At 33.8% G+C, this 144,179-nt stretch overlaps 8 protein-coding genes, 1 long non-coding RNA gene and 4 pseudogenes across 12 annotated transcripts; 9 read left to right on the forward strand and 4 right to left on the reverse strand.

Moving 5' to 3' along the window:
- Window positions 1-5,134: 5,134 nt before the first annotated feature.
- Edem2 (ER degradation enhancer, mannosidase alpha-like 2) lies at window positions 5,135-76,782 on the reverse strand. Of its 3 annotated transcripts, none has more exons than XM_070673772.1 (18): window positions 76,474-76,782; window positions 75,408-75,535; window positions 75,286-75,331; window positions 73,804-73,904; window positions 73,621-73,660; window positions 73,422-73,534; window positions 73,099-73,252; window positions 53,605-53,733; window positions 52,368-52,539; window positions 14,244-14,401; window positions 14,069-14,173; window positions 13,624-13,968; window positions 13,390-13,551; window positions 13,227-13,325; window positions 12,831-13,145; window positions 12,547-12,760; window positions 11,629-11,741; window positions 5,135-11,531 (listed from the first exon to the last, which is right to left on the reverse strand). In XM_070673772.1, the coding sequence occupies exons 2-18, from the start codon at window positions 75,527-75,529 to the stop codon at window positions 9,852-9,854; spliced, it is 4,068 nt and encodes a 1,355-aa protein (XP_070529873.1). In that variant the 5' UTR covers window positions 75,530-75,535; window positions 76,474-76,782; the 3' UTR covers window positions 5,135-9,851. The 3 variants fall into 3 exon arrangements, with proteins under 3 accessions (XP_070529873.1, XP_070529874.1, XP_070529871.1); XM_070673773.1 differs by having other exon boundaries at window positions 76,465-76,782; XM_070673770.1 differs by having other exon boundaries at window positions 76,424-76,782.
- On the forward strand, window positions 20,855-24,592 carry LOC139112700 (uncharacterized). Its single transcript, XM_070673774.1, has one exon. The coding sequence runs from the start codon at window positions 21,949-21,951 to the stop codon at window positions 24,589-24,591; it is 2,643 nt and encodes an 880-aa protein (XP_070529875.1). The 5' UTR covers window positions 20,855-21,948; the 3' UTR covers window position 24,592.
- On the forward strand, window positions 30,330-45,490 carry LOC139112698 (uncharacterized; annotated as a pseudogene).
- Window positions 76,783-78,008: 1,226 nt separating the features above from the next.
- Window positions 78,009-90,459, forward strand: LOC139112680 (uncharacterized). Of its 2 annotated transcripts, none has more exons than XR_011547410.1 (4): window positions 78,009-78,470; window positions 88,347-88,506; window positions 88,658-88,761; window positions 88,978-90,459. It is a non-coding gene; the product is annotated as an uncharacterized lncRNA (long non-coding RNA). The 2 variants fall into 2 exon arrangements; XR_011547409.1 differs by having other exon boundaries at window positions 78,010-79,078.
- LOC139112682 (uncharacterized) lies at window positions 80,819-82,831 on the reverse strand (annotated as a pseudogene).
- On the reverse strand, window positions 82,830-88,078 carry LOC139112683 (uncharacterized; annotated as a pseudogene).
- Window positions 90,460-91,406: 947 nt separating the features above from the next.
- Slv (sugar transporter SWEET1) lies at window positions 91,407-95,146 on the forward strand. The gene is made up of 4 exons (XM_070673766.1): window positions 91,407-93,980; window positions 94,238-94,315; window positions 94,404-94,686; window positions 94,828-95,146. Exons 1-4 carry the CDS (start codon window positions 93,913-93,915, stop codon window positions 95,041-95,043), a joined length of 645 nt encoding a protein of 214 aa, XP_070529867.1. The 5' UTR covers window positions 91,407-93,912; the 3' UTR covers window positions 95,044-95,146.
- An 8,188-nt stretch (window positions 95,147-103,334) lies between these two features.
- LOC139112687 (uncharacterized) lies at window positions 103,335-105,870 on the forward strand. The gene is made up of 3 exons (XM_070673759.1): window positions 103,335-103,373; window positions 103,571-104,060; window positions 104,546-105,870. Exons 1-3 carry the CDS (start codon window positions 103,335-103,337, stop codon window positions 105,868-105,870), a joined length of 1,854 nt encoding a protein of 617 aa, XP_070529860.1.
- Window positions 105,871-112,496: 6,626 nt separating this feature from the next.
- Window positions 112,497-117,309, forward strand: LOC139112688 (uncharacterized; the record flags this gene model as incomplete). Its single annotated transcript, XM_070673761.1, has 1 exon — window positions 112,497-117,309. A coding segment is annotated over one exon (1,038 nt), but the record flags the coding sequence as incomplete, so codon positions are not given.
- LOC139112689 (uncharacterized) lies at window positions 114,523-116,360 on the forward strand. The gene is made up of 3 exons (XM_070673762.1): window positions 114,523-115,254; window positions 115,350-115,978; window positions 116,087-116,360. Exons 1-3 carry the CDS (start codon window positions 114,523-114,525, stop codon window positions 116,358-116,360), a joined length of 1,635 nt encoding a protein of 544 aa, XP_070529863.1.
- Window positions 117,310-124,723: 7,414 nt separating the features above from the next.
- On the reverse strand, window positions 124,724-129,437 carry LOC139112690 (uncharacterized; annotated as a pseudogene).
- A 3,055-nt stretch (window positions 129,438-132,492) lies between these two features.
- LOC139112697 (SCAN domain-containing protein 3-like) lies at window positions 132,493-135,264 on the forward strand. The gene has a single exon (XM_070673769.1). It carries the CDS (start codon window positions 133,230-133,232, stop codon window positions 135,204-135,206), a length of 1,977 nt encoding a protein of 658 aa, XP_070529870.1. The 5' UTR covers window positions 132,493-133,229; the 3' UTR covers window positions 135,207-135,264.
- Window positions 135,265-143,370: 8,106 nt separating this feature from the next.
- LOC139112691 (zinc finger CCCH domain-containing protein 10-like) lies at window positions 143,371-143,968 on the forward strand. The gene is made up of 2 exons (XM_070673763.1): window positions 143,371-143,392; window positions 143,484-143,968. The coding sequence occupies exons 1-2, from the start codon at window positions 143,371-143,373 to the stop codon at window positions 143,966-143,968; spliced, it is 507 nt and encodes a 168-aa protein (XP_070529864.1).
- Window positions 143,969-144,179: the final 211 nt, after the last annotated feature.

Consider the following 144,179-nt stretch of genomic DNA (forward strand, 5'->3'; position numbering starts at 1 on the left):
GAGTGAGCGCGACAAGCGAGTAGCTAAAAATGGTGCCGTCGCTTGTCGCGCTTATTCATGCGTAGCTTTCTTGTCGCTCTTGCGCTAGACAATTTAATTTTTTTCTCAATAACGGTTGAGAATTTTACAAAATGATATAAGACTTTTCTATTCGTCTAGATCAGTTCTACCTACTTCTCAAATTACGTCCGTTTAGTATGGGACACCCTGTATATACGTGAATATACTATAATAACAGTATAATCTGTTAATTTTTTCTTATTAGATAAATAAATAAAACATATAATTCTTCTAGAATAACTTTCCTACAGAATAACCCCAAATTACTAGATGTTCTTTTTAATGACAATTTCTTTAAACAATTTCAAAATAAAAATATATAAATGTCAAGATTAGTTAAAAATTAGATAGATAACTTAAATGTAAAACTATTTAATTTCATAAATAGCCAAACTGAGAACGAATCACTCATATAGCACAATCGTTTTATTCATATATTAAAGTAAAAATTGTTATAGCTTTTGTGAATCATCTTTTTAGATTTTCATTTTCTAATGTTTAAAAAATTCTGCCATTAATAGAATATTGAGTAATTTTCAGAACAAGCTAAATATATTAAGTATTTTGCAAATGATGTAAAGTTTAAAATCGATTATAACAGTCGAGTTATGTAAACGTTTATTTTATTCGCTTTACATATATTTTTAAAGTTTTAGCTGGGTATTGTGCCATTTATATCTTGTTTAGCCAAATCACAATTTATTTATTTATCACGTCTACATTGTATTATCAAAGACTGCTTTTCTTTTAAGACATAAATCGACACTGATTAATGTACCGAAGCATATTTGCTGCAGTTAAATGTACCGCAATATACAGATATTTTTATTAGTTCAAATATATTGTAAAAATAGTGTTATTGTCATTTAAATTGCTGTTTTAAACATAAAAAAATAATGATTTAATAATGTAAAAAAAATTTACAATTTAATACAAAATTTATATTTTATACAGGATATCCGAAACAAAATTTTATTTCCAATAACTGTGGATAGGCAATGAGAATTCAAGACAAAAAGTCCTATGTTATTTTAAAAATTTGTTATTATTACTGAGCAATGAATTAAAATGTTTAGCCAAATAAGCGTCAAAAAAGCTGTAAGACAAAGCGGTAGTCAACGGTAAGTAAGGACGGTAGAATCAACGAACGACAATAGACGAGAAGCGATTGCAATTATCTTCTGACATTTTTTGTTCGCCTATTGTCGCATGATAATTCTATTTATCTTCTGTGAGAAATACTCACCGTCGTTTATCGTTACCGTCTTACAGTTTTTTTGACGCTTGGTTGCCCAAATTTTTAATCAAGAAACACAGTAGTGTCTCGCTCGTCAAGTGTATACACAACGTGTATACACAACTGTCTCGTTAGACAGTTGTACGTAACGTGACCAATCGTGCAGTATAACGCAAATAGCCGAGTTATCAACAGTTTTGTTTCTCGTATCTCAATAACGACTAAACCGATTGAACTCTAAATGGGATTAATAGAAAAATAAGAGATTATCCTATTCCTAAAGTGTTTTCAATTTTTTTCTAAACAGCCTAAAAGCTTAGCTATAATAATGCGAAGTTTATAATGAAAAGTTTTTGCTTAAGATACGTCATTATTATCATTATTATTGTTGCCTGAATAAGTGAAAAGAATATGTACGTTTCGCTTCTCTCGCTGCTAGAATGCGCTATGGATGCAATGTTCTTTACATACCGACTGTGTCTATGATTAATCGACGATCTTAGGCCTCCTTCGCGATTTACATCACATGTAAAAATTGACATTTCAAATTTTGTATCGTTAAATTTCAAGTTTTAAATTATGTAGATCAAAAGTAAAAACACTTTTAGTATATAAATTAAACCCAATATTTTTATTGAACTTACTTAGAACTCAATTAGCTTAGTCAATATTAAAATTGTAATAATATTATACGAATATATTTAAAAAACTATTTTTATACCTTGTTTTTTTATGTTTAATTATATCAAATCGTTATTTTTATAGAAAATAAAAGTAATATTGTACAGAATTTAAACATTTCAAAATACTTATATTTTTGCACAAAAATAATTTTCTTATAAAAAAATGTAAAAAAAAAATTGTTAAGTGTAGGTAGGCATAGCGAACAGATTGCTATATATTAAACCTTTAAAAAAACAATTGTTATAAAAATTTCTGTACAAAATTACCGCTATTTAAATATGTTTTTTTTTCCAATATAGATCTATAAAATAATTGAATTCATGAAAAAAGTTTTTTTTTTACTTATTTTAATGTATCCATACAATAAAAAGTCCGCCCTACAAAAATAATGACATCAAGTAAAAGTGCCAACTCAAAAAAATCGCTACAAACATAGTTTTATTAAAAGAAGTCTTCTTTACAAAAATAAAGGTTAAAAATAAATAAATCCATAAGAAAAAGTTTTTAAAATTATATTTTTTAATATATTCGTACAATAATAATAAACAAGAACGTTTTTTAAATTATTTAGAGTTTGACCAGTTTAGCCGTTATTGAGATTATAATAATATTATATGGATATATTAAAAAAACAATTTTTTTAACTTATTTTTTATGTAAAATAATTTTAAATAATTATTTTTATAATGAATAGAGACAACTTTGTACGAAAATTTTTTTCTCCAATAATGCTTTCCTTTATGAGTTACATAGCTGACTAGCTTAGTTTTTTCTTTATACTAAATTAAAAAATACTAAGAACAGTACAAATTTTTTATACTTAACTATAGATACTAAAAACTAAAACTACAAATTTAATTTTATAAAACATTACTTAAAAATCCAAACATTGACAAACTAAAATCTTCAATAAACTACACTATTGATACTATCTAGACTACAAATATAAATAAAACGTCTAATAAAGACTTTTAATAAAAATAAACGTATTAAAGCTAAAAAACTAAAAACTGTAAACATAGAAATTCAAATACAAAAAAAATGGCACGCTTAGATTGTACACAATCATGGGCATCAACTCTTGATATGTTAGTTTAGTGTTTATTAATTATATTTTGCTTGCTAACAATTAAAAATTAGTATCATTTTTTTATTAAACAAAATTTTTTTTTAGTCAATATTGTACAAACATATTAAAAAATAATTAAAAAATTTCTTCTTTTTATGAATTTAATTATTTAAACCTTTATTTTTATAGAGAAGATTTTTTGTTTAATTAAGACTATTTTGTATGAATTATTTTATACTAATTATAAGAAGAAAATCTTGTAATAAGAGTAATTTTGTACAAATTTTTTAATTCTTAAAGTTGACGCTCTAATTTAATGTTAATACTTTTGTAGAAAATTTTTTTTTGAACGAGCATATTAAAACAATTTTTAAAACAGTTTTTTTTATGAGTTTAATTATTTTATACAACTATTTTAGTACAAAAGACATTTTAAATAACGTTATTTTGTACATAAATTATTATAACAATTACTGTTTTTATGGGTTGTTTATCATTTGATAATAATAATAAATTTTTCAAAATAATATAAAATTTTTTGTCATGAATTTTTATTAGCTAATCACAGTTTTCGAGGGTAAACTTTGTTTCAGACACACTTCATATGTAATACAAGAAAAATTAAACAAATTAAGAATATACGTACATATACATAAACTGAGAATAAATGTGTTCTTTAGTCCAAAACACAATATTAACTCCCTCCCCGAACTGACTCAAAAAGTGTAAATTATTTCTAGATTAAAATTTAAATGGAAAATAGTACATGTTATTCAGTGTCAAAAAGAGAGCAGTCAAAAAAAATTAGTTACTCCTTTCACTTTCATTAAGATTTATTAATTAAAAGTGACCACATCTAATTTGTTTTTGGAAATAAAATTTCAATAATCAAGGAAATAGAAAAATAAAAAAAATTTTCGTGGAAAATGTTCGAATAAGATTTGTTTAATTTTTAAAAGAGTTGAAGAAAACTATTTGTTTAATGTTAATTAATGATGTTAAGGCCAAAGACTTTAATTTTTATAAATAGCATATATTTTTATGACATATTCTTATAGCCGACGTTAACACATTTTCGAATTATTAACTATAAACATTTACTTCTTTAAACTTTTTATAATTATACTTTGTAAAAATTAATTATAAATTTTTTTTTTTTTTTTTTTAAATTTTGTATTTCTTGATTTATGAATCTACAAAGTTCAATTTCGGTTAATATTAACATTATTTAAAATATATTACAAGAAAGTTATTCAATAAAATATACAGCCATTTTGCTACTGTTTAACATTTATATTTTTTTTCCAAATAAAATTTTTCAATATTAAATAAACATATAAAGTTCTCAATTTAACTAATTCTCTTTGAACGGTATAGTTTTCTCTCTTAAGTGTTTTTAGCGAACAAATATAGGCACAAACAACGAGTACGCAAAGAAATATAAATTTTTCTAAAAAAGTTCTTTAACGTAATATACGTTAAACAATACTAATAACAGTATTCAAATTTTAAAGTTTTATTATTCAAAAAGTTTTTTTTGCAGTATAGATAAATGTCATAAAAAGATTAAAAAAGTAACTCTTTTGAAAAGAAAACAAAAACAAAAATATTAAATTTTTTTAATAATATATTGCATGTTTGAGGTACTAATTTACTTATTAAAAAAATATATATATAAATAAATAAATAAATAAATGTTCTTGCTGCTTTTATTTATTGTTAGCTGGCAAAATCATATTTGACGTTTGCGAAAAATATCACATGCAAATCTTTTGATAGCACGTCATAATACACATCTAGGACGCGAAATTGATACGTTGAATATTCTTTATTTAATGTACAGTCTTTGACGGAAAAATTTCTAAATTTATTTTTAAAAAACATTGCAACCTTTCTGTCAACAACTGTACGTACAGCTTTGTGTTTTTTAATTTCCAAAAAATTGTTAGTAGAAATTTTTGGCAATTTGGCAATTTGGAAATTTGGAAATTTAGAAATTTTATTTGCCAAAATAGTTGTTTTTTTTTGGCAAATATTTTACGGGTGTATCAAAAAACAATTTTTAAACTTGTTTTTAAAGTGTGTTTAATTATTTTAAATTAAACTTTTTTTTGTAAAAAAAACATTTATGATAATGGTAATTTTTTATAAAAAGTTTAAAACATTTTTTTTCGGGGAGAGGAGGTTAATATATACCAATTTATTTGCTACGTGTACACTTGCCAACTTTTTTTAAATTTGGTTTTAGAGAAAATTAATTTTGTATGGAGATATCACGTATTTTGTAGTATTTAAATACCGTACAAATTTTTCTTATTCTCTATAAAAATAATGGTTTAAAATAATTAAACATAAAAAACAAAATTTTTTTTATTTTTTTTTCAACATATCAGTACAATATTATTATAATTTTAATATCAGCTAAGCTGATCAAACTCTATATAAGTCCAATAAAAAGATTGGGGCCGATTTATATAACAAAAGTGTTTTTACTTTTGATCTACGTAATTTTAGGTACTTTCCAGTTCTGAAGCACGATGTCAACACAGTGTACCTGTGTTACACAGTGTTGACTTGTAATTAGAACATTTCTTAGTTCTTTACGTTGGCACGGTGCGTTCTAAACAAGTAAGTCGGAGTAATGTATTTTTCTGAGAGATTTTTAAATATTTTTTGTTAATTTTATTGTTTGTTGTAAAATTGAGAAAAATTTTACTAATTCTTTTTTTTTAAACAGCAGAGAAAACCAAATAATGCTAAATGTAAATGCGATATGTTGGTATGCATGATGATGGACACAGTCAAACACAGCATTTTTGCTGTGAACGACTGTGTCGATTTCTGTCATAGTTTAAAAATACTTAGTCGTGCACTGTGCTACACAATGTCGTCTGTGTACATTGCTGGAAAACACCGATAATGATACAAAGTTTGAAATATCATATTTCGTACGCAATGTAAATCGCGCAAAAGGTTTAAACCATCGATCGATAATCATAGAACACAGTCAGTATATTAAGAACACTGCATATGTAGTGCATGCTAATTGCGCGATTACAAAGAGTTTAAACCGCTTCCACTTTCCTTGACAATAATGACAATAATAATAGTAATAATAACGATATACATTAAACAAAAAATTTACATTTCAGACTTTGCATCGTCATATTTTATCTTTCAGATTATGTAAAATATTTATATTGTATGAAACAACCTCAATCATTTTATTGAGCCTAAAGTTTGATTGGTTTAGTTGTTATAAATCCGAGAATCTTAACTGTCACCAACTCAACTACTCGCGTTAAGATACACAGTCGGTTTTGCTGTGCGTATACTTGATGATAGAGATACTACAATGTCTCTTAATCATTCTTGAAGAGCTTTTCTAGTACTGAGAATATCGAATAAAAATTAATTTTATACATGTATAACTTGTATATTGTATTTGTCTCTCGCAGTTATAGAGAATATCAGGAATAAAATTGTTATACTGAAAAATAAAAATAAATTATGTAAAACCGAGATGAAATGTCATGCATTATTTTATAATATTTGTAGGAGCTATTAAGTAATTAATTAAAATTTTTGAACAAATAAATGCAGAAAAAGTTGTAGGATAGACATGACAAATAACGGCAAAAATTATTTGATGCCACCGGCCTCATGTTTACTGTCGTTGTCTGTTCGCTATTTATCGATAGTCTATTATCACTCATCTCTCTTTTAAATAATACTCGTCGTTGTCTGCCGCATATTTCACAACTTTCTCATTCATTTACACATTTTAATTGATTACTTAAGAACTATTTCCAATTTTACAAAGTGTTAAATTACATTTTTCTCGGTTTAACATAATCTACTCTCAACTTTCAACATGGCAATTTTGTTTTTGACATGCTATACAGGATGAGCCATGTTAATATATACAGTCAATTTTTTTTTAATTAAAAAATAAAAAAAAATATATTAAACTGTAACGTCACTATTTCGAGGAGGAAAGAAGATGATACTATTGATTTGACCTTGAAATTCCAATTTGCTTTTAATGCAGATTCTTATTTTCCATTGAAAAGTAACTTTTGTTTGAAACATTTTTTCAAAAAATATCATCTTATGTCCTCAAAATATCATCAAAACTATCGTGAACTATCTTGAAAAAATCTTCAAAATTATTTTAAAGACACTAGAAGACATTTTTCAGAAAAATGTATTAGACAAAAAGTTCATATTTTCTCGCCTAAAATTCAAATCTACGGGGTGATTCAGAACAGCAATAGTATCCGTAAATGGACATGTTGTTGAGGTAATTTTATGAAAATTTTTCCTTTTCGAAAAATTTTTCCGAGACTTCGTTTTCGAGTTATAAAATTTAATAGTTAGCTATTCACTGAACGGCTAATCATGGTAGGCAAAGACGGCGTAACTCAGCATCAGACGTGGAGAACTCGCGACGATCTCAGCTGACCTCTTAATTAATTAATAAATAAATAATGAAGAAAAACTGAATGACGTTACAAGTGAGAATTATTAGACTTCTTATGTTAATGGAAAGAAATTATTATTAATAATAATTAACAAGTGCTTAATTCAAGGGTAATTATAAACTTTTAAATTTTTTGTGTATTGTGCGTAAGAGGTCAGCTGAGATCGTCGCGGGTTCTTCACGTCTCATGCTGAGTTACGCCGTCTCTGCCTACCATGTGTAGCCGTCCAGTGTGTAGCTAATTATTAAATTTTATAACTCAAAAACGAAGCCTCAGAAAAATTTTTTGAAGAGGAAAAATCTTCATAAAATTACCTGAACAACATGTTCTTTCACAGATACTATAGTTGTTCTGAATCACTCTGTATAATAGAAAATCATGTTTTATTTAAAAATTGTTTATTAAAATTCTATTTTTCGGTCTAAAATTTAAAAATTAAGTTAAATTAAATAAAAAATTTTTTTAACGAGACATAATATTTTTTAATACAAAATCGGATTCTCGCGTGAAAATATTAAACTTTTGTCTGAAACATTTTTTCGAAAAATGTCATTCTATTTTCTGAAAATAAATGATTATACCAAATTATATACATAAAATTATTAGTTTTGATTAAATTTTTTTAGAGTTTAAAAGACATCTTAAAAAAATTGAAAACTTTGTTATTCGACAATAAAATATAAAATCTATCTATTATATGGAAAAAATTCTATTTAACCCTTCTCTGTCTTGCTATGTTACTGTTTTATCGGAAAGCTTGCAATTATTATTAATTATTTTTTAAATAAAACAAAATAAAAATTAATTAGTATTTAATTTTTATGTTGAAACATACGACGGCTATAAAAATGAGCTATAAAAAATATAAATTCTTATTTATAATGTGACTTTGGTGTGAGATATTAATGTTTCTATTAGAGATGTAATTATTATAAAACAAATTTGAAAAAAGCTGTAAATAACAATTAAATATTAATTTAAAAATATTTTACTTACTGATAATCGTTATTGACGACTTACATATTTTTTGATCGCTTGCAACTATTTTCAATAATTGAAATGGGTTTTAGTTACTGACAACCGTTAACGATGATTGAAGTTTTTTGTGTTCACCGAAAACCGTTATCAATAATTAAATTTTTTTTAATATTATAAAAAAAGCTGAATGTTCTGTTTTGTAAAGACATAAAATTAAAAATTCAACTTTTCTTTAAACATTTTTTCGATCCAGTTTCAAATATTCTTTTTGTGTACGACTTTCATATAATTCATTATTGTTTCAAGAGTGTAAGAAAAATAATTTTACATATTTTTACAATAATAATAATTTTACAATAAGTAAAAATAATTATGATCAAAGTTAATTATAAATAATTATAATTTAATTATTATAAAATTATTGTATAAAAATATATAAATAAAATTAATCTAAATCGTAAGTGATTATATTTACAGTTTAGTTTAATTTTATAACTCAAACATAAGACTAGTCTAGTAAGATCGTCAGTACATAGTACTTTTATGTGGATCTGTGTAATCGTTACAAGTGAAAGAAAAAATTTAGTCGTTAATAACGGTTATAAGTAACCAAAAAACTTTTAGTTATCAATAATAGTTACAAACGACCAAAAAAATTTTAATCATCAATAACAGTTATCACTAAGTAACATAAAATAAAAAATTTTTTACCTATTTTAGAGTAAATGAAAAAATAACCGTTATTTTCCGCCCTGGTTTTTATCCAAGATAAAATAAATTTTATCTCAAATGTTTATAAAAAAAAATGTGTTGTTTACAAAACTTCCGAAATGGATAATCGATGAAATGGAAAACAAAGCCTATGTATAATGCAAAAATACGGACAAAAAATAGGGAGTAGAAATAAAAACAAAAATCTAACGTGTCGAAATTCTGGTTCTATTGCTTATTTTATATTCCAATTACAGATTAATACAAAAATGATTGCAAAACAAAATTATAATTATTTAAATGGGATATCAATAAAAGGAAATAAATTTCGACGCGTTGGATTTCTGTTGCCATTCTTATTGCCTACATTTTCGCATTATGCGACAGGCTGAACATGGATCTATACATGCTTATTCGAGTACGCGTGAACACACGTACACACACTTGCACGCAGCAGACACGCACGCACTCACACAAATAAATCAAAATTGACTACACGTATCTAAATCACAATGCAAAAATATTATTTATAATGCTGTAGCCTGGCAACTGTTAAGAACCGTTATTATATTCAATTATAATTTAGCCTAAATTACGTTATCATTTAATTTAAATGTCAAAACTATTGTTATAATTCATCATCGATATGTTTACATGATTTTGGTTTAGTTCCCTTTATTTTACCATTATTTGCAGACTTTTCTTCTTTATCGTATTTTGCTTCATTGAGTACTGTAGCACTACCTAGTCTATCCGTAATTTGTGACTTTTTTTGAAGTACTTTAACATTCACAATTCTTACAGGAGATTTACTATCTTCAACTAAATCAGTAGATATAATTTTATTTTTAATCAGATTTTTTTTATTAAACTTTGCTTTTAAATCATTTTCGTGATTATACTGTTTATTATTAATATTCTTTTCTTTCCTTAATATTGTGTATTTTTTGTTGGAAGAAGCTGCCTTTATATTGTAAGTACCTGTAGTTACAGATACATCAGAAACATGAATTTTATTTCTATTATTTGATTCAAAGTTCTTAAAAGATTCTTCTTTCTGATTGTTTTCTTTGGTGATTTCTTTAAGTTTCGTATCCACTACCTTTGTTAAATGCAACAAGTCTATTTTATTTTGAGTGCTACTTTGAATACTACTTTTTTTATTTTTGGTCTGATTCTGAGAAGAGTATAAAGTAATTTCATTAGATTTTACGGTATTTTTATTTTTGTTACTTTCAGTTACGATATTTTTCGATTCGCTTATATCTTCATATTTTTGTAAGATACTTTGCTCAGAATATTTAACTGCCTTTTCTATTTCCGTTAATATAAAATATTCAAAATCTTCGAGCTTTTCAGTATTCGATTCCTTACTTTTCTTCAAAATTTTAATATTTTTACTTTCTAAATCAAATTTACCTCTATTACTGTCACTAATAAATTCTGTGACTGCCAAATTATTTTCTTTAAATTTTACAAATAAATTTTCTTCTTTATTTATATTTTTTAAATTTTTTTGCAAATCAGTGATTAGTATATCGTAATACGAGCTATCTTCTACTCCTGATTTTTCTAGATGTTTTTGCACTCCATCAATTAATATTTCTTGATATGTAGTATGAACTTCAGTGTGAATACGATCCAAAAGAGCAACGTGAAGATTAATTATTTCATCTTCCTCGTCAAATAAATCAGTTAATAAATGACGTAAAAATGAATAATTTTCAACTTGTGCAATACCAGATTCAGAAATTTTTAGCAACTGTTCCATTTCAGGCCTTACACCTTTCATATTTTTCAATTTTGTAGCTATTGTCTTTAAGTTCAACACCATAGTGTCCATATTAGTGAGTAAATATTGTTTCAATAACTTCTGTTTATTCGGTTCTAATAGCTGTCCTATCTTTTTAGTAGATGAATTTGGTGCTACTACAAGTAATTCGCTTAAGAACCATCGGACTTTGTATGATAGTGACGTTTTAGTAAGCACGCCACGTGCTTTATTAACCCAATTATAATAATTTTCTAAAATAAAACTTCTAATTCTTATACCTTTATTTTGTTTGGCGTTTAGAAAGATTTGATTGACGAAAACTTCTTTCAACTGATGCCACAAAATCTCTATTGGTGTAGAGACAGGTTTCAGGACAATAACTGTAGCTTCTGATGCGACACTAATTCTGACTTCACCACCAAGCGAATCTTTAACAATATCTGCATGAAAATAATGAAAATGAATAGAATCTTCTTGTTCATGCGATTCCATAATAGGAATCATCATATCCAAATTGGATGTAATAGTTGTCGCCTATAAATATACAAACATTTTATATGAAAAAGATTAAAAAAAATATATAATATATGTATTATATCTAAGACTTTAAATAAAGAAAAAAACAGCAAACCTGTGAAGTCACATGTCGATTAAGAAATGATTTTAATGATCCTTTCAAACGTTCAAATAATGATAAGTCAGTAGGTGCTTTGAGCTGAATTTCTTCTTTTGAAGAATATAATCCTGTAATTCATATATATATATATATATATATATATATATATATATATATATATATATATATACAGGGTGTCTCAGCCCATGTGTAAAATCCTATACAGATAGGTAGGTCTTAGGGAGATAAATAAAAAAGTTCTTTAACGTTTTGAAAAATTCTCAATACTTATTTAAAAAAAAAATTAATTTGTCTAGCGCAAGAGGACAAGGAAGCTATAAGTGAGTGAGCGCGATAGGCGATGACGCCATTCGCCTGTCGCGCTCACTCGCCCGCAGCTTCCTTGTCGTTTTTACGCTTATACAATTTATACATTTTAATTTTTTTCTCAATAACGGTTGAGAATTTTGCAAAATGGTACGGAACTTTTCTACTTGTCTCAATCAATTCTATCTATCCTCCCAGTATCCTTCGTTATGTCTGGGACACCCTGTATATATATATAAGGACAAGAAGTAATTAATATTAACATTGATATTGTTATGGTTATAATACAAGATGCCACAAAATATCATAACTTTAAATGTTTTAAATGTACACTATTACATACATTTCTAATTAAAATTAAAACTAAAACTAATAAAATAAATATTATTTAAAATTAAGCATAACGAATAGCTTTATGATTTTAACCCATTAAAATTTAATTTAAAGTATTTCTTTCAATAATTTACTTGCATTTTAATAGTTTAAAAAAAAAAATTTATATTAAAATTATCAAAAAAAATTAACGGTAAAAAGTAATATATAAAAAATTACAATAATTTATATATTTGGTTCTGTAACACAACATATTTAAATCTCTATAAATACCAAGAGTGACTGTAAGTTCGCCTTTTGCCGCATTAATAGCTTTCATCAGCTCAGCTGCCTCTGTGAAAAACAAGAACACAACAGGTATTGTGACATCATCCACTTCTTTACCATCACCCGACATTGCAAACATAGGCGAAGTTGCCGCACTTGAACCAGCAACATTATCCAATACTATTCCAGCAAGAGCACCAGCTTGCTGAATTCTTCGCGCCTAATATACCAAATAAAATTAAAAAAGTATAAAATATCAATAAAAAAAAATACTTTACGATAATATATACCTTTTCTATAAACATGCAATTTCCACGATCTATGATGACTATTTTGCCAGCTAAACTGCCCGCATTCAACAGATCTGTACAAGCTGCAGGTGGATATGTAAGTATTACTTTTCCAGTAATTTTATCGAAATTTTGTAACTCAGGTCCAAATTGTGCTGGTCCGGCTAATAATGTAACTTTTTCTGGTGGCTCTGTATTAGGCTTCATGAATGTTACTGTCTGTGGCTTAGTTTCCGGTTGTATTTGCATCTTAGTAAGTTCAACCATTTCTTGCATGAATAATAATCCTTCCTCTGAATCTTGCGGTGTTTTTGCCTTTAGACAACAAACACGTTATAATTAATCATGCATAAAAAATATTAATAACATATAACGATGTTTAATGTAACAAATTACATTAGAAAACGTGTGTAATAGTTGAATTCGTCCATCTGCTAACGTTAAAGTTGTTATTCCCATGTCACTCAACATTTTCAAATGTTCCAAATTATTGGCCTATAGAAAATTAAATTTTTAGATTTTTTATAATAAAAACATATAAATATAATATGATATATACCTGAAACTGCGATGCACTTAATCTTCGTTTTATCGATCTTCTTGGACAAACATCTTCGACCATATTTCTTAGAGGTTGCCTAACTGATGCCGGAAATAAATGCAAGCTATTCGGACAAGTTCGGTCAAATTCATCTACGTGTACGACATCACGTTCAAAATCCTGCTTGTTCAAAAATGTTTATAATGTCACTAATACTGCTCAATCAATTACATTTTACAATGATACACTTACAGAAGAAATATTTGTCCTTATTGAAGCAAGGGTAAGAGGTAATAAATGACCTTCGGTAGTAAAAATAAATTCATCCAAGTCTAAAACTAAATCTTCTGATTCAGCAAATAATAAAAATAGATATTTGAATGTTTCGGACAATACAAAGCTATCCATTGTGTCATCATGTTTGTTCGTTCTAACATCTGATACGGCTGCATAACCGCATGGCACTCTTGCATACGTTTGCAAACTTTTGAGTACCTTACGTCCAACTTCTAAATAATAATGATCACTTGTGGCTCGATACAAGAAATAAGTCGATTCTAAAAATTCCGGTCTAAGTGGATGATGCCCCCAATGAACCTATATTTAGATATTAACATATTTCAAATATACACAAAATATAAAATACAACAAACTTTTTATTAATTATATATTTTAAAATTATTAATATAATACGTACCTGAAAATCAGTCGTAAATGCTTCTGGTATAAAATTATGTCTTTGCATGACTTGATACAGCATTTCATGCGTTTCTACAGCAGGTTTGATATCTCCTTTAAGAACCTATAAAGATATAAAGAAATGATATAAATAAATTTTTTTTTTCTGTTTAAAAACAGAATGAATGATCTACCTGTAAACCTGGCCAAAAAGCTAATAAAGCATCCATAAAATTTTTTGAGTTGGTATTTGGTCTATGCATGTGCACATCTAGCAACATAGGTCCTTGACTGACATACTTCATTACGGCTTGGTAGTGCTTATTAAAGCGACCTAAATATTTTTCATCACCTGCATGTAATAAAATACACAGATGTATTAAATAGGCGCATACACATATGTATATACGTACGCACAGTATCCTATTTTAATTAACGTATTTAAATGTCTCCAAAATTACATGCATAAAATTTTAATTTTAACAATCTCGTTAAAATTAAAATTTTATGCATGTAGTTTAGGAGAAATTTAAATACGTTAATTAAAATTAAAATATAGTATACAAAATTACTTTTCTTTAAGAAGAAAGTAAAAGAAAACATATCAAGAGTACGTACAGCGAACAAATAGATACATATTAAACTCATAAAAAATTGTATAAAAAATTTTTATACATACAGAATTACTGTTATTAAAAAAAATTCCTTTTTAAAAAATAGTGATATCAAATAAAAGAAGTCAACTCTAAGAAGTTCATACAAAATTATTTCTATTTAATGTTTGCAACCACCAGAAAGACATCGTTTAGGCAATTCGAGAAGCATTGTCTCTGCAGTAGATTGAACGCAGATGAAATTATATTCCGTCACTTTTATTGACTTCTGTAATTTGAGTCAAGCTTGCCTTTCTTGGCTCATCTCTTTTGAGAGCGGACAATCTCGAAGATTAATAAACTATGTTTCAAATATTTTTCTACGCTGAAGAACAGTCCCTTTGTTGCTATCAAAAAAGATGCTGTTGTGCTCTGTAGCAACAATATTTCTTTCTGTCAGTACTTAGCAAGAACTTGCCCCGTACGCATGTTCTTTTTTTTGCCTTTAAAACAAATTCACTTTGTCGCACGTTGCAACTTGAATCTGCGTGCCGCGATTGATTCATGTATCATGAGTTCGTTGTGTAAACCAACTTTATGCATTAATATTGAATAAAAACTTTAAAAAGTGCTTGTTGCGTTATGTCCTTCAAATGCGTGCCCATCTAACACCCGTATTCTAAATATTAAAAAAAGTTTTTAGGTAAACTAACGAAAACGTCGCCTTTCCGATCTTTTTTGCAACTCTGTGTACTTATGTATTTTAACGCGCTGATTAAAAATCTCATAGTTAAAGTTGGGAGAAATTGATTTTTATAGTGAAAACCATGAAAAAATCATAAAATAAATTTTTGTGTTTATCTTTCAAAATACTGAGAATTTTGAAAAATGTTTCAAACTAAAGTTGTAAATCTTGTCAAAATTCATATTTTATATTCTATGTATTTTTATCGGAAAACAAATATTAACTGAAAAAATTAAATATAAAAACAGTAATAGCACTATTTACATATTTCAAATATTTTACTTAATATTTTGTTTGGAGTGCGTCGATGCAGCTCCAAATTCCGGGATCAACGGTACATCACTGTTGGCACCATGTTTCTTCGGTACGCAATTTGCATGCTTTCGCCGCGTAGCCAAACAGCTGTTCGGTCGCCCACGGTTGTCTGTATTGTTGTGTCGCGTTATCAGGCGTTTATTACTTTGCCATCGTCTAATCGGTTGTTATATGTTTAATAACATTCAACTGTCAAACGCGTCCTGAACCTTTCTGTGTAACGCACTTCCTGCTTAAAAAGAGTCGAGAAGATTCTGAAAGTTGTAACCTATATAAAAAGGCCCACTTTTGCGGACTCACTACTATTGTGTAACGAAGCCTGTTTTACCTTGCGGTTTTTGGTGTCGGATTACCGACCTAATTATGTACCGACTTGCGGAAAATTTGGCGGTACCGGCGAGTAACTAGTCATCGCGTCGGCGCAGTTGGCCTGGTAACGGACCTGTTTGCGGGATTCGGGACAGTCTCATGGAGGCCAGAGACCGTGAGCATTAATTTTCCGCTCGTGGAAAAATAAGTGCGTAACGACAAAGACGTGAGCGAGGCCAACACCGGCATTGAGGAGTGCCATCAAATTTTCACCCACGCGGGAAGACCCATTGATTTTTCGCTCACGCGGATCCACGGATTTCCGCCGATCTATCGATTTTCCGCCCGGCGGGATCGATCACGTCGAAGGAGCGTGACCAAAGGAGTACCGTACCGTGAGTGCCCGTTTTGTGACGGAGGGCCGGAATTTTCTCGATCACGGTAATAATTCATTTTCGAACACAGGTTCCAGCCAGGGGCTGGACTTGGACCGGGCGAGATAACTCTGAAGCAGGTGAGCGTGCGAGCTGCACGCATCCAGCACGTGATTGCGCCGTGGGATCATACCGGCACGGAGACCGCAACGTGGAGAGTTGCTGACGGCGACGACGGTCATCGCCGCACCCCGAGATCATACCGGCTTTTCCTGATACTTGGAGTTATCGGGGGAAAGTTGTTGGACGTCGAGGGACATCGCGTCGCAGCCGTTTACCGCGTGGAAGCAGCGTGCGGCGAGTACATTAAGACTTTGTGTACGGGGAACCTCGGGGTACGGGGGGAAATCTTGTGAAGAATTCGTGTGTGCCGTGGCACAATTCGTGTGCGTGATAGGAATAGTTTCGGTTTCGCGGTGGTAAATTCTCGTATCAAAAATTGTATTTACGTTTTTTTTTTGTACAGAACGTCGTGAGGCCTGTACCGTACTGAGTTGCGTTCCGAGCTTTCGGCATTCTTTAGTTATTTCTTTTGCGTGAAACAGGCGAATGGCTAGGAATGGCGCCGTCGTCTGTCGCGCTCACTTACGCACAGCTTCCTTGTCGCTCTTACGCCTATACATTTTATGCATTTTAATTTTTTTCTCAATAACGATTGAGAATTTTGCAAAATAGTACGGGATTTTCCTATTTGTATTTTTGAGTTCTATCTATAACTAAAAAATGCTCACTACTCAACCAGACACCCTGTATACAGTGTCGTTTTGTGACCCAACGGGCAGCGGCGGCTGAGTCCGGTACCGTATCGAACAGCACTTTGTGCTAGATAAGTAGCCGTGTTAAACTTTTTTTTTGTACATTTCATGTTTTTGGTTTGAGTCGCGGGTTGATCCCCGTTTCTCAATTTCAGTAACTTTTGTGTTGAAAAATTATTTTATTTTGTAAATTCTTTTTTGGGTTTTTAATAAATCTAGCGCAGTTGTTTGCTTCTTGTTACATTGTAGTCAACGCGATCTGAGTTATTTCGCGTTTCGCTATTTAGGCTCTAACGATAGTTTGATAATTAAATCGCTAGTAAATTTTATGCGGTGAAAAAGTGGTCGTCAGAGCTCGCGCGCTTCGACAAGTCTCAGTGCTTGCTTATTTTTTTGTACAATAGATGATTCCCGGTAAATTTGCGATATTTCTGATTATTCAGTGTGAACATTTGACGCAAAATTCAATGTAAATAAACTGTATTTAGTTTTAAAACTCGTTATTGCCTCTTGTTAATACGTATTTTCTAGTCCAGCAATGATAGCTAGAAGGTCTAAAAGTTGACGATAATAAATTATTTTTTCAGTTTTACAGTGCAGTTTGATTTTAATTTTTAGTTTTTTTTAATAAAATTTTTGTTTCTTAATTTACTTTTTATTATTCTTTGTTTATATGGGGCAGTTTGATTTCTTTGTATCTTAAGTTTTACATGAGTTAACAAACGAAATGATTGTTCAAACGAATCAAGATCTACACATATCAATCTCAATGGGTTGAATTAAGATAATTTTGACAGTCGTGAAGAGATGACCCCTGCAAAGAGGCCAAACTAACTGTTTGGCACTTGAGATTATCCATGTTTGTACAGTTCTACAAGAGTTTTTAATATTTAAAAAGTAAGTACGTTCCATTCCCCCCTTCCCACTACCTCAGGGCGAACCTACGTGTACTTTTGTACGGTTTCATGTGAGTTAACTTCCCAAGCGTTTAAAAATTTACGCATATATAATTATGTTAGGTTTAGGTTAAGTTAGGTATAGTTTGGTTAGGTTAAGTTAGATTAGATTAGATTAGGTTAGGTTAGGTTAGGTTAGGTTCTCGACTCAGACGCCTTTTCACCGCATGCATTGAACGTGGAGAATTTCCACAAGCGTGGAAAATAGCCAGGCTAGTTTTGCTTAAAAAAGATGGACGCCCGGAGAATCAACCATCTGCGTACCGTCCCATTTGCCTTCTTAGTGAAGTGGGCAAACTGTTAGAGCGTGTGATAGCGTCTCGTCTTACGGAACATTTGAGCGAAATTGGACCTGATTTGGCCAATTGCCAGTTTGGATTTAGAAAAAGCCGCTCAACAATCAATGCTATTGAGCGGGTTAAAACCTATGCGGAAGAAACAACTGCGAGAGGTGAGGTGTTGATAGCTGTATCTATCGACATCTCGAATGCTTTTAACACTTTACCTTGGGCCAGAATCAGAGAGGCGCTTATACGTCATAATGTTCCGCCTTATCTCAGAAATCTATATCGTACCAAGGAAAGTATCAAACGCTGTGTCATAATGTTAAGTGCGGAGTTCCACAGGGGTCGGTTCTTGGGCCGCTCCTGTGGAACTTAGGATACAATATAATTCTCGAGGGTGGTTTGCTCCGAGGCGTGGAGTTGGTTTGCTATGCCGACGACACCCTCCTAATGGCTCGTGGTAATAACTGGGCAGAAGTTCAAGCACTCGCTATAGTAGGAACGTCTCTGCTTGTTCGGCGTATTGAAAGGTTGGGCTTACAAGTAGCTCTCAGTAAATCGGAGGCTATCGCATTTTATGATTCTCGTAACAAGCCTCCCGCCGATGCGTCCTTGACTATTAATAGAACACGACTTGAGATTAAGTCCAGTATAAAATATCTTGGATTAATGCTGGATAGTCAATGGCAATTTGGAGCACATTTTGCTTATGTAGCTCCTAAGGCTATGGCAACGGCTGCTTCTTTAAGTAGATTGCTGCCTAATATAGGTGGTCCTACCAATGGGGCTCGCCGCCTATATAGTAATGTAATACGCTCTATATGCATGTATGGAGCTCCTATATGGAGCGAAGCCCTTACTGCTAGTAGATCCAATAAAGCCATTCTGCACAGGATTCAGAGAGTCATAGCTATTAGAGCAGCAAGAGGATATTCTACAATAGCCTACGATGCGGCTTGTTTGCTGGCCAAATCACCTCCGTGGGAGATTATCGCAGAGATCTACGCTGACAACTATCGTTGGCGACAAAATCTTCTTCACACCCGTGGTATCGTTCCTACGCTATTAATGATGAGGCGTAAAAAACGTAGAGACGAACAACTTATTATTGAGAAATGGAGTGAAAGCCTTGAATCAGCTCGGACTGGTCTTCGAGTAGTAGAGGCCATTCGGCCCATTTTACAAGACTGGCTTATAACCAATAATGGTCCCATGACGTATCGGCTTACACAAGTACTCTCAGGCCACGGGTGTTTTAAGAGTTATCTGTGTAGCAGAGCAAAAAGGGAAATAAACGAGCAATGTAGTCATTGCTCTACAGGTGACCAAGATACAGCGCAACATACGCTAGAGTTCTGTTCTGCATGGGCCTTACAGCGTCACGATCTGACGCGCGTTATTGGTAATAACCTTGAGCTACCGATAGTTGTAAATAAAATGGTTAGCGATAAGGCAAATTGGACGGCAATGATAAACTTCTGCGAAGAAATTATCAATCTCAAGGAGATCGCAGAAAGAGAAAGGGAGTCTGATCCGCAGGCCCCTTTATGCCGCAAACATAGAGGAGGTAGGAGAAGGAGACAATTTAATCTTCTTCCCTAGCCATCTTATACAAAAGGTGTTAATAATATTTAGAGGGCCATGTTCTTGTGGCAATGCGCCTAAAGGTTAAGCCGTCAGGTAGATGCTCACGCGTTCCCGGCTTTTTTTTTGTAGCGCCAAAGATGGCATATCGTCAGGTTTTAGTGGGTAGTGGGCAGGCAATTTCAGCCGTAAGTCCCGACCCCCACATAACCTCCTCTTACTAAAATGAAAGGAGGTATCCGTAAAGAGTGGATTTCCTGACGTTAAAAAAAAAAAAAAACAAAAAGGTTAGGTTAGGTTAGGTTAGGTTAGGTTAGATTGCTCCCCCTCTCGTTGTGCGCCACCTTGTCGTGGTGAGAGGGCTTAAGGGGTCGAATCAACGATCCGCTGGGGCAGTACCTGGAACTTAGTCCCGGGGAGGGCCCGGCGGGGAGGTTCGATCCTACTAAGAGCGCACAGTACCTCCCTGGCATTGCACTTCGAGTACAGCATGTACTCGAGCCGTGGGAGGTACAAGACCTTCAGGGGCCGCGGTGAACAGTCCTTCTCAGGGCTGGGATCCGCGGTATGGAACTTGGCGTTTCCGAAGGTGTTCCCTGAGCCCGGCGACCACTTTGCCGAGAGGGTGGGTATTATTCCCCCCGAGGTGGTAAGGGATGGCGACCCGGAATTCAAACGCCCGGCCCGCCGGGGTCGTTAGGGGATGGTCTAAGACCTCCCTCCGGCAAGGTGTGGGGACTGGGGGGTTATGGGGGAGGGTTTCGGGGGGGGTTTTAAGGGGGTTTTTTGTTATGTTTTATTGTGTTTGTTTTGTTTTTTATATTTTTTGTTTTTCCCTTTATCTTTCCTTTCCTTCCTTCCTTCCTTCTCCCATTGTTATGCTTTTCGGAGCTGCGTGGGCGTGCGTGGGGCCGCTCGGACTCATTCCGAGGCGGGGCCCAGTGTTGGTAGAGGGTGCTCCGGGCCGCTCGGACGTATTTCGAGGCGGGGCCGGACACCCTGGGGTGGTTTCGGACCGCCGTGGGGCCGCTCGGACATATTCCGAGGCGGGGCTCACGGCGTGTCTATTTTTTCTTGGTGGAGTGCTTGTGTATTTGCGGCTCTTCACGCATTCCTTGTGTGAATGTGTTTTGTGTGAGTGTGTCCCCGGCCGGATTGCCGGTGGATATTTCCTGGAGACTAGTCAAGGGGGGAGTAGTAGCCCCCCGACCGTGGCCCACGGTGAAGTCAGTACCTGACCTCTGAGGCGTACTACGCGGGTGCATAAGTCCAGGCAGTGCCAATAAGTCCTGGCAAAGACCGCAAAAAATCTCAAGTTTAACGTGGGAAGTACCGCTCCCGTTGGGCCGTTCGGAGCCAATCCAGGCGTTGAAGCCGGCACATCCAGGCGGGTGTGCGGAGGGGCGGAAGACTACCGTCCTCTCATAGCCCTTGTTGAGGGGGGTTTGTGTGTGTGCCTTAACAACACAGTGTTGGTGATCAAATGAGCAGCGCTCGGATTCGTAACGCGTTTGTCATCGGACTGGAGGGGGGTTTATTACCGGAGGAATGTTGGATAGGGCAGGGTTAGCCCGACAAGCTGAATAGCGGCTTCCACATTCATTATTAGGGCAATTTACTCAGGGACAAGGGGCACCTGCGCTCTGCCCTGCCATGATGGCCGAACTGAGTCAAATTTTACACACATATATGGCTTCAAAGAAAATTAAAACTAAAATTACCCAGGAGGAGAAGGGCGACATATCGCCAGAAAAACAAAGTTCTGCTGCCAGCGCAGTAGTCGAAGGAGGAAAGGTGGACGATAAAAGCAGTTCGCCAAAGAGCGCGGTTTGTGTTAGAGGAAAGTCTTCTAAGGCTGAATGCTCGTACCCGCTCACAAGTGATACGGACGGGGAATTTTTTTAAACTTCCTCGTGTCGTGTGTATGAAGGTGGTTAAATCGGCAAAAAAGAGTCAGCAAGACCCGAAAACTAAGCCTAAAGCCGGGCCAAAAAGTAAAACAAAACAGCCAGCGGATAAATCTGTTCCGTTGGTTTATATCAGACCAGTCGCAGGTTCTCCGCCACCCCAAAACGTAGCAGCAAAAGGAGAAGGTACTGCGATTACTACACCAACAGCGACGGAAGACGACGAACTTAGATTTTCGCGTTGGTCGTCAGATGTAAACATGGACGATATCAATGATCCAAAAGAGATAGTTTCCTCAGACGCCTCAATTAGAACGACGGCTTCGGGGGCAGCGAAACGTACTCGCAAAAATTATGATAGGCAATTAAAAGCCTCAAAGAAAACGATGTGGGAGGATGACTTGTCTACTTCAGAAGACGACGTTGCCTCTAAATATTTGCTAGATGAAAAACCTCAAGCTAAACGAGGTCGCCCTATTACAACAGGAAAGGGTGTAGCTTTTTTAGCGATTCAAGAAAAAAGTAGAGAGCTTGAATCCCTCAGAAAAGAAATTGAGGTTATGAAGAAGATAGCTGAGGGAGGTTATGACCCGGCTGAATTCAAGGGTAAGAAACGTTCGGTAATGGCAGAAAGGTTGGAAGAAGAGTCTGCTGATATGCCTATTCGAGCTCTAATTACAGATATCTTACAATCTACTAAGAAAATTGATGAAGTGGCGACAAAGTCGAAAAATTTAAAAGGCGGCTTTATCCGCTCTCTGAGGGAATCCGCCTTAAAGATTGAGGTTGGAATAGACGCTATGTCTAAAAAAGTGCTTCCAGGAAATGACGCAAACGACCAGGAAACCGCTCAACTTAGGTCTGAAATCCAAAGATTGGAGGAAGAGTTGCGACAAGCAAAGGATGCGGCTAAGATGCCTTATCCGCCAAACCCTCGTCTCTCTACATGCGAGAAAGACAGCCCGGTCTTTGAAGCTATGGAGATTGAGGCTATTGAAGGTCCCTCCGTAATCCTCCCACCCAGAAATGAGTGGCCAAAGGCAATAAGGCCTGCAATCCAGGGCCAACGAAAAACGCTGTCGGATGATGAGGACCGTGTGACTAGACAGAGGAGCAAGGATCCCCCCCGCTTCTCTTGTACTAAACAATCTGACAGAGACGTAGAAAGCATTATTGATGCAAAACTCTCAGTCTTCGCGAGAGTCATCAAAACACAGATGCAAGAAATGTTTGCATCCTTTAAAGAGCAGATAATGCCTCTTACTTCTTTCTCTAATGGGACTCAAATGAGTGCTCCTCTTGCACCTACCTCAAAAGATGGTAAGATGAGCCATTCGATGTCCAGAAAAGAAAATAGAGAAGCTAGTAAAACAAGAAGACGCGAGGCTAGTACTTCAAGTAAGAGAGATGCTAGTGCTTCTAGTAAACGAGAAGCTAGCCGATCCAGGAAATCAAAAAGTTCGAAGACTATTACTTCTTCTGTTATTGTTTCCCCGGTAGTAAATGAACCTCAACATTCAAATAAGAAGGAACCCCAAATAGTTCAATCTGTAAATAGGTCAGATGCCAAGATAAGAGGCGGACTAAATACTCAACCCGTTGAAGTGCAATGGACTCAAGTCCTTGGTAGAAAGGCGGCTAGACAAACAAAACAGGCAAATAAAACTGCCGCTCTAGCCTTGCCCCCCGAATCTTCTACTAAAAAAGCTTCGGGAAATAAAAAAGATAGGAAGGAAAATAAAAAGGCTGCTCAGCCTAATCCCGCTTCTTCTTCCAATAAGAAAAGGGAAAGAAATAGAAGACGAGTTCCTAAATCCTCAGCGGTTGTCTTATCGTGCCCTAAGGAAAACATGCCGAAAATTTTAACTGAGGCTAAAGAAAAAATTAAGTTGTCAGACGTGGGAATTAAAGATAAAGTTAAAACCCGTTTTACGGCTACCGGGGCTTTATTATTCGAAGTCCCGGGAGAAAACAGTTCCCCCCAGGCAGACGCCTTTGCAAATCGCCTAAATGAACTCATATGTGATAGGGAAGGAGTTCGCGTAAACCGCCCGATCAAAAGAGCGGAAATTAGAGTGCGCGGTTTAGAGTCTTCGATAACCGTGTCAGAAGTTGTGCGCGCAGTGGCCAGTCAAGGAGAGTGTTTGGGTTCTGATATTCAGGCTGGTGAAATAAAAAGCTTCCCCGGAGGCCTTGGGAGTCTCTGGATGAGAATCCCACTTGTAGCGGCCAAAAAAGCCACGGAAAAAGGCACACTTGACGTGGGCTGGACACGCGTAAAGATAAATCTTCTAGAGGCACGTCCCCTTCGCTGTTTTAAGTGTTTACAAAAGGGGCACGTGGCCGGGAGATGCCCTGAGACTGAAGATAGATCCGGCAGATGCTATAGATGCGGAGAACTAGGGCACTTCGCTAAAGAATGCAGAGCTCCGCCAAAGTGTCCAATTTGTTCTGATCTGAATAGAAGGTCGAATCATGTACTTGGCAGCCAACAGTGTACAACGCAAACACGAAGAGGAAAGAGAGATGCTGCGGAAGGAGTTAACGTCAACCCTCCTCCTTTACCTCAGCGAATCAAAAGGCCAATTGTTAGTCAACAGGCAGACGAAAAGCACATGGAAATTGATCCCCCGGAGGAGGGGTTGGTAGGGTATATGTAAATGGCTTTACGCCTAATACAAGCTAACATTGGGCGCTCTCGAGGCGCACAGGACCTGCTCCTGCAAACAATGGCGGAGCACGGTTTTACACTTGCGGTGGTATCTGAGCCGAATTTCGTTCCACTAGATCATCCATGTTGGACTGGAGATGTCCTCGACTCGGTGGCCATTACGTGGAAATGGAAGCCTGGCGCTTCCTTCATGTGCTCCTTTAAAACAGGGGCAACACTTTGTTGCAGCTAGATGGGGACGCATTACAGTCGTTGGTGTATATCTCCCACCTTCCGGCACTTTAGTTCAGTTTCAGGATTGGTTGGATGGTATGAGTGATTATGTTAGATGTTTACATGGATCACCTGTGTTAATTGCAGGTGATTTCAACGCCTGGAGCCAAAGCTGGGGCTCAGTAAGTACAAACACCAGAGGCAATATGGTAGAAAGATGGGCCGCGAGCCTCGATCTGACCCTGTTAAACAGGGGAAATGTCTCTACATGTGTCCGTCCGCAGGGTGAGTCAATCATTGACTTAACATGGGCCTCCCCTGCGGCGGCACAAATGGTGTCGAGATGGAAGGTGTCTGAAGACCTAGAACATCTTTCTGACCATAGACACATTATAGTTCGTATAGACCCCCCCGGTGTAATCTCTCGTCGCCCTAGAACAGAAGAGCGTAGATGGGCAGTCCGTAAGCTGAATGAAGATACATTTCGAGCCTCCATTGCAGCTTCACTATTTACAAAAGAAAGTACGAACTCCACTGATAATAACAATCCGGAAAATCAGCTTCAGTGGATCATTGATGTCATCACACAAACCTGTGATGCATCAATGCCGCGAATTAAACATAAATTTAGAAAGTCTATGTACTGGTGGTCGGACCATATTGCATCGTTACGTAGAGAAACCATCAAAGCGAATAGGAAAGTCACTCGTAGCCGTGACAACCAGGTTAAAAGGCTCGAAGCATTAGCTAAATATAAGGAAGCTAAAAAAGTTCTCCGGACTGCGATCCAGAAAGCTAAGGAAAAGTCTTGGTGTGAGCTAATACAAGATCTTGATGAAGACCCATGGGGCAGAGCTTATAAAATAGTTTGTAAAAAACTAAAGCCTATGGCCCCACCGATCTCTGAAATATTAGATCCCCGTTTTTTAGTGGAGGTAATTGATACTCTCTTTCCACTAGATAATCGCGAAAAGGATCGACACAGTCCAGAAGAACTTCAATCACTGTTGGACTGGAACGCGGACTGGAATATCAGTGAGGAGGAGTTCTTTGGTGCAATTAAAAGAGGCCTTAAAGGTAATACAGCCCCAGGCCCGGACGGTATCACAAAAAATATATGAAAACTCGCTATAAAAAATTTACATGGACAGTTATTGCAGCTATTTAACAGCTGTCTTCAGCATGGCTTCTTTCCGCTCTCATGGAAAAAAGCCAAACTAGTCCTCCTAAGAAAAAAGGGCAAGGCTGAGGATTCCCCCTCGGCATACCGCCCCATATGTTTGCTGGATGAGGCGGGGAAACTCTTCGAAAGAGTCCTTGTAAACCGCCTCGTCCAGCACCTGGGGAGCGAGAACTCTAATATAAGCCATGCACAATATGGTTTTAGAGCGGGAATGTCAACCGTTAACGCAATCATGAAGGTTAGAGAATTCTCCGAAAAATATACCTCACAGGGGGGAGTTGTGTTGGCAACATCTATAGATGTGTCTAACGCATTTAATTCCTTACCATGGCAGAGTATTAGAGCGGCATTTGGTAGACATCGCGTCCCTAAATATCTTGTAAATATTTTGTGTAGTTATCTCTCTAATAGGTGGATCATGTATACCGATCACAGTGGTGACAGGCGAGAAAGAAAATTACAGTGTGGCGTGCCCCAAGGTTCAGTCCTTGGACCATGCTTATGGAACCTGGGATACGACATTGTGCTTGCTTCTGCGCTTCCCCCTCACAGTAGCATTGTTTGCTACGCAGACGACACATTAATACTGTCTGGGGGAAATGACTGGAAAGAGGCGCGAACGAGAGGTGAAATAGCTGCGGACTCGGTACTTAGTTCTATCTACAGGTTAGGACTACATGTGGCTTCAGAAAAAACGGAGGTAATTATGTTCTCAGGGAAGACTGGAGGCCCCCAACCCCCTCCGTCTACTATGGTCTCAATAGGCACGTCTAGGGTAACAATAGATCAACAACTTAAATATCTTGGTCTATTGTTAGACCATAAATGGTCCTTTGGACCTCATTTTAAAGGTATTGCACAGAAGGTTAGGGAGAAATCCCACTCCCTGAGAGGAATATTACCCAACCTAGGAGGTCCTGGTGGCGCTGCAAGGCGTTTATACGCAAATACAATCCGTTCTATTGCCTTGTACGCTGCGCCCGTATGGGCTAACGACTTAGCCATTAATAAGAATGGTCAAAGAGAACTTGAGGCCGCGTTTCACTTAGTAGCAACTAGGATGGCTAGGCTATATAGAACAGTAGCTAGACCCGCGGCGGCTCTAATGGCATGTCTTCCGCCGATAGACATCACAGCAGTAGAATTCCTCAACACTTATCAAAGCCTGCAATCCGTAAAGGCCAGAGGAATCATACCTTCCGCGAACCAAAAATCTCGCATTAGGAAAAAACATAGGAAAACTACCATTGAGCAGTGGAAATTAAGGCTTGCCGCTCCATCAAATTACGGCCAACGCACATTATCTGCGATCCTTCCGGTTATCGAAGATTGGGTAGATCGTTGAGGTTGGGGAGGAGTTATGTCTTTTTGGACGTCACAAATGATTACAGGTCATGGTTGTTTTGCCGCCTATCTCCATAGAATAGGCAAGGAGACACAGGCAATTTGTCATCATTGTAAAGATAACGCAATTGATCATGCCCAACATACTCTTGAAGTATGTTCTGCTTGGGCATTGGAAAGACAGGCACTTATTGATATTTTTGGTCCAGATTTATCTTTACCAAATATCTTTAAGTTAGCAGTGGACAACGAAGATGTATGGTTGGCTTTCGTGACATTTTGCAACGTGGTTATGCGTTGCAAAGAAGACAGCGAAAGAGAAAGAGAACGGCAACCTCTAACTGCCGTTAGTACAATAAATAGAAGGCGTAACAGAGGTAATCCTCGGTATATTAATAATAATAACGGAGCTATACAAGCTACTTCGGCTCAAGCTCCAAGTATAAGAAGTCACACTTTGGTACCTATAGTACCAGCGAGCACTCGAGTCTTACGATCACAATCAAGACTCGCAACAAGAGGGCTCACAGGCCAGACACAAAATGGGAGAAATACGGGACTCGCTACCCCATCCTCTCAATCGCCAGCCTGTGTAGACCACTCTTCGGTGTCCTTGTCCACACAAGGAGCAAGGGCCCATAGATGACGAATACGGGGAGGGTCATCAATTTCCCCCTCCCCCGCAGATCACTGACAATTAATCTAGAAGATGTCAACGTGAGACATGCTCCTCCAGCTCAAAGGAGTCTGAGCACCAGAGGCTGACCCATTGGCAAATAAGCCAAGATGTTTATATATTATATATGTGCGGAAGAGAGACAAGAAGTTATGCTTCTTGTTTTTTCCTTGTCTCTCTTCATATTCAAACGCACTGGGTTAGAGCCCCGACGGGTTTTAGTGGGTAGTGGGCAGGCCTCGAATAGCAAGCCGTAAGACCTGAGCTCCACATACCCCCCCAGTTGATACGAGGGGGGATGCGTAAAGGCATTTCCCGTCGTTAAAAAAAAAAAAAAAAAAAAGATTAAATATACCCATATTTCTTTGCGTTTTGTGAAAAAGTGATAAAGCACAAAGAAGAAAATTAAAGAATGAGAAGAAGACAAATTCCCCTTCCTTCTTCTGATCAATCGGGAAAAGAAGGAGGAGGAAGAGAAAATCATAGTTGCAACAGGAGAAGGCAGGCACAGACGCGTCGAGCTGGAAATAGACGAGATGATTCTTCGTCACGTCCGGCCACTCGCGCCATCAGAAGAACACCATCGCCGCCATATACAAGAGTTTTGAGGCCTGGTCCTCGTAAACATAAAGACGACAAGAAAGAAGTGTATATAGGGACATCATCCACATCAACTCTTAATTCTCCTTCGTGCGATCAAGAATCCGTCGCATCCCGTATGTCTGTCTATCAATCAGGTACAGATGAATGGACCAATTAGAAACAAAAAATGATAATCTCGGCAAGGAAAGACTTCTTCTGAAAGCATAACTACATGCAATCCGGAGTTGTACCTCCCCTCCTCTCTTCGGAAATAGAAAAATCAATCTTACAAGTTTTTCTTTTACATGATTCTAAATAGCTCACTCCTCTAAAGGTTTCGAGCTTATGTATGGAGAGCAGTATTCATTAATGATTCCTGTCAACCACACTGAGAAATTTAAGCAAAGCCCATAAACTAAAGGGAAGAAATTGAAAGAAGCAACACTAAAGTTATATGTGTGAAGAAGGAATTTGGGAAGTAATGCCCAGTAAATCCCCACCTTTCATAATAAACGCACTAGGCAGATGCTTCGTCGGATTTTAGTGGATAGTGGGCAGGCTAATTAATTAGCCGTTAGTCCTGAGCCCTACATACAACTTTCTTTGTCACACATAAGAAAGGAGATAAGTAAATGGCATTTCCCGACGTAAAAAAAAAAATATACCCATATTCTGCAAGTGGGGACATAGCGACTGCCTCAATTATTCGTTTCATACAGAATACTGGTCTTTAAGTTGCCATCAATAAACCCAAGCCATGTTTTTCTATGGCAAAACCAGTGGTAAGCCTTCTCTGGCTCAAATAAGTATTAGCACATCTCGGGTTGAAATTAAGTCTTGGATTAAATATCTGAACTTAATACTTGACAGCACGTGGTTCTTCGAGTCCCATTTTGCAGAAATTGCGCAGCAAGTGCAAAAAAGAACAAATTTCCTAAGAGGAATACTTCCAAACATTCGAAGACCGAGTAGAATGGCGAGAAGGCTTTATGCAAACACTATTCGCTCTATCGCCTTATACGCTGCACTGGTTTGGGCACAAGAATTAGCGAGCAGTAGAAAAAGTCGGAATAAAATGGATTCAGCATTTTATTTAGTCACGGTATGGACAATCAGAGCCTACTGCACCGTCTCTAAAGTGACGGCCGCGGCTCTTGCCGGTTTACCTTTTGTGGATCTAACGGCCCTGGAGTATCGTAAGATCTTCTTGAGTCTTCTCAAATTCAAGGAGAGGAAAGTAGTGCCTACAATCACTATAAATAATAAAATAAAGTCAAGCTTCGAAAGACTACTTTAGATTAGTGGGAAGGAAAACTCGCCGCTTCTAATAACTCTGGTCAGCGTATAATTACGGCGATTCTGCCAGTATTTTAGAACTAGGTGACCTGGAAGTGGAGCAATAATCTCACTTTCTGGATTACACAAATCGTGGCGGATCACGGCTGCTTCGCCGCGTATTTAAAGCGCATCGGCAGGGAGAACTGCAATACCTGTTATCACTGGGAGGAGAATCAAGAAGAAAACACGGCTCAGCATATATCAGTAACAAATGCATGGGTGGATAAACGCTAACTCCTTTTTGAATTTATTGGTCCCAATTTGTTCCGTATCATACAGGCAGCTATGAACGAGAAAAGAGTTTGGCCGACATTTTCGACCTTATATCATCTCGTGATGCAACGAAAAGAAAAAGCCGAGTGAGAAAAGAAAAAAGAATCTAACCAAGTAGATGGTGGAAGAAGACCGTGCATGCGCGCTTGCGTTAGGAGATATTCTCCAAATGCAAAGTGCGTCCGCAATTCGCCAATTTTCTACCGCTTCAACACCAAGCATAAGCTCACCGGTCTTTCCAAGACCGGTGACTAGAGGTGAACCTATGTGCCTCTGCCACCGGGGGACAGGTAAGACTTGCATCTTCTTCCTCCTGCTCTTTGGGACGCGTAACTCCATCCACTGCGTTCTTTACTTCTCCATGCCACGCAGTCAAAGAGATCGCCCAAATAATGTTAGCGGGAGCGAATGTACTGTACTACCTTTCCCCCTTATATTACAACGTAATGTTATCATCACAGGAGATGGATAACTCACAGTCATTTAAAATTTATCTACTTAAGGGCACAAAGGTGAATTAATACGGAGAGGGGGCCGAGATGCTATACCTAGGTACGTCCTTGTCTCTTCAACACAACGCACAGAGAAAAAACGTCAGGTTTTAGTAAGTATTAGATGTTAACTTGACCCTCACATAACCTTCTTTAAGATATCCGTAAAAACTGGAATTTTTTGACGAAAAAAAAAACTCTGCAAACCCCCTTAATTTCTTCTGTTTAAAAAAAAACGATATGCCCTTTAGCAATCACTGCTGAACTAAAAAGTATTGTAATACTTGAAATATGTAAATAGTATTACTACTGTCTTTACATTTAATTTTCAATAAAAATGCGTAATACAGGGTGTCCCGCCCCATATTGACAAACTCTCAGAGTTAGATAGATCTCGTGGATACAAGTCAATAAGTCCTATGCCATTTTGTACAATTCTCAACCGTTATTGAGAAAATAATTAAAATGTGTAACGTAAGAGCGACGAGGAAGCTGCGGGCGAGTGAGCGCGACAGGCGAATGGCTAAGAATGGCGCCGTCGCCTGTCGCGTTCACTCACGCGTAGCTTTCTTGTCGCTTTTGCGCTAGACAAATTAATTTTTTTCTCAATAACTATCGAGAATTTTGTAAAAAAGCAAAGGACTTATTGATTTGTATCCACGAGACCTATCTAACTCTGAAAGTTTGTGAATATGTGGCCGGACACCCTGTATATGAAATGTATATTTTAACGAGATCTACAATTTTTGTCTAAAACATTTTTTAAAATTCTGGTTATTTTGAGAGATATATTTGAAAAATTATTTTATAATTTTTTATGGTTATTAACCCATAAAATCAAATTTCTGCCATTTTTAACTATGGAATTCGTAATTAGCACATTAAAATACATAAGTACACAGAGTTGTAAAACGATTGAAAAGGCGACGTATTCGGAATTATTTTCTAAGTTTTTTTAGTTAAAATACTTTATAGTAAATAAATTTATAAAAAAGTAACTTCAAAAATTGTTTTTTCTTCTTTTTTAGCATGTTCATAAAATATTTACCAACAAAAAACTTAAAAATAAAAAAAGTTACAATAATTTATAATTGTGAATATTATAATAAAATTTAATAACCCCCAAATTAAAATACAAAAAGTTGACGTGCTCCGAATTAGTACAATTAGAGCGCGCAATCTTTTTGTATCTTAATTTGGAATTTATAAATTTTATTAATATATTTACTGTTTTTGAATTTGGTTTTAAGATGGTAAGGGAAATAGTAGATCAGGTTTATGTGCTTAATCACTAGATTAATAGCAAAATAGCAAAAAAAGTGAGAAGAATGGTAGTGACGTTTATATTAAATATGAAAGTAGCCTTTGATTCGGTAAATAAAGAAATGTCAATAAAGACAATGAGGGTGAGCGGGTGAGAAAGGGACTAATAGTAAGATACGAGGAAATGTTAAATGAACTATGAATAATGTGAGATAAAGGCAAAAAGAAGGGAAAAGGTTCTAAACAGGAAAGGGGTAAAGACAGGATGTCCACTGAGATTGAGTTAATTCACACTGCTGATTGCAGATTTAGATGAGGAATTGAAAAAGGAAGAGTGGAGAGGAATAAAGACTAATGAAATAAAGATATTCTTGTGGGCGTACGTGGACGATGTGGCAGGTATAGTAGAAAATAAGAGAGAATTAATGGAAATGTTAAGAAATTCAGATCAATATGTGGATGAGAAAGAATTGAAAGTGAATGTAAAAAAAACAAAAATAATGAGGTGCAAAAAGGGAGAAGAAAAACAGAAAAAAATAACATGGAAATGAAAAGGAAAAGAGCTAAAAGAAGTAAAAAAATTAAAGTATTCGGGATATGTGATGATGGCATACAAGGATCAGTGAGGGCACGTAAAAGAAGGGAGGTGGCGGTGACAGTAGCAAACAAGTATGGAGTATAGAAAAGAAGAAATTTGGAAAGGATTGGGCAAAGAGAATAGGGTTGTTTGACAAGTTGATGTGGTCGGTGTTAAGTTATGCGGTAGAGATCTGAGGATGAAGAGAGAGGACGAAAGTAAAAAAGAAAGATACTTAAGATGGATAATGGGAGTGAGTAAATGCACATCAAGGTATATGGTAAGAGAAGAATTGGAAAAAAAAATTGAGAGAGAGAATAAAAATAAGAGCTTGAAAAAAACGAAAAAAGATTAGAGGAAGGAAAAGGGAGTAATTGGCTAAGTGTTAAAAAAGATAAAAAAGGGAGCAAAGAAGAATAAAGTAAAGACAAAATGGAAAGAAAAAGAGAAGAATTACTACGAGAATAAAGGATGAAGTATAAAAAAGATAGAAGATAAAAGAGAAAATAGAAAATAAAGAAGAAATAATATGGTAAAAAAAGATAAAAGGTTGCAAAAAAAAGAAAGGTGGAAGAAAAGAGAGTCAAGATACAATAAATGGTATGAAAGAGTAAAGAGGGAAAAGATTCTGGATTATTTGAAAAGGGAATGGAAAAAGGAAAGATGACAAAAAGTGGTAAGGTATACATCAGGAGAGGAAATAAGGGGAAACAAATACTGGGAGAAGGAAGAAGATAGATGATGTAGGATATGTTGGAGGAAAAGTAAACGTGGGAACAGGTATGGGATAAGTGTATAGATTGGGGAAAGAAAAAGGATGAGAAAAAATAGTGGAGGAGATATTAAGGAAAAATCGAAAAAGAGAAATATGGATGAAAAAATTATTTCCGCTGCCAGGACTTTAACGAAAAACACAGATCTACAAATTTTCAACTATTTTATGTTACTGGAATAAAACTAAATGCATTTTTGAAAATTTGGTCGCTATATCTAAATCTGGTTTTAATTTTTTCTTAACATATCAAGATTTTTAAATATAACTTATTTTTTATTTTAAGCAAAAAACGAAAAAAATTTAATTTTGTTTCCTAGACATTTTATAACTGATATAGTAAAGGGTATTACGAGAATAAAGGTACTTTTCAAAGCATTCGCGCTCTTAATTTGAGATCAGTCCGCTCCTGAAAAAATAGCGTCTGCACTACCGGTCGCCGAAACATTGCGCCAAGTTTATACGTTCTCTCAAAATAACATCCTGAGCCTTTTTCGCTGCCACGGTGTAGCAAGAGTGGAGACTTTTTTGAGGCATTGCTGCCATCGTATAGCGCCCGAATTCTTAATGAGCGAACACCTATAAAGCAACGTGCGGGAAAACGTGTACAAGTTAAGCGGCTCCGCTATCAAATTAAGAAGACGCTCAAATTAAATCAAGATCCGGTTCCTATTGCATAAAAAGTAGACCACCTCATCTCCGACCGCCCATCATACTAGCCAATCCCAATCCAATATTAAATCGACTATCCACATTTCAAGACCATAGACAAGACTGATCCGAGATACGTAAGGTACAAAATACAATGGCCCACATTCTGAGCTCACTTTTAGAGGCGCCTTTAGTTAAAGACGCCTCTAAAAGTGGTTTTATAAAAGTAGTCGTATTCTGAGCTCACATTTAGAGGCACCTTTAAAAGTGACAGTCACTTTTAGCCTAAATGTGCGCTTTTATCTCGAAAAAGCTATTCTGAACCCACTTTTATAGCACATTTATAAACTTTCGCTAAATGTGCCGCTAAATGTGGTCTGTAGCACATTTATCGGCACATTTAGCGAAAATCCAATATGGCGGCACCCATGTAATTTGACAGGTGGACCCATATCGCGACTTAACTAATTAGTGGCAACGTTAATTAATTAAATTTGTTTTAAAAAACTATATAGGCGAAGTTATTAGGAGTAAACGAAACTCCATGTAGTAAAATTAATTGTATTAAAACAATTTTAAAAAATTTCAATTTTAAAAATGCGCGTATGTATAAAAGGTGCCTTCAACCTATCGTGAGTGTCGTAAGATTAATTTCAATCATCTTAAGTTTGTTCTCAGTCGCTGCACTGCTGAATTGATGCACACTAGTGCAATAAGTTGGAGTAAATCAAATATAATTTGTTTTATTCTAACTTACTGCACCAGTTACAGCGTGTAGCAACTAAAAATAAATTTTTTAATTACTTTAAACATGTTAACCATAGATATTATTCACGAAATTAATTATGCAATCGAAGTTCGGGAAGTAAATGTAGTTCGTGATCGTGATCCGCGAGATTTTCGGAATAAAATAAACTCGTTCGAAAGAGTGACGGCAAACGTGACTTATTTTTTTAAACTTAACATTAAAAATTTTTTTTATGCCAAATAATGTTATATGGCTAATATTCATAGTCCGTCTTTATTTTAAAGATTGTTTTAAGTACAGTTTTATTTGGTTTTAAACTAATTACAGAATCGTATCATCGTCTTAAAACATTGTTTAAAATAATTTTAAAATAAGAAGTAACTAAAAATACCAATCTATAATGAGATATTAATCCCAGTAAAATTTTAAGACGAGCATACGCATGGTTCCAAAGTTTTAAAGAAGGGAAAGTAATATGTTCTCATAATTCATCACTTTTCACATTTTTACAGGAATTAAAATCGACCCATTATTTAAAAAATAGAAAAAAAACAAGAATTTTTGCCGTCACTCTTTATAATAAACGGAAAGTTTAACAGAAATATTGGTTAATTAAAGAATATGTGCGTTTTTTTGATCGCGTTAAAAAAAAAATAATTAACTGGTACACATAAATGTACTTCTATCTTAAAGACGCCTCTAAATATGTGCTTAGAATACGGACGACTTTAGCAGCGCGCCTCTAAAGTTGGTCACACATTTAGAGGCGCCTTTATAAAAGCGCCTCTAAAAGTGAGTTCAGAATGTGGGCCAATATTTTTTCGAACGAGACAATGTAGATAGTGCAACTTAAGTCCAGACCCTGGGTAAAATATTTAATTGTGCTGACCCAAAAACGGACACCCGACAGACTGTAACAACGACAATGAAAACGTTTCTTAAGCGAAAATTTTACATTTTAGACTATACGTCATCATACTTCAACTTCTAAACTATGTATAACTAAAGTAACTTTAAAAACACTTTTGCTATTAAAATAGACCCCAAGCTTTTCGATAAGCCTATTTAAATCTTGATTGCTTAAGACGTTATTAAGATCTAAAATTCTCAACAGTCACCAATTCGGATACGCATGTAAATACAGGGTGATTCAAAACAAGAAGTTGGTCATTGAAAGGACGTTTTCTTGAATAAATTCTAAGACAATTTTTTTTTTTCAAAAATTTTGTCTGAGTCTTCGTTTATGAGTTATCTAATTAAATAATTATGCTATTCACCGGTCGGAAAAACTTGATAGGAAGAGACGGCGCGACTCCCAGTAAGACGTGGAACGGTAGAAGGCCCGCGGCAGTAATCAGTTGACTTCCGAATTGATAATTGTGCATCGATTAAATTATTTTATTGCCCTGAAAAGAGCAGATTATTTGTTTGTCTTGAAAAGGACAGATTGTTTTTAATTTACAAGAGTTGCTCAAAATGACCTCATTTCTAACGTCTTTCGGTTTATCTTCAATTATTAAATAAAACGACGATCGTTCAGGACAGGCTCGGACGTGTCTCGACTTGTTCTCTGCCCGTTTAAACAATTAGCGACCTACACCCCCCACTGCGTTTCATCCGCGAATTGTGTGCTCGTGTTACGCGGAGATAACGATTCGCGACGCGATTCGCGGATGAGAGGCAGTGGGGAGTGTAGGCCGCTCGGAAATTTGCATAAACTGATTACTGCCGCGGGCCTTCTACCGTTCCACGTCTTACTGGGAGTCGCGCCGTCTCTTCCTATCAAGTTTATCCGACCGGTGAATAGCATAATTATTTAATTAGATAACTCATAAACGAAGACTCAGACAAAATTTTCGAAAAAGAAAAATTGTCTTAGAATTTATTCAAGAAAACGTCCTTTCAATGACCAACTACTTTGTTTTGAACCCTGTATACACGGTAGGTCTTACTACCTTTATTTAGAGTTAACGCGAGATACTACTGTGTTTCTTGACAAGACGACGCGTAATATATGAACTGTGTTTTTATTACCAAAAATCCAACACCTCTGAACACAAATTTCACGTTGTTATTTAACCTAAATAAAAATTATGACAAAAATTTTCTGCCAATAAAATTATTTTTTCCGAAACATGTAATAATGCTGAAAATATTTATATAAATATAAAGTAAAAATAAATTTCAACTTTGATCTTAAGATTCATAATCAGGGTAAATAGTTACATAATCCCACGGAGTGACCTTTAGATCGGATGTAAGCTCTTTTTGGAACTTTAACCAAAAAAAGTGTCACTCCCCGATTTTAATGAAACTTTACATACTTGTAGAGCAAAAAAATAATCAACACGTATTTTTTTCGCCAGTGATGCGAATTTTAAGATAGAAATCACTCTTTGGAAATTAGGGATGGTCTCTAAGCATAGACAAAAAACAATCATGTAATATAGAAGTAAAAATGCTTTCAAAGGGTCTTTGATGCAGCAGATTTCGAATCTCAAAATTACAAAATTAAAATTGGTGGATTTAATACGGCGATTAAACATTTAAAAAATAAAAATTTTTTGGTTTGAGAAATGTCTGCAGTTAGCCTATAAAAATTATAGTTTTCATGGTTTACCACAAAAAGATTGCAAAGCAATTTAAAACTCTTTTTTTGTACTTATTTAACGGGATGCTCGATTAAAGAGAGACCCCTCGCTTTTCATTATCTCGGAAATTTATGTATTCTCAATTTTTTAAATTATTAATTTATTAAAAATAAGTTTTACATAAATAACTTTCTGTAAAAAGTGTGTCATGCATAAAAATTTCTTGCACGCTTCCGACAGCTAGGAGCATAAATTTTTTTGTAACTACATTGTATACGTTGGCAGTGACATACAAATTGAGCACATTAAAAGAATTTCATTCAAAACTGTACTGTCATTGGTACTCGTCATACTTGGACTTCGACTTCAGCTGATATCGGATCTTACTGTAAATAAAGCCTTAAAAACGACACGTCAAGCAAAAATGCTACAGATAAAAAAAAATAAACAACAGAGTGAACACAGTCGAAGAAGAGAACAATAAACTAGAAGGGAATTTGGAAGAAACATTATGCCTTGCAACAGTAAAGGATTCGAGTAGCAGTGAGAAAGTTAGCTTCGATATTAGTGTGCTTAAATTCACTAAAAGTATGCGACTTGTAATTGACAATGGAACAAATTTAATATGTGTCTAGTTTAGAAATATACCAGATTATTGTGACAACAAAATTTTTTTTAACCGTAAGGTAATTCTGGGACCGGTTAGTAAGAAGTTGTCACTAATAAGGTATATTAATTTACTTTTAATCAAAGAAGAAATAAGTATGAAGGCCCGCGTCTATATTTTAAGAGATTTTAACAATAATCTACTAGGTAAGCCAAAGATAAAAGATTTCGATCTTATAAAAACAAAAATCAAAGTTTAAAATACAACCAAACGGTAGAGGATTTTGTAAGTAAATTTTCTAAAGTTTTTAACGGTATAGGCCAATTTCTTTGACCTTTAAAGATTTACTTAAAAAATGATATAATTTCTTTCTTTTAGTCGGTGCCTAGAACAATATCCATACCACTATGTGAAAAAAATAAAAGATGAACTCAATCGTTTAAAAAAAAGATAATTATACAATACTATCAGCAAATTTTCCTAAACTGATGTAGTTCAATAGTTGTTGTTCCCAAAAAGAATGGATCTAGCGTACGCGTAAAAAAATTAAATTAAAATAGATAACGATATCAATCGTTTCAATAACATAATATTTTACATAATTAGATACCTAAATAGGATTCTATCAAATAAAATTTGATTCTAAAAGTAAAAAAAAAAAAACCGTACCTAACCATATTCATTACTCATTTCGTGCGATTTATGTTTACTTGTCTGCTATTTGCAGTGCATAAACTGCACCAAACTACTTCTCTTAACGGTTATCAAAACTATTTTATGACTTAAAAAATATAGTTGTTCAGGTTAATGATATTTTGATTTACATTAAAGTAAGAGAAACGCGAGAAAATACTAGAAATTGTATTTTTAAACTTGAAAAAATTGGCATAATCTTAAATAAAACAGAAGCGTTTTTTTGTGTTTCAGAAATAGAGTTTATAGGTCACATAATTTCACACGCGAGTATTTATTAAAGTCAACCAAAACGTGTATTAACAATTGTGAAATACACGCCATTTAGAAAAAACAAGAGTTGTTTCGTGCCGTACCTAAAAATGGTTAAAACACCAGCATTTTTATTCCAAAAAATTCAATATTGTAGAACCATTAAACTTTCTATTAAAAGATAATGTGGACTTTTTTTGGTCAAATACTCAAATGTGTGCGTATTAAAATATAAAGAAATTAATTACAAAAGCCCCATCTTTAACTTACTACAATTAAAAACAAAAACTAATATTGTGGATTAAAAGTAGCATCAATACAAAAAGCCTATACAATCCTCGAAATTATTGCCTTTGCATAAAAAATATTAGATTCAAAGAATGTCACAGAGTAAAAAAAACTCTAACTTTAGTTTTCGCTTGCGAATACTTCAAAGAATACGTATTAGATATAAATATAATTCTAGAAACAAACCATAAAACTTTACTTCAAGTTTTTCAAACAAAACCACTACTTTTGTAGACATCAATTTTATACAAGAGCACTTTTGTACATAGATCTGTACTGCGAAAGAGATAATAAAGAAATAGAATTGAGACGGACAGTGACGCACTTAAAATAGAGTTGTGCTCCGTGGTGGACGTTGCATTGTCTGCAGACCACAGTAAATAAATCGCACTTTTTATAAATCAGTATAATTTAACCAATTAAAACAATTTATAAGTGAATTATCTTATTTACCACTTGCCACGCGTTTATTTTTCAACAGCTTCAATTTAATTAAAAACACTGAACCTGTCCGTACATTTTTTTTAAATTACGCTTGGTTTAATCTCTAGTAAACAGGATTGTTCTTTTACCAAAACTAAATCACACGCACGCGCTTATTCACGGAAGACTTTTCTTTTATTTTCCAAAAAACTTACTTAAACATGCCACAACGCAGCACGCTTACGATGCGTGTCTGCAATTTTAAAAAGTTACTGTTTTTCAAACTTTACTCCTACTTTCTATACCTGCTGCAAGCTTTTTTTTTGGCTGTCCACAAGCAGTATTTCTCAAAAAAAAAAAAACTAAACAAAGTTTAACGTAACAATTTAAATTTAAATGGTTTATTTTTGTAAAAAAATATTTAATCTCATTAAAAATAAGTGCTTTATTTCGCTTACTGGTTACTTTTAAAGAATTAGAGACAATTTTGATCAATAAACAAATATTTCATCAAATATCTAGTTTACTTACAGTACATGCGATAATCATTGAGAATGGTATATGAAAGGGTGAACCAAACACTCCGGTAACGCTTGAAACTTTATTTGGCTGGATATTATTTGACACGACAGGTAGTGGTACGCCGTCACTCACCGCTGTTGTTCACTAACTTTCAAGCAAAAGCAACTTGACCACTATGATATCAAGTTTTCAATGACAGGAGAAAATGTCTCAAAAACTGATTTTTTTCTCTGAAGAAAATCGCAAATGCGAGGATTATTTCATACATTTAACTCAACAGTTGAGCATATGTCAATTCTGAAAGTCGTGAGCCCACTTTTTATTTGCCGCACCATGGGGTGCTCAAAATAATCGGAAAAAATTAAAAAATACACGTTGTTTTTAATGGCGCGGCTCAATTTAAAACTTCGAAATCGTTAAATGATATGCTACTAAACATCTCAAATTCATTGTCTTCACTCACGCATATTTTATAAAATTGGTGTAGGATTCTCATTGCTATAATTACCGATATAAAGAAAATGTATCAACAAATATTAATTCACAAAAAAACAAAGATTATTAGCGAATACTCTGGCGCGAAAACCCGAATGACGCAATTTGAGATTACAGACTTAATATGGTTATGTATGAACTCATGTCTATACCGTATTTAGCCATTAGTGTGCTCACCAACGATAAACAACACCGCTTTCCATTGAAAGTCACAATTCTACTTTGCCACGTAATCCATGTAAACGACAACTTAATAAAAGCTGACACGACGTTAGCTGGTCAAGAAATGTTCAAGCAAATAATTTAGATTTGCATGGCGATAAGTTTTCTCCGAAAAAAAGCAGCCAACAATGACAGGTTTTTTGACGTTGTTTCAATATACCATTAAGAAAATCTAATGGAATAACAAACCAAAAGACATTTTATTCTAGACCTGCGATGGCATACGAGCGAGAATGCATTTTATTTCCATAAAAATGCATGGTCGAACGCAACTTTGACGAAAAGATATATGCTATCAAAGACCACGTGTCTATTCAATCCTCTAGGCTCGCATCAGTCATAGTAAAAGTAAAAACTCTTATTCAATCGTTACGAATAAAGAAAAACTACTAGCCACTCACTATTGAACCGGTTAAAATATAGCAACAGTTTTGTTCTAAACTCCAGTGATTAGAGAAAATAAGAATTTCATGGTAATTAAAAACAGTAAATTCAAGCGCTACAATTGAGCTGTATGAATTTACAAAAATGTCTGAACGAGCGTCCGTAGCAATCGTTTATATTAAAGTATTGGTCGCTAAGAACAACGTTGAATAACAAATCACTTTGTTGCAAGCCAAAACACAGGCGACAACGATGAAAACTTTATATTACCAAGACTTGAGTTGTTTGTAGTCTACACTTAGTTCAATTGGTGGAACATATTTAATTCACCTCGAACATAAAACCTGACACTATTCATTTTTGATTAGGCTTTGCTACAGTCGTAGGATGGATAGAAGAGTATCCTTTGAAGTAGATCACTTTTATGGCCAATCAAATAGCTAAACTACAACGAACACTCTTAAATGCGTCATGGCATCATTTGCCTAGGGAAGACAATTTGGTCAACTGCGCATTACAAAGAATATTTCCACGAAATCTGATCAACTATCTATTTTGCTGAATAGGGCTTCAATAGTTTCAAGACAACAACCAGTTACAACCAAGATTTATAAAAGTATCGACATTGCATACATCATAGTAGAACGAAGCGCCTAAAGTCTTATCGTTATAAAAGCAATCAAAAAGAATTAACCGTGACTTTGTCTTTTATCATTGCGGCGGTTTTTGTTCGTAACAGTCTGATCTCGTTGTTGGTTGAAATATAGAAATTTCGAATTTACTAAATTTTACTAAATAAATTTACTGAAAGACTGTTGATGACCATGGAGTTAAAAAGATAAAATATTACTGGGTCCGCTATGTACAAATTACTTGGTTTACCGAAAAATTACAATTAATTTTTGATGATAGCTCACTTTCGCGTCACAGCTATTACGATTAACTCTAATAATCGATAAGGATAAAAATTCTCAAATAAGTGGACGTTTACAAACCAAACCGCTAAACCACAACAAACAGCATTCGATTATTTGAACTCAATTTGCATCTTTCAAAGCTGGTCGCTGACGCATGCCATCTACGCACCTTGCATGAAAGTAAAACATACATTAACAACTATTCGATAACGTTATTGGATTATCGAAGACATAGTTCTTACAAATAGTCACATTCACTACTGTGTGATGTGTACATTTGCAAACTGCATGCATACCCGCTGCTAGAAGAACTTGCCTCGTGTGAGAACAAGTCACACTCGTTTATCAAGAGGCACGGTAGTGCATCGCGCCAAGTATAGACGCAGCAAAGTACTACCCGTGCTCTTTTACACCAGACACCGTTTGAGAAAATTCGTACATGTTCGGATCTCTACAACGGCTAAACCGATCGCTTTCTACATACGTTCATCGTGTAGATTAGGGTCAAATTATGTTATAAAACTGCTTTTATTTTTTTACATTATCTACAAACAAAAATATCGCGATTTAAAGTTTGTTTGCAAAAGTAAAATAATAATATAATTAATTCAGAAACCCCATTCTGGGAGCCACGAGATTTTGCCGTTGGTGAGTGGGCTTAGCCGGAAGGACGAAGGGGATCGCGCCCATCACCAACTAGTTTGGTGGCGGACGAGATCCCGTCGCCTGCCTCACGGCGAGTAAAAGAGCTGACGGGGCGCACTCTGCTGTATCGGCTTAGTCCGCCCCGAGTGTGACTGAAGAGGATCCCTATAAACGGGCTCTCCTCGGTGCATGGGACTCTCCGCGAGGAGAGTATGAATGAATGTGAAGACGTGGGGCGGATTGTGCTACCGGTGACCAAGGAGTGGCTCACAAAAGCCAAGGTGTTCGGACCGTGCCGAGGGCTGCGTGGCGCAGGGGGAGCTGCGTCTTGAACGGTCACTTCTGGACATCGGGCGAAATCCAGGAGTAAGAAGCCAAGCCCCGGGCAACGCGGCTCTGCCCGGGTGATACCGCGCTTCCGCGACACTCGTGGGAACTTTATGGAACCGGACAAAATACAAAACTTGAACTTAGATAACACCCTCCAGGGCGGGGCCTCGGAAGAGAGCCCTCGACCAGAGGACAACCTTGGGGATGGGGCGGGACCCTCGGGGGACCGTCCCAAAACCAAAAATAAGAGAAGCGGGGCTGCAAGGCGCCGCTTAAAGAAGCAGCTGCAGGGGGAGAAGGAGGGGGGTCAGTAAGTGACTCCCCTGAATCAACCACAGCTGTTCAGGAAGGGGGGGATGGCGGGGCCCGGTCTAGAACGTGCAAACGGACCAGGTCGGACCACACGACTCCCAGTCCCAATGACTGCCGGGGCAAGAGACCTAAGGTCACGGACCAGGGATCATATGCTCAGGCAGCCAGGGGGATTGTCAGGTTAGCCTTCGTATTAGAGGGCTACCCTGACAAGAAGTTGGGGGCTGAGGAGGTCGCCCGGATCAGGAAAATAATCCGGGAAAGCATCCTCTAGCTCCCGGAGGGCACGAGGGCCCCGACCTTTTCCGGGTCGTGGGAGAGGCATGGGGCCCTCGTGTTCGCCTGCACCGACGAGGAGACTGGGAACTGGCTGAAAAGCCAGGCCCCGGGCTTCAAGTTGGAGGCGGGACCTCTGCGTGTGCTGCCGGCGGGAGAGCTTCCAAAGCGACATCGCCTGGTGGTACACGTAGAGGAACCGGGGCTATCTGCCCAGGAAGTTGAGGCTCCTGAACAGGCAGAACAAGGATCTCGTGGCCGGGGGGTGGCTCGTCACCCGGGGGAGCGAGAGGGGAGACGAAACAGGCTCCCATTTCGCTTGCCTGGTGGGTGGGACATCCCTCGAGGCACTGAGAGCCTGCGGATTCAGGTCCTTCTGCGGGACGGATCGGGCGGCTGTAAAGCTGCTTGACAAGGACCGCAAGGAGAATCCTGACGAGGGAGGAAAGACGGTTGAGGAGGCTGAACCGGCTTAGAAATGGCCGGGCTCGGCTTCCCAATAACCCAAATAAACTTGCACCATAGCAAAGGCGCCTCAGCGATCTTAGCCAGGAGCATGGCTATGGTGCAAACAGGTATAGCATTAATACAAGAGCCTTGGCTCTTAAATAATGCTGTAAAAGGCTTGGAAGGATGTGGCAAATTATATTATGCCCGCACAAGAACCCAGCCTAGAACTTGTATTTTGGTTAAAGGACTTAATGCAGTTTTAGTTCCACAGGTCAGCGACGGAGACCAGAAGGTGATACGGATCGGATCTTGCAACATCGACGGGAGGACCAAGGATTTGTACATTGGGTCCGTTTACATGCCCTACAACTCTCCGAAACCACCGCCGCAGAAAAGCGTGAGTAAACTGGTCGAAATGGCCAGGACCGAAAAATGTGAAATACTCTTAGGGTGTGACGCAAACTCCCATCACTTAAGTTGGGGGAGCACGGATATCAACCCAAGGGGAGAAAATTTACATAATTTCATTGTTAGGTCAGAGATGATCATCCTCAACCGAGGCAATGACTTCACCTTCATGGACTCAAGAAGACAAAAAGTTATTGACATTACGCTTTGCACGGGTGATCTGGCGAGCTTAGTGAGAGACTGGAGGGTCTTAAATGAACCTTCGGGATCGGACCATCGAAGCATACGCTACACCCTGCAAGCGGAAACGGATATAACATGGAGAAGAAACCCAAGGCAGACTAGGTAGAAGGACTACAGGGCAGAATTAACTGCCCAAGTAACCAGGATCCCAACCAGATTCCACACTAAAAATAATTTAGACGAAACAACACAGAGACTTGGGGAGGTAATAACTAAGGCTTATGAGAACAACTGCACGGAGAGACAAAGAAGTGGTAAGACCAGAGTCCCATGGTGGAACCAAAAGCTGGGAAAGCTCAGGTCGACCACAAGATGTCTCGTCAATAAGGCAAAAAGCACTGGACGAGCTGCCCACTGGGAGAGCTTTAGGCAAGCCCAAAGGGAATACAGCAAAGCCAAACGCAAAAGCTGAAAGAAATATTGCGAAAGTATTAAAGAAACAGCAGAGGCCTCGAAACTGAGCAAAATCCTCAGCACGAATGAAAAATCGCAGTTGGGCTGTATAAAGTTACCAAATGGCGAATTCACGGATAATGTGCAAAACACACTAACACACCTAATAGAAGTCCACTTTCCGGGCTTCCAGACGAGTCAAAATAAGGCAGGCTGCACAGGAGAGAAGCCTAGAAACATCCACAAGCCCAGGGAATGGTCACTGGCAGCCAAGGTCGTATATCTTAAGGTAGTGCTCGGAATTAGTTGCTCATTTCGGCCCGATTTTAGAGACACCGCTTCCTTTCACTACATTTGGCCGGTCGTCAAACCGCGCGCGCGACGCTGTTTCTCAGGAGCGTTGTTATCTAAGAAATAGACTGGGGTAAGGGATATATTTAATATCAATTATAATAGTTTTCCATATCACTTACGAGGTACTATTATTAATGCGTTTTTTTTAAGTGGTTTCCCCAGTAGGCCTATACGCATCAATAATAGTACCTCAAGGGTAATGTAGAAAACTATTATAATTGATATTAAATATATCCCTTACCCCAGTCTATTTCTTAGATAACAACGCTCCTGAGAAACAGCGTCGCGCGCGCGGTTTGACGACTCGGCCGGCCGATCGTCAAGTGTAGTGAAAAAAGGAGACGGTGTCCCTGTAATCGGGCCGAAATGTGCAACTAATTCCGAGCACTGCCCTAAGGGAATAGAATGGGCAGTAAACTCATTCGGCCCTTATAAAGCAGCGGGACCAGACGGCATATTCCCGGCCCTACTACAAAAGGGTCTGGGGGTGCTGATGGGACTACTAACAAAAATACTCAGGGCTAGTATTGCCCTGAGATATGTTCCAAAGGCTTGGGGAGGAACTAGAGTAGTTTTCATACCCAAGCCGGGGAGAAACGGGCATATAATAGCTAGAGATTACACACCCATCAGCTTGACTTCCTTTGTTTTAAAGACACTGGAGAGGCTGATTAATAGATACCTGAAAAGAGGGCCATTGATCCAACATCCGCTGGCCTCCTGTCAATACGCCTACAGGGAGGGCAGGTCGGCGGAAACGGCACTGCACCGACTAGTGGGGCGGATAGAGGGACAGCTGGAGGACAAGGGTTACGCATTGGGAGTCTTCTTGGACATTGAGGGAGCTTTTGACAGCACCTCATATAAAGTAATACAAGAAGCACTGACCAAACATGGAATATCAGAGGCACTGATTGACTGGACCCAGAGTATGCTTGCGAACAGGAGACTGAACGTAGAGCATGGGGAAATATCAGTCCAAGGAACACCCACAAAAGGATGCCCACAGGGAAGAGTGCTTTCTCCACTGCTGTGGAGCATTGTGGTAAATGAACTACTGAGCAAACTAGAAGCAGCGGGAGTCTTCACCTATGGCTATGCAAATGACATAGCCATAATAGCAAGAGGAAAATTTTTACCGATCCTTAGGGAGCTCATAGAAAGAGCACTCAAGATCACACAAAACTGGTGTCAGGCTAAAAGACTAACGGTTAATCCCGAGAAGACCTCAGCAATAATATTCAGCAGGAAATACAAACCGGAATCCATCAGGCCTTTAAAACTGTGGGGAGAGGAACTAAACTTCGTAACCTCAGTGAAATACCTGGGAGTTTTACTAGATACGAAACTGAGCTGGAAACTCCATCTGGAGGACAAAAGGAAAAAATTCTACACGGCTTTTTGGGCCTGTAAAAGGGCACTAGAAAAATCCTGAAGCCTTAAACCGAGAGTGGCATTATGGCTGTACCAAGCCGTGCTATTACCCAGGCTTACATACGCAGCAGTGGTATGGTGGCCCAGAGCGGGAAAAGTGGAGACGAAGAACCTACTGAAGAGCCTACAGGGAAGTTACCTGAGGGCTGCGGTAGGGACTCAAATAGCGACACCCACGGCAGTGGCGCTGTGTATTTCCCCTCTGGACCAGCTAATCATTCACAACGCCAGACAAACGGCATATAGACTGCACTGTCAGGGGGAGTGGAGGGATGCTGGGATCGGCCATACGGCGCTCGGCTTCCTGAACAGTCCTCCTTTCACGTATAAACAGGTCAGAATCCCCAGGAAACACCAGGAAGGGAAAACCGTAGAGGTAATCATACCTTCTAGGGAACAGTGGAGAAAAGCAGACCTTCTGAACGAACTGGGACCTGATGTATGGTTTACAGACGGCTCGGGAAAAGACAACCGCCATGGGGTAGAAATTTATGGACCCACGAGGAAACATAGATCCAGCCTGCCTCTAGGAGAATACGCCACGGTCTTTCAAGCCGAGGTAAAAGCAATCGCCGAGTGCGCGCGAATACAGATTACTGATCAAACCAACAGCAAAAAAATATACATCTGCTCAGATAGCAGAGCAGCAATTAATGCCTTAATAAAGCAAAGCACGAATTCGATGACGGTCTGGAGCTGCATGAGGGCATTAAGCAAGCTGAGGGAGACTAATAAAGTCACCCTAGTATGGATTCCTGGACATCAGGGCATACATGGCAACGAGGTGGCTGACGAGCTCGCCAAGCAGAGAACTTTAATGGAACCTGCAGGGCGGGACGTGTACGTCCCTTTTGTCATGGGAAAAAGGATAATCAGAGAGCTGCTTGAAAAAAGGCACCAAAAGTCGTGGAAAAACGAAACAGGATGCCGGCAGGCAAAGCTCCTGATGGAACAACCCAAACCAGAGAGGACGAAAGAACTCCTGGCAATGAGCAGACAAAAACTGAGAATAGGGATCGGCCTATTAACAGGACACGGAACCCTCAGGGCGCATCTGCATAACCTAGGCATAGTGGAGCATTATAAGTGCAGGCTATGCGAGGAAGAAAACGAGGACAGTATACACATTCAGTGTCACTGTCCAGTACTGGCGATTAAACGATACCTGTCCTGGGGAAAAATGTCTATAGACTCGAGACAGCTCAGAGAAGCGAGGGTGAACAGTCTGATTAGCCTGGCAAATCATGCTGGGCTGAAGACAATACACCCTCGATGAAACAGTGGGGAGTCACAGAGGATCCAAAGGATCTAGGTGACCAAAAGGGACTTATGCAGTCACACCCACTAAATTTATTTCTACTACTAATTCAGAAACGTCGTCATCATTGTCTCCCAAAATTTGTCCTTTTCGTTTTCGCGCCGCTAGATGGTGCAGATAGATTTATCAACTTTATTATAATCGACTCTGGTGAGAGTTATAATGACAAACACAAGATGTCCGCGTTCATGTAAAAAAGCTTTTAATGGTAAGTAAAGCTTTCGAAAATAAATAGAAAAGTTCTATATTATTTTGGAAAATTCTTAACCGTTATTGAGAAAAAAATTAAAATGTATAAAGTGTATAGGCGTAAGAGCGATAAAGAAGCTACGCGTGAGTGAGCGCGACAGGCGAGTGGTGCCGTCGCCTGCTGCGCTCACTCACACGTAGCTTCCTTGTCGCTCTTGCGCTTGACAAATTAATGTTTTTCTCAATAACTGTTAAGAATTTTACAAAATAATACAAGATTTTTCTACTTATTTTCGGAAGCCCTACCCACCATTAAAAGCTTTTTTACATAAACGCGGACACCCTGTATATTAACCTAAAATATTATGTTATTTCAAAAAGCGAGGTGTATGGCGTGTTATTATTAATTTCGCACCGCTAGATGATGCTTGATTTAGCGACTGTGTAGATACCGATCTTTGCAAAAAAATTTGTTTAAACAATTAAAATCACTTGTTTTCAGTTAAATGTTACAACTACAAAATGAGTAAAATCCCCCCAAAATTACCTTTTTTTAAAAAAAAGTATAAAAAAGCATCAAGTATAAGTGCGCGAAATTAAAATAACTACAAAATAAATAAAATCACCCCCAAAACTAGACCCCCCAAAATGAACATAAAATGTTTACTGTAATATTGAATACTTTCTATTAAAGTTGTGAGATCAAATAATTGCGCTAAGAACCTAAAGAATCTAGATAATTTTAAACAGTACAAACCATGAAAAACCGTACAAAAATAGATCTAGGTTTGTCCCGATAATATAACGGGGTAACGTAAAAAAAGAAAAAACAAAAAATCTTGGCGCAGCAAACCAAATCTGATGCGTAACATAACGCAAAAAACAAAATTATAATTTGAGATTTTAAAGATTTGGTTTTTTGTTTTTTGTTTTACAGTTTTTTGAACTTACACTCGTTTCGAAGATATATGTTATAATGCAAATAACAAAGAAACCTGACAAATTTTTATTAAATACGATGTTTAATATGGGCTTTTATGAAGCAGTAAGTATGATCATTAACAAAAACGGTTAGAAATAATAGAGAAGACAATCTTTTTAAGAATTAATATCTTAAGAAAAAAATATCTTAAAATTAATCTCTTAAAATTTGAACTTTGTAATATGATACTCTTTGTTAAGATATAAAGAAAAAATTTATCAAAAATAACCTTCAAAAAAACTTGGTAACAAGAAAGCGACATTGACGCTAGTTTTTTCTTTAATAATGCAGTTATTTTATAAAAAAAATATATGACTAGGCAACGTGCTTACGGTCAGTTCTATAATTATTAACGTGTTGTAAAAAATTATCAAAAGTCGGTTGTTGATATTGTAACAAAAGTTGACATTACCAGCCAATTACGAAAAATTTATATAAAAACCAATAACATACTATGCATCCATTTAACATTCAACATTGACTAATTATATACACACCGATTGTAATAGAGTTTTGAAGCGGCAACGGTGGTTAACATACGCCAGTTAGCGTTGGAATTTATCAAACATAAACATACGAAGCACGTATATATTCCAGGAACACTGAAGAGATCGAGAGGAAGAAAGAAACAGTAGTCAAGCACAATTTAATGCTGCATCCTTCAGTAAAACGTGTGATAGAGATAAAACGTATTAGATAAGGTTTATACGTTCAAGCCGGCGAACATGAAATAAACGTACATTAAAAATACAACGGGAATCAGTTTATATTTCGTGGTCTCAGTGTGACCTTACCACAAAATATGCGCAGGACCCAAAACGGCACGGCATAATACCGATTGCCACATCTTCTGCATACGCCGATTCGTAGCCAACGTGGTTGGAATCGAGAACTTTCGTCCCAGAATCACTTCAAAAAGCAACGTGCACACTGATTACTAAGAAGGAGGTTAAGTGCCACCGAGGAAACGAAACGCCTTAGGCAATACGAGAGACAAGTTGTCGCCAGGACGAAAGCGGAGGTCAACTGCAACACTGCCGTCAAATTTTGTACCGATAGGTACCGACGTTCCGAAGAGCTAGAATGCCCGCGTAAGCGTCTCGTGGTGCAGGACTCAAAAGGATTACCTGTCCTGTAAGAAGCCTTCACGAAATAACCGTTTTTCTCTTCCTAATTTCAAGTACCGTACCAGAACCAGGCCGATTTTGGCGAGAGTAGGAGAGAAAGAGATGGACAAAGGGAAGAATTTGTTCTTTTTCCGTCTTCTTTTTTGTAACAGCAACGACCAGCATGTAGCGGACACATCGTAAGATCATACCGAAGAGCGTCGGAAAATCTCATCATAGGATCTTCTCTAGTTCTCTCTCACTTGCATGTTCCGTTAAAAGATGCAGTATTAAACTGCCGTTTCACTACTTTTTTCCCCTCCCTTGACGCTCCGTGAAATATGTACGTCCTTTCTATATTTATGTTTAATGGCCACAAACGCTAGCTTATACAGGGTGTCTCATACTAAAGTATCGTAATTGCAGAAGTAGGTAGGGCTTGTCAAGACAAATAGAAAAGTCTTATACCATTTTGCAAAATTCTCAATGGTTACTGAGAAAAAAATTAATTTGTCTAGCGCAAGAGCGACAAGGAAGCCACGCGAAAATGAACTCGACAGGCGAGTAGCTAAAAATGATGTCATCGCCTGTCGCGCTCGCGCTAGCGCTCTTGTGCTAAACAAATTAATTTTTTTCTTAATAACCATTGAGAATTTTACAAAATAGTATAAGATTTTTCTATTTATCTTGACAAGCCCTACCTACTCCTGCAATTACGATACTTCAGTATGGGACACCGTATATATGCTAACCGGCTTTGCCACAATAGAAAATCTTTATAGCCAGTGCGTATACATTCTATTTACTTAAAAAGAATAGACTCCGAATGTTACCAAAATAATGAAGCAAATGTATTATAAAAAATCACAGTTGAATTGAGTTCCTTTTTTTTTTTCTTGATATTGACTTCATTTACTTAAACGACAATTCATAGAACATGTAAAGTTTATTTCAATTTCTTTTGTCATTCCACGTGTAGATGTCACTTTGTACGAGACTCTATACATACAGGGTGTCCGAAATATTATTAGCAATATTAAAACTGTGGGTAGGAAATCAGATTTGGAGACAAAAAGTCCTTTACGAATTTGTAAAATTTGTAACCATTATTAAAAAAAAATTAATTTGTATAGCACAAGAGCGACAAGGAAGCTGTGCGTAAGTGAGCGCGACAGACGACGGCGCCATTCCTAGCCATTTGCCTGTTGCGCTCACTCACGCGCAGCTTCTTTGTCGCTCTTACGCCTATACATTTTAAGCATTTTAATTTTTTTCTTAATAACGATTGAAAATTTTGCAAAATGGTACGGGACTTTTCTATTTGTATTTTTGAGTTCTATCTATAACTAAGAGATGCTCACTACTCAACCAGACATCCTGTATATATATACAGGGTGTCCCAGATCAGTGGACGATGCCGAAAATGATAGGTAGATTTAATCGTATTAAAACGAAAAGTCCTGTACCATTTTGAAAAATTCTCAATAGTTTTCAAGAAAAAAATTAATTTATGTACGCGTAAGAGCGACGAAGAAGCGTGGGCTGAGTGAGCGCGACAGACGACGGTGTTATTTCTAGTCATTCTACTGTCGCGCTCACTCACGCGCAGCTTTCTTGTCGCTCTTACGCTTATGCATTTTATATATTTTAATTTTTTTCTCGAAAACTATTGAGAATTTTTCAAAATGGTAAAAAACTTTTCGTTTTAATTTGATTAAATCTACCTATCATTTTCGGCATCGTCCACTGATCTGGGACACCCTGTATATATATATATATATATATATATATATATATATAAATAAAATACAAATAATTACCAAGTAAAATATATGCCTTGAGACAGTATTCATAATAAGAATCTATGCCAGCACCGACTCCAGAGTCTCTTCGTACCCAATCTCCAGAGTTGACATTTAACACAGATCCCATTAAGTCTGTACCACGATGTCTCATTCGCCACAAAACATCCATAGCTTTCTGCGCTTTTTCCTAAAAAATAATAGATTAAATAGTACATTTATTACATCTGGTTAACTATACAGGGTATCTCATAATGAACAAATCATTTCTCGAGGATAGATAGGTTGAACTTGTAGAAACAAAAGCAAATTTTATATCATTTTGCAATATTCACAATAATAAACTTAATAATTATTATTTCTACTAAGCAAATTGGAGCGTTTTGATAAAAGCAATTGACTCAATACAAGTACAGCACGATTCACTCAATTATGGATTTGACGTTCGATCGGTTGCTAAACAATAAAAATAGTCATTTCAATAATGGTAAAACGACCGCTACTCCTTTGCAACCAATTAATTGTTCAATTCTTTATTGAATAGGCCGTGGATTATACAGGGTGTTTGAAATAAGGTTTCTTTTCCGGTAACTGTAGATAGATATCGGGAATACAAATCGAAAAGTCAGATATCATTTAGTAAAATTCGTGACCGTTACAGAGTAAGAAATTACTGAATTTTGACGAATTAGCGCGGAGCACATAATAAGTCGGGCGCGGCAGGTGAGAGTGGGTGGGCCTTAGGGAGAGAACGGGGATGAAACGCCGCGGGACAATTGTGGGGTGGGGGTGGGAGGAGTCAACGCGTGGTGTGATAGACAATTGTCGCGCGGCGTTTCACCCCCGTTCTCTCCCTAAGGCCCACCCGCTCTCACCTGCCGCGCCCGACTTATTATGTGCTCCGCGCTAATTCGTCAAAATTCAGTAATTTCTTACTCGGTAACGGTTACAAATTTTACTAAATGATATCTGACTTTTCGATTTGTATTCCCGATATTTATCTACAGTTACCGGGAAGGAAACCTTATTTCAAACACCCTGTATATGCTAAAGTTTTAGCGTGTCGATTTTATTGTTGCGTTCTCATTCGCTATTATACAAATTAAAACTTTATCTTGACTATTAATGTAAATAATGCAAAACGGTATAAAACTTTTTTAATTGTCTTTACAAGTTCTACATACCCCTTAATCCCGAGAAAATAAATGCTTACTATGAGACATCCTATATCAATTATATCCATAAAATATTTTACCTCAAAAATCGGTTCACCTGTTAATCGAGATAAAGCGGCCATTTCTAATATCATACTTCCTGCACAAGCAGTGCATGTCTCTCTTGATATTTCCATAGGAACTCCTTTCATACCATATTTTAAATTTATCTGTGAAATAGGAAATGTTAAATTTTCTAAATAAACATACATATTGTAACATAATAATAATAAAGAAAATAAAGTTTTATTGTCAGTGTTATTTTACTTTTAAGATTTGTTATTATAAATTAACTTTCATCTTTAATCTCTCTTTATTTTTCTTTTATGTTTTTCTATAGTAATGAAAATAAATCAGTATACTTATTATAATTATAATTAACTTATAATATACCTACTATAATACCCATAATGTCATGTATAATCTTTACATTTTTTCTTATCACGCATTAAATTTGACCCTCAAATTAAACAACTAAATTGCAATAATACAGTTTAAATTTTTAAACATTACAATTAAAAAATTTTTTTTTATTTCTAATATATTTTTTCTTTTAAATGTTTAACACATTTATTAAAAATGTTTTGAAATTACTATATTAAATCAAGAAGTATAAAGAAACAGAAATGGAGTAGTCAAGACAGGATAGAGTAGACCAGGGCCAGTTGTACCACTTTTTGTTTAAAGTTATATAAATATTTATCTATTTATAGTACAAAAATTAATACTAAGCAAATAAAAGATGTCACATTTAAGTTCATATTTTTGACCAGAAAAATTTTAAACATGAAGTTACAACGAAAAAAAAATGTTTTAAATGAAGATAAAACAAGAGGCTTAATATGCCCCACTAATGGAGTAAGTTGAGCCAGCGTGTGGGGTAAGTGGAGCAATGAGATATAAAACTAAAATTTGATATGAAATCAATAAAAAATAATTATAATGTTAAATAATTTTAATGAAATTAACATTTTACATAATTGTAATTTTTATATAAATTATTACAAATGAACAAAACATGATATTTATTATTAAACTTTGTAATAAAAAACAAAACTAATTTTAAAAAAAATTAATATTATTAATGGCACTATATGATAAAAAAAACTTGTTTATATTATTTATTTAAACTATTAAAATAAAATATACAGTAATTTAATAGTATAGTATGTCCCAACTAACACCGTCTACCCAATAAGTAAGAAATCATTGCTGCAATGTTATTATAATGTTATTCACTAACATGGTAATGTTTCACAGTATGTCGTTTTTAACGTTGTACGCATAATCATTATAATATGTTTAATAACATTTAGAAAATATTTTAATTGTGTTTTTAAAATATTTTATAAATATTTGCAAATTAACGTTATTTGACAATACTGTAATAATATTTATAAAACATTATGTCACAACGTTTATAAAATTTATATAAAATTAATATTTTGAAATGTTGATTAAATATTTCTTGCTTACTGGGTATGAATTGTTTAACATATTGTGTATTCTTATAACTCGTGTATTGTTTAAAAATATGTAATTTGTATAATAGCCTCAAAGAATATACAGGGTGTCCCACCGTTAGTGTGACAACGCTCGTAGGAGGGTAGATCTCGTTAAGCTGAGCATAAAAGTCCTTATCCACTTTGCGTTTTTTCAAATCATATTCGAGATATGAATTTTAAAAAATTTGTATAATGCAGCGTATGAGTTTTACGTTCTATAAGAAAATAGCACGGCCTACTCAATCACGCATGAGCCGACGCTCGGTTGTAAAAGTGCCGGCTCGGCTGTCTTGCCGCTAATAATATTACAATTGGGTGATTGCTTAGCAACCAAAATTGTAATATTATTAGCGGCAAGACAGCCGAGCCGGCACTTTTACAACCGAGCGTCGGCTCATGCGTGATTGAGTAGGCCTCTTCTTATAGAACGTAAAACTCATACGCTGTATTGTACAAATTTTAAAAATTTATATCTCGAATATGATTTGAAAACGCAAAGTGGATAGGACTTTATGCTCAGCTTGACGAGATCTACCCCCCTACGAGCGTTGTCACACTAACGGTGGGACACCCTGTATAATAAATATTGAAAATACTTATTTCAATTTTTTCTTTGTTTTCGTTAATGCTTCAGATTAAATCACAGTACAGAAAAAAAAGTTACTCGCAAGATATCAAGAGGCACGGTAGTGCCTCGCGACAAGTATAGGCGCAGCGAGGCACTGCCTCTTATACGCAAGACGACGTTTTGAGAAATCCGTAGATTACCGGATCTCAATAACAGCTCAACCAATCGCTTTCTTAATAGGCTTATTGTATAGATTAAAGTCGACTTATATAATAAGTGTTTTTATTATTTCGCTGCGTTGTCTATAAATACAGATATCGCGATGTTAATCGTTTTGGTTACAAGAGTAAAATTATTTAAGATTCTCCGTCGTCATTATTAGGTCTCGAAAAATGTCCCTTTCGTTTTCGCGTCGCTAGATGGCGCAGATAGATTTATCGACTTTATTATTATCGACTCTGGTGATAGTTATAATGACATATACAGGGTGTCCCAGATCAGTGGACGATGCCGAAAATGATAGGTAGATTTAATCGAATTAAAACGAAAAGTTCTTTACCATTTTGAAAAATTCTCAATAGTTTTCGAGAAAAAAATTACAATATATAAAATGTATAAGCGTAAAAGCGACAAGAAAGCTGCGCGTGAGTGAGCGCGAGAGACGAATGACTAGAAATGGTACCGTCGTCTGTCGCGCTCACTCAGCCCACGCTTCTTCGTCGCTCTTACGCGTACATAAATTAATTTTTTTCTTGAAAACTATTGAGAATTTTTCAAAATGGTACAGGACTTTTCGTTTTAATTCGATTAAATCTAAATATCATTTTCGGCATCGTCCACTGATCTAGGAAACCCTGTATATTAACCTAAAATACTATGTTATTTTAAAAAAAGAGGTGTGTGGTGTGTTATTATTTTCGCACCGCTAGATGGTACTTAATTTATCGACTGTATAGATATCGATCTTTGCAAAAAAATTTGTTTAAACAATTAAAATTACTTCTTTTCGGTTAAATATTACAACTACAAAATGAATGAAATCCCCCCGAAATTACCTTTTTTTAAAAAAAGGTATAAAAAAGCGCTAAGTATAAGCGCGCGAAATTAAAATAACTACAAAATGAATAAAATTACCCTCAAAATTAGATCCTCCCAAAAAAAAATAAAATGTTTACTGTAATATTGAATACTCTCTATTAAAGTTATGAGATCAAATAATTGCGCCAAGAACCTAAAGAATCTAGAAAATTTTAAACAATACAAACCATGTAAAATCGTACAAAAATAGACCTAGGTTTGTCCCGATGATATAACGTGGTAATGTAAAGAAAGAAAAAACAAAAAATCTTGGCGCAGCGAAACTAAATCTTTAAAATCTCAAATTATAATTTTGTTTGTTGCATTATGCTACGCATCAAATTTGATTTTGCAGCGCCAAGATTTTTTGTTTTTTCTTTCTTTACATTACCACGTTATATCATCGGGACAAACCTAGGTTTATTTTTGTACAATTTTACATGGTTTGTATTGTTTAAAATTTTCTAGATTCTTTAGGTTCTTGGCGCAATTATTTGATCTCATAACTTTAATAGAGAGTATTCAATATTACAGTAAACATTTTATTTTTTTTTGGGAGGATCTAATTTTGAGGGTAATTTTATTCATTTTGTAGTTATTTTATACAAATATATATATCGTGCTTCAATCCGTCTCGAGTGATTGAGCGTTACTAAACTTGATACGCGATATCATCGCTGCAAAATGCATTTCAATGCAAGTTAATTTTTATACGCATCTTTGTTTTCGAATAACGGGCATTGCCCAACTTGCCCCCCGGTCCAACTAGACTCGATTTACCTTGCTGTAACAACAAAAATTAACTTAAAAAAAAATAGAAAAAGACGTTAATTGTACGCATAGTGGACAAGTTGGTATACAGGGTGTCCCAAGATTGGTGTGATAACGCTCGTGGGGTAATAGATCTCGATAAATTGAACATAAAAGTTCTATACCATTCTACTTTTTAAATTATAGTCGAGATATAAATTAAAAAAAATGTATAGAATACAGCGTATGAGTTTCACGCTCTAGAAGAAAATAGCACAGCCTACTCAATCACGCATAGGCCGACGCTCGATTGTAAATGTATGAAAATTGTCGTTTTAATAGCGGCAAGACAATCGGCCCGGTACATTTACAATCAAGCGTCGGCCCATGCGTGATTAAGTAGACTGTGCTCTTTTCTTCTAGAGCGTGGAACTCATACTCTGTATTCTATAAATTAAAAAAAATTTATATCTCGAGTATAATTTGAAAAAACGTAAAATGGTATAGGACTTTTATGTTCAATTTATTGAGATCTATTACTCCACGAGCGTTGTCACACTAATCCCGAGACACCCTGTATATTAATTACTTAATATGTCCGTACAAAAAAATCCTTTTCACAAAAAAAATGATATCAAATAAAAGCGTCAACTCTAAAAAGTCTGTTCAAAATTATTCTTATCAAAAGAAGTTTTCTGTTTAAAAATAATAATATAAAATTATTATATTAATTTTTAATTGCTAGTAAAATTATACAATTAATAAACACCAAACTAACGTACAAAAAGTTGACGCGCTTAAATCGTATTCAAACACTTATGTGCGCAAACTTTTTGTATGTCAGTTTGGATTTATTAATTTTATTATTTTACTCACAATTAAAAATTGGTATTTTTATTTTATACTACTATTAACGTATCTAGAACGTAAATTCAAATTTAATTTAAGTTTCTAGCATCTATACTCGGGTTTCATGCGTAAATATATTAAACTCAGTTATACGACATCGTCACAAATAACTGCAAATTTATCATATTATGGTGTATTGCGCGAAATAAGTGTCACTATAAAACTACGGGTAATGCTCGATGGATCAGCCAAAACAACATCTGAAATCTCATTAAATGATACATTGATAATAAAATCAAAATTGTAAGATAGTATAATAAATATAATTTTGAAATTTTGATTACACATCATTGTAATTATGACTAATTTGTAAAAAAATGTACCGTACAAATTGTCGTAAATGAATAAAATAGAATCAAAAAATTGAAAGAACAAAAAAGTTTTAAGGCGATTTTTTCCAAGTAAACCAATTCAGAAGTTTGAATTAAACATTGTAACTTATGAGTTAATATGTTCTCCATTTTTAGTTATAAGTTGTGTAAAATATTTAGCTGAAAAAGTGATTAATAAATTTAAAAATGCGTGAAATGCATTATTAAATACCTTGTACGCAAACTATATTTTGATTAAAGCAAATTCTGAGAACAACGCAAAAATTCATTTCGCAATTGACGAGTCTATTAAAGAGCGATATATTTAAATCACTAAAAAAATTTTTTTTAATTTGTTTTTTTAGTACATTGATAAAATATTTTTCAAAAAAAAGTTTTTTAAAAATTAAATTATTACATTAATTTTTAATTGTAAATATAAAAATAATATTAATAAACTCCAAATTAATATACAAAAAGTTGGCACGCTCGAATTGTATTAAGTCTTATTCATGACGCGCGGACGTTTTGCATATCAATTTGGTGTTTATTAATTTTATTCTTTTATTACATTAACAAATAGAAATTGGTATTACTTTTTTATTAAAAAAATTTGCTTAGTCAATATTGTACGAACATATTAAAAAAATAATAAAAATTATTTTTAATGGATTTTATTATTGTAATCTTTTATTTTTGTAGAGAAAACTTCATTTATTACAAATAATTTTATATGGATTTTAGTTTTGACAGTTTTATTTAATATTATAAATTTTGTAGAGGATTTTTTAGACATATAAAAACAATTTTTTTACACAGTTTTTTTTTTAGTTTAATTATTTCATAAAACTATTTTAATAAAAAAAACAGTTTTAAATAATGAAAATTTTGTACGTAAATTTGAATCAATTTTTATGGGTTTAATATATACCAATTTGTCTACTGTGCGTACAATTGTTAAAATGTTACAGAATTAAAAAAATGTTATTTTGGAATAAGACCACATGAGTAACTTAGCAATAATGTAGCGATATCATACATATTTTATTGATTGCATGTTTTATGCGGTTTTTATACATAATAACACTAAAAATTGTACAAATTATTATCTTATTGTCATCAAAATTTTATAAGATGTTCAAATTTTCTAAAGTTATATATTAATATAAATATTAACTTACAACTAAGAATAACTTTAACCTAATACACTGTAAAAAATTTTTGACTGAAAAGTTAGAAAAAATGACTGAAGTTTTCTTACAGTCATATTGTATAAATTTTTAGACAAAATATTTCAGCTACTTTGACTAACTTATTCAACACTTTTCTAAATATTATAATTCCTAATATCTTAATATTTAGGCATTTTGTTTGAATTTTTAGTTACTTTTCTAAATATTAGTGTCTTAATATTCAGACATTTTTGTCTAACTTTTTAGCCTGTTTTCTAAAAACAGTTTTCTAAAAAAAGTGTTGAAAAAGTTAGTCAAAGTGGCTGAAATATTTTGTCTGAAAATTTATACAATATGACTTTAAGAAGACTTCAGTCATTTTTTCTAACTTTTCAGTCAAAAATTTTTTAATATATTTTTTTATTTATTTAATCTTATACAATATATTAAAATACAATTTAAACGCAAATAACAATTTAAAATACATTAATTACAATTACATAAATTACAATAAACTCCACGTGGAACGTTTTGATTCAAAAATTTTAAGTGCATCGGCCAATTTGGAAATTTTACTATTGATTGCCATATTTTTTCCTTTTTGTTTCGGATGAATGCCAAGGAAGCATCTAAAACACACGTTACATATATTTATATTATACTCCAAGCACACAAACAGTGATTAGGCAAAAGATTTTTATTATAGTTTATAAATTATTGTATAATCATTGAGATACAAAAAAACATATAAATATAATACAAAAGTTAATTCCCACTTACCTTTATTCCCACTAGTATAATAAAATTTTCACTCTTAGCACGAAATATGCACACACGCTACACATCAAGATCGGTCATCAAATGTGAATCGTGAAAACTTATCCGGTTTTGTTTTGTTGCCTAGACAACCTGCTCCGGTGCCTGTGGTTGATTCAGACAGTCTTCTGAATATTCAGACAGTCTTCTAAATTTTCAACCTGTTTCTGATTAAGACAAAATTGTCTTAAATTTACTTTTAGACACTCAAATCTGAAAATTCAGACATTAAATCTGAAAATTCAAACACTATTGTTGTCTAAATTTTAAGAAAATTTTTACAGTGTCTAATTTTTTAGACACCAACTGTAAATATTTTAGACAACGTGCCATTTTTCTAAATTTTAAGAAAAAATCTTTAATTATTAAAACAGAATTGTCTTAAATTTATTTTCAAACATCAAATCTTAAAATTCGGATACTTTTATTGTCTGAATATTCAGATATTTTTTACAGTGTAGTTTTAAATAATATAGGTCAAGTATAGGCGCAACGTACTACCGAGACTCTATTACACGAGACGCTGTTTGAGAAAATTCGTTGATTATCAGATCTCAATAACGGCTGAACGAATCGCTTTCTAAATTGGTTCATCATGTAGATTAGGATGAAATCTCCCCAAAATTACCTTTTCTTTAAAAAAGGTATAAAAAAGCGCCAAGTATAAGCGCGCGAAATTTAAATAACTACAAAAAGAGTAAAATCACCCCCAAAACTAGATCCCCCAAAAAGAACATAAAATGTTTACTGTAATATTGAATAGTCTCTATTAAAATTATGAGATCAAATAATTGCGCCAAGAACCTAAAGAATCTAGAAAATTTTAAACAGTACAAACCATGAAAAACCGTACGAAAATAGACCTAGGTTTGTCCCGATAATATAACATGGTAATGTAAAGAAAAAAAAACAAAAAAATCTTAGCGCTGCAAAACCAAATCTTTAAAATCTCAAATTATAATTTTGTTTTTTGCGTTGTGCTACACATCAAATTTGGTTTTGCAGCGCCAAGATTTTTTTGTTTTTTCTTTCTTTACATTACCACGTTATATCATCAGGACAAACCTAGATCTATTTTCGTACGGTTTTTCATGATTTGTACTGTTCAAAATTATCTAGATTCTTAAGGTTCTTGGCGCAATTATTTGATCTCATAACTTTAATAGAGAGTATTCAATATTACAGTAAACATTTTATGTTCATTTTAAGGGTCTAGTTTTGGGGGTGATTTTATTCATTTTGTAGTTATCTTAATTTCGCGCACTTATACTTGGCGCTCTTTTATACCTTTTTTTAAGAAAAAATAATTTTGAGGAGATTTCACTCATTTTGTGGTTGTAATATTTAACCGAAAACAAGTAATTTTAAATGTTTAAACAAATTTTTTTACAAAGATCGATATCTACAAGTCGATAAATCAAGCATCATCTAGCGATGCGAAAATAATAATAACACGCCACACACCTCGCTTTTTGAAATGACATAATATTTTAGGTTTATATATATATCATAACTATCACCAAAGTCGATGATAATAAAGTCGATAAATCTGTCTGCGCCATCTAGCGCGAAAACGAAAAGGACAAATTTTGGGAGACAATGATGATGACGTTTCTGAATTAATTATATTATTATTTTACTCTTGCAAACAAACTTTAAATCGCGATATCTTCGTTTATAGATAACGTAGTAAAAAAATAAAAGCACTTTTATAACATAATTCGACCATAATCTACACGATGAACGTATGTAGAAAGCGATCGGTTCAGCCGTTGTAGAGATCCGAACATGTACGAATTTTCTCAAATGGCGTCTGGTGTAAAAGAGCACGGGTAGTACCTCGCTGCGCCTATATTTGGCGCGTGGCACTACCGTGCCTCTTGATTAAATCATATTATAAAAATGTTTTTATTTTTCCGTTACTTAATCTACAAATAATGATATCATAATGTAAAATTTTCTTTTAAGAGTAAAATAAAATAATAAATTTTTTTTTTAATAAAATAAGATTAAGTAACGTCCTAATTATCATCGTTATCATCATTATTATCGTCGTTTGATCAAAAATGTTCTTTTCACTTATTCGTCAACAGAAAGCGTTGTGATCACATATTAAAAAACACGGTAGTATCTCGTAAAATCCTTACTTTAGTTAACAAATTGATATTTTCTATGAAAACGTTTGTTATAAAATAAATAATGATTGTTGCTATCATCTCGGGGTTTCAAATACTTTTTTAAAAGTCGAAATAAGACATTTTAATTATTTAAACAATTTTTTTTTTAAATTACTTATCGGATTTAATCGTTAAATAATGTGAATGACACAGTATAGTTTTTTTTCAATAATGACATTTTTGTTAGTTAATAAATAGATATCTTCAAGACCGAGTGTACGATTTTCATTATTTTTTTTAACAACATCACGGCATTTTCCGACGACCAAATCCGATAAATGACTTTTGCAAAAGAATTGTTTAAACAATTGAAATAATTTCTGTTAGACCGTTAAACAAGATACCTGAAACCCCAAATTGATGGCAACCTTCGTCACCTGATAACGAGTGTTTTTGAAGAAAATATTAATTTGTTAACTATTTTTGTTAGTTAACAAATGTATATCTCTAAAACCGAAGGTCCAATTCTCATAATTTTTTTTACAACATTTGTATTTCGTATTTTTAAAATAGTATGTTAAAAATTGTTTTTAATAACATTTTTTGCGGTTATTTTTAGTTATCAAATTGATATCTTTTACAAAAACGTTCATTATCAGATAACGTTTGCTCAATAGCATTGACTTGGAGTTTTGGGTACTTCGTTTAAAGAACTAACAAAAGTTATTTCAATTGTTTAAACAATTTGATTTGCAAAAAAGTCAATATAAATCAGGCAATTAAAATATTTTAATACAAATAAATATTTAATTTATTAAACTTAACGCTGCGAAACCAAATCTTTAAAATTGAAAAAAAAACGAGAACAAAAAATGAATTAATTAAAATTATAAAAAAAGATGGGGATAAGTTCTCAACGCCAAATTGTATAAATTAAATATTTATTTGTATTAAAATATTTTTATTGTCTGATTTATATTGACTTCTTTATATTATTATGTTATATCATATCGGGGCGAACCTAGGTCTACGTTTGTGAAGTTTTACATAGGTTTGTAATGATTAATATATTTTCTACTTTTGATAAGTTTTTAGCGTAATTATTTGATTTCATTATTTTTATACAGAGTATTTTTAATTTAAATTATACGAGTAATTCTTTTCGAGATAATTATTAACAAAATGGATGATATAAAAGATTTGACGCGAATCTAGGTCTACGCTTGTACGGTTTTATATGGGTTTATAATGTTTAATTTGTGTAAAAAGGTACTAGGTTTGCACAGTTTTGTTCAAAGTTTATTTTTGAGGACGTTTTTCGCGCTTCTATACTTGGCGCTTTTTTATTCCTTTTTCTTTTAAAGGTAATTTTGTGGAGTTGAATATACATTAAAACAACATTTTATACTGCTTTCTTAAAAAAGAAAGAGTCCGCAAAAAATTGCTTTTTTGGTTCTTGATTTTTAAGTCGATTAATATGTAAAATGATAACTAATGATAAGACATTACTAAAACTGAAGTTTTACATTGAGAATACGTCTGGTTCCTGAGATATTGAAAGTTAAAATTAGAATTATTTGAGGATCTGCAAAACAAGTTGATTTTTTTCTCGGTTTTTGACCCTTACTTTTGAAATTGATTTTTATGTTAAATGATAGCTTATGATGGGATATTATTTTAACAAAAGTTTCACGTTGATCATATACGTCTGAATTCTGAGATATATAGGGGGTCAAAATAAGAATTACTTATAGCGGTCCTTAGGAATGCAGCGGTAACTGCGACGATCCCATTTGTTGTCAACCGTTTTGCATGTCAATAGCGCAGACCATTATATAAATTGATAAAGATTTTCATTTCATAAACATGAAATACATCTTACTTTTATTAACTGAACAGTGTTTTGTCTTACTTCCAATGGCTAGATTCTGAAATTGATGCCTAATAAAGTATCATTTGTCATATGTACTTTTTGCGTCGTACTTCTAACAATAAGATTTGAGAACTCTTAAGACGTATAATATACGTATAACTGAAATCAGGTTCCTTTATTAATTACAGATGGTTTTAAAAGGTGGAAGTCTAGACTGAAGATAATCAACAAACACAATAATCTTCTTGAAAAATGTGTGAGTGCATTTTTGTGTTAAAAATAAATCGCATAACTAGCACTAGGTGCTTTTATAAATTAGGAGTGGTTCTTTGGAGTTAAAAGTCCTATGTAAGAATGATCAGTAAATTTAGATAATATTCCTGTACAGTCTCCAGATGCATTTTTGCTTCAGAAAGTCTTATAAGAGTTATATTATATGATACTGTTATATCAGTTTTACGCCGATTTTGATGATGGACTTAAGAGTCGAAAGTCGAATATGAGGACGATTCGCTAACTCATATAGCTTTTATGAAGGAAATCTAAATGTATTTTGGCGAATCAAGAAAATTGCTTCTCGTACAGCTAGAATCTAGTGTCACAATGTAATAATAATACCAAATTTTCTTAATGAGTGGTACCATTTGTAACAGTCTATAATTTCAGAAACCAGAAGCAAGTTCAACGTAAAACTTTGTTTTTTAATAATATCCCATTATACAGGGTGTTCTATACTAAAGTATCGTAATTTCAGAAGTAGGTAAGGCTCGTCAAGACAAATAGAAAAATCCTATACTATTTTGTAAAATTCTCAACCGTTATCAAGAAAAAAATCAAAATGTATAGAATAGATAGGTGTAAAAGCGATAGAAAGCTGTGGGTGAATGAGCGCAACAAGCGACAGCGCCATTCGTAGCCATTCGTTTGTCGAGCTCACTCACCCGCAGCTTCTTTGTCACTCTTACACCTATACATATCATCCATTAACATTTTTCTTTTATAACGGTTGAGAATTGTACAAAATGATATAGAACTTCTCTATTCGTCTTGACAAGCCTTATTTAATCCTAAAATTACGATACTTTAGTATAGGACATCCTGTATAAGCTATCATTAAAAAAATGAATTGATTTTAAAATCAATGACCGAAAATGACCAAAAAAATAACACTTATTTTGTGAACCGTTTTAATTTTAATTTAAAAAATGTTGTTTAAAATAAAATAAAAAAAACTCGAGAACAAAACATAAATTAGTCTGCGCTTGGCAATTCCGAGATTACTATTGAAATAGTTTCCTCAAATCAGTCAATAAAATAATTACTGTTTATTACAATTATATTTATCTTTTTGTTTTGTTTTAATATATTGTCTATCACACCACGCGTTGACTCCTCCCACCCCCACCCCACAATTGTCGCGCGGCGTTTCACCCCCATTCTCTCCCTGAGGTCCACCCGCTCTCACCTGCCGCGCCCGACTTATTATGTGCTCCGCGCCAATTCGTCAAAATTCAGTAATTTCTTACTCGGTAACGGTTACGAATTTTACTAAATGATATCTGACTTTTCGATTTGTATTCCCGATATTTATCTACAGTTACCGGAAAGGAAACCTTAAATCAAACACCCTGTATACATATACAGAATATCTCATTTTATATTTATCAGTCAAATATTTTGGTACAATGTCGATTCAGAGAAAATTGTTTCAGATAAAAATTATATGGCTTCGAGGGAAACATATTGTGATGCTATTAGTTTGACCTTAAGTAGTCTTTTGATGGTCACGCAAAAATTATATTTAATTTTTTAAATAAAAACTCCATTTATTTATTACAAATTCTTATTCTGCATCAAAAAGTAAATAACTTTTGTCTGAAACATTGTTTCAAAAATATCTTATATCTTTAAAATATTCTCAAAACTCATTTTCAAGATCATTTTAAAGACAAGAAATGTTATTTTTTAGACAAAAGTTTCATGTTTTCTCGCGTAGAATCCGAATTCGTAATAAAAAATATCATGTGTTATTTATAAAAATTTCAGATTGGAAGATAAAATTCTTTTTAAATAAGATATAGTATTTTTTTATTATTGGATTTAGTTCGTAAAAAATATTTTATAAAATATATTTTTTACGTCCTACCACTCGAGAAAAAATAATACAAAAAATATTTTTCACGAAATAACAATTCAAAAGTTAGAAATCGTACAAGTAAGTTTTCTACAAAGAATACAGACATAACTACATTAATATAAGAACATTTTAAACATTTATTGTAATAATTGAAGTCTTTGTTCCAAACTTATAGTCTGACTTATTTCAGTTTGTATTCTGATAATGGTTAAGTTTTCAAAAAAATACTCTAATACAAAGTTATTCAGCTCATTTAGCACTATCGATAGAATAAGTAAAAAACGCCCCTTCCAATTTCTTTTTAAATTAAAAAAACAACTTTTATTAGTATTGTAAAATTGGAGGATATTTAAGGTTACTCAAGGTCATCAAAGAATATTCCTCTAGTTGTTCTACAATTTTGATAAGTTATCTCCTTATTTCTAGCTGTTTTCGAGTAAAACATGATGAACTTTTTATCAGACTTACCCTGTATGTATACACACAATACTAATTTGGTATTTTAAAAAATGTTATTTTAATGTTTTTAGTAGAAAGATTTCAAATGCGAAGTGTACCCAAAATGTTAAAAAAATTCTGTTAACCGATTTGTATAGTAAATTAGATATAATAATTTTCAAAGTCACTGAAAGTGTATTACATGTCAAAAGTTAAAAATGACTTTATTATTTATAATATAAAAAAAATTTTTGTAAAATACATTAAAAAATGTATTATAATAGTTTGTTTTTGAATAATTTTTTAAAAATAATGTACGTTTAATTTAAACAAATTTTTATAGAAACTAGAACAATACAGGCGCGCGCTACGCGCGCGCATTAATTCAAGAAAATAGCAATTAAAAAAAAGACAAAGCCAAAACCAAACCTCAAAACCTCTTTTTTGACAGCTGACATTTTTTTCTCACTTGGCGAAAAGCAAGCCAAGCAAGAGAGAACCAATCAGCGCGAGTTTTAAACGGCAACAATAGAATCGAGATTTCAAGATTCAGCTAATTCAGACTCTCACACGCTTTTTTAGATAGGATAATTTAAATTACTTTAAAAAAAAATTCTGAACAAAATTTGTATTGACAAACGTTTAAAAAGTCGCACAAAAATATATATCCAGTTAACCCTGAAGTTGATTTTGTCTAAAATAATGTTAATTTTCTCTAAAAAAATCGCAATCTTTGATCTTTTTTATCGATTATTGTCAAAAATCCATATAGAATATATCCATATATAGAATATAATCCATAGTCCACTATGAATTTAGATTTAAACCAAAAACAAAGAGAAAAATAGTGTAAATGTTATTTCAGTAGAAAAATTAAAAGCATATGGTATAGTATAAATAGTCTTACAGAGAACATGAAGATAAATGACGGGGTGGATATTATTTTGTTTGAAATGTTGGAAACTTATGTAACACAGTAATATACTGACTAAAAGTTAAAATTACGTTTAAATTAAAATATAACAAAGGAAAAAATAAAAAACGTATATCTAATTTAGAACTTTGTTTTGATTAGCTAAATTTTAATTTAATTAGAATTTTAATCTCTAATCTGATACAAGCCTAACAATGTTATAAATAACGTGTGGACGCAAAGCACTCTTACTCCTTGTGTACTTTCTTCTCAATAAAAGGTATAAACTTTGCTTTATGTCAAAGCTAAAAATTCATTTGAGACAGTGTAACGATTTCATAAAAATCGCATAACACAACTTAAACATTTTCTGCCTTTGTTTTTCGTCGGTAAAAATCCATTTAAGAACATTTATTTAAAGATTATTTAATTATTTAATTAAATTAAATAAGTTTTTTTTTCACAAAAGACATTTAAATTGAGCATGAGTGGCTTTTGAAAATTTACCCTATTTTTTTTTTAATTTTAGTTAATATTTTTAAGATGGCCAAAAGATAAAAAGAACTTTGCATTATATCAATAAAAAAGTAGTCAAATTAATTAAAGTTTTAATATAAAGAAAACTAGATTGTTTCAATCAAAAGTTTTACTGGCTGCAAATTCGAAAAATGTCCAGTTTTTGCAATATTTAATCTTAAAGTACTGAAATTAACGATAACTATTCATGAATAAAAAAGTCAAATATATAAAAGTTTGCAATATACGTCTAAAAATTTTTTTAATATTTATCAGATTGTTTTCAAACGGTCAGCAAGTTTAAAGATATACATATACAGGGTATTTCAGACCAAAAAAGTGATATTTTATAAGTAAATAGGTCTCGTAGAGACAAGTAAAAAAGTTTTAGACCGTTTTACATTTTTCGCAATAATAAGCAAAGTATAAACGTTTAAAAATTGAGTGTTTTACTACCAATTTAGGGTGGAAAATCGGTACATTTCCCATTACGCGACTTGTTTGATGCACAGATTAGGCAATCTTCAATGGCGAGGTGAGAAAAAACGTGCGAGCGAGATAAGCGAACAAACAAAAGCGTCTTTATCTCGCCCGCAGATCTTCTCTTGCCTTACCACCAAACACTTACTCAATCCATGCGTCGATCAAGTCACGCAAGTAGGAATACACCGCCTATCACGGTTGGTTTGTTTCAAGTTTTTAAACGTTTACCTTTTGCTTATTATCGCAAAAAATTTAAAATATTATAGAACTTTTCTTTTTGTCTCTAAGAGACCTACTTATTTTCAAAATATTACTTATTTGTAAATATACATATTACTTGTTTGGTTTGGGAAATCCTGTATGCAGAGTGTTTTTTAAATGCGCGGCAAAATAGATTCTTTATTGTGGTAGTTTTGCGCGTGTTCACGTGTTCAGGTACTGTAGGCGGCGTGAGTAGCAATAACTGTGTCTCTATGCCGAATAAAGTGATCACCGTCATCAGTAAGACACTGCCACTTGACTGCCACGACCGTGAGAAGTATAAAGAATAAATTTCTCTGAACATATCGCGAATAGTATACGAATTTATTGAATATCCTTCCTGCTCTCATTACTTTGCGCATAATTGAAAGCACAATAATCAACATTCTTAATGCCTAAATAAGAAGAAAATGTAAGAATTGTGTTACAAAAATCATAATAACTCAGAAACTAATAATTTTCGGACATATGTTAATATTCTTTTTTTCTTATTTAGGCATTAGAAATTTAGTACTGAAATTTTGCCGCGCACTTAAGAAACACTCTGTTTACAGTGTTCCATGATTAGTGTGATAACGCTTGTGGAGTGATAGATATTTAAAAATTAAACAAAAATGTACTATACTGTTTTGCAAAATTCACAATTATTGATATTTGGTTTTAAAGAGTGAAACCACCTGTCAAAGTTAAGACTGCATTATACTTTTTTCGATATATCTCAAAAACTATTTAAAATATCAAAAAATGTTTTATACAAAAGTTTTATAATAAAAATAGTTCTATTTAACGGTAATAACAAAATTTTTTTAATAATAAAATTTTTTAATTAAACTAAAAAAATTGTAAAATTTTATTTTGTTAATACAGTTAAATAGAAATATTTTTACTAAATAGAATTAAGATAGAGTTAAGAAATTGATGTAAAGCGAAGAGTTGTGTAAAGGAGATGTTATGTTATGTTTTGTTTGTTTGAGTTTATAGGTAGAGTATTATGTAGATTTATATTGTATTTGTTTTGTATGGTGAGGAAACGAAAAGTCCGCGGTGTACCTCTTAAGGAGTAAATAAACACCATATATATATAGAAATATTTTTACTATAAAACTTTTCTATAAAACATTTTTTGATATTTTAAATAGTTTCCGAAATATATCAAAAAAAGTATAAAGTGGTCTTAAATTCGAGAAGTAGTTTCACCCCTTAAAACCGAATCTCAGCGGCTAAAAATATTTGTTCAATTCATCTAACATCTACCCTTAGATGTGCAGTTTCAGAATTTTTTAAGTTTTTTACTTAGCGATGTTTCCTTGTAAGTAATAATCAAATATTTCACATTTTAGGTTTCGTACTGTCATATCTTAACTTCAAAACTGTGTAGAACAAAAGTAAAAACACTTTTATTAATTTTTATATCAAAATTAATTAAAGTCGACCCTAATCTTTGGATTGTACGTACTTAGAATTTAATTGGCTTAGCCGATATTCAGATCCGGTAATCTTTTTATTGAGATATGAACTTTATTGAAGTTAGTTAATTTTTTAAATCCAATTTCTTTAATTTATGATTTACTTTATCTCTTTACAATTGCTAATTACTGATGCAAGACAGAACTGTGAAGTCAAAAGCATTCAATGATTTTAAAACAACTAAACTTATTTAACTTTATATTTTAAATATATCAATTTACATAGTTTATTAAAATTTGTATTTTTAATTACATATACAAAGGATAATCAGAAAGCAATTGAAAACCTTTTGTACAGCAAAGCAGAAATGTTTTCACAAAAACTGAAATATACATTTTAAAATGTGAACAATTTTTACTTTTCTACTAAGTTTACAATGCTCATGTGGTAAAACTCGTGCGACTGGAAGCGTAATTAACAGCGCACGCTTGTGATGTTCTCAGTGTTGTTATTAAAGTGTTAATTAACTGGTAAGGTGTTCCTTTAGTGATCCAAAAAAGGTAAAAGTTTGACCGCACCAGATTTCGACTGTTTGCTGAATGCACCAAAATATTTTTGGTCTACCATTTCAATCCCAACTAAACGAATTTTGCTACATGAGCATTAAAAATTTATCGTCACATTAGAACAAATGTCTTAATATCTATAACTATTATATAGAAAAGTAGAAGAATGTTCACATTTCACAATGTATATTTCGATTTTTCTTAATACATTTTTGTTTTGTTGTAAAGAATGAATTCAATATACTTTTTAATTGTCTTTGTATTAATTAAATAATTACAGCGTTGTTATTCTTTACTCATGTTATTACAACTATTAAATGTTATAGCATTTAACATAAATCTTATAGCACCCATGTAGGTACATTTTGTAAATGCATATTTATATATACTTTAATCTTCTAAATATTTTTAAATTATATGCAGTTATATAAATTATAAACTATTTCCATGAAGTTTTGGTTTAATATATGATAATAAAAAAGAGAAAGCATTAGCAAAAGTGAGATCTATACAAATTTAACGTTTGGTGGTAACTTTTATTGTAATTAAAAAGAAAAAAAAATTTTATTTCAAGATTGGTGCAAATTTGAAGTTTTAAAAATAATTTGTAATTTAACTGCCAAAAATGTAGAGTGAAATAAAAAAAATCATTTACAGTATTATTTTAAAATAATTTCTAGTTAAACCTGTACAAAAATACAATTCAAATCAATTTCTATTTAGATCTCTGAAGAAGTAAACAATCATATTTCACTTTATAACTTAAAATTTTTAATTATTTCACAGCGTGTAAATATTGCTTTAACAAAGTTTACTTGAATCTTAATTAATTTTTTCTTCATCTAGTTTTATTTGTTTATTATTTATTCTTAACATGGAAACCGTTCGGGAAAATAAAAACTCCCATTTTTGTTTAAATTAGAACCATAAAATTGGATTCAAATCTCAACCATACTAACAAAATGTTTAGTTCTAAAAGGCACTCTACAGTAAGTTGCAAATGCCTTATTGCCAGTAGTAAACGTTGTGATACATCCATGTGATTGTAATGTTGTTTAAGATTAACGTGAAATCATTTGCAACTTATTGTAAAATGCTTCTAGAAGTATTACCAATATACAGGGTGTCCGCGTTAATGTAAAAAAGCTTTTAATGGTAGGTAAGGTTTCCGAAAATAAATAAAAAAGTCCTATACGGATTTGTAAATTGGGCGTTAATAACCGAGAAAACAATATTTAAAGATATTTACATGCCCCGTGCGAGTAAGAACGCGCTGTTCGAAGCTACCGAGATTAGAGGTGTGGCTTATCTTATTCCACTCACAAAGATTTGGGTAATCTATAAATCTCTGTAAATAGAGTGGTGGTGTGGCCCATTTCACTCTATTTACAGAGATTTATAGATTACCCAAATCTTTGTGAATGGAGTAAGATAAGCCACACTTCTAATCTCGGTAGCTTCGAACAGCGCGTTCTTACTCGCACAGAGGGCGTAAATATCTTTAAATATTGTTTTCTCGGTTATTAACGCCCAATTTACAAATCCGTATAGGACTTTTTTATTTATTTTCGGAAACCCTATCTACCATTAAAAGCTTTTGTACATCAACGCGAACACCCTGTATATTCATTAAATATTATATCGTGCATATTTCATATTTTTTTTTATTCCAAGCTTAATTTTAGTCAAAAAATTTAATGCATTTATCAAACTTACTCTGCCATAAGGAATTCCAGTAGTTGTATTAAATGCAGGTAAAAATCTATATCCTAAATCTTTAGCCAAATCCAGAAGTTCTCCTCTATACCATGGCATTATATCAGCTCTTTGTTGCAGGTATTCAGCCAGTATATGACCACTAAGAAGACCTCTGTAAAAAAACAATTAAAAAATATATATTTAATATAAATATTAAATTAAATTAAATTAAAATTATATAAATATTTATTACTTTCTAATAAAAATTATTTAATTAAAGTACTTTTCAAACAAGTACTTTGAGTAAAAACTATAATTTTTATTACAATAATTTTGCTTACCCAAGCATTCTAATATTTGTTTCAAACAAGGAAACAATAACATCTGTATCAAAGCTTACATCTCTAGCAACAAGTTTGACTGCATTCTCGAATTCTTCTAAATCACCCAGTACCTTATACACATAAAATTAAATTAATATGCAAGTAGAAGATTGATACAATATCAATAATATATTGAACAGTATTTGTTACACCTTACCACTAGAGTATCCAGTGTATCTACCAAAGTAAGTGAAAAACTGCAAATAACGACAAATTAAAATAATTTTCAAGTGCTAACTTGTATATATCAATAAAAATAATTATCAAGACTTAAATAAGAAGATAAACATGATACATAAAAAATTAAATTCATGTTTACATTAAAACTTTTGTTTCTTACTTTCCCAATGTAGAATCTATATCACCCCTATTTGGTTCAGAACCTCTATATCGTCCTTTGCAACTTAATGGCATCAGTTCATCAGCAGGATATGCATTATCCTTTAAATAATTTTAATAATTAATTTAATTTACAAAAAAATTATGCTTATATTAATCTACTAAAATTCTTCTTTTCAATGTTAAATATATACAAAGAATACTAATTTTCTTTAAAATATTGTTCTCATTACACATTTTAACTATTTTTAACATATTTTTACATGTATGATATTTTTACCACTAAATGTAATAATAACATTATACCTAAGAAATGTAAAATTTACTGCAGAACTTAAAACTTATACAGTAAATCTTTCTTAATTAAATATACAAATTATTTTATTATTAAAGAAGATTCTTTACATTTTTAGATTTAATTATTATATTTTTGTATATAAATTATCAAGTAAAAAATATTGAGATAGAATAATAATAATAATAATATTGCATTAAGTAATACATTAAGTAAAAGTAATAGTAAAGACTATTTTAAAACTTATAGATTTTATCTTTATTTAAAAATAAATTATGTGGTCAGTTTTATGCTATTAATAATAGTAATTTCTTTATTTTTAACATACATTAGTATCTATACTTAACAAACGGCGCAACCAAAAATTGTACTTAGAAACAGTATTTAAAGACACAACTGTGTTTTTGCTAAATTTGAAACAATATACATAGAGTAAATAATTGATATTAAAAAGCAGAATTTGTTGTAAGAATCATTAGGAAAAATTACCACACCTCGTTAAAAAAAAACTTAGGCCTCCTGACTTTTCAGGGTGAGCATCTTTACTAATTTGACTTCTACATTCTACAGCAAAGTCTCATAACAAAACTTTCTCTATCTGAACAAAAAGATAGCTGCACTTTTAAGTATCAACGACTTTCAATCACAAGTTTGTTAAATATATTCAGGATGTTTGACATAAGGTTTCGCTCCCGAAAACTGTGGATAGGTAATGAGAATACAAGACAAAAAGTTATGTACCATTTTGCAAAACTCATAAATATTACCTAGTAATAAATAATCGAAAGCTATGCATTTTAGATTTTGTATCATTATATCTTAGCTTCTACGCTATGTAAAACAAAAGTAAAAACACTTAATTATGAAAATCAACTTCAATTTTTCAAATGGACTTTGTCTGCTACCTGACTTTTCGTTTTGTACTTTCATCGCCTACCCACAGTTTTCGGAAGCAAAACTTTATGTCAAACACCCTGTATACTAAGGTACGTTAACAATTATTATTATTATTGTTAATATAAAGATTTAGCTTTGACCATAAAAATCTTTTCGTAATAGAGATAATAGCAAAATATAAATTCTTATATAATTAAAAAAAAATACATGTGAAAAATAAAAAGTTAATTCTTATTCTTATATAAATGAAGAAAAGTATATATATAAATACATATATGAAACAATTCTTACCATATATGCATTATATGCATGATAAAACATATCTCTTGCTTCATCTCTAAAATATAATAGTATTATTATAAAAAAATATAATTTACAGATTTATTAGTATAAAGTAGGTTAGGTATACAAACTTTAGAGCTTCTCTTTCTTCCTTATTCATATACTCTGACAGATCATTCTCAGATATGGTCCATAATGCCTGTATGCCATATCCCATAAACAATAGTCCCCAAATAAGACTGTTGTAAGCCATTGTTTGCTAAAAAAATATTTCTTTTTGTTAAAATTTCATGAATTTTTTATTTGTATATGTAAGCCTCTAAAATCTTGCAAACTAAGTTATCTCATTCTAACAATTTAATTGTCATAAATGAGAACAAAAAGTACATCAACTCTTTTATCATACTTTTTTCCCTTTTTGCTTATTTGTATTTTACACAGGGTGTCCCACCGTTAATGTGACAACGCTCGTAGGAGGGTAGATCTCGTCAAGCTGAGCATAAAAGTCCTTATCCACTTTGCGTTTTTTCAAATCATATTCGAGATATGAATTTTTAAAAATTTGTATAATACAGCGTATGAGTTTTACGTTTTATAAGAAAATAGCACAGCCTACTCAATCACGCATGGGCCGACGCTCGGTTGTAAAAGTGCCGGCTCGGCTGTCTTGCCGCTAATTAATATTACAATTGGGTGATTGCTTAGCAACCAAAATTGTAATATTATTAGCGGCAAGACAGCCGAGCCGGCAGTTTTACAACCGATCGATGCGTGATAGGCCGTGCTATTTTCTATAGAACGTAAAACTCATACGCTGTATTATACAAATTTTTAAAAATTCATATCTCGAATATGATTTGAAAAACGCAAAGTGGAACTTTTATGCTCAGCTTGACGAGATCTACCCTACGAGCGTTGTCTAACGGTGGGACACCCTGTATATATATATATATATATATATATATATATATATATATATACAATTCTTTAAACAAGGGTTATAAAGTTTGTTTTTGGCCAATTTAGCGGAACAATCAACACAGATAAATATAATTTGCATCAAACTATTTAACTGTGGATAAATTAAAATCAATTAATTTTTTGTTGAGCTTTTTTGTATAATCAATAAGATATCAGGATTTCTTACAATGTAACTGGTAAATAAAAATAAGAGTTTGTAAGACAAACTGTTGTCACCGGGAAGTATATACAGCAGGCAGTAAGGACAGCTGATTGTGTATTTTCATCAAGGCCAGATGATGTGGCTGCAGTTGATGCACTGAGTTTTTCGTTTTATAATGTGACATACACGAGTTTCACTAATATGTTCTTCGCGCAACAAACATGTTTATTTTTCGTTTCTTTGAACAATTCTAACAATTTTCGCAAAACATTAATTCGTTATGTTTTATCGTGTTGGTTTATAACAAGTAGCGGCAATTTCTTCCCATTTAACACAATTTTCGCCATTTAATAACCTCCAACTAATCTCTCAAAACTGACGAGAATAGTGTTGTCACGTGACTACCATACATGTAAAAGGTCTGTTTCTTTCAATTCAACGGGTTGCACTATTTGAAGAATTAGACTTGTTCTTTGTAACTGAACTAGCTGCGTTAACTTGTATTTGTTTTAAAGTTATCTTTCTCTCTGCACATTATAAAAAAAAAGATTTTGGATCTAGTGCAAATTAATGCAATCAGTTCAATTAGAAAAATAATGGGTGCTTTCCAGCTAAGAGGCACAGTGTTGACACAGTGTGCCTGTGTGTTACACAATGTCAACTTATAGTTGAAACACATTTTAGTTCTTTATTTTGCCACGATAGTATTTAATTAGATAACTTCTTTATTTTATAAAAGTTTTGAATAAATAACTTTTTGAATAAAAAACATGGAAAAATAAAACAGATAAATAAGTGCAATCAAATGTAAATTTAACATGTTGGTACTTATGACACAATCGACACGGTCGAACTTAGCTATTTAGCTGTGTCGACCTGTGTGGCTCTGTGTCGTAGTTGGAAAGCACTTGGTCGTGCGCTGTGTTACACAGCGTCGCCTGTGCACATTGCTGGAAAGCACCCAATATGTCTATTTTCTTTCTGCTAAAAAAAATAAAGTGTAGCTAAAACTGGATATATAAAGATGTTTTCCAATTGCAATATCCCTAAACACTTTTGTGCACACGTCACAAATTGTGTTCCAATCGCCTAAGGCTGCCGTTATATAAAACGTAACTTGCGTTAAGCATAGCTTGCGTATCTAGTAACTTTTAAAATAAGCGTATGCGGCGGAATTATTATAGCCAATAGCTGTTTAGAGTTTTTGTAGAAAAATGTTAAAGAAATTCGTGATTGGATCTTATAAAGTTACGCGTGCGCAAAATACTTTCCATGTAAATAAAGAATTCTGTACAGCTGTATATGTGAGCGGAATGTGTAAACAGTGTGTGAATAGTCTCGACGACAAGTAACACGAAAGTAAATCGGTCAAATTTAAAATTTATTTTAAATTTATTGCGTGCTCGATAAACAATTTAATGAAGCTGTGGCGTTGCCATTCAAACTGAGTAATCTTTTTAATATCTATTTCTTATCAATATTAGTGACTGTATATTAATTTGGTACATTTTTACAGATATACGATAGCGTACTTGACAATGTCGACAATGAATTCTTTAATATACAACACGATATTTTTAATAATATGGAAACGATTGAGAATGTTAATGTATAAAAAGGAAATATTTTATAAACAAGTTGACAGACGTCAATTAATAGTTTTGATAGCATTATGGAAATTCACTAATACATGCACAGACACGCTGTTACGCAGTTCGTAAAAACTTTAGAATACGAATTTTGGGCATAAAGCGCGAAAAGTAACTAGCAAGACGTGATTGGTTGACGAAAGGTAGGTAGAATATGCCATCACGCAAGTTACGCTTCATGTAACGGCAACCTAAACATGGTACACAATGCTAAGAAGCAGGGAGTACAGGAGTAGGAGTCAGAAATAAGAATAAGAATAGAAATCCAACATGTTAGAAATTCTTCTGAGTGTTTAATATAATTCGGGTTAACTTAGTTTTGACTAGGTTTGAGAAATCTTATACTTACGGCAATCTTAAATTTTCATGGTTCGTGACAACTCAATGCTGTCTGTCGTCTGATGTCTGACAAATTGGCTTAGGTTAGTTTGGTATAGTTTAATAGAATAGCAAAATAAAGAAGCAAAGTTTCGTCAACGAGAAAAAAAAATTATGATAAAGTAATTAGTTTTGTAATAAATTATTAAAGTTGATATAAATACGCGTTTCATACATATACTTACCCATATAGCACTATATCTTCCAGCTATATTACACCATTATTGTAACATTACAAGTAGCAATGTTATGTTGCATAAATATTGTAGAATTATTGAAATGTAATAGTATATTTAACAATACTACAGCAATATTTAAAAATAATACTGCTATAATTATTATTAGAAATATTGCAGTAATATTAACAAATAATACTGATGTTATAACTGGGTCGTATGCGTGACTTATTTTTCTCGCGTATATACACACTTGAAAACCCGGTCTGACTCAGACCGTCTGAGTGGTCTGACCCGTTTGACTGTCCGTTTCGTTTTGGATAAGCACCACAGTGACAGTGTATGTAATACAGTGAACGTGTAATATAATTGTGATAATGTTATTTTATATCAAGCTTATATAAATATTAATATTGGCTTTTCTGTTCTTGCGTGCATGTAAAAAAGAACCGAGCACACGTACGAATAAAATTAGGGTAAGTGATAAACATAACCTATAAATTAACTTTTTTGACTAAAACAATTTGATTGTTGTATTATTACAGAACTTATACACTTAATCTAAAAAATATGAATACACGTAAATTATTTGTTTTAAAAAGACATAAGAGACGAATTATTGCAAATGAAACAAATATTGATATTGCAGCCCATGAACATACTTTAGAGTCCTATTCTGTTAATGTAAATTCAAAACAATTACATCTACAATTAGCAAAACATTAATAATGAACAAATTAATACATTCAATATACAAAACGTTAATGAAGTTCATAATGCACATATAAATATTGATGAAGCATTTTTAGAAAAAGAAACAAACAGAGACAATCATTGTGAACTTTCCAATACTGAATTGAACAGAAATGACTCTCTTAATTAAGTTACAAAGGATATGAATAATAGAGTTGAAAATGTCAATAACGACAATCAAATAAAAAAATGCTTTAGCTACATGGGCTGTATTACATAATATTCCACATAATGCATGCAATCAGTTACTATAAATTTTAAATCAATTTACATCATTAAATTTACCTATAGATATACATATTTTATTGCAAACTCTTAAAGAAACGTATACTATATCCGTATATGGTAGAGAATACTTTTATTTTGGTTTACGTAAAATCATACAAAAGATGTTGATAAATTATAATAAGAAATATATTAATTTATTAATTATTATAGATGGTCTTCCACTATCGAAGTCATCACGCGCTACATTATGGTTTATTTTATGTTCAATATATGATACAGTATATCTTGTTGGTGCATATTATGATGATAGTAAACCTCAGAACTCTGTTTTCTTACAGCTTTTAATCGATGATTTAACTAATTTAATTTCTGAAAGTTAAACTTATAAAAATAATATTATTAAAATTATATTGTTTAATTTAATATGTGATGCGCCAGTTAAGTCTTTTGTTTTAAATGTAAATGGACATACTGGATTTTATAGTTGTATAAAATACACGATTGAGGGAAATATATAAAAGGCAAAAATTCTTTTTTAACTAAAAAGAATATTCGTTAAGAACAGATAAATTGTTTGCTATAAATGGTAATAAGAACTTTGAAACTGGTTATTGTATTCTGAATAATATTCCTAGATTTTTACATATTACTAATACTACTAGATTATATGCACTTAATATGTTTGGGTGTAGTTAAAAAATTAATATTTTTTTGGATAAAAGGATCATTTTCAGTAAGTTTACATGCAAGATTTATTAATAAATTATTGCATTTATTGATATTATTTGGAAATACCACGCCGAAAGATTTTGTGAGAAGACCACGATCTGTAAGAGATTTTAAACAATGGAAAGCCATTAAATTTAGAAACTTTTTTTTATATATGTACAGGACCAATTGTGTTATAACATGTACTAAAACCAGGTAGATACAGTCGTAATCAGAAAGGTTGCAACACCTTCTTATTTTAATGATTTTAAGAACACGCATAAAGAAACAGAATGCAAATCGCTACATTTGTTCATGTGTAATACATAGGTATCAACCTATTTATGTATTGCACATGAACGAATATAGCAGTTCGCATTCTCTGTTTTTAAAATCGTGTTCCTAACTTCAAATGTTGTAACCATTCTGATCACAACTGGGGTGCGTTCCGATTCAACGTCTTTTTGTCCAAGGTATTATTCTATCCTTGTTGTTTGTTAAATGTTAGACAAGGATAGAATGATACCTTAGACGAAAAGACGTTGAATCGGAACGCACTCCAGTACTATCATTTTATTACATTTTATGTAGCTATAAAGATTCTTATAAATCCAATATTATGTAAAAAAGACTTATAAATTTTGCTGAAAAACTATTACATTAGTTGTAAAGGACAGAATAATAATTGTTGTCTTTTGAAAAACGGATTATATATTTTAGTTCTAAATATAATACGAAAATAAAATGCCGACGTTTTTCTTATTAACAAATAATTTAAATATGTTAAAAATGTTTGTAGATTGCCTTGTGAATCCAGTACTCTTAATATTAAAATAATAACTGTAAATGATAATGAAATTTGTTTTTGGCCAATTACAGACGTCTTATGTAAAGTGTACAGTGATTACCGTTTTTGGCAATACACTTTATTTTATTTAAAACATTAATACTTTGTTAAAAACATGTACATAAATACGTACAACGCAATTAAGCATACAAGTTTTATAAAAACACGAAAACATAATAATAAGAAGAACACTTAAGACTATGAAGGCTTACACAGAAAATAATAATCAAGTATTTTTAAACTTTTTTAATTTCTTTTGAATTCTTGAACGCTCTTGCTTACTAATTGTGAAAAAATTAACGCCATTTAAAGTTATGGGTTCACATAATATAAACTTTATGTTAACTTTTTTAATATCATCTTTCTTTGGCCATCTAAACTCATCTAAGTTAGAATATAAAAATTTAATTTGACATGTGTTTTTTTCAATATGTAGTTTCCTTCTTATATACCATCCTGTGTCATAATAAACACAATAATATTTTTCAAGCTCTAGTTTTAATTTTTCGCCGAATTCTTCACCCGATTTTTTATTTATATTTGCGACATTTATTTCGGTATTTACATTCATTTCTCGAACTCTATATAATCTATCGCTAGATAATTTATTTTTATTTTGATACAGCCAACAAAGTGAAGATTTTCTTACAACATACTTTTTACTATTGACATTAACATCTAAAAATAAACCTTTATTATTTTCTGTCCGATTAGTTGCGTAATCTTTGAAATTTAATTCAGTTTAATTTTCAAATATTAAAATACCATTTTGAAAATTTTTTTAATTGTCATCGGAATGTCCGTTGGCATTTTCAAATACATCTTCATTATTTTTATTTATAATGATATCGTCATTTTCCTTTTCTTTTTTATTTTCTCCTTCATCAATTAAATGTTAAATGATAACTGTTTCAATACTTTCCTTTATTATTTCTGTATTTAAATTTATATTTAATTTCATTGCACATTTTACTGCATCATTTTTAGCTATGTTTAAAATATGTAAAATTTCTTCTACTGACAGAATACTATCATAATTTGATTTTTCATTTAAAGATGTTTCTAATTGGTTATTTTCTTCCCGTGGAAATCGGAATGTCTTTTTAAAATAAAAATATATATTATTAAAGTATTATAAATTATACTTACTTAAATCAGTACTTATTTCATTTAAAATTTCCACTCGATTTAACCGTCTTAAAATTCCCACCAAATTGAAATTAACTACTGTTGAGTAAGTCGATGTCATCGATCTTATTTGTTTGAAAATTTTTTCACATGGTTGACTGCTGCATAACCAAATTGTAAACTGTTTATTTTCATCGAGATTTTCACGCAATTTTTTCAATTAATAATAATAATTTGTTTGCATTTAACTTTACAGATGTGTAAGCATTAGAAGATATAAAATTTTTGTCCGTGCTGTAGTTATTTTCTTTTAGCCATTTTTTTCATAATCTTAAAAAAATATCACGTGCCATATAGAATATACACGTTTTTCAATTTTTAATTTTTTATTTAAAAAAGAATTTAAAATGTGTTTTTTAAAAATAAGTAAATATTTTGTGCTTTTACTATCTGGAATATTAACTAATAATTCTGTAACTCGAGACGCACACAATTTTTCAACAGCATCGAAATTTATTTTATCTTTTGCTGAAAAAAAATATAAAATGGTAGATAAATAAGATATTATTTTAGATATTAATTAAACTAAATTAAACCAACTATCTAGATCACTGTCACATAATAAATGTTTCTTTGGAAAATGTCTCAATTAATTTTTTTATGTGTTCTAAAGAAACAATTTTTGAACACATCGGTAAAAACACATTTGATTTTAAAAACCTTGTTCTTATTTTAGTTCCAATATGAACTATATCTTGAATGTATACTGGTTTTTTTTATATCAAATTCCATCTGAAATAATTAATAATAATTCTATTCGTTCTATATTTGCAACAAAAATTTGATTATAATTTATATTATTAATTTAATAATTTGGTTTAGAAAATAAAAATAAATGGGTTACTCGAAAGTAAGGAGAGTACAGATTTGTGGATGATAAAGGTATTTTCGACCATAATCTCATAGCCTTCAAGCATCTTGTATTGCCATCACTTTAAAATCCAATCACTTGTATTTCGAGTTTTTCAAGTTTATTTTTTAAGAACGTCCATCTAGTTAGTACGTCTTCATAATTAAATTTGTTGTTACTTGCAAAAACTGCTAAACAAAACGCTGATGAGTTATCAATCAGCGGTTGAGCCATGTAAACATATGCATTACAACCAATAGCATATTTCAAAAAGGCATTTTCAATATCTTGTACAGAATTTACATAGACATTACTTCTCGGAAATCCGTTCTCTTGGCAAGGTGATACAAAGCCAATTAATTGATTGCTTTTAGAATCGTATGCTACGTTCTTAATTATTGCCGTTTGGTCTTCAGAAATAAATACGTTTAAGGGATAATTTTGTTTAATTAAAAGCAACTTTAATTCTTTAAACCGTACTATTCCATCGGCTATATTACTTTTATTGTCTAATAATCTATTAATTGTTGTTATTGAAGGTAATATATTTTGTAAATTGGCGTGTGGAAGTTTGTACAGCATACGACCACCAACGATAAAAGTATATAAACTGAAAAGTTTCAAAGGCTCAGTAAATTTGTTTCCATGTTTGTTACATTTAATATTGTTTGCTGCTATATTCTTTAAGCATTCTAAAAATGAATTAATATTGGGAAATTGGACTGAATTTTTTACATTAGTAATATTTAACAAAGTATTATGAATATTGTTATTTTTTTTTTGATAATTTTTGTTATTATTTTGAGAAAATAATCTGTAATTTTAAGTTAAAATTCGTCAAATTCTTTAAACTTTTTTAGTTTTCGTTGTTATTTAGTCATGATTTTTCTTTTTTTATTTAATTTGAGGCTCATTATTTAATGTCGCAGAATTATTAGTCTCTTCAACAATTCTGCAATCGTAAAAATCCGATGCTTCCTCGGATGCTTCTAACGAATTAGGTGTTTCACCGCAATCAGTTTCATCTAGTACTTGATATGATTGTAAATTTGTCAAAGTACTGGGTAATGAAAACACATTTAATTCCACGAGATTGATATCCGGCGAAATATAAATTTCCGCATTTTCAACAGTAGTCATCAGACTATTCGACTCATCTTCAAATAAAATATTTATCGTGTTACTTTAAATTATATTTTTATTGTGACTTGAACTTGGAAGAGAACTTTGAGATAATGATTTGTCTCGTGATTTGTCATTCGATTTTTGTACGGTTACAAATAAAAATAAAGTGCTGTCAGTTTTATCTTTGTTTTTAATTTTTTATCTTTTTTATATGAGTTAAAATGTGTTTATTAAAATTGGATAATATCTATTTTCTTCCAATTTTGGAACTTTTTATAGAATATCTCGTTGAAGTGAAATCGCAGAAACAGCATTTAATTTTTGCACAATAACTTTCGTCATACATTGTAACTTCTAAATTATCAATATTCTTAATAATGTCTTCTGTGTGTTCTTAGCAATACTCGTTCATACATTTTTTAATATTTTTTTTTGCTAAGTTTTCTACATTTTCTTTAGCAGTATTACTTTTTTCTTCATTAATTTCAACTACATCTTTTTTTCTTTTTGTAAATCGTGATATTTTCTTTTCTTTTGAGTTTTTTTAGTTATTATCTTTACAAATACTCTCGTAAATACTAATTTTCTCACTAAACTGTGAACATTTTTTTGAAATATTTTTAATCTTTTTGACACATATTTCTTTTAAATACATTAATAGTTTCTTATAGCCATCAATAATTTTAAAAAGTGAAGAATTTCGATAATATATGCCAAATATTTCCTGTAATTCGTTTTTATTCAAAAGTTTCGTTAAATCTTTTTTCGCAAACTTTTCTATTTCTGTTGAGACATTATCTAATTTAGATATTGATATAATATTATCATATTCTGTATAGTTTAGAAGTAATTTTATATAACTTGGTAATTTATTTTGATAATTTTTTAGTAATTTTGATATAACGTCTTCAGTTTCCATTTTAAATCTAAAATATATAATCGTGACAATAAACATTATTTTTAATTACAAATAAATATATGATTACTTACCTTTTATAATCCGCTTCGCTTATCTCTCTCTTAAGAAGACTTTTGTTTGACAAGTTGCTTAGTAACTATTGGTTGTTAATAACTGTTAAACAATTTTTATAATCCGAAACGTTTAACCGAGTGTTCAACACAAGACAATTTTAACGATTTTAACTCTTGAAATAAAGCTCGACTGAAACTGCACTGGAACTACAGTATCTAAAAAAATACGTGTCTAATAGTTTTTTATGTACTACTTGTATGCCAAGTTTCAGGAAAATCGCTGTATGATACTTCCCTAGTGTTACTTGTTAGTAATACCTAGCAACACCTAGCCATACCTAGCAATACCGAGCAATACTAAGCAATATCAACTTGGTATTACCAAGCAATATTGGCAATACAATAGTAATATGGCAATAAAATGTAGCGTATTGCCGAAAACGGCAATCACTGTACATTTTTTTGGTAGTGGTTGACCCCTCGTTTTTTAGACATTAATACAAAATCACGTTCAAGCGATAAGAAAAACAATAATGTTGTTGAAGAACTGATTAATGAAGGACAATGTAATACTAATGGTATGAATCATATACAAGTTTTTTTTTATTATTAGATTAAGTAATCTTTTTTTTAATGATTTTTTTAATTTAACAATAATATAACTTTTACAGTCATCTTGAATTTAACAAATATATATTAATTTATATTTTCAGAATTCCACAAACAAGTTATAACAAAGCTTAACAAAATTTTATATAAAACATTTTAAAGAATAGAATTAATATATTAGAGGAAAAAATTCAATTTAACAATTCTCTTGAAGAATGCGATGTACAATTTTTGATATTAGTAATAAATAAATTGACACATTTTGAAACAAAATTACAAGACGCTATATTCAAAACTCAAAGTGTATAAAGTAACATTATCTCAAATATGTGCAAATAAATTATAAATATATTATATATAAGGTGTTTATTTTCTCCTCAGAGGTACACCGGGACTTTCGCTTCCCCAATTTTCTGCTTACAGTTTCATAAAATATATCTTCAAACTTCATTCTTATCTTTAAACTATTTCTACTTTTATAGTCTTCTTTCTTCTTACAGCCGTTTCCTGAAAGTAAAAACTTATATCCTACGCCTTTTTCCTATTCTATTACCTACGCGTCGAGAGAGAGAGAGATCACACCTCCATTTATTCTTTACATTATTTTGCCTTAATTCTACCTTAAATTCTATTTTTGGACCCCCGCTTCCGACGCTTTTCTCTTTCATACTTTCAATCACTCCTATTTTTTTTCCTTGTTCTTTCCAAATTTTCCAACCAATCAATCCCCCTTCTTTCCCCTCCCAGAATTTCCTCCACCATTTCCTCCCAACTATTCTCGTTTCCCCACTCTATACATTCCTCCCATATATGTTCCCACGTTTTTTCCTTCTCCAAACATATTCTACATTTTCTTTTCTCCTCTCCCTCCCAATATTTATTTCCTCTCATTTCCTCCCCTAATCTAAATTTTGCCATTCTTTGCCATTTTTCTTTTTTCCACCCCAATTTCAAATATCCTGGTATCCCTTCCTCTTTCACTTTTTTATAATACTTATTAAATCTTGACTCTCTTATTTTTTTCCATCTTTCCTCTCTTTGCCATTCTTTATCCTTTTTCACCAAATATTCCCCCCTTATTTCCCCTCTTTCTCTTAGATCTTCCACCTCTTTTCCCGACCACCCAAATTTTTCAAAAAATTCCTCTCTTTCTTTTTCCCATTTTCCTTTGCTTCTTCCCTCCCTTGCTCTTTCCTTCATTTCTTCCCAGCACCATTTTGCTAGAACCCCTCCTTTCCCTTCTTCTAACCGTTTTTCATATTTCCATGCTCTCATCCCTGCTCTACCTTTCAATTTATCCCTCTGTAGTTCTTCTCTCACCATATATCCTGGTACATATCTTCTTACTCCCAGCACCCATCTCAAGTATTTTTCCTGTAATATCTCCACCTCTTCTCATTCCTTCCATCCCCATATTTCCACGCCATAATTAATAACCGACCATATCAGTTTATCAAATAGCCATATTCTTTTACTCCAGTCTTTTCCGAATTTTCTTTTACCTATACTCCACACCTGTCCCATTATTCTTGCCGCTCTTTTTACTCTGTCCTTTACATGCTCTTTCTGCTCTCCATTTCTCATGATTATGTATCCCAAATACTTGAAACTTTTTACTTCCTCTATTTCTTCCCCTTTCCATACCCATTTAGTTTTTTTCCATCTTCCTCCCCCCTTTCTACACCTCATTATCTTTGTTTTCTTTACATTCACTTCCAATCCCTTTTCCTTTACATATTCTTCCATGCTTTTAATCATTCCTTTCATGCCTGCCTCATTTTCTGCCAGTAGCGCAATGTCATCCGCGTATGCCAGCGAGTAAACTCTCCTGTCTTTTATTCTTATACCCCCCCATCCTCCTTTTTCTATTTCTTCATCTATGTCTGCCAACAAGAGCGTGAACAGGCTAGGACTAAGCGGACAACCCTGTCTTACTCCTTTTGTCGTCCAGAAACTTTTCCCTTCTTTATCCTTCACCTTTACTTTATTCACCGTTTCATCTAATATTTCTTCACATCTTCTTATCAATCCCTCCCTTACCCCTCTTTTCTTCATTGTTTCCACCAATTTTCTCCTGTCTACAGAGTCAAACGCCGCTCTCATATCTATAAACACAATTACCATTTTTTCTTCCTTTTCTTTTATCTTCTTATTTAGCAAATAATTTAACACATATATTTGATCCACTGTCCCCATGTCTCTTCTAAAACCGGCTTGACTCTGCGGTAATATTCCTTTTTCTTCTATTTCCTTTCTTAATCTCTCTGCTAACACAGATGCATACACTTTGTACGCAGTCTGTGTCAACGTTATCCCTCTATATTCTTCTACTTTTTCACCTTTTCCTCTTTTTAACACCGGAACTATCACACCTTCTCTCCATTCCTCCGGCATCCCCTCCCCCAATTATAAATATATTAATAAGTTATTATTTATAAGATATTATCATTCTTATTTTTTTCAGATTAAGGTCTTTAAACTTGTGGAAGAAAATACATGTAATATCATGATTCGCAATATTTTAAAAAAAGGCAATGACAGATTTGTTTGCTACAAATTATAGTTGGACAGGAAAAAGAAACAAACAAAGCTTCAAAGATTTGAACTTGCAACAATAATGATATGTAAGTTACTATTTTAATTTAAAATAAAATAATAAATGCTTGTTACAAAATAAAATTTTGATAAAATCAAATTGATGATTTGTTTAAAACATAATTTTAATTGACATGTTATATCTGTATTTAATTAAATTATATTGTAATTTTTTTATAGAAGCAGTTCAATCAAAGTTCAATCAAATTACCGATAGTGAAATTGCCGAATATACATATATCCAAATGGTTGGCACAAGCCTCTTTAAGGGTTCAAAAAGTAAGGTATGTTATTTTAATGACAAATACCTTCAATTTTTCAGCAAAGAGATATTTGTTAATGCATTTCTAGAAAAATGATAAAATTTGTTTTCTTGTATAATTTTAAATTTTTCTGATATATGTTGAATTTTTTATTATAGATATTATAAATATTTTATTAGAAATATAATCACATAAATGTAATGATACCAAAAAAAGTAATATTTGTAACTTTTCCAGATTAAATTCAATTTCATATTATTGGGAGTGCAAATTAATTTGGTCCGTTTTTACAAGACGGCCCTGGCTGTTACGAATGAATATAGTAACAGCTAATTTTGGTAAACTTCAGAGAGATTAAACATCTGTCAACAATGTTAAATACATTTCGCTTAGAGTTTCCATCAAGAACCTTGTTCCTTACTCTATTGAATATGGCAAATTTTGTACTAAGCAGCATTTGCGGGAGGTTTTAGTTTTCTGCTTTAATAGGAAAAAAATGCAGCGGAAGCGCATCGAATGATTGTGGAATTCCATTACGGGCGATCGGTATAGACTACAATTAATTCGGTTGAGCCGTGCACTACGAGAAACACGGCCGGAATACGAGCAACGACCTGACAAGATTATTCTTCTGCATGACAACGCTTGGTCTCATGTCGCAAAAAGTGTAAAAAGATATTTAGAAACGCTCAAGTGGGATATTTTACCGCACCCGCTGTATTCTTCGGACATCGCTCCTTCTGATTACTGGTTGTTCCAAAGGATGCAACATGATTTGGCTGGCCATCGGTTCACTTTTTTTGAAGAAATTGAAAATTAGCTCTTAACTTGGATCGCCTCAAAAAAAGAGACATTTTATTACGTTGGGATTCGAAAATTACCTGAGAAATGGGAAAAAGTAGTATCCAATGATGGGCAATACTTTGATTAATCTGTTCTATTCTGAAAGTTCTGAAATAAATGCATTTTTACCACAAGAAACGGACCGAACTAATTTGTACTCCCAATATTTTATACATAAAATTTGGTTCATAAAGTTTATTTAACGTTGACGTTTAAAGCTATGATTAAGCTGCAATTTTTTAAACTTTTGTCTTTAAATTTTTTTAGTTTATCTAGAGAAAAACATTAATAACTACAAAACTGGTACGAGACGAACGTTTTTGATTGTCTGAGATGCTCTAGATATCCAATAAATATAGTACAAATTTGAGAAAGAAATCGACTGTAAACGTTAAATCCGTGCACTTTAGTGTAGATGGTTCGTAGTGCATAACGTGCGGATCAAAACTAATCTATGAAACCCGTACAAGTTTGTGATATAACACAATGACGTTGTCGGCAGACAAAAAGTTGTGGATTTGCAATCTTGTATCTTGGAAAATAGTCACAAATTTATTGACGTTTTGTTGATTTTTTATATTAATTTATTTTATTTACACACACATATATACATGTGTTACGCGAATTAATTTGTTTTGTTTACTTTTTATACTATTTTATTTTATTTAATATATGTATACATACATTTATTATTAATTATTGATGAATTTTGGATTTTTATTTATACTTTATTATACTATATGCAATGTCATGGTTTATACATATAGAATACTTTAATAAACCGATTGTACTACATATTGTTACTAGAGCAATAACATACATATGTGCAATACTTTACTTAAGTGTAAGAATAAAATAAAAATTTGTGAGAAACTACTTTTTAAATTGCTTTCAATCATAGGTTTAATTTTATCATATTAATACCTTTTTAATTACTTTTACATGAAATAACAATTTAGTTTTATAATAATATATGGTGTTTATTTCCCTTGCGGGGTACACCCGGACCTCCGCTCCGGTTACAAACAAATCAAATCAAATCTTATAATTAAAACATTAACAACTACATAAACTACATAAACTACAAAAATACAACAAACAAACATAACTAAATCTATTCTTTATCGTACGAGAGAGAGAGAGAGAGAGAAAGAGAGAGAGACCATCCTTATATCATTCATACTTTTCTCATTCATTCCAAGATTTCCGCTTCCGGCGCTTTTTCTTTTATACCTTTAAACTTCTATCATTTTTACTTTCATACATACTCGCCCCTTTCCTTACCTCTTCCAAAACTTTTAACCACGGTTCCCTTTTCCCATCTTCACTTAAGATATCTTCTATCGTTTCTTTCCATCCCCTTTCATCCCCCCAGTTTACACATTGTGTCCATGTATGCTCCCATGTCTCTTCTTCCCCTTTACAAATTCTACATTTCTTATTTTCCTCATCACTCCAGTACAAATTTCTTCTCATATCATTCTCAAGTTTAAGCTTTGCAATTCTTTTCCATCTTTTCTCCTTCCACCCCAATTTAGTTTTATAATATTTATATTTAATTTGTAATAAATTATACGTTTTTGTTTATATTATATTTATATATTTATACAAAATAATTTAATTAGTTAATGTCTTCCATCTTTAATTGTGTGAATGTTAAAACATGTAACCAACGTATAACATGAATTATAAGTTATAGCACCAATACAATTATTTAATTTTTTAAATCAGTAGTTAGAATACAGACATTATATACAGATTATTTATGTAGAATATTTGTATTCTAACTACTGATTTAGAACATCAAATAATTGTATTAGTGTTATAACATACAATTTATGTTTTACGTCAGCCATATGTTTTAACATTTACACAATTAAAGATAGAAGACATTAACTAATTAAATTAATTTATATAAACACATAAACATAATATTAATTGAAATACATAATTTCTAAAACCAAATAGTATCAATATTATTACAAATACATTGCATTGCAATAATTTTGCAATATTGCACTATAATTTTTAAAGGCAGACATTTTATAGTGGCAGCAATATTGCAATAATATTTTAGTAACATTTCGCAATGTTTCAGAAATGTTGCAATATTGCAAAGTAATATTTTTGCAATGTAGCTGCAATTTAAAATGCTATATGGGGCTACAGCATTTTCAACATAGTTAGACGAGGCAGAATCTACAAGATGTATTGAAATTCTCGATAATTTCCATTTACATAAATATAATATAGAATTTGATGATGATAAAGTTTTATCTGAAGAGTTTATACTTGATGCTACAAAACAGTGAATTTAAAATATAGACATTTAATAAGCCAACATGCCATTAACGATTTGTTGCAAATTTTACGAGTGCCATATCCAAAATTTCCTGTAGACTCGCGTAGTTTTTTAAAAACACCAAATTCGTGTCTTTATGAAATAATTAATATGCTTCCCGGTTTCTACTGTCACATCGGTATAGAGAATACAATTCGTAGATTTATTAATGAAAATATTAATTTACAAAATTTTTTATTTTAAAATTTAGAACCAATGTTACCTATTAATATAAACATGACGGATCACCCATTTCAAAAAGTCAATTTTGGCCAATTTTGATTCCTCTAGATGTAGATTCAATAAGTCAAAGTGCGTCAAAATTTTTTGTAGCTGAAATTTACCATGGGCCTACAAAACCAGCTGATGTTAATGAATTTTTAAACGAATTTGTTACAAAATTTAAACATTTGCAAGATAATGGATTCAATTTATGCAATAAAACTGTTAATATAATAGCCAGTAAATTACTTTGCGATGCTCCTGTTAAATCATTCATTTTATGTACGAAAGGTTACATGGAATTTTACAGTTGCACTAAATGTACTCAAAAAGTTTCCTTTATTAATAACCAACTAGCTTTTTTATTTATTAATGCAGAATTACGAATTGACGCAAGTTCTAACAATAAAATAGATGAAGATATTTATAAAGGTTTCATACAACTTTGAAAATATTAACATCGGATTAGTTTCGCAAGTACCTCTTGATGGTATGCATCTGGTATTTCTTGGTGAAATAAAAAAACTAATAACGTTTTGAGTACGAGGACCAAAAAACATTCGCTTTACTGATGATAAACTGCATTATGTTCAGTTTATAATGATTATGCTTTGCAACTTCTTTAGTATTTCGTTAAAAAATAATCAGTTTTTTATGGTTCTGAGTTCATCAATCATAACGTACACGGTTTTATTCATTTACCTGCAGACTACTTATTGTACGGTCCACTTGATACATTTATTTGTTTCAAATATAAAAATTTTTTTCACGAAAAAAAATAAAAAATTAAAACAACAAAACACTTCTTACAACAAATTTGTAACAGACTAAAAGAAGAAGAATAAAAAAAAATGGAACGACAAGACTTAGCTGATTTTACATCATCAAAGTAAAGTGCAAATTATTGATACGGAAAGATACATATTCTACAAAAAAGTGGATATTGGGCAGTATGAATTCAGTACAAAAAATAAAGAAAATTGCGTCATACTTAAACACAAGTCTGAACTATGTGTGAATAGCATTTTCCAAAATACTAACACATTGGAAATGTTCTTAACGGAAAAAAAGTTTATAAGCTTAATAACGTTTTTTAATTCACCTTGTTCTTCTGAACTATTTAATGTAGGACTGTTATAAAATATTTCTGAACATATACTATTAATATCAACAAAATTCAAGCAAAATGTGTAAAATTTCCGCATGAAAATAAGTTTATAATGATGCCATTAATTCATACACAATATAAACCAATATTTATTAGTAGTAATATTTAATAATAATCATTAATAATATTTAACAATTAATTATAAATAAAAATTTTTGCCATTTAATTTCAAAGTGGCATACAGTGCAGCTACAGAGAATAAATCTGTACTTTTGCACTGTACTGGTTGAATTAACTCTAGACTCAGTGCTGTCAGCACAGTAAACTGTTACACTAGTTTTCTTGCATTGCTACAAACAACAGGTCTGTTTTTTGTAGCTGCACCGTTAAATTGGTACACATCAGTGTAGTAAGTTAAAGTAAAACAAATATACTTACTTTCGCTCTAACTTACTGTACCCATTCAGCAGTGCAGCTGCAAAAAACAAACTTAACAGTGACTCTTGCACCAATTTCGTCAAAAAGAACGCTTTAGTGAACACTTTTTGAACTATAACTCTAGTGTAACTACAGAGAACAAACCGAAAACATTGAAAGATAGGTTAGACAAATTATTAAATAGTAATTACGTTGGAAGAAATGTATATACATAACTTCAATGGAGATTAAAGATGCGCTTGCATACTCGGCATCAATTTGCACTGTTTTACAGTTTTTAGCTGGCATGTAAGTAAATATAATACAAATAATTTTAATAGCATACCAAGCATCAATTTTACTTAACATTTTATTAGTGTGGTTTTTTTTGTGATATTTATACTTTTATACATACAAAAATTTACATATTGTTAAAATAAAATTATTGCATAACATATATAATTGCGTATTATTAAATATTTAACATTCATAATTTATTAAATTTTATGTAACATTTTATTATTTTAACTGTCTATATTTATCATAGTAAATACATTTTTTTATAGATTGGTATGCAAAAAATACATAAAAAATGGTACAACTGGAGATAGCTCAGGATTGGCCTTCGTAACGTGTTTTATGTCGTATATATCAAAAGACAGTAAAGCAATATTAGCTAATACTAAGAAAAAAATAAAAATGATAATAATAACTTAATTTTTATTATTACAGATGTAGTCTATGGCTAAGATATGGAATACTTATTAAAGATTCGTTTATTATATCTGTAAATATATTTGGAACATTATTACAAATATGTTATATATTAATTCACATATCATATAACGTAAAAAGATCAGTTACTATCAAACAATTTACAATAGCAATTTGTTTGGTTTTGTTTGTATATATCTACAGTATTTATCAAAAAAACCAAACTGTAGCTGTGAGACATGTTGGATTTCTTAGTTGCAGTTTGACTATATTATTCTTTGCATCGCCATTAACATCACTTGTAAGTATTATTACTTAACTACTTGGTTTCACAAAATCTTATTAAATAAATAAAATTTTAATATAAATATTGATATAGCAATAATAAATCTTGATACAATAATAAATGTTGTGAATTTATATATTACAAAATTTATTATAGGCGCATGTAGTAAGAATGAAAAGCACAGAAAGCTTACCATTTCCAATCATAATCTCTTCTATGATAGTATCTTGTCAGTGGTTCGCATATGGATGTCTGCTTAGTGATCAATTTATACAAATACCAAATTTTATGGGTTGCATTTTATCAGCTTTTCAACTATGCTTTTTTGTAATTTATTCAAACAAACGAACTGATCAAGTTTATTTTATTTAAAGAATATTAATTATATCGTTTACTTTATAGATTATTCAGACTGAAGCTAAAATATTATGTATGTTGTAAATATTTTATAAATATAAGAAATACTATTCATATACATGTATTATTAATGAATATTTTATAATTGAATGTTTTTACCTTTCTTTTTTCATAATTTTTGTTACATATAAATAGTTTTAGTAAATATACTGAAAAGAAAACCCAACCCTAATGACTTTGACCTTAACATATGTTTTCAAAATCATCCGCTTGAGTTACATTTAGATTTTAGCCATCGTGTGTTGATTAAAAAATTATAAACAAAAGATTGATAAATGTAACATTATACAATTTTAACATTTGTAAATTAAGAAATTATACTTAGCAATTTTTTTTATCAATTCTTGATTCTTTTTTTTTTGACTTTTTTGTTAAGTGTAACATTCAGAAAATAATTTTTGCAAGTTTCAGGTCAATTTGATTAAAAAAACAATAATTAATAAAAATAATTATTTATATTTTTGTCAACAAAATATTGGTAAAATTTATGAATGCCCACATAGAGATTAAGTGGACATGTAATTGTATATTATTCATTATAATTAATTATATTTAAATCTGATATTAATTTTGAATTAGTTTTCAATATTAAGAACTGGTTTTATTAACTAACTTCTTAAACTCGCGTTATTTAACCAGCTGTTAAAGTTAACTGATAAAGTTAACTGAATTGCGTTTTATGAACGTATTTGGTCGTTTATTTTTCTTTAGTTAGCTAATAGAGAAAGAAGTCATCGGATGTGTTCGAAATGGTTTATTGATAAATATAAGAGAATAAATAATTAAAAAACGGTGTGAAGGCAGTAAGGCAGTATACTGTTAAGTGGACTTGATGAAATCGGTCCTAAATCGGTTAAATATTTATATAAGTATGTAAGTAAGTATATTTAGAAAGGTAATGGTGCAGTAATTTTAACAATTAAATTAGAAATTAATAATGTAACTGTTGGTCACGATGAAATTTATGTTTTTTTTCGAAACATGTTATGTTGGTTCTGTCGAAGTTAATTGGTGAATATTTATAATTAAAAAATTACAAGAAAAAATTATGTAATAGTACGTTTATCTTTTCATCTGCTATATGAACTAATTTTAACAATTAAAAATAATTTAATAAAAATTTATAAAAAATAATGGCAAAAATATATAAAAAAATAATGGCAAAAATATATTTAACTAAATTAAACGTTAAAGTTATTTTAATTGTATTGGTTGAATGTATTCTGTAAGTTTATCACAAATTGAATTATTTTATTAACTATTATTGTTAAAAAAATAATAGTTAAAAGAGTTACACGTTTTAATGATTTATATACTGTTTATTGAATGGTTTATTAAACATTTATAGAAACATGTTTAGTTTTTGATTTGATTTAAGATGATGATAAATGAGTGAATTATATGAACGATATTTTAGAGTTTTTAGACTGATAATGCCACAACACGTATAAAAAAAACATGTATGAAAAAACACGTAAAAACACATATGTATAATAGATTTTATAAGAATTACTGTAACATTACTTCCTTATCTCGAATTTCAAGCATTCAAGCAAGGCTTTACCTCATTTTAAAAAATTAAGATTTTCTTAAAAGATATATTAATTATCTTCATTGAAGATAATTAATTTTATTATATATTTTTGTAATAATTTAAATTGAAAAAAAATGTACTATTAAAATTATGTAAATTACTTATATGAACTTTAATATATTATTAAATAACATTACTGCAATATCTGTTTCCATCATTGCTGTTTTTTTTTAATTTTTAATTTACATTTTTATAAATTTAATAGTTATTTTCGAAAGATTACGTTCAAAATTAAATTAAAATATCTGAAGTATTAAAACTTTATAATAAATGTTAGAAATGAAATCTTAGAGTAGTCTACATTAGTAGTTATTTGATTTACGCGCTAAGCGAAGGTGCTGCTCATGCATTTTGTTTTTTATTTGTTATTATCTAGTCCTCTTTTTGTCTTCTTCTTTCTGTTCATTCGGCTAGTACGCTTTGTTCGCGCAACGTGCAATTCTCACGTTACATATAATAAAATATATATTTATCATCTAATATTATTATTTTTAATTTATATTTAATTAAGTGATCTGTGTACATTGTTATTTACAACACCCACGCATCTATTTCCATCAATAAAGTAGCATTATGCTTTCTTTTATCCATAAATGTGTTTTATTTTTTTAAATTATTCGCTTTGTGTCAAATTAGAGTAAGTATCAATTATTAAAGAAGATGTATTGTGATTCAGTTTAATTTATAATATTTATATGAAAAATTTTTCCAAAATTAAATTACATAAATTTTTTAAACATTGTAAATCGTAATCGTGCAAATAACGATCTTTATTTTTTAAATATTTCTTTTTTTTTTTATTAAATTAATCAAGTTTTTTATTTTTAATAAGAAACATAAAACTTATTTAAAAATAATAAAATAATTATTTTTATATGGTTCAATTACTATTAATATCTTATCTTATATAATTTTTTATTGTGTTGTCTTGGCGTCGAAGTTGTTCGGATATGGTAATTGGATGAATTGAGCTTTATATGACAGGTACATGTTAATCACGTGTTAACAGACTATTATATTTTTCTGCAAGTGAATACTCAAGAGACAAAAAAGATTCTTAGCTTTTAGAAAAATTTTTTTTAATAAAAGTTATCTTATATAAATTATTATTATTATTATTATTATTATTATTATTTATTAATTAATTAATTTTTTAACTGTAACAGTATCAGAAATTCCTTCTGTTATCTTATATAAAATTATATACAGACACCCTTACGTTTACTGGTTTCTTATAATTCCATCAAGTATTGTTTGCGTTCTTACAATAATGTAATAGTAAAATAAATTAATATTAATAGATTTTTTTAAATAAAACATTTATTTAAGCATTAATTTTTATTTAAACAAATAATAACATTAATATTTTTAAAATTATTATTAACATTTGAATTAAAATTAACATTTTTAAAAACAATAACAATAACATAATAATACAATAGCACATTAACATTTTTTAATTAGTACATTAACATTTTCTTTTTTTTTTTTCCTCTTTTCATTCTGAAATAATGTTGCACCGGAGCGGTGCACGGGGTCCGTTCTCCGAATTATTACACGTTCTGGGTGTAAAGTGGCGAGAGATAAATATACTTTATACGTTTTTTCTGATTTAAATACTGTGTATAGCTTTTTATTCCCTTCGCAGACTTTTGTGTATCGGTGATACAGTTACGAGTCGCTAGCTTGTACTCTTGTACTGACTTGCACGAGCTTCGGAGCTCGTGCATTTTATATTATTAATTTTGGTCTTGTCAACAAAATCGCAGAACGAAGTGGCCGCGTGCCCTACTGCCTTCTGCTGATAGCGCGTGATGACGAAAAGCTGACAAGACTGCTTCGTAGGCTCAGCAGATTCCAACGGTTTGGCAATCTGCTGAGTCGTGTATAAAAATGTAGCGCACGCGGTGGTTAATGACCAGAGTGCCGTGACGGGTTACAACAATAATAATATTATTTTTATAAATTATTATTAAATTATTAATATTATTCAAGATTATATTATTCTTTATCTTTAATTTTTTGGTATCGTGAAAAGTAACATTTGTGTAATAAACAGCCAAGATTCTGTGTTGATAAAGAGGACTTATAAAACTAAGAGAACCTATCTGCTAACACGTGCAACTCAAGATTATTTATGCAGCATAATAAATATAAAATATATAAATAATAAATAAATTAATGAATTAATAAATTAATAATAAAAAATTTCATATTTTATAAAAATTATAATTAATTATCAATTTGTAAATAAAACTCTATAAACTTATATATGCTGCTTTTCTACGTGTTTTTTATAAACGTCAATTCTGGTAAAAACTCGTCTACAAATTTCACATTTTTTATTCCATCCTGAGTGCGCCCCTTTAACATGTCTTTTCAAATTTTGCTTTAAAGAGTACGATTTATCGCACTGTGAACATTGGAAGTTGGTCTCTTTTTTTTTTTTTTTTATAACCGCTTTAGTTTTAGAGATTTCTTGACTTAATTCTTCATTTACTTGGGTTCCTTTCTCGTGATTGCAAATTAATATACGTTTACATTCAAAACATTTAATCTCCGATGGTCCAGAATGTCCCGCATATAGCGACTTATCAGCCTACTTGTATAAAAGTTTGTATTTTCTGATCACGTAATCAGTGATATTTCGGTACCAGATCGTCATATGTTCGTTACAATTTTGGTGTTTATTGCTTTTTGATGTTGAGGCAATTGGTGAATTATTTGTTATAACTTGACTTGTTACCTCTTCAAATATAATATTTTCGTTACAATTTTGGTGTTTATTGCTTTTTGATGTTGAAGCAATTGGTGAATTATTTGTTAAAACTTGACTTGTTACCACTTCAAATGTTTATAAAAATTTGTATTTTTTAAACACATAATGTGTGATATTTCGGTACCAGATCGTCATATTTTCCAAGCAATAATCATTGTGTTATTTAATAGCTTTGAATTTATAATGTAAGTATTGGAAAAAGTGAATATTTTACATGTTCCGAATTTTATATCGTTTAAAACAGATTCATGTCCGGTTATTGCTTGGAAATCTGTCACAACTATTTTAAAAGTGTTGCTGCCGGTTTTTAACTTTTTAACTAAAGTATTAAATATCATGCGAGCATTTGGAACTGCATTGAGTTTATTATTATCTATCATTTGCTGATATGAAATAAAATAATAATAAAAATTAAAATTATTTAAATAACTTTGTTTTGTAAAATGCAGTGCCGTGTTATACAAAGTTCGATCTCTGTCTGTCCTTTCTCTTCGTTCCTTGTGGCCTTTGCCGTATTTCGTCGCGATCTAGCACGCCTGAGCGAAGTTACGGTAATCTTATTAATATTATTATTTTATTATATATTATTATTATAAATAACATCTGGTTTTTTTCTTCTGTTTTCTTTTGAGAGGTGTATTTATCCCTTGCAATAATTGTAAAAAGAGCATATGCCCGTCTAATTTAACAATATTACTTAAATTATTTACTATTAAATGTACTGGATCTATAAAAAGTAATTAAAATAATTAATGAAATTAAATTATTTTCATAAAAATATAAATAGTATATGGTTTTACAAAAAAATATTAATATACATATAATATAAAAATTTATAAGAAAAGAGAAATATAAAAGAAAAAAAAAGGAAGGTAATAAAGGGAAAGGTAGATGGGAAAATTTAAAACAAAAATCTGGAGTTGCAAGAGAAAAAAAAAAGAAATAAAAAAGGGAGAAAAGATGAAAAAGCGTTGAAAGAAAAAAGAAAGAAAGTATAGGATAGGTAGGAATGAGGAAACATTAAAAATAAAAGAAAAAGAAAGAATGAGATATAAAAGAATGTAAATGTAAAAGAAATGGAAACAATGGAAAAAGTATCAAATGCAAAGGTCTCAAGATTCTGAATAAGGATAAAGGAATAACAGTGTAAAAGATGTGTGTGCGCTTCTCTCTCTCTCTCTCTCTCTCTCTCTCTCTCTCTCTCTCTCTCTCTCTCTCTCTCTCTCTCTCTCTCTCTCTCTCTCTCTCTCTCTCTCTCTCTCTCTCTCTCTCTCTCTCTCTCTCTCTCTCTCTCTCTCTCTCTCTCTCTCTCTCTCTCTCTCTCTCTCTCTCTCTCTCTCTCTCTCTCTCTCTCTCTCTCTCTCTCTCTCTCTCTCTCTCTCTCTCTCTCTCTCTCTCTCTCTCTCTCTCTCTCTCTCTCTCTCTCTCTCTCTCTCTCTCTCTCTCTCTCTCTCTCTCTCTCTCTCTCTCTCTCTCTCTCTCTCTCTCTCTCTCTCTCTCTCTCTCTCTCTCTCTCTCTCTCTCTCTCTCTCTCTCTCTCTCTCTCTCTCTCTCTCTCTCTCTCTCTCTCTCTCTCTCTCTCTCTCTCTCTCTCTCTCTCTCTCTCTCTCTCTCTCTCTCTCTCTCTCTCTCTCTCTCTCTCTCTCTCTCTCTCTCTCTCTCTCTCTCTCTCTCTCTCTCTCTCTCTCTCTCTCTCTCTCTCTCTCTCTCTCTCTCTCTCTCTCTCTCTCTCTCTCTCTCTCTCTCTCTCTCTCTCTCTCTCTCTCTCTCTCTCTCTCTCTCTCTCTCTCTCTCTCTCTCTCTCTCTCTCTCTCTCTCTCTCTCTCTCTCTCTCTCTCTCTCTCTCTCTCTCTCTCTCTCTCTCTCTCTCTCTCTCTCTCTCTCTCTCTCTCTCTCTCTCTCTCTCTCTCTCTCTCTCTCTCTCTCTCTCTCTCTCTCTCTCTCTCTCTCTCTCTCTCTCTCTCTCTCTCTCTCTCTCTCTCTCTCTCTCTCTCTCTCTCTCTCTCTCTCTCTCTCTCTCTCTCTCTCTCTCTCTCTCTCTCTCTCTCTCTCTCTCTCTCTCTCTCTCTCTCTCTCTCTCTCTCTCTCTCTCTCTCTCTCTCTCTCTCTCTCTCTCTCTCTCTCTCTCTCTCTCTCTCTCTCTCTCTCTCTCTCTCTCTCTCTCTCTCTCTCTCTCTCTCTCTCTCTCTCTCTCTCTCTCTCTCTCTCTCTCTCTCTCTCTCTCTCTCTCTCTCTCTCTCTCTCTCTCTCTCTCTCTCTCTCTCTCTCTCTCTCTCTCTCTCTCTCTCTCTCTCTCTCTCTCTCTCTCTCTCTCTCTCTCTCTCTCTCTCTCTCTCTCTCTCTCTCTCTCTCTCTCTCTCTCTCTCTCTCTCTCTCTCTCTCTCTCTCTCTCTCTCTCTCTCTCTCTCTCTCTCTCTCTCTCTCTCTCTCTCTCTCTCTCTCTCTCTCTCTCTCTCTCTCTCTCTCTCTCTCTCTCTCTCTCTCTCTCTCTCTCTCTCTCTCTCTCTCTCTCTCTCTCTCTCTCTCTCTCTCTCTCTCTCTCTCTCTCTCTCTCTCTCTCTCTCTCTCTCTCTCTCTCTCTCTCTCTCTCTCTCTCTCTCTCTCTCTCTCTCTCTCTCTCTCTCTCTCTCTCTCTCTCTCTCTCTCTCTCTCTCTCTCTCTCTCTCTCTCTCTCTCTCTCTCTCTCTCTCTCTCTCTCTCTAATAAAAGTAAGAGCAAAAGAAACTTCAGAATTGTATGCGGAGTATTTTATACAGGGTGTCTTATACCTTATGACGCACCCTGGAGAAATAAGTAGGTCCAATTGTTAGGAACAAGAAAATCCCATACTATTTTTTAATTTGGGCGTTTATTTATGAGATATCAACAATTATATTTGACCGAGAGCGAGACGATGCGATGACGCATCGTCTCGCTCGCGTAACGTCGCTTACCACGCCTCCCGTATCGCCGTACTGCTCTCTCGCGCGTCGTCGCATAGTCTCACACTCGGTCGAATATAATTGTTGATATCTCGCAAATAAACGCCCAAATTAAAAAATGGTATGGGACTTTCTTGTTCCTAATAATTGGACCTACCTATTTCTCCAAATGTTTCTCCTAAAAATTTCTCCAAAAAAAAAAATTTACCAGGGTGCGTCATAAGGTATGAGACACCCTGTATATACAAGGTGTATCAGCCCATGTGTCGAATCCGTTAGAAATAGATAGAACTCGGGTAGACAAATAAGAAAGTCCCACACCACTTTGTAAAATTCTTAACTGTTATTAAGAAAAAAATTAATTTGTTTAGCGCAAGAGCGACAAGGAAGCTGCGCGTGAGTGAGCGCGACAGGCGACGGCGCCATTCCTAACCATTCGCCTGTTGCGCTTACTCACGCGCAGCTTCCTTGTCGCTCTTGCGCTAGACAAATTAATTTTTTTCTCAATAACGGTTGAGCATTTTGCAAAATGGTACAGGACTTTTCTACTTGTCTCAATCAATTCTATCTATCCTTTTAGTATCCTTCGTTATGTTTGGGACACTTTGTATACAGGGTGTCCCGCGATCTGCGGAAAATCTCTCGGGTGTAGGTAGACATTAAAAACATATTTAGAAAAATTTAGCACTAATTTGTTGAATTCGCGATCTTAACATTTATACAAATTTTTCTAAATATATTCTTAATGTCTACCTGCACCTAAGAGATTTTCCGCAATTCGCAGAACACCCTGTATATACAGGGTGTGCGGTTCGTTTTGTCACTCCCGAAATTTTTGGGTAGACAATAATAATTTAAGACGAAAAGTCCTGTACAATTTTGCAAAATTCGTAATTGTTAATTTTATAAAAATTATAATGTCTCGGCGAATAAACGCTAAGAAATCTATGGGATGGGCGCGGCGATGGCAATGTTTAGTTTTCTGCAGACAGTAGCCGAATCGAATAATAATGATTGGCGATCGGGTTCGGCGAATGAGCTCTAAGCAACTTAGGGGCCGGCCGCGGCGGCAACGGTGTTTGTAAAGATGTAATCTGAGTCAATTCAGAAGGAGACAATCGCGAGCGCATTCGTTTCATTTTTGCCACAAAGATTTCGATACGTGATTGTCTTCTTTTCACGTATCAGATCCGTACGTTGCACAAACTTGCCGATGACGAAGTTCAATCGTTTCCGAGAGCATCGAATGTATTAAAACATCATATGTACGTCGATGATTTATTATCAGGTGCCGACACAGTCGACGAAGCACGCGCAATTAGGAACGAAATAATTGCAGTGTTAAGTCGAGGTGGTTTCACTATACGCCAATGGGCGTCTAACGATCTGCATATTATTAGCGACTTAGCTATTGAAGCGGTACATATGAATTTAATTCTAGATAATGATCGATCTTTAAAAACGCTAGGAGTTACTTGGAATACGCGAGACGATAAAATTTGCTATACGACACATATTAAGGAAATTTCAGGAACGATAACGAAACGAAAGGTTTTATCGGAAATAGCGAGAATCTTTGATCCGATAGGATTGATAGGTCCTATAGTGTTTTTTGCTAAACGATTAATGCAAGACATATGGAGAGCAGAAATAAACTGGGATGAATCTCTACCGCAGAGTATCCACACACAATGGTCGGAATTTTGTCATCAACTAAAAAACATTTGTTGCATATTGTTCGATCGTCGGGTTATATGCAAAGAATATAACGATGTTCAAATTCATGGCTTTTGTGACGCGAGTAACAACGGTTACGGCGCATGTTTATACGTGCGGTCTACAGCAAATAACGGTGAAGTTTTTATTAAACTATTTTGTTCAAAATCTCGCGTTGCTCCGTTAAAGACTTCAACCATACCCCGTTTAGAGTTATGCATTATTGATGACAAGATTGTACTCCGAGACTATTAAAACGATCAATTTTAATCCTAATAAAATCATTTTTTGGTGTGACTCGACCATCGTCTTGCATTGGTTAAAAACATCTCCACACTTATTAAAAACGTATGTCGCGAACCGTGTCGCTGAAATATCCGAAATCACTAATTTAATAGAATGGCGTCACATTCGCACATCGGATAATCCGGCCGATGCTCTTTCTAGGTCAATTGCCACGTCAGTTCATAAACAATAAATTATGGCCTGAAGAACCCGCGTGGCTACTAAAAAATGAATCTGAATGGCACAATGAAACAATACCAATTACCACAATACCTGAAATGAAAACAAATAGCTGTTTACTTATTACGCTTGACGAACCCGAATTTTTCAAAAATTATTCCTCATTCTCAAAATTATCCCGTATCATTGCTTATTGTCGCCGCTTCAAAACTCGTAAGAGATTTTCCGGTCCGTTATCGTCAAATGAAGTGATCGAAGCTGAGGAACATATTTTGAAAATAATGCAATCTTCTTACTTTCACAAAGATATCAAAATTATTAAAGACAATCGCACGTCTTATTCTGGAAAATTAGTATATCTCAACCCATTCTTAGACGATAAAGGTTTGTTGCGTGTCGGCGGACGGTTACAGGCATCTAAATTAACGTTTTCGCAAAAACATCCGATCTTGCTTCCTAGTCAGCATCAACTGACGGACAAAATTATTCGCGAAATTCACGAGAATCACTTCCATACTGGGATTCAGACGACGCTTTATATTTTACGTCGCAAATTCTGGCTTTTAGACGGCCGTAACCAAGTTAAAAGAATAATACGCTCATGCTTACAGTGTCGGCGATTTACTCCAGATACGATTCCATACAAAATGGGCAATCTTCCATCATCTCGTGTACGGGAAGCGATTCCTTTCGATAACACTGGAATTGACTTTTGTGGGCCCTTTTATATTAAAGAAAAAAAATATAGAAATCGGTCTCGGATAAAGGTGTACGTGAGCGTATTTGTTTGCATGGTCGTTAAGGCCATACATCTCGAGTTTTTGAGCGACTTATCCACCGATGGATTTTTAGCGGCGTTCAGACGATTTTCAGCCAGACGTGGTGTTCCTAGCAATGTATATTCCGACAACGGATCAAATTTCGTAGGCGCGAATAATGAAATGAAAGCTTTGTACGCGCTACTAAATTCCGACGAACACAAAGATTCAATATTTAACTATGCTATCGAAAAGCGAATAACATGGCACTTCATCCCTCCTGCGGCTCCACATTTCGGTGGATTATGGGAGTCGTCGGTCAAATTGTTTAAACACCATTACAAACGAGTAATAGGTGATTCTCTTTTCACATTTGAAGAGTTGAATGCATTTACGGCCGAAATCGAGGGTATTTTAAATTTCCGACCTATAACCTGTATTTCTTCCGACCCTAACGATGCACTTGCTTTGACTCCCGCTCACTACCTTATCGGAAAACCTATCACATCTTTACCGGAAGCGCAATTATCGTCAGTTCCAGATAATTGACTATCCGTTTGGCAGCACATTAGTAAGGTCAGACAAGACTTCTGGAAGCGCTGGAGCGTAGAATACTTAAACGAATTACAGAAACGAACTAAATAGATCAAAGACGGGCCTAAGGTGAAAGTCGACGCGATCGTACTAATTAAAGACAAAAACATGTCTTGTACGCAATGGTTATTAGGCCGTATTACCTCGATCCATCCAGGGGAAGACGGAACTGTACGCGCTGCGACAGTTAAAACAGCTCATGGAGAGCTCAAACGAGCAGTCAAATATCTTTGTTCATTGCCTACTGAACAATAGTTCAACAATATTATAATTTATATCTATGTTAAATACGTACTTATGTCAAGCGTAGAATAATAATAATAATTATATGCAACGCAGAACTATGTATAATGCGATTAAACATCCCATCGACACCATCATACGCGTATGGTTGTCGGTGCCCTACCAACGGGGGAGGATGTTCCGTAGCGTCTTAAACATATACATGTATGCGTATGCATTGTCGTGCACGACTTGTATAGATAAGTAAAAACGACGCCGCACTTCTAAAGGTTCGCCGCTTAAGAAAGATATTTTGGTTTTAACGAGTCGGCTAAAGCGCAAGATGTTATCTACGATAGCCGCAAACTTCTTAAGCTTCAATAAGTCGCCGATATCCAATCAAAAGGGATGTCGTAATCTTATTTCGACCAATCACAGCGTCTCTTCCCGGTTTTGCGTACCCGAAGCATAGCGACAGATTTTGAGAAGTCAGTCGAATGCGAGCTTCGAAGCTAGTCAAGTCGAGCGAACATGAGAAAAGGCGTGCGATACTTGCGAAAGAAAGCGATCTTCCTGAGACGAAGTCGTAGGTTCAACCGCGACCCAGGAAGCCGTCTTTTCGACGGAGATTAACTTGTCGCGACTCAGAAACTAATTTTTCTCAGGCGTTGTCGTGTGTAGAGATCTTAAAAAAGCGACAAAGGTGCGTGTGTGCTTGATACATAAAACATTAGTGTATTTTCGTTATCAATAAAAGACAATGTGAATATTAACCCATTGACATTGAACAAAACATAAAGAAATAAATTAATAGTTTCCGCAATCGACGCTTATTTGGTTCAAAACTTAACATTTTCGCACACAAAAAGATATACTATTTTGATAAAAATTTACTAATATGTCAAGGTTAACTTGTTAACAGGTGTTCAACCTTACGACAACGACATTTTAAATAACAATTTTAACCGTAACTTACTGATGGCGCCAATTTTGATCAAACAGCGGAAACTTATTAGTACACTTAATATAATTTTTTTTTACCTATTGTTTGTATTAGTCTAATTATTTTTATGCGATCTCCCTTATGCATATCTTTATCAAAATAATCTTTATTACTAAACTGCATAATATCATCCATCCGTTACCGAAAATTAGCCGCAAAATTGGTATATAAAACAATCTAGAACTTTAAATAAAAAATTAGAATTTATTTTATATATGTGACAATACAGAAGAAAACTTTATTTAGAAAGTTGAAATTTGACAAAAAACAATTTAATAAACGTTTTTTTTTTTAAGAAAGTGGTGTGTTCTTACAATTAGTCGAAATATGAATTGATCCAATACTTTGTAGGTAAAACGTACGAAGATATATAGGTTAGATTATCCAGATAATTAACTTGTTTATTTATTTTATTTGCACATATTCATTCATTTCATCATCAAAATACTGTTCCATAACGTAAATTGGGTAAGTAACATAATAGGAACACATCACCTTTTTCCAAATGTTATGTCTCAAGTTATTAATTATTTATATTTTAATTATTATTGTGAAAAATACATAATGTTGTAACCTGAGCAGCATTCTGAAGAATGCGCTCTAGTTGCAAACCATTTCCAAAAAACGCCCTGCACTTTCGCAATCGGGCAAGAACTTTGGGATTATCGCCCGATGTCGAAATAGGGCGATGAACTTATACGCAACGATTAAAATAAGTTCGTACGGTTGATGAACCTCTCCGGTCAACTACCGTGGCCGAAACTTGCTGAGGTTGCAACTCGGCGGAGTATAGAGCGACGGCTCGGAAGCCGTCGCGGGCATTCCTATCAGACGTCACGCGACGCGTATCTGCTGTAATATAAACCAGGAAGAATAAAGTGTGCAACGAAGTTATAAGAGAAGACTTTTATTTATCTACACCCGGCTTCTGCTGGTGTGGTAACGTTCCGGCGAACGGACCCACAACCGCACCGTACCACGGTGTAACAATAATAACATAGGATATTCTTATTTGTCTTAATTTGCTTTTTTTATTTCTTTAAAAAAAGATTATTTATTATAAGACATTTTATACATTAATAAAATATATAGGAACGTACTCACGCGTTGCGATATATTATACAGGGTGTCTCGTCTCAAGTGTACACCACCGCGGATTTAGAAAGATATTTAAAATATAAGTAAAAAAGTCCTATACCATTTTAGAAAATTCTCAGCCGTTATTAAAAAAAATTAAAATATATAAAATGTATAAGAGTAACAGCGACAAGGAAGCTTCGCGTGAGTGAGTACGACAGGCGACGGCGCCATTCCTAACCATTCGTCTGTCGCCCTCACTCACGTGCAGCTTCCTTGTCGCTTTTACGCCTATACATTTTATTCATTTTAATTTTTTTCTCAACAACGGTTGAGAATTTTTCAAAATAATATAAAACTTTTTTACTTATATTTCCAATATCTTTCTAAATCCGCGGTGGTGTACACTTGAGGCGAGACACCCTGTATATTTCGGTCATTTTTATTAGTATCGGATTATCATTGTAAGAAATTAGCCGAAGTACGGTTGAACTGTACTTTTCAGTGAATACCGACTTTATATAATATTAATGGATGAAATGACTGATTCGTTGTAACCCGGCGAATGGCGGAATATGGACTTGGAGGGGGAGATAGAAAAACACATTAATTAAAATTAACTAGATATATTATAGGCATAAAAACCCTCCCCCTGCGTGGGAGAAAGGAAAAGCCTTCGACAAAATAAAGGTACAAACAAATAAATAATTAGTCTCACAACTTCGTACAACGACCATGTGCGGTCTCGAAACGACAGCGCCTGCACGCGTGCTCATAACGCGGCATGACATTCTGACCGCTATTCAGTAGCCCCGTTTTACTGGCGTACCGAGCCTTCGTCCGGTCTGTACAGGCTCGTAGAGACCCCGCTGATCGGGCAGGACGAGTTCACCAAGAGGTGCCATCGTCGCTTATGTGCGGGCTGCCACGTGCCGGACCGCCATGTTGTAGGTATGTTCCGCACGTAGCCTTCTTACCTATTCCTCAGCTCGAGCAGTCAAGCTCCTCGCGGCTATCTTCCTCTACGAAGCTTCCTTCGTCTCCCTTCCTTGCAGTCTTTTCCTTGACGTGCAAATCTTCGTCACCACCTGCTTTCCAGAATCTTCCCGAAATTTTTTATTACTGCTGCTGCATGTACTCACAACTAGTCGCAAACTAGAACTCGTCACTGCCTGTCGGCCGGCACGTACCAGTCCCCGCATGCAGACGGCGCTCGCATCGGCCAATGACCGTTCAGCGCCACAAACCATTCTTGCCGGGTAAATTAATATTCGCTCATTTATAAATTGAGTCGAACAACGGTCTGGTATTAACGGGCAACGGGAGTTGTTAACTAAGGATGTACTAGGGAAATAGTGTACGCTTTCTTTTTAGTAGATACAGCCAACACAAATGTCGTTCTGTTTTCGTTATTCTGTCAATACAAAAAAAGACAGAATGACACTTGTGTCGACTGTGTCTACTAAAAGGAAAGCAGCCAGTTTAAAGTCACACCGTCAGACTTCTTTTATTAACTTTTTTTCGCAGACGGTTTACAGTGCACAGCTGCTACAACTTAACTACTCCTCAACTGCCCACTCTCAAAATACATGCGGCTATATCACTCATCTCTCTCTTGTACCTTCCGGCCAATCGCAGCTTTGGCTCGTCTGTCTACCACTAATAGAGAAGTTACTCCGTAGGAAGAGCTCAGATTGGTTCTTGGTCGACTGTAGCGCCGCACGCCATAGCGCGCATTTCAAAAGAGTATTTTTCATTCTTTTATCATAAAAATTTTGTATGGATCTGTATTCTCCTAAATTATTAATTTGAGTATGATTTCTAATTAATAATTCAAAATTTGTTTCGTTATTAAAAGCAATCACTTTCAACGGTCTTGCTTGGACACAATTTAAATTAATTATCTTTATATTTTTAGGCTATTCACTAATTCGCGGGATAGGAAACGCGCAGGATGTATAGCGAAACCCAAGAGAAAATAAAGTTAATAAAATGTAATTCAAAACCAATACAAAAGGGAACAAGAAGATGACAAAGTAAAAAGGAATACGAAGACTCGATACAAAACTAATTGAAAACCGTCGCGTGCGCGCGGAACGACTTTGAGTGCTGGACTGACGCTCCGACGCGTCGCCAGCAAGGAAGCGCGAGAGGAAGTCTCTTTGTGGCTTATCAGCCCTTTGTTAAAGACGGGACTTCCCGGTGCATCATTCGAGCTGATGCAATGCTGCGTCAGCGGAAGCTGACGAAAAGGCTTCTAGAAGGTATAAGGTCCAGGGTCCCGTTGCCAAGCCGGGCTGTTGCTAGGCAAGGGAGAAGATAGTGCGCGGCACTATCAATTGCTTGCGCCGACGGCCGGCCGCAGGTGATACCGGTACCGTCATCTGCCGAGGTGCGGGCAAATCCGCACCCACATATTTATAAAAAAAATACATTTATAAAAATTTTTAATACTTTTTATGTATTGTTAATTGTTAATTGTTAATTATTAATTGTTTTTTGTTTATAGTTATTTGTTTATTAATTTTCTTAATTAATTTTTTTTAATTTTACATAATTTGGTCGAACATGGGTTAAAATTCTATCAATTTCATCGTTCCAAGCAACGACTTCTACCTGTCCCATTATTAAAAAAAAATTTTAATATTTTATATTGTTGGTTATTACCAACAATACGAGGTGATTCCATTCCATTAATAAATTCAATTATTTTTCTGAAAAAATTAAAGAATGATTAAATGAGCAATCAAAATACTCAAGTATGTTGTTAGGCAGGTAAATTAAATATAAATATCTTAATTACAAAAGAAAGATAAATAAAAATATTTTTATTATATAACAGGAAAATAGAATATTGAATTGTAAATAAATTAAATTAACTTACACAGTGGAGTCATAATTTTGAATTTAATCAATATCGTCTTTTGAAGTTAGTAATTTCGAAGCTGTAATCTTGTTCAATTTTTTTTTTTATTGTTTCCATTTTATTTATTCTTTAACAATTATAAATTAAACAGTCAATTAATTAAAGAATATTATTTTATCTTTAGCTTTATTTTAAATCACTATATTGTTACGCCCGTTCCCGAGTTTTGGCGCGCGGGATTATCGTGAAGGCAAACGTGCCTGAAGACGGTGTCTGAAGATAGTCCGGGTTATCGAGAGCATGTCTGTCTGTTTTCCGTCACTAGGGAACAGACAACTCTCTTCATGTAAATAGCTGTATGACAGTCTTCCTTGTGATTCAGACAAGGGCAGACGCGCTTGAATCTTATAGAAATAAAGCTTCCGAGTTGTGCTTTTTGTAACGAGTCTTGTTTTTTTCGTATGAAATAGTTCCGTGGGTGTGTGTGAGGGAGTGAGAGTGGCCGAAACTCGCAGACGCTGCGGGGAGCTCGAAAGTATCGAGGAGCGGCGTAACAATATCTTATTTTTAAACTAGACAAATATTGCAGTAATGATTAATCCACATTTGATCTATAATAAACATGAACAATAAGACATTAGATTAATACATTCAATATATATTCTAAAACAATGTACTCCACCTTGTATTATCGTTGTATTCCGATGATACGATTATGGTCAAAATAAATGTCTAAAATTGTATTACGCGCCTCTTCTTCAAGATATAACATGTAGTATGCTTTCTGCCGAGTATGCCACAAAGTTTAAAGATAGCGCGCAAAAAAAAAACGCGCCATTCCGCCGACCTCCCACCACGGTGTCGTTGCATCCCGGTGTCGCTGTTCCTCATTCTTTTCTTTGTGCTGAGTCAAGTCACACGTGGAAAAATGAGAAAAAGTAAAAAACGTGGTTTTACAAGTTCAGAAGAGGAAGATAAAGAAAATTAATTGGCTAAGAAAATGAAAAAATTATGAAAAGAGTTTAAGCGGTTTGAAGATCGGAAGAGAAAACATTCGAGTAAGTATGACACGCATATTTCTTGTGTAATTTGGAGGTTAGGTTGGAGGAAGAACATAGATTCTTTAAGTGTATTACTTTTTCTTTAATCCAATCATAAGTATATTGGCCACAGAGTAGACTCTAATCTACGACTGTTCCTCGGGCTCTAACCAGAAGGAGAAATGTGTTTCTCATAGCTGAATGTTACTTAGTTAACATATAATTGGGTGTAAGTCCTAGGCTCTAACCTTGGACGGTACTCAGGCTCTAACCTGTCGTCATTCAAATATAATTTATATATTCTAAATCTAATAAAAAAAAAAAAAAAATTTTTTATAAAAATTAATTAATTTTTGATAAAAATTAATTTTAAAAAAGAGACCTATATTTGTTAGGTACGCATCTGTCTAGTCCTGAGAATCGACCACAGATTCTTTTAGAATCTCTTGCTAGTTCTTCAAATTTTCTGTCTCAAGAAAATTTAGTGTTAGAGGAGATTGTGCCTCAAGATCAGACAGACAAGCATTTGTCTCCTGAAAGAACCACGTCGTTACCGACTGAAACTGTTTTGGATAATCCACCAATTCCAATCCAAAATGAAAAACCTGTACCAGATAAACCTGAGGTAAATGATGCTGTTCAAAAAGAGAGTCCAGACGGTCCAGTAGAGGATCTTGATAGTGTCATTCTTGAAGCACTAGGCAACAAAGTAGCAGTTGAAAGGGAATTTTCTGCATCTATTCCCAATAGTATTGCAATACGTTTAGAAGGCATTTTAAAACATGGTTTGCCTAAAGAGGAAAGGGAGAAAATTATTAAGGATCACGTTCCTCCGAAAAATTGTACCTTTTTGGATCCCCCAAAACTCAATGAAGAAATTAAAGCTTCATTGAATGAATCAGCGGCTAAACGAGAAAAACAGAAAAAGATAACTACTAGTTTATCTTTATTAGGTATCGCTATAAGTGATTTGATTAACTATAATACAACAGAGAGTGAAAAACAATTTCAAATTAATCTAATTAAAAAATTAAGCGATGCGGCTAGATTATTAACAGACTTACAGAGAGACGAAACTTTAACAAGAAGAAGCCTTATTTTAACAACCATTAACAGTTCTCAAAAAGAAGTTTTGGAACAAGCCAAAGCGGACGAATGGTTATTTGGTCAGAAATTAGGAGATCGACTAAAGGCGGCTAAATCTATTGAACGTTCTGGAAAGGATTTAAAATCAAAATTAAGTGAAAAGTCAAAAAACTTGAAAACACCGCCTCGACGTCAGTCATTCAAATCCCGGACGTGGGGCGGGTACAGACAGTCAAGTTTTGCTCAGTCTCAAACCAACAGAAGGCCGTATCAGCCCAAGAAACCACAGTCACAAACGACAACATCGCAAGCAAAGAAAAATTAGGAGATGTAGGTATTATTGCGGGAAGACTAACATATTTTTTAGATAGTTGGTATAAGATAACAGATGATTATAGAATCATTAACTGGGTTAAGGGGTATAAAATTCTCTTTGACAAACCAATTTTGCAAATAGTAATTCCGAAAGATTCTTCGTGGTCCTCTTCGGATAAAGCTTTAATAAATTCTCAATTAAAAAAATTAATTTCAAAAGGGGCAATCAGTGTTTGCCAATCACAAGCAGGTCAATTCTTGTCCAATATATTCCTAATTCCTAAGCCGGATGGCTCAAGTAGGTTAATCTTGAATTTGAAAAAACTGAATGAATTTATAAAGCTTGTTCATTTTAAGATGAAAGATTACAGAGTTGCATGTAAATTGGTTTCAAAAAACTGTTTTTTGGGAAAATTGGACTTGAAGGATGTTTATTATACGATTTCTGTTAACAAGGACCATAGAAAATATTTGCGACTTTCGTTTAAAGGAAAACTGTATGAGTTTAATTGTTTACCGTTCGGTCTTAATACGGCACCCTTTGTTTTTACTAAAATTATGAAGCCAGTCATTAGTTATCTTAGGAACCTAGGTTATATATCTGTCATCTATTTAGATGACCTTTTATTGCTTGGTAATTCTTATTCTAAATGTTTGGAAAATATAAATGTATCTGCAAATTTGTTAAAGAGATTAGGTTTTATTGTAAATGAGGAAAAAAGTTTGTGGATTCCATCCCAGTCGTGCGGATTTTTAGGCTTTGTTATAAACTCTCAGAAGATGACTTTAGAATTACCTCTCGATAAAGACATAGGGTGCTTAATTTAGTCATTAAATTTATGAAATTAAGAAAATGCAGCATTAGAGATTTATCTCATTTGATAGGAGTTTTGGTGTCTTGTTGCCCAGCAATGAAATATGGTTGGGCACATATTAAAATTTTAGAATGATCAAGATATTTGGCCCTTCTTTCTTCAGACGGAAACTATGATTCAAATATGCTTCTAAATCATAATGTTCAAGAAGACTTAAGCTGGTGGCATTCTAACATATTACATAGAATCTCAAGTTTAGAAATCCGAAATTATTCCTTAACTATTTTCTCGGACGCATCTCTAACAGGTTGGGGCTGTTCTTGTGGGAATGATAAAGCCCATGGCTTTTGGAAAGAATCAGAATTGATTCACCATATAAATTATTTGGAGCTGTTGGCGGCTCTTTTTAGTTTCAAATGTTTTGCTAAAGATCTCACGAACAGTAACATTTTATTGAGGCTGGATAATACCACAGCCATTTCTTACATAAATAGAATTGGTGGTATAAGATTTAAAAAACTCAGTGATCTTAGTAAAATCATTTGGATTTGGTGTGAAGAACGGGAGCTCTTCATCTTTGCGTCGTATATTCCGTCTGAAGAGAATGAGGATGCAGACTTTGAGTCTAGAAGATCTTTCAGAGAAACGGAATTTGAGCTAGCAAACGAGATTTTTAAGAAAATTGTTGTAGAGTTTGGTCAGCCAAATATTGATCTATTTGCTTCGAGATCAAATTCAAAATGTTCAGTTTATGTCTCGTGGGCAAGAGATCCAAACGCGGTTACAATAGACGCGTTCACTTTTAGTTGGAAAAAAGATTTCTTCTACGCCTTTCCACCCTTTATTCTGATACCTAAGGTGTTGCAAAAGATTAGATCTGACGAAGCTGAGGATATAGTGGTTGTGCCTCAATGGGTGTCACAACCTTGGTTTCCATGTTTTAACTCAATGTTAATTTCAAAATTGCTAATTTTTAAACCAAATTCTAACAATTTAATTTTGCCTAACAGAAAACCTCACCCTCTCAGCGAATCCCTTACGCTGGTGGTCGGGATATTATCGGGGAAGCATTCAAATTAAAAGGCTTTCCAGAAGATTCTTTATCAATTGCGATCTCTTCGTTAAGTGAATCCTCTTTTAAGCAATATGAGGGTGCCCTTAAAAAATGGTGGTTTTTTTGTTTGGAGAAGAAGCTAAATTTATTTAGTACAAATATCTCGGAAGTTCTTAGTTTTTTATCAAAAGAATATGAAAAAGGGGCGTCTTACGGCACGCTTAATAGCTTACGTTCGGCGATTTCGCTGATTTCTAGTGTGGAAATAGGACAAAACAAACTAATTAAAAGATTTTTTAAAGGTATTGCTATGTTACGTCCACCTAAGCCTAAATACTCAGAGACATGGGATCCGCAATTAGTTTTAAGTTATTTTAGAAACTTAGGTTCAGATAATGTACCTTTAGAATGCTTAAGCAAAAAGTTAATTATGTTATTAGCTCTAGTCACAGAGCAAAGGATTCAAACTCTGGCATCAATTAATATTGATCAGATCTTAGTGAGAGAAGATGCTATATATGTTAGAATACCGGATAGGATTAAAACTTCGAAGCCGGGAAATAGACAGCCGCTACTTTGTTTACCGTTTTTCAAAGAGGATGTAAGTGTTTGTCCAGCGATAACTCTTTAGAAATATTTAGAAGAAACGAGAATTATTAGAGGTAATTCAAAATCATTAATTATTTCTTTTAGAAAACCTTTCAAAAAAGTGTCTACTCCAACTTTAAGCCGTTGGGTAAAAGACATTCTTAAAGAATGTGGCATTGATACCGATTTGTTTTCGGCACATAGTATTAGACATGCAGCGACGTCGGCTGCAAAAAGAAAAGGAGTAAATATTGATGTTATTAGAAAATCAGCCGGTTGGTCTGAAAATTCAGTTACCTTTGCAAAATTTTATGACAGACCAGTTTTGCAAGGACAAAAGTCCTTTGGAGAAGCAATCTGGTCAAAAGATAGGGCTTAGTAGGCTCGGTTAATTCTCGTTTTACAAAGCGTTGGTTTATGTGCGTTTATTTTCGTTTATTTTATTAAGAATTATATTAATATGGCATATGTTAGAACATATTTTGGTAATTTTATTTTATTTTGTGGGTTTTATGCAATATAAATATTTTGCTTCACGGTTTTAATCGTAGCCATCTTTAAACATCTACATGTTATATCTTGAAGAAGAGGCGCGTAATACAATTATATGATTAAACGAACTTACCTGTAGGTGAAGTTCTATCATAATTGTATGAAGCGCCTCTTCCGAAAGATTAATTTCCCTCCCATTTCCCATGTTCGACTTCTTCGAACCCCGTGATTATTATGTGGCTACGATATATCTTTCAACGAATGAGGTACAGCGACACCGGGATGCAACGACACCGTGGTGGGAGGTCGGCGGAATAGCGCGTTTTTTTTTTTGCGCGCTATTTTTAAACTTTGTGGTATACTCGGCAGAAAGCAAGGACTACTACATGTTATATCTTTCGGAAGAGGCGCTTCATACAATTATGATAGAACTTCACTTACAGGTAAGTTCGTTTAATCATATAATTTTCATAACTAAATTTCTTCTCAGATGTAATATGTCCTGCTTTAGCTAAGACGCCACATCTTTTCTTGAATAATATTCCAACCTAAAAATATATTTTTATATGTTCTAGTTTATAGATCATAGAGAAAACATGACTTCTTCAAGCAATATTATCGAGTGGAAGAATCCTACCTATCTCATTTGTTACACTACATATACACATTTCAATTAAATTCTAAGTGGATCCGTTTTTTATGAGTCTATTTCATATTTATATTGATATAATCCGAATTAATATTTAAAAAACATTCAAAGACAATATACTCTACCGTGTATCATCGTTGTATTACGATGATACATCCCAGAAAACACAGTTATATAACAGTGACATTACAACAATATAACAGAATATAACTATATATATACAAATATATATAAATAAAAAAAAACTTTAAAAAAAAAAAGAAAAGAAAACGTCAAGTGAACGAACTGAATTACAAAAAAAAAAAAATTAATAATAATAATAATAATATCAGAAAAAAACGTCAAGTAAAAGTAAATAATAACAAAAATAAAGAAAAAAAAAGTTTTTAAAACAAACTTTTCGCTGCGTTCTCTTTTTTTTTTTTTTAAATATTTTGAACGCTGCGTCAAGTTTTTTTTAAACATTTTTTTTTCTTTATTTTTGTTATTATTCACTCTCTTAGTTGACGTTTTTTCTGATATTATTTTTTTTTCTTTGTAATTCAGTTCGTTCACTTGACGTTTTTTTTCTTTTTTTTTTGTTACGTCTGGAGTCGTTTTTCGAGCAGTCGCCTCCTCGGTGAGCATTATTTTAATAAAACTTTGATCAAAACTAAGGTCCACGAGCACTGAGACAATATACTATAGTAAACGGAGGCGTCACCAATCAAAAATATTAAAAGGGAATCTGGGAGGAAGAAATCTTTTCCCATATTCCATGAGATAACCCGTCCGTACCCGAAAGTGGACAGCTCATTTCGGCTAATAATGTGGTCGTAAAACCTAAATTGGTCTTAGCGTGTTTATCGCCTTGGGCAGAATCTCTATTTACAGAGATTCATAGATTACCCAAATATTTGTGAATAGAGTATAATAAGCCACACCTCTAGGTCCACCAACGTCTCGGTAACTTCGAACGGTGCGTTTTTGCTCGCACGGAGGGCGTCAAGTCTTTAAATAATGTTTTCTCGGTTATTAACGCTTAATTTACAAATCCGTATAGAACTTTTCTACTTATTTTCGGAAGCCCAATCTACAACTAAAAACTTTTTTACATCAACTGGGACACCCTATAGTAGGTTTACTCTGTCGACGAGTGGAGAAGCCAACAAATTATAACTGGAATGGAGGCCTTAGACGCAATAAAAAATGGAATGCCTGTCAGCACTTCGTCAAAGCTGTACAATAATCCAAGAACCACGTTAATGTACAAAAATCATGGTAGATTGCAACTTGTTATAAAAAAACGTGGACCGGAATGTATACTTGGCGAAGAATATAAACGCAAACTTGTACGTTGAATTTTATACAATATATGAACGAAAATGGATTTCCGATATCACGGGTTCAACTATTAGACAGCGTTCAACTACTGCTGAAGCATATACAAAAAAAAACGCCGTTTACAGGTAATCGTCCTGGGAAACAGTGGTATAATACCTTTCTAGCACGTAACAAAAACTTAACTGAACGAATGTCGCAAAATTTGGCACACAGTCGAGCTTCAGTAACAGAAAATAAATTACGAGCATGGTTTAATAAGGTGCGACTTTATCTGGAATCAAAGTCGCTTCTTGATATTGTTCCTTCTCGTATTTTTAATTGCGATGAGTCAGATTTCTTTTTGAGTCCGAAAGAAAGTTAAATTTTAGCCAAGAAAGGCGACAAAACAGTTAATAATTTCATGAATAATGATGAAAAAGAATGCTTGACTACGCTTTTTTGTGGGAATGCCAGAGGGAAAATCGCACCACCAATGGATATTTTTTCATTTAAACGAATCTCCGAAGATATTGCCTCAAACATGCCAAAAGACTGGGGCATCGGACACTCCGAGAATGGATGGATGACTGGAGAAACGTTTTATGAGTACATCGCGAATATTTTTTACCTATGGCTAGTAAAAAATAATATCAAGTTCCCTGTCGTGTTGTTTTTAGACGGACACACTTCACATCTAACGATGGCGTTAGGTAATTTTTGTACAGAGAAAAAAATAGAGCTTATTGCTCTATACTTAAATGCAACGCATATATTACAACCATTAGATGTCGCATTTTTTCATCCTTTGAAAACATCCTGGGCAAAGGTAGTGCGTCAATGAAGGCTAGAAAATAACGGCGAACGTATTAAGCGAGAAAAATTTGTTCAGCTTATGCAGAAAGCTATAAATGTGTTAGAAGTTAAAACAATTATAAAAAATGGATTTAAAAAGACAGGGCTTTATCCCTTTTTGTCGGACGAAATTAATTATAAAAAATATTTTTTTAAATCCGAGTACTTAACAATTCCTAAAATTACTCATTGTCAGAGCGACAGAACTGAAATAAAAAATCACCTAACATATTTTGAGAACAATATCGAAAAGGAAGTATTAAAAATGTTCAAGGACGTCGAAGAGGCCGAATGGACTGGTGAAATTACACAAACTGGTTAATTTTATTTCTGGTGAAAAATTAAAAATTTGGTAAAAGCCTGTGAAGAGAAAGAGAAAGAAAAAGAAGAAAAAAAGAAAAAGCAAGAGAAGAACAAAACACCGATCACTGTTGAAGATTTACTAGTCTTTATTGCAGTCTCCGACGAAAATGAGTCACTTTCTGTTTCTAACGATTTAGATCCACTAACAAATTAACTTTTTATGAAGTTAGCCCATGTGGAAAGTTAACGCAGATAAAATTGCAACCAAAATCGGCACCGAAATTACCGGAAAAAACACTTCCAAATTTGCCGCAAAAACTCCTCCGAAATCACCGCCAAAATCAGCTCCGAATTCACCGTCAAAAACGCCTACGAAATCGTAGAGTAGCGTTCCCTTGAATATTCTTTCGCCATTCAGAGATGTATTATTTTGGTCTTCGCAAAACAACGAACAAATAAAAAACGAAAAAGTAAAAAGAAGCTACCAACAGTAGTCACATCTGATGCATGGAAACAATATTATGAGGCAAAAGCAGAAAAAAAACGTAAAAAAACAGGAAAAAAAGGAAGCGAAAAAGCAGAAAGATTAAAAAAAGCAAAACTTAAAAAAAACAACAAGAAATAGCAAAAACGTTAAGAAAAATGAAAAAAGAGCAGGTAGAAATTATGAAAAGAAAAGGAAACTTGAAAAAAAAGAGGCAAGAGAAACGAAAAAAATAAGAAAAATTAAAAAAGAGCAAGTAGAAATTACGAATAAAAGAAAGAAACTTAAAAAAGAAAAGTCAAGAAAAGCGAAAAAAATAAAAAAAGAGGATTTCTGTAATCAAACTGTATAAAACTGTTCCCATTATATTGTTACGTCCTCGAACTCCATATCTCCTTTTTTTCGACACGCGATCAATAAATTAGATAAAAGGGGTAAACCGTGACTATTTGGTGGCGAGAGAAAACTTCCAAGCTTCTAGAAGAAATAATTTTATACTCTAAAATCCTTATCGCCGGATACTTAAATTAAACTTAGAACAATCACGCTATAGACGCCGACGGAAAGCTAAACAGAAAACTCTTCAAGGGACATTAAACTAATAGGGTCCCAAAACGATTCAGAATCAATATCAAATATCTGGCGATAAGTGAAGCACTTGAAATCGCAGTTATACCGTGGCTCCGAGGTATAAGCAAAACAAAGGCGCGAAAGTCCTGCGATCGTAAGAATATGATACGCGGTCGGATCCCATAAACAAACGCGACCCGGCGATAACGAAAAGGGACCCTTAAGAATTTTCTTCCAATTGTTAATAACAATATTCTGGAAGGTTGGAAGGGGGAAGCCATGTGGGCGGAGTTTGGTATGAACGAATTTTTTCTTTCAGGCCAATAGATATCGGGAACTCCTCACCACGAATTAGAAACCTAAGGGCGAAAACTAGAGCCTAAGAAAATCAGAGAAGGGATGAGATCTGAGTGACCAATAATTAAGAAAAAGGAAAAGTGGAGGGACACGGCTGGCAAATAAGAACATTGACTTTTTCAAAAATGAAAATCCGCCATTAGTCTTCCCCTTTTCCGAGGTTATAAAACCGCGTGTTTCGGCGAGACTCGCTCTCATTCAGTCTCTGGACCGTCTCGATACATATGTGGGTGCGGATTTGCCCGCACCTCAACAGATGACGGTACCGGTATCACCTGCGGCCGGCCGTCGGCGCAAGCAATTGATAGTGCCGCGCACTATCTTCTCCCTTGCCTAGCAACAGCCCGGCTTGGCAACGGGACCCTGGACCCTGGACCTCATACCTTCTGGAAGCTTTTCGTCAGCTTCCGCTGACGCAGCATTGCATCAGCTCGCATGATGCATCGGGAAGTCCCGTCTTTAACAAAGGGCTGATAAGCCACAAAGAGACTTCCTCTTGCGCTTCCTTGCTGGCGACGCGTCGGAGCGTCAGTCCAGCACTCGAAGTCGTTCCGCGCGCACGCGACGATTTTCATTTAACTTTATATTGAGTCTTCGTATTTCTTATTTCCTTTGTCATCGTCTATTTCCTTTTTTATATTGGTTTTATATTGGTTGAAATATACTTTATTAATTGTACCTTATTCTTGGGTTATTTCGCTATCCTGCGCGTTCCCTATCCCGCGAGTTAGTGAGATTCCCAAACATATAATTGTTCTCTGACTTTAAAAAAAAAAAGAATACAAGTGACTTGTGAAACTTTCTGTGAACCCTCTGGAAATAAAGAGACTATCAAGGACTCGTCCGAGGATAATCGAAAACAGCAAGTAGTAAGTCTCATCATTTATTTAACCCTTATTTCCCCTCGCCTTCAAAACAGTTCCACTAAATTTAAAATTCCAAATACCTTCGAAATGAATGACAAGGGAATTGTCAGGGTGCCGTTCGCATCTCACAAATTTGGCATCTCTCTAGAGTCTCGGTAACTCGACTCGGTTAGTGGGCTTCCTTTTGTCAGAGGTTGCGATATGCCGCCAGTAAATGGGGACTATCAAAACCTTAACTTGAGTGAGGCTCCATCCGGTCAGAGAAACTGCGAGAATCTCTAAAGTGACGAATGGAGAGATCCGGAAGGAAGAATGCGACGTGATGCCCTATCATTTTCTCTCGATAATTCTTTCATTAATTCAATTTTAAATTGATACTTTTTTAGTGGAATCTAACAACCTAATATCTATAAAGAAAAGTCGGGCGCGAAGGAACAGAGAATTCAGAGAATTGCGAGAGCTTGTACGAAGCTTCTTCGTGCAATTCTTGCTCGCGGCAGCGCCTAGGAAGGACACAGCCGATCCCCCAAAACGAAGATCCGAGCGACCGTGGTCGCCTCTTCCTTTCGCACCTCCCAACTCGCCATTTAATGGCGAGGACTCAGAAGACGAAGAGTATTTACTGACATCAACACCTACACCACCGAGGCCAAGATCTCTGACGTCATCCGAGCCTGAGTCGGAGCAGTTCCGCCCTACTTCTCCCTCCTATACACCTGACATATCTTTGAATTCCGTCAATCATTCTCCTGGAGCTGCTCCTAGAGCATGCTCCTCTCCTATCCCATCACCGATACAATTTCCTGGGGAACCCGAGGAGGTCGGTTCCTTTGCTGAAGACGAAACCGTCTCTTGGCAAGAGCCTGACAGCCCGGAACATTCCCCTTCCCCCGCCCCAAGTGTGGAGTTCCTCGGGGAGCAAGAAGAACCGAGAGCGGTCATTGATCTTCTCCTCGAGCTCCTCCGGAGGACCTGCACTCCGTAGACGGATCCTGTCCCAGAAAGGGCCTTCACCATAGGCCCGGACTATTTTGATCCCGAAAAGATCAGGTGAGAGGCCAGTGGGACGTCTCCTGATCAAAATATTCTTATCTATTATCCCGGGGTGGAACTCTGCTTTCTAGCCCCGATCAGGCTCATCAACCGGGTGTTTCCGAGATCGACAGCCCGGATCTCAGAAATAATAGAAATAGATTTGGAATAACACTACAAATATCTTACACATCTTACAACTATATATATATATATATATATACAGGGTGTCCCAAACAATGTGTCACTCCCAAAAACTATGGGTAGAAAATTGAAATCTAAGACAAAAAGTCAAATGCAATTTTTAAAAATTCTCAATAGTTTTCGAGAAAAAAATTAAAATATGTAAAATGTATAGACGTAAGAGTGACAAGGAAGCTGCGCGTGAATGAGCGCGACAGGCGAATGACTAGAAATGGCACCGTCGTTTGTCGCGCTCACTCACGCGTAGCTTCCTTGTCGCTCTTGCGCTAGACAAATTAATTTTTTTCTCAATAACTATTGAGAATTTTGCAAAACGGCACAGGACTTATTAATTTGTATCCACGAGACCTATCGAACTCTGACAGTTTGTCAATATGGAATAATACACCCTGTATTTAACATATATTTTATATTACTAATTTACTTACGTATATATATGATTACTCACTATGTTCATGAATTGTACCCAAATGGTTAATATTTCTTGAATTAACGGTAGATGGCCACTGTGGTAATTTATTGGTAATGTCAATATTTGTTTCAGTATCCACAGTATTATGTACATTAATTTTTAACTTTTTGTTATTATTTTTCTTTATAACTTGCAAACTAGAATTATTTTCTTTATTCTTATTATAATCTTCATGTTTATTTTCATCTTCTGACACTGAGTCATCAGTATTATCTTCCTGATTAATATAACGATTTGGAAATTTCTTTCGACATCCTTTTCCTAATTGTGAATTTTCTGCCGAAGTATAATTCTCATCTTCTGCAATTTTGCGTGCCTTTTCAATTGTGTCTAAAAATAGAATGCAAATATTATTTTGTATATACATATTAAATGAGATGTAAATATTATACAAATATGTATAAAATAATCTTACCACAATATTTTTCTATTTTTACTGCAACTAGAAACCAAGTTTTTACATTAGGTTCTACTCGTTTCGATATAAGTGATTTTGTGTTCTTTGTATTTTACAGCGGCCACCAACACATGTCGCTATTTCCATCGTTATATAACCAGTTTGTCGGAATCACTGATGTAAGACCATCATCGATAAAAGATACAATTGCAAAAGCCGTATTCTAAATACATGAGAAGTCAAACTGTTACATTAAATGAGTTAATAAATAATACAATTATATACAAATTAAAACTAATAATATTAAACTTAATTGTTAAGTAAAAATGTTTTTTTAATATAAAAATATTAATTCATTACAAGTAATATAAACATTAATATAAATATTACATGTTTATATTAGATATGATGAATTAGTGGAACAATTACTGGATTTGAAAATCCAAAATACGTGATTTTCAAACATTTTTTTTGTATCTCGGAAATTGATACCATAATATTTTCCATATGTTCATCTATTACACAAATCTGCAAATTTAATGAATTACAAGGTGGCAAAAATAATGGCTGAATGTAAGGAAATTTATTATTACAAATGTGTAATACGTTATTAAGAAAAATGATTTCTTTTACAATACATATTAAATTATCTTTTAATAGACAGCAATTGTTAGGGCTCTTTATGGAAATATTAAATTCTTTTAATTTTATAAGACATATTTTTCCAGATTTTGAATAATGAACATACGGATACAATTTTAAATATTATTTTACAATAGGAAGTTAATTTTTTTTATTTAATCTATTAATTAATTGTTCCAAAAGTTTTCCTGAAGTTAGAAGTTTTCTTCTTATACTTTGTAAATAATTGTCAAATTGAAAACAACTGAATTTATCTAAAGAACCGAAAGTTTTAACATCATTTGCTAAATGTAGTAAATTGTGAACATTATATGACATGTATTGATTACCATACAAATATTTGTAATTGTCTATGTTACGTCCTCGGACTCCACATCTCCTTTTTTCCGACACGGATTCAATAAATTAGATAAAGGGGGTAAACCGTGACCATTTGGTGACGAAAGAGAACTTCCAAGCTTCCAGAAGAAATAATTTAAACTCTAAAATCCTTATCGCCGGATGCTTAAATTATACTTAGAACAATCACGCTATAAATGCCGACGAAAATCTAAACAGAAAACTCTTCAAGGGATATTAAACTAATAGGGACCCAAAACGATCTAGAATCAATATCTAATATCTGGCGATAAGTGAAACACTTGAGTTCGCGGTTATATCGTGGCTCCGAAGTATAAGCAAACAAAGGGCGCGAAAGTCCTGCGGTCGTAAGAATATGACACGCGACCGGATCCCATAAACAAACGCAACCCGGTGATAACGGAAAGGAGCCCTTAAGAATTTTCTTCTAACTATTAATGATAACATTCGGGAAGATTGGAAGGGGAAGCCATGCGGGCGGAGTTTGGTACGACCGAAATTTTTCTCTCGAGCCAATAGATATCGGGAACTCCTCACCATTAATTAAAAATCTAAGGGCGAAAACTAGAGCTTAAGAAAATCAGAGAAGGGATGAGATCTGAGTAACCAATAATTAAGAAAAAGGAAAAGTGGAGGGACACGGCTGGCAAATGAGAACACTGATTCTTTTGAAAATGAAAACCCGGCGCTAGTCCTTCCCTTTTCCGAAGTTATAAAACCGCGTGTTTCGGCGGGACTCGCTCTCATTCAGTCTCTGAATTATATATATATCCGAGCTATCGCCTTCACAGTTTAGTGACTAGTGACTCCACTGTGTCAACGTAAAAATTAATAAAGAAGTTGTCAGAGATTCGTCCGAGGCAACCGAAGACGACAAGAAGTAAGTCTCATCATTTATTCAACCTTATTACCTCCTCCCCTTTGAAATGGTTCCACTAAAATTCTAAAATTTATATCTTTGAAAATGAATGACGTGGGTATTGCCAGGGTGCCGTTTGCGTTTTCCGAAGTAGGCATCTCTCTAGAATCCTTTGAATTCTCCGCTAACTCGACTCGGTTAATGGGTCTCCTCCTGTCAGAGGTTGCGATATGCCGCCAGTAAATGGTGACTATTAAAACCTTAGCTCGAGTGAGGGTCCATCCGGTCAGAGGTACCGGAAGAATCTTTAAGGCGATGTAGAGAGAGATCCGGAAGGAAGAATGCGGCGCGTTGCCCTGACATTTTTCCCACTAAAATCATTTCGTTAAATTAAATTCAAATTGACACCTTTTAGTGGAATCAAGAAACCTTCGGTCTATTAAGAAAAGCCGCGCCCGAAGGAATCGGAAGATCCGGAAATTGCAAGAATTGGTCAGGAGTTTCTTCGTCTAATTCTTATTCGCGGCAGCGCCAAGGGAGGTCACACCTGAACCTCCAAAAACCAGATCAGAGCGGCCATGGTCGCCTCCGCCTTCCGTACCTCCCAACTCGCCGTTTAACGGTGAAGATTCAGAGACAGGGGAGAACACTTCGCCGCGAACACCATCACCATCGCGTTCGAAGTCAACCACGTCGTCCGAACCTGAGTCGGAGCTGTTCCGCCCTACTTCTTCATCCTATACTCCAGATGTTTCCCTGAATTTCTCCGAACCTTCTTCTGGAGTTGCTTCTAGAGCATGCTCCTCGCCCATCCCGTCACCGATTCCTTATCCTGGGGAACCCGAAGAGGTCGGTTCCTTTGCTGAGGACGAAACCGTCTCTTGGCAAGAGCCTGACAGCCCGGAACACTCCCCTTCCCCCGCCCCGAGTGTTGAGTTTCTCGAGGAACAAAAGGAACCGAGAGCAGTCGTTGACCCTCTCCTCGAGCTCCTCCGGAGGACCTGCACTCCGTGGACGGATCCTGTTCTGGAAAGTGCCTATACCATAGGCCCTGACTACTTCGATCCCGAGGAGATCAGGAGGAAAGCCAGGAAAGCGACTCCTGATCATAATATTTTTATCTATTATCCCGGGGTGGAACACCCCTTCCTAGCTCCGATCAGGCTCGTCGAACAAGTATTTCCGAGGTCAACAGCTCAGATCTCGGAAATAATTGAGATCGACCTAGAATAATTTTATTACATATAACCTAATACACTGTACATACACTTATATTCACATTTGTTATCTTTTAATTCTGTTACCTTTTTTTTTATAATCGATACGTTTTCTTTTTCTTAAAAATGTTTAAAATATATCTCTTATTAAGTCCTATTCCTCTTTCTTTTTATATAATTATTTCTCTAAATTCATTTAATTTGTTTTTATATTCTAAAATTGTATTCAATTAATATTAAATTCATCAACTTCATTACTGAGAACTCAGAGTTATTTATTTCAATTTAAACCAAATATCGTTTGTTGCGAAAAATTACCTCCGGTTCTGTCCTAGGGAATAGGAATTAAATTTCTTTCCCTAAAAAAGAACCAAAACAACTAGTTCCTCCTTGTAACCGTTGTAACCCATTCCTAGCGCGTTTACGCGTGGCATTTCTAAACACGTGCCACGCAAGGATCGGCTGTTACGTCACTCTCCAAATCTTCCTAAGCACCCGAAGAGCGGTCAATGAACTCCTTTAAAATACTCACATCCTTGACGTAACATCTACAAAATAAACTAATAAATTGTGTGCATAATTCATTGTTAAGCATAACTCAATGTCACACGAAATTCTGATAGCAATACTAAGCGTGAGAAAATGAGTATAATATTCGTTACTCATGGTAGATCTCAAAATTACAGGACCTAAATATAACAAAAATAACCGAAATTTAGTTGCTTTCCATTTTTCTAATTCATTAAAACTTCGAGGTAAACGTGCAAATTTGGACGGAATTGAACATCTTACTGCTAACAAAGCATTACATATATCATTTTGTCTTTCCACATTTAAACGAACATTTTTTTAACCTTTTACCCAAAATAAGAGAAGCCGTTTCATAACTCCTAAACAAACAAGATGCATATAATCTAATGCAATTTGATTGACTATATCAAGGTCTAATTTTACTAAAGAAGATACACCTGTATGATGTTCTTCTTACTCTTGGGTACGAAATAATTTATCAGTTCTTAATGTAAATTTTAATTCTGGAAAAACAACAGATTTTATATATTCACCTTGTTGAGTACATTTGTGACAACTGAAATAACCAGAATGGCTTTTTGTACATGTTATAAAAGCTTTCGCAGGAGCATCACAAACAATGTCTGCAATAGATACTTTACATATTTTGCCATTATACAAAATTCCATTTTGGAGAATTTCTGTCGTCTCATTTATGAAATGACTTAAAAAAGTATTTGCATTTTTTGGTTTTGACACACCATGATATACATCGATAGGAAAAGGTTATGTTCGAATGTTTAAATATAATGATACTAAAATTGGCCAAAACTGACTACCAGAGCTTTTTGTTAATGACATTCCGTCACAGTTAATAAGTAATTTAATTGAATCTGGACAATCTTTAAAATATCTTTGTATTAAACGTTGTAAACCATTCAGTAACCCAAAATGTACATAAAAACCATTATCCATTTCTTTTATCTATTTTGAAACGTTTCTTTGTGTTTGCAATAAAGTTCGAACATCTGTAGGTAGCGAATTATGGCCACATTTGCGAAGTATCTTTAACAAAGAATTACAGCATTTATGAGGTATTTGTTCATCATTACCCCATGATCGTAATTTAATTTCTAGATTTTGTGAAGTATCGTTATCTCTAGATATAAAATAATTTTTATTTTTGAAAAGACTTGAATTGGAAGAAATTACGTGCTGATAAAAAACTTCAAATGATATATTTTCGTGACAACAACTTTCTTCTATATTCGATACAAAATTAAGAAAATTGTTTTCCAGAAATGTTTAAATAGATTTTTCTTTATTATTTAACTTATAATTTACACTTGTAACTAGTTTCGATCGCTGTGTGCTAATATCGTGCCTAATACTATTTTTGTGACGATTTATTGTTAAACGAATGAGTTGATTCTACCTTTGTTTCGAAATAAAACATAATTTATTTATCATGTCCTTATTAAAGTAACCCTACAATTAAAATAAACAAAAAGTTACGTATTACATAAAAAAATAAATAAACAAAAAGGAATGTATTTAAATAAAACAATTTTAAAAAATGTCACAAATATAAAATTATAAATAGAAATATAAAAAAAAATTAAGGCAGTCGAGTGTAGACGCCGAAAAGCACATCAGATTAATCTCATATCAAAAACAAGAAACCAACATTGAAATTATTAGTTTTAACTTACTCTTAGGAAGACGACCAATAAGCCACCAAAGAACCTTTTATACAAGTGTTTTTTGAATCTTAATATATTTGTAATAGCGCAGAGTACAATCGTTAATCCTGAAAAACAAAGAAATATTAAGTATTCATACATTTTTTAACAATTACACACGTCGAAGACAGAGTTTTACGCGCCATGTTTCTGTAGCAGGAGCTTGTCACGTGGTAGAGACACGCACACGCGTACAATCGTCATCTATGTACTCTGTTCATGGAGCACATGGATAAAGATTGCATGTGTGTACACGTCCTTATTACGAGGCACGCGACTGCTACAGAAATCTAACAGGCAAGGCTTGATTTCGCCGGTGTGTATAATTTTATATAGACACAGTAATTATTATCTGATGATATGCACTCTCCAACTTTTACACCGAACAATCTATTCCAAATTGCTTTGAAATGCGCCAGACGTACCGACACGTTGCCACGTGTATGAAGAACTAAGTGAACTAACAATCACTAATGGCGAACTGCTGGTTTCGTTGCGCGACTAGCGCGCCATATATCTTTACGGGAACATCCGAAAGTATTAGGCAAATAAATCCGTTCAGTTTTTCTCATTCGTTAAAAAAGTTAATAAACTTGTACATAAAGCCCGATCTACATTACCATAGTAAACTTTAAGCCGTAAGAAATCAGCCAATTGTATTACAAATTCCAAGAGAATTAATTAATATGATTGGCTAATTTCTTACGGCTTAAAGCTTACTACGGTAATATAGATCAGGCCTAAATGTTACATAAATACATTATAAATAGAGTGTAACATTGTTATATTACTTGTTGCTTCTGTGTTACATTGCGGTTATATTTTGTGTTTGCTAGACAGATTAATAAATGCGATGATTCCGCAGATTTTGACCACGATTGATTCTTTTCAGAATCAGTAAAATCTTCACACCGCGAGTAGAAATGTCTATACAGGTGTTTCACTCGTTCGAATAGCCGGCTAATCAGTCATGTCCGGCCAGTAGTGTTATTCTATCTGTTCTAAAGACAGTAGCATTATTATGTTGTTATATATTTTTTAATTTATATTGTCATTGCGGAATTATGTGCGTGTTCATGGGAAAGTTAAAATATAAAACAATTTATTTAAGATTAGTAATTTTGAAAAAAAAAGAAAATCTTAATATTAATTTGAAAAAAATACACTAATAATGTGACATTAATAACAAATAAAAGCTGTTTCATAAAATATAAGTATTTTATCGGCGCGTGCTACAAATGCATATTTTCAGTTGTCCGTCCGCGCTTGTTATATGTCTATATCTTTCTCGCCCGCTTGAATGAACAAGTGCGAATGAGAGAGGTAGTGAACATCTATAACGAAGTTTGTCTTGCAGTGCGTTTTCTCTTACTCGCACGCTTCACTAAAGGATGGAGTATAAAACTCATATATGTAATACTACTATATTGCCAGTGTAGACAGAAAATGGGTCGAAAATTACGGTGCCGACGATCACTCTCTGTCTCTATGCTTAGTACTTTTGCCACTTATGCGCATGCTCGGCAATGAATGGGCGTGTAAATGTAAGATCGTTGAGTGGGGAAATTAAAGGATTTAAAGCTAGTCACATCAGGATTTTTAGATATGACTCATTTTTTATCTTAAATAAAAATCAGAAAAAATTATTTTTGACTCTTAGGCATTTTGTAACAGATAGAATAAAAGGTATCGTTACATATGTTTGATATAAAGTTTTTTATGCTAATTTAAAAAATAACGAAAATTTTCCGTCGAGTTTTGTTTTTAAGATATTTAGCGGTAAAATTGGAAATACTTTGCTTTTAGATGTTTTATATTACTTCTTTATTTTATAAAGAGTATTATGTGTTATTGAATTTGACTAAAATTCTTCGCTACTTATTTACTTTTTGATTAGTTTCACCAACTCATTTTTTTGATAACATTCTGAGTTCATGAGAAACGAACTCAATTGAACAATAGTCGCAAATCTGTGTTCATCGTATTCACGATCGCAAAAGTAGCACTCGTACCGCTTCACATTTTTTGATGTTTTTTGTTTATTAAATATACAGCTGTTACTCCAATCGGACTTGTAATTGACGGAAAATATGGGAGGTGGTTTTTAATAAAGAATGGAGATTAGAGCGTCGATATATACTGTAGCTTTATTTAAGAGCGACTGACTGCTCTGGACCGTTTGCAAGTCCAGGGCAGCGTTCCCGTCGATACATCCTTTGTTGTCCGTACAGAGATAATAGGTATCATTTTGCTGGAAGCGCAGCTGAGACATGCACGCGTGTTTTATCAATGCCAAGTGATGACGGATGTATCGAGGTTCTAGTCGGAAGCTACAGTTTAGTGTTACGAAGTGACTAAGAGATTAATCTAAAAGAATACTAATTACTACGGGGAAATATCACAGGACTCATCATCAAAAATTCGTTTATTTTCTGGCCTACTGTTGGATTTACTTTGGGTTGTAGTTCTGTTTATTTAGTGTTTTTTTAGTGTTGGGTTGTAGTTCTGTTTATTTAGTGTATTTAGTGTTGTACTTTTTTTTATTTATTTTTTAATTAACTTTATACAGGTTTCTATTTGTATTAACAAAATGGGAACTAAAAATCTATGCCTTAATGACCCCAACCGATTTTGTTATGTTTGTGGGAAATATATTTTTCCTCCTCATAAAAGAAGGAAGTAATGTGAAGTATTCAAAAACACAATATTTCCAATTTTATTGCTAAGCATTATTAAAATAAAACGTAATGGAAAATTTTTATGATTGTTTTTAAACTTAGCATAAAAAACTGAATAGAAAACATGTGTCGCAATACCACCTTGATCAAAAAGTTCCCGGAATTTATTCAGAAAATTAAAAATACAAGTTTATTCATCTAAATCTATATTGTCCCCTTCAAAGTAATCCCCATCGACTGCAACACACTTATGCCAGCGCTTGATTCAATCCTCGAAACATTTTTTATATTTGGTTTTCGGTATGTCCTTTAGTGCTTCCTGCGATTTTTGCATTACTTCCTCTCGGCTGCTGAAACGCGTTCCCTGTAGTGGTTTTTTAACTCGATTGAACAGAAAGAAGTCACAGGGAGCTAAATCAGGTGAATTCGGTGGCTGTTGGATGGTATTTGTTGAATTTTTTGTCAAAAAATTACGAATAATAATGGCATTATGCGACGGTGCGTTGCAAAAAATGAAACTTAACATCTATATATTTTGTGCGTCAATAAAACATATTATTTTTAATTAATTTTATAGCAGCTAAGTTGTCACAGTTTAATGTAGTTAGACAATTTTATGTTATTCCAATTTCTTCAAGTATTCTGCATTTTTATACAATTTTCTTTGTTGCATTTTGTGCTGCTACATATTCCGCGTCTGTTGTTGAAGTAGCTACTACTCCTTGTTTACAAGCAGACCAAATTATAGGACCTTCATTAAGAATAAATATAGTTCACCTTTATCAAATTTTACTTGTTGAGACGCCGCAAGGATGTTATCGCGATCGTGGACGGATCCTCCCGATCAAGTAGGCGGTTGTTAAACCCTTCGATTAAGGAAACTCACGCAGGAACCGTGTGATCGAGCACGTGAACGAGAAAAATGAGTTGCACTAATTTTTATCTTGATGAGTGTTCGTACAATGTTTGTATTGAGTGTCTGCACTTGACTGTCTATTTGTTTCACTGATGATATTTTACTGCCACGTATAATTATATTGATACGGGCCATGCACTTGAGGAAGCTGCCGGTCGACAGAGTACGAGGCTCAACCAGTGATGGGAATCGGGACGGAATTTTCGCGCATGCGCGGTAGAAATAACTAAATTGCCAGTGATGTAGTCACTAAATCGCACCGTTAAATCGATGAAATAATTCCGTCCGATACAACGTACAGCTCATAGAGGTAAGCGTATTTATCAATTATATATTTGGGTATAATGGATTGTAGCAATAAAGGAGCAATTAAAAAACGTAGAGTTAGAGAATTCCAAGCTTCTTGGCTAGATGACAGTAGTTTTAAAGGATGGTTAGCTCCTCATCTTTCAGAAAATAGAGCGCTTTGCATGATATGTAATAAAAGTATAAATTGCCGAAAGTCGGATTTAATTAATCATTCACATACGGTCAAACATATTGAAAATTCAGGGAAATGTAAAGCCATTAGCAACGATAATACTTTATCACATAGAGATAAAGTTAAACGCGCGGAAATTAAATTAGCTGCATTTTTCGCGGATCATAATATTGCATTTTCCATCGTAGATCATTTGGTTCCGTTATTAAAAGATATAAGTATTGACTCTAAAATTGTGCAAGACCTTTCACTGTCTCGAAAAAAATGTTCCAAAATTGTTAAAAATATTATTGCCAAACGCGAAACTGAAAAACTTATTTTAAATTTAAAAACACGTAAATTTTCCGTTTTAATTGACGAGAGTACTGATATCTCGGAAACTAAAATAATGTGCGTACTTGTTAGATATTTATCTCCTATAAATAAAAAGATCAGTACTCAATTATTAGATTTAATATCGTTAGACGCGAAAGATTGTTCGTCGAGTAAAATTTTTGAAGCATTTAAAAATTTATTTCAAACAAAACAAATTCCTCTTACTAATATTATTGGATTAGCGTGTGATAATGCATCCGTCATGATAGGATGTAATAACTCATTTATGACACATTTAAAATCGGAAATTCCGGAATTAATAACTTTAAATTGTATTTGCCATTCATCGGCACTTGTAGCTAGTAGAGCTTGCGAAAAATTACCGGATATATGCGAAAATTTAATTAAAGGAGTAGCTTCTTATATTTCGGGCAGTGCAAAGAGATGTGCAATTTTAGCAGAGTTTCAGAATTTTTTTCATGTAGATCGACATAAAGTATTAAAACTTGCTAATACTAGATGGCTTAGTTTTCAAAAATGCGTTTGTCGACTTCTCGAAAATTGGGACGTTTTAAAAAGTTATTTTCTTTTAGCGGTCGTTGAAGATAAATTAAAATCCGCGGAAACTATATTACATTATTTTCAAGATAATTTAATTAAAGCATATTTATTATTTTTGAAATATTCATTAAATTTTTTTAATACTTTTAACGCTTTATTTCAGTTCCGTAATATTTTAATTCATTTATTATATAAAAATAGTCGGCAATTAATATTACAGTTTGGTCAAAATTTTGTAAAATTAAATGTTTTAAATGATATTTTTAACTTAAATTTAAAAGATAAAAATAATATTCAACCCGTGAACGAAATATATGTGGGACCGGAATGTGAAAGCTTTTTAGAAAATTTTACTGTAGAATGCGTGCATGAAATAAAATTAAAATGCTTAGACTTTTATGTTACTGCAGTTCAGAAAATGTTGAATCGTTTGCCATGTAAAGATCCTTTTTTTGAACAGTTATCGTTTTTAGATCCGAAAATAGCATTGTTTAATGACGGTAGAATTAAAATTAAAGATTTAACGTTAATTGCCAAACGATTAAATTATAATAATATTACGCGGTTAGCATATGAATGGCGAATTCTGCCAACAATTTTTGACGATGAAAAAAAAGTAGAATTAGCTTCTTTAGAAATAGATGAGATGTGGAAAAACGTATTAGAGTCCAAACATTTCGATAATTCAAAAATATTTCCAAATTTAGAAAATTTAATTGAAATAGTATTTTCTCTTCCACACTCGAATGCTGAGGCCGAAAGAATTTTTTCAATAGTTACAGATGTAAAATGTAAAAAACGTAATCGTTTAACAAATAATACTCTTTCCGCGATTTGTATAGTTCGGTCCAGTTTTCAAGATCAAAATATTAATTGTTATAATTTTGAGGTAGACGATAAACATTTAGAACTGCATAACACGGCAAGTTTGTATTTAGATCAAACCTCATCTGATGAGGATTAATTTTTTTAGTTTTTTAAATATTATTTTGTATAATATTAGTTTGTGCATTGTAGGTCATCTAGCCATTTCTTTTTTTTTTTTTTTGCAAATATTTTTTAGTATTAATTTTTCAGTATTAATAAAAGCTTTTTTTTATTATTAATAATGGTAAATTTATGTGCAATATTTTTATTTTTATTTATAATTAATAAATATTTATTATTTATTTTTATTTTTTATTTAAGTATTTAATTTTTTATTTAAATATTTATTATTTAGTAAAATTTTATTTTTTTTTAAATGTGCAATATTAATATTAACTTTAAATGTTTCAGAATTAATTTAATTTAATATATGTTATTATATAATTATATATTTTATTAATTATTATAAATTAATTTTATTTTTGTTTATAACTTTGTTAAATTTAAAATGTTTTTAATTTAATTTTGTAAAGAATACTGATAAGGTTTTTTAGCAGTTTCCCTTATCTATGTAACAACAAATGTTGGTATTCTATAAGATTTCTGCTAATAAAAACAAAAGTTTAATTTTTTATATTTACAGTGTGTTTTGTTATAAAATTTTTATTACGTTCCCTTTTCCTTTAATTATATTACTTTTATAGTTGAGAGCATGTGTTCATTTATTTCTTTTTATATTTTTTAATATATAATTTATTAGGGGCGACCATTAATACATTCTTTCTCTAGTAGTAGCTACTATACTGAGAGCCATTTTCAACGCGCATGCCCGAAAATTCCGTCCCGATTCCCATCACTGGGCTCAACACGCCGAGTGCAGACCGGTGATTTCATTTGAGTTGCACACGAAATAAGTGTCAGCAGATCCTTTGTTCTACTTTGAGTGATTCAAAGAGATGAGTCCAACGAGGTGAATAACGGTGAGTAAAAACTTGATAACAAAAAGCTGCACAAGAAAAGCACACGAGATACACACTGCGAAATCCGGCACGATTGGCGACGTGCTACTCCGCGGCGGTCCATCTCTAATTATCAGCTAAAATTCTAACAATACCATTTATCGATTTACATGTGTCTAAGCATGTAGCAAAATCTGCATCTGAAAGTGCAATTAAGCGATTAATTTGTTCACATTTTCCATTAAATGTAATTCCAAAATTTGTTGTTCCTTGAAGATATTAAAGTACGCGTTTTGCTGCTTTCCAATGATTTATTGACGGATTTTCAAGAAACTGATAAATTGTTAACAGCGAATGCAAAATCAGGAGGTGTACTAACCGCAAGATGTATTAATAAACCGATAATCTGTCTGTTACGTCTCCGACTTCGCGTCTCTTTTTTTCGACGAATATTAAAATTTTAGTTAAGGGGAAGGTAGACCGTAGTCCATTGTAACATAAAAAAAAAAAACTTTAGAGCCTTTCAGAAGAAAATTCAACAGACGTCAACATATTCCGGGACAATTTGTTGCGTGAAAGCATAAAAAACATGCAACAAATTGCAAACGGGCGCCAACGAACGTCAGACAAAGAATTTGTCTAGACATAACACAAAAAATCAAAATTTAAGGGCTCATAAATATTTCAACTTTGATAACCTGTCTGTCACAGGAAAAGGAAAAATAACTTTTTTCTTAAAAATGTAATTGCGAACAGATCCTGAGCTTTAGAAAAACCAAGGGCGCGAGAGGCCCGAAATTACCGGAGTATGTGGCGCAGGCAAAGGCAATAAAGCCAGGTAACCATATGTCGTATGGAAAGTAAAAGTACCCTACCATCTCTCGATGGAAATGATAGAAAAATTCTGGAAGGCTCGGAAGGAGTAACTCGTTGAAGCGGAAATGCCTCGTAGGCATATTACTTCCTTAAAACCAATGGATTTCGGGAACTCCTCACCAAAATTTAGAAACTAAGGGCGAAAACTTAAAAGTTTAAGAAATAGAGAAGGGATGAAGTGCGAATGCCCAATAATTTTGAGATAGGAAAAGTGGAGGAATAAGCTCTGCAAATGAGAGATTAGAATTTCAGAAAAATGAAAATTCGGGAAGAGTCCTCCCCTTTTCCGAGCTTATAAAATCTTGTGCTCAGGCTGAGCACGCTCTCTGCACATCTCAGCTACAAACCGGATTAGTTTGCTTAAAACCTAACGTGAGTGTTTTGAGTGTGCAAGTCGATCCAGAAGCTATCGAAGAAGCCGTTTGAAGATCTCCTACAAAGTAAGTTCCAACGTTTCAATATGTTTCCCTGCGAAAACACGATTCCACTAAATATATTTCTCAATTAATTGTTTCCAAAGTGTTATCTAAGAGAGAAAGAAATGTCCGAGTCGAGGTTCCGCGGTTCTGATTCTGTTCTGATTCTCCCCGTGATCCGTTAAATGTGCGAGAATACCTGCTTCCGAACACCGGTCGGGACATGCTGTCGAATAACTAGCGATTTTCTGTGGTTAGCGCCGCGAAATATTGCTGGAACTTTGGCGACTGTCCACGGCTAAAGAATGGGCAAGCGATTCTCGCCAAGAATAGATTACGCGGAATCTCTCATGGGCGGGTCGAGGCCTTCGGAATTCGTCGGTGACAAATCTCCTTCACTCCATTGTTACTAAACTTTCCAAAATTCTGTTCAAATTAAATTAAAATCAATTAATAATTTTAGTGGAATCTCTAAATAAGAAAACCCTGAAGAAAAGTCGGGCGCGACGGAGTAAACAAATCAAACACTTGAGGTAGCTGGTCCGCCGCTTCTTCATTCAATACCTGCTCGCGGCGGCACCAAGCGAAGAGGTATTCGTCTCTCCGGCGCGCCACGAAGAGAGACCTTGGTCTCCTCGTCCGGGCCCTCCGCCACCATCACCTATCCACGGCGATCCGGAGCCGTTACATGGATATTTCCCGGAAGAAGAGGAGACCCTGAATAATTCCATTGCAAATCCTACCATCGAGGTCAATTTTTCAAGCCAGTCCACGGAGCCGGGATCGGAACAATTCCGCCCCACGACTCCTTCTTATACCCCGAATTCTTCCCTCATCTCCGAGTCACGGTTTCCCGGAGGTGAGCCAAGAGCCTGCTCCTCTCCTCTCTCACCACCTCCTTTTCCTTTCGAACCCGAGGAAGCCGACTCTCTGGGCGAAGATGAATCTATCTCTCTCCCAGGAGTAGACTTCCCCGATCAACCTCCCTCACCGGTCCCGAGTATAGAGATCCTCGAGGAGCGTCCAGAACCAAGAGAGGTTATAGATCCTCTCCTGGAGCTCCTCCGCAGGGCCTGTACTCCGTGGACAGATCCTGTCCCGGAAAGGGCCTTCTTCATCGGCCCTGACCACTTCGAACCAGAGGAGATCAGGATTCAGGCAGCTCAGTCTGATCCTGATTCTCACTTTTTCATTTTTTACCCCGGAGTGGAATTTCCTTTCCTGGCCCCGATGCGACTGATAGATTTGGTCTTCCCGAGATCCACAGCGAGGGTGGTGGAGATCGAGGAAGTCACATTAGACTAATTATTAAAACAGATACACACCCACACACTCATGTATATAATGTAAATACTCAACTCCGTTATGTGTAATTTATATTTGTTCATTCGCCTTCAACCTTTTTCTTATTATTTAATTTTTTTCGTAAAAACTTTCGTATTATTTTTATATCTCAGACGAACTGATTGAATGTTTCTAAATTGTTTATTTGTCATTGTATGGATCATTTTTATTTGTAATTAGAGTCATTTATTTAGTATTAAATTGTTAACTTTACGTTATTCAAATCGTGATTTAATTATTTTATTATTACCCTAAATTATCCTGTCTAAGCGAACAATCACGCCTGGTTCTATCCCAGAGAATAAGGATTCATTTCCTTTCTCTAAAGAGAACCACTTACGCGCTCAATTGAAATCCGAAAATAATCTGCGCGTAAAATTGTGTAGATTCAAATTTCGAATCACACATAAATTCGGTGGTACGTCACTTTCCTACCCTACCGGCAAGGTCCATTCCAAAGAATCCCTTCCAACTAATTAATTAAACAAAATTAACCTTCCTGACGTAACAGTCATTATGGAAAATTAATTATACTTTTTTTATTTTTATTTGTAGTTACGTTACGACGTAACATTGTATTTGCATCTAATAGCGTTAATGTTGCATTTGCCTCAGTCATATTAAATCTACATAATATATTAGATACATAAGCAGTTTGATGAATATATATCTTTTGTGTTTTACAATCTTGTTCAATTTCAATTTCAAGATAATATTTGGTTTCTGTATTGTTCGCATCAAATTCTTTTTTGAGTTTATTGAGTAATTTAACTACAATATATCATCTTAGAATTTTCCAATTATTAATCTATCATTTACATATAATGCAAGGAGCAGAAAATCATTAGAATTTGAATAAATACACGAATTATTGTAGATTGTAGATTTTAACTCAAATGTCTTTAAAATATCATCCAATTTTTGATATCATTGACGCGGTGCTTGTTTTAAACCAGTGCTCGGAATAAGATGCACATTTCGGCTCGAATTTGCTAAACTTCTCCTCTGTTCCCCCACTATAGCTCGAAGGCTAGCAACCGAGTTGCCGATTGCGCGTGTGACGCTATGTCTCAGAAGCGTTTGTATGTAACGGGCGCTCCCAACCGCCGCCTTCCCGGTTGCCCCGGGCAACCATAATTTCACCGACGGGCGCTCCCGTCGGTCCAGACCAATTCGACGACCCGGAACTAGAGGCGTCAGTGTCGTTTTTTGCTTCTAGGTAGTCGGGCGCTCCCGACTCACGAAGATTCCAGATTCACGAAGATTCTGCCCTTGGGCTCGTCCGCCCGGTTTCTCGCCGCGTCGTCCGTCTACTAAATCTCGGCCTCCTACCGGCGTAGCTCGCTCGACATCCTTGTCTCGGCGCGCGTCTACACGAACCTCGGTTCCAACGAGCGTAATCCTAGCACTTAGCGACGCGCCGCGACGCTATCGTTACAAAACTATGCAATGTTTTTGTAACAATTGCAACTTCAGCTTGTTTTTGACCAAGATCTTCAAGTTTCCTAGCCATTTCTTCAATCTTCGACACGTGTTGTCCTATTGTCATGTCTTCTTCCAATTAATAATCGGAAAATTTTTTTAGTAGAGGATGAGCTGTTGTTTTATTTTGTAATTCATACAATGATGACAGTCATGTCCACATTTCTTTTGCTGTCTTAAAATTCATTATTTGACATACATTTGATTCTAGTGCACTTCCGATAATCAAACGAGTTTTCCTGTCATTTTTTATCTATTTGTTTAGATTCTTTTCTTCAGAGGCTGCTGGGCGTTATTGCGTGCCATTTACATTTTCCAGAAGATTGTTCATAACTAGATATGATTCAATCTGAAATTTACAAACAACAAAATCTTCGCTGTTTAATTTAAACAGCACCAATTTTTTCATCTTTTTTCTTTTTTTTTATATTTTGTTTGATGCATGTTTCACTTGCGCACTCTTTTAGCACGAACAAACCTCAAAAAAGGACGTAATCGTCAGTCAGCGACATACACTGACGCATTATGTAACTTTAAGGTTAGTTGAATAATTATTTGTAATAATTGGTGGAGTTAGTTTAGCATAAAATAGCGTAGCAAAGTCAAAGATTTTCTACCTGGCCATCATTGTCGATTGCAGACCGACGCAAAAAGATTATAAAAAGACCATAACCAGCTTTGACAAACATTGCGTATGAAAATTGTATGCTGTACAAATCCATCTTTACACCTGGTAAATGCTGTAGCTCTAGTCGTTGCGGTAGTATACCGCAACGTGAAAAAGAGACTTATGTTCGGTGGTCAACTTGTGAAATAAAATATGGCGGCGTTCGTAATGCACCACCCACTGACTTATCTCGATGATGTCGGTCTTTCGTTAATAACCTCTTAAGTCTCTTAATTCTTTTTAATAATTTGTCCTCTTTATATTTCTTATCTGTATCACAGCGTCTCTTGCTCATTTTTTCATTAATACTTTCACTAGAATTTTTATTAAAACTTCTAAATTATTTTGATAATTTCTGTGTATGCTATTGCATTAGCACAATGAAGAAAAATTAGAAAACACGTGGTGGGTGTGAGCATGGCGAACCGCCACCTGACAATGATTTCAAGCTCTCAAAATTTTTGTCGTTACATCGGTGCACAGTAGGCGGTACTACAACTGATTTTAAGGAAGAGGCGCGAGGTACAACATAATGTGGTTAAAATCTTATCAACTTTTATTTACAAAAATTATGTTAATTTTGAGTAGATGGGTATAGGCCGGTTCTGGACCAATTCGTGTTAGTGTGTCCGTGTGACCTAGGGCGAGGGGTAATGACGTCACGCGGGGAGGGGTGTTTTTCCAGGAATCGCTCCTTTGTCTGCGATTCTCGGAATCGATTGTTTATAAATATAACAATAACATAAAAGTTATGAAATATGATATTTTAATTACGTAATATGATATTTTAATTACGTAATTTGATATTTTTTAAAAATAAATAAGTGCGTTATCGCGCCGCGGTATTTTCCTGCGGCATCGCGAATTTCAAAGGGTTGGCATTTTTCAAAAGGGAGGGGGGGTGTCTTATTTTTACAGGGGGTAAAGGGGGTGGGGGTGGGTGTTGGGGGTGATCACGCGAGTCTTAGTCATGGCGTCGGCGGCGGCGAGCGGCGGGGCGGCGGCGGATCGCAAAGGATCGCGCGCCCATCGTTCCGTCTCGCTCGCACCCGTTCGCGCCGCCTATCGTTCCCTCTCGCTCGCTCTCGTTCACGCGTTCGTCACCATCGACTACGACTCGCTCGCACCCGTTCGCGCCGCCTATCGTTCCCTCTCGCTCGCTCTCGTTCACGCGTTCGTCACCATCGACTACGACTCGCTCGCACCCGTTCGCGCCGCCTATTGTTTATAAACAATTTAGTACACGCTCATACGATTCGAATGCGGGTGACGCTGCACGTACACCCCCGGCTAATCGCTCCTCCTTATTATCTGGTTTCTCTCTCACTCAGATACGTATGTTGCATACGAACGAGGGCGGACTCACAATTATAATAAAATGAAGGATGGAATAGAAGCGATTAAAAATGATACGTGCCGATTACAAAATTATATATTTATTTTATGAATATGCGTTAAAATATATTACCCATTTTTCACGCGAGTCTTAGTCAAGGCGTCGGCGGCGAGCGGCGGGCGGCGGATCGCAAAGGATCGCGCGCCCATCGTTGCCTTTCGCTCGCACTTGTTCGCGCCGCCTATCGTTCCCTCTCGTTCTCGTTCACGCGTTTGTCACCATCGACTACGACTCGTAGTTTTCATGCGTAGTATGCCGCTTTGAAATATAATATTTAAACAAAAGTTGACACTATGAGGATGCACAACTGTCGGCTCGAGTGTATTTTCCTCTTCTTATTATTCTTACGATAAGAAAAAATTTTAATAGGTTCGCTAATGTCGTGTTTATCAATCGCTCATGTCGTGTTTATCAATCGCTCATGTGGTATTGATTCCTTGCCCAAGACAATCATCGAAGAGCTGTGCGATTCATGTAATCCGTAAATGGGTAAGTATAAAGATAAATAAAATAAAAATATTTTTATTCGTACGAATAGTAGCCGTAAAATTTTAATATTACAGAAGGACAATTTTGCGTAAAGCCAACGTCACCGGCGTCTTCATTGCAATCATCATCATCATCATCATCGTCGTCGTCGTCGTCGTCGTCGTCATCGTTGCTCGCATTATATCGATTGTATAAGATAATATCGTTAAAATATAAAATTGTATTTTCTCGTTCAAGTGCCATTCGCGCTCTCGCTCACACCCTTTCACGCTCTCACTCGCATTCTTTAGTTATCGTTTGCAGATGCGTAACATGCTATCGCTAGATTCTTTTCTATATACCCGTGTGGTCAAAAAATCTTTTGCGTTTGTATGGGTGCCTTCGTTAGATATGGACGATTCTTTCTACACGCCTATGCGACAAAAATCTTTGGCGTCTGGAATCTTTTGTATCACGTTTCGTTTTCGTTGGCCCGGCGTCTATTTTCTTTGTTTATTGATGAGAACGACGACGACGACGACGACGACGACGACGACGATGTGACCATGCCTCACTCTCAGTCTCGCATCTGTACGTGCAGGAGCTCTTTTTCAAAAGACAGTCAAGAAAAGTGAAAAAAACTTTTAGTAAAAATGGCATATTTTGGGGAACCAGGTATGTATTATAATAGAATTTATAATACAATTTAGAAAAATAATTTAATCTGTTATAAAATAATATATAATATGTATTTTTATGTTTTTAGCTCAAAAACAACAGCTCTGCCGCGACTTCCAGCGAGGAGCCTGCTCGAATAGTTATTGTGCGTTTGTGCACCCTTACAGGTATTGTTTCAATTACCAAAATAAGAAGTGCACAAACGCGCAATGCAGATTCTTGCATGTAACGAGTGTGGAGCAGGCTCGTTACGAGGCCACCGGATTGACGTCAGCGAAATTACGCTACGAAGTTGGACGCACCCTGCAGAATTCCATCATCTGCGGGGACTACAAGGCCGGCAGGTGCAACAGGACGGACTGCCAACGTCGGCATATCGGGCACGACGAAAAACTTGAGTGCATAGTGTGCTGCGGCGAAATTGTGTTAGACACGTTCGGGGCGTCCAGTTGCGGGCACGTGTATTGCTACACGTGTGCCCTAAAGTGCCAAGGCCCCCCGCGTCCGTACACTATGCTTACGGTTGTGTGCCCGGTATGCCGATCCGTCGCCAGCTATGAGCAGTTGCATTAGCTTATGTTGTTTTTGCGTATATTGTATTTTTTTGCTTATGTTGTTTTACTTATGTTGTTTTGCTTCTGTCGTTTTTGCGTTGAATGTATGTAATGTAATTTTAAAGGTATTTTTAATGTAATTTTTAATGTAATTTTAATGTAATTTTAATGTAATTTTTAATGTAATTTTATGTTTTTATGATTATGTTTTTATACTTGTATTATTTTTA

This window comes from Cardiocondyla obscurior, unplaced genomic scaffold, assembly GCF_019399895.1.
Source record: "Cardiocondyla obscurior isolate alpha-2009 unplaced genomic scaffold, Cobs3.1 scaffold41_0_353218, whole genome shotgun sequence".
NCBI lineage: Eukaryota > Metazoa > Arthropoda > Insecta > Hymenoptera > Formicidae > Cardiocondyla > Cardiocondyla obscurior.

Coding starts and splice junctions, on each gene's coding strand:
- LOC139112700 (XM_070673774.1), top strand. CDS start 21,949: ATGAAGGTGGTTAAATCGGCAAAAAAGAGTCAGCAAGACCCGAAAACT.
- Edem2 (XM_070673772.1), bottom strand. CDS start 75,529: ATGGCTTACAACAGTCTTATTTGGGGACTATTGTTTATGGGATATGGC. Junction 75,332..75,407: donor GAAGAAAGAGAAGCTCTAAA/GTTTGTATACCT, acceptor ATTATATTTTAG/AGATGAAGCAAGAGATATGT. Junction 53,734..73,098: donor CTGGAATTCCTTATGGCAGA/GTAAGTTTGATA, acceptor CCTATTTCACAG/ATAAATTTAAAATATGGTAT.
- Slv (XM_070673766.1), top strand. CDS start 93,913: ATGGAGATTAAAGATGCGCTTGCATACTCGGCATCAATTTGCACTGTT. Junction 93,981..94,237: donor TTACAGTTTTTAGCTGGCAT/GTAAGTAAATAT, acceptor ATTTTTTTATAG/ATTGGTATGCAAAAAATACA. Junction 94,687..94,827: donor CATCGCCATTAACATCACTT/GTAAGTATTATT, acceptor AATTTATTATAG/GCGCATGTAGTAAGAATGAA.
- LOC139112687 (XM_070673759.1), top strand. CDS start 103,335: ATGGGCGCGGCGATGGCAATGTTTAGTTTTCTGCAGACA. Junction 103,374..103,570: donor TGTTTAGTTTTCTGCAGACA/GTAGCCGAATCG, acceptor TTCACGTATCAG/ATCCGTACGTTGCACAAACT. Junction 104,061..104,545: donor GGATGAATCTCTACCGCAGA/GTATCCACACAC, acceptor TGCTCTTTCTAG/GTCAATTGCCACGTCAGTTC.
- LOC139112689 (XM_070673762.1), top strand. CDS start 114,523: ATGCTTCTAAATCATAATGTTCAAGAAGACTTAAGCTGGTGGCATTCT. Junction 115,255..115,349: donor TAGTGGTTGTGCCTCAATGG/GTGTCACAACCT, acceptor TTTGCCTAACAG/AAAACCTCACCCTCTCAGCG. Junction 115,979..116,086: donor CAGCCGCTACTTTGTTTACC/GTTTTTCAAAGA, acceptor TATTTCTTTTAG/AAAACCTTTCAAAAAAGTGT.
- LOC139112697 (XM_070673769.1), top strand. CDS start 133,230: ATGGATTGTAGCAATAAAGGAGCAATTAAAAAACGTAGAGTTAGAGAA.
- LOC139112691 (XM_070673763.1), top strand. CDS start 143,371: ATGGCATATTTTGGGGAACCAG. Junction 143,393..143,483: donor GGCATATTTTGGGGAACCAG/GTATGTATTATA, acceptor TTATGTTTTTAG/CTCAAAAACAACAGCTCTGC.